Below are 144,179 nucleotides of genomic sequence, written 5' to 3'. Positions count from 1 at the left end.
ATCTAGTAGTGTATTTTTAAAAAATTTCACAATCAAATAGCATTTATTCTGGGAATGGGAGTTTGTAAGAATCTAATGTAATTCACCATATTAATAAACTAAAGGAGAGTAAAACCGTATGATCATCTCAAGAGACTCTCAAAAGAGCATTTGCAAAATCTACAATTATTTAAAAGGCTAGAGCACTTGTAATAGGAACTTTATTTTTTAAGTGGAACTTGTCAATAGGCATGATTAGTGACTAAGAACAGTCAAGACGATTTTAGAGCACATTGATTGTCAAATATTAAACTACTATAAATATTAATTAAAACAGGTACTGGTTTTCAGGATAGTTGAATAGCCAGTGTTAAATAATTAAAGATTCAAAAAAAAAGTCCAGCCATATGCCCTCATATATTTGAATTATATTTGAATTTGGTAGATGACAGGTGACATTATAAATCGGGAATGGGGCAAAGGTTATCATTTTCAGCAAACTCTTTTAAAAGACTTTAGTACAAAATGGTGCTGGTATTAAAGCACTTTCTCACTGGTTCATTTAACAAACAAAAAAATTTTAAGCCACTGTCTTAAACAGAGACACATACCTAGAGATCATCCCTATCTTCATGGAAATGTCATTTGGGGAGTCAGAGGCAGAGATGCATAATTATAACTGGTAAAAGATGCTACTACAAGTAAGATAAGTGCAGAATGTTTTGAGGGCCTACAGGAAACTTGTAATTCTCTGGGTTGATGGGAAAAGCTTCACAGAGGAGAGGGCACTAAGGGTTTTGAACTAACCATATAATGAAAAGGAGAAAAAGCATTTTGGGAAGAGGAAGTGGCATATATAAAGTCAGAGGAAATGCAGGGTATGGCATTTATAGAAATAGTAAGATGTGTGGAGGCTGGGAAGGGGAAAAGTATTAAGAGAATTGACTGGAGTGGTAGGTTGGGTCCTGTGTATAAATCTTGGAGGCAGAGGGAAGCCAGTGAAAGTTATTAAGCAGGAGGATAATAGGGTCAGGTCTCTGTTATAAAGAACTAAGGAAACAGTGTTGACCATAGTTGGAGACAGAGTGGCCAGTTAGGCTACCGTTTAATACACACAGAATCAGTCTGTACCAATTAGGTACTGGAGGATTAGATGAGAGAAACAACCCTGTTAAGCTAGGTGTTCCTCCTCCTGTATGGATGAATGCTGGTAGTACAAAACCAGTGGGTGGTAGATTTGAATGTATGTTGATACGGTTCCAAATCCTGCACTCTTCCTAATTTTGGTATTATTCCATCTTGTGGACTATTGTGAATGATTCTTCGCCTCAAACAAAGCATAAATTAAGTTTTATTGGAACACAGTCAAAGGAGTTTATATACTAGGGTAATGGTGGATATAGTGATGGGTGCAACCACATGGTCTTGGTCTGCCTAGGTCTGCAGGACCTTCATTTCTGCAGCATTCCTATGCCAACATTTGCTTCCGTGACTTCTTTTATTGTATGCCTCATTTTGCTTTGACTATACTGATCTGATGTGGGCTGCCTCACTATGCGTTGGGCATATGTTGTTTGGGCCATTTCTGGATTCAACAAGGAATCTTATTTACTCTGGTTTAATACCTGCTTTTGTCAGTCCTGTTGATCTTTACTCTCTCACTTTGTCCTTCTCTGACCTAGGGGTTTTAGTCGATTTGGCTGCTGTAACTGAGTGCCATGAACTGGGTGGTTATAACTGACAAAAATTTATTTCTCACAGTCCTGGAGGCTTGGAAGTTAAAGGTGAAGGTGCTGGTAGATTTGGTGTCTTGTGAGGGCCCACCACTTCGTTCATAGACAGCTGTCCTCTTGCTGTGTCCTCACTTGGTAGAGGAGCAAGGGAGCTCTCTGGGGTGTCTTTTATATGGGCGCTAATCATCATCATTTTGGGGATTAGGTTTCAACATGAATTTTGGAGGGACACATTCAATTTATAGCACCAAGGTTTGGCAAAATACTGTCTGCAGGCCAGATCCAGCCTGCTGCTTATTTTTGTAAATAAAGTTTTATTGGAATACAGCCATTCTCATTCATATTGTCTCCAGCTGTCTTCATTCCACAACAGCAGAGTTGAGCAGTTGAGCAGTTGTGACCACAAAGTTGGACTACAAAGCCAGAAATATTTACTATTTGGTCATGAGTCTACACAGCCTCAGGCTGCTTAGCACTCCTCATTTTTCTTTCTAGATCAAGGTACAATCAGGTGAATTCTTTAAGCTAAGGGAGCAGATGCAACTTGGAATTTGAATATTATTAATTTTTATTAGCAGTTAATTTAATAAGTAAGCACTTTCCAGTTGCCTCCCAAATATATAGAAAAAATACTAGGTGACATTTTTTAAAAATTTAATTCCTTATACTTTCCTACAATTCTGAAAAATTCTACACAGAAAAGGTTAAGTAGAATTTTTCTTTTTGGCCTATACAACTCTCCTATATATTCTTTGTGCTTTAGCAGGACATAATTATTCACTATCCAGCCGCCACACTTAAAGTTTTTTTTTATTATGGCAAAAAACAACAAAACTTACCATCTTACCCTTTTAAGTGTGCAATTCAGTAGTGTTATCACACTTACGGTCATGCTCTGTTGTTCTTGTGAACTGCTCTTCTTCATCTTTCACGTATCTAAGTTTTACTGATGAGACTCAGCTTTACCCCACCTTCTTAAAGCCTTGCCTCTCCTTCCTAGTCTGTGTTCTTTTCCTCCTGCAGAGGGCTATGGCAGTGTTTGCTTGTAAGATTCATTTGGCAATTGTTTATATGGTGACATTGCATCTGTCTTCGTCTCTGTGGCTATTTTAATCTATTTTTAAAACTTTTATGAATTTGTCTTACCTAGTAAGCTATGTTATAAATGCTTTGAGGAAAGGGTCTTGTGCTTTTTTCCGTGTTTTCGCTGCCCGCAGTACTCCCTTGCTTCCTCACTGCTCATTTTCTCTAACTTCCTAAGCTCTGGTAACTGTTTCCATTATTCTTACGCACTTTTATGTGATAACTTCATCTGTTATCACTAATATTTTCTTTTTCTCCCTTTGTGATTTCTACAGTTATATTGCTGTTTCTTTTTCCATTTGTTATTGTCATTTCTATGTTTAATGTTTTTTCATGTTTGAAATTATAAAATATATTTCAGTCTGGAGACTTGCATCTCTCATTTAATGGTTCCTATGTTATTAAAGTAATGGCATGTTATTAAAAAATCTTTCTATATAATTTTAATGGCAGAATAATGATACATTATATGGACTATCCAGAACTAGACTAACCATCCCTCAATATTGGACATTTAGATTATTTTCGGTGTTTGTTTTATAATTATGAGCAATGTTATAACGAAAATCGTTTCTATGTAAAAGTTTTTCTATATTTTAGATTTTTTTTAGATTCCTAGAAATTATTAGGTCAAAAATTATAAACATTTTATAAGTCTTTTGTATGCAGGCTGTGACATTTTGATTTGATTAGTTCTTTGCCAAAGGATAGTTTTAAAACACAAATAGTGTAAGTTAATGTAGTAGTAATCTGTGGTGTTAATTATGTTACTTAAGTAAGCAGCCTTAAAATTCGATATTAATATTTTATTAGCTTTTAACTTTTTCTCTTTGTACTTCCTCTTTTCCCAGGTAAACACTCTTTATATTACCAACTGTAAATTGTTACTTGTCTTGGGCAAGTGGGTAAATGAGCAGTTGCATTAGTTGAAGACAGTTGGCACTTGGCTGTCATCTGCGCTATTGGAGGATTAGGAATAAACCAAAAGCTAGTAGGTAAAATAGAAAACACTTTAGTGTGCTTTTAGAACACATTTGTGGTTCACTCCCTGTTTCTACCTTCTTACTTCTTCTGGTGTACTTAATTTAACATTAAAACTTCCCGTTTGCATATTCCATTTGACAGTGGTTAGTCAGAAGATTAGTGAGCAGGATAAGCAGTCAATCTTGAGATTAATACAGATAATGGCCCTTGTTTCCAGTGTATCTCTGCACCTATGTTTTGTTATCTCTTGGTGTTCTATGCAGTACTTAGGTGTTTAGTTTTATAATTCTTAGATGTTCTATAGTTGTTTCACACACATATGTTTTTCCTTCCCTAGGAAGATTGTAAGTTTCTTTAGGACTTGGCCCACTCATGTTCTACGTTTGTTATGTACCTCTCTTGACTTTCTCAAAGGAACATTCTCTACTTTTGTTGTGTTCCTTGCTGCTCATTCCCTCGTTAGTAATGGTTTGCGTTTTCATGATGAGAATCTTGCATTCTCCACTGCTCATGAAGAACGTAGATTTTGCTTCTGGCTATGATGGAACAAATTGAAGCAGACCAAAACTACTGCTGAGAATAACTAGAAAAGCCTGATTTAGAAAAAAATCTATATGAAGGCATTGGTAAGTTGCCAAGGCAACCAAGACTTCAGACATTTGTGGATTCTTGGCAAAGGGAGAGTGCAGCTATTAAGAAGCAGAAAAGCCAGCAGAGCTTTCTTCATGGAGCTAGAAATAAAAATAAAAAAATTGTAGTTCAGGGCTGCCAAGGCAACCAGAACCTGAGAGGCCAGATACCAGAGAGAAAGGAGGTACATCCCCCCTCCCTCTGCTCCCCTCCACCTGCTTTTTTCTCCTGAGGCATTTGCTGATTTTTAAACTGTGCAGAGTAAAAACTAAGAGCTTCACAGAAAGCTACTGAAAAGCAAAGCACTTTATAGTAGTTCTTCAGTGTTGAGAAAAAGTCAGGACTTCTAAGGAAGGAAGTCTTGGTAAACACTCATTTGGACCCTTGAAGGGCTACACACTAGGGTGGAATGAGCTTTTCAAGCTTTGCTAAGATTGCAGCCTGCCTTGAATCAGCTCATGTCCTGCCTTCATTCTAATTGCCTATCTGAGAACACGGTGAATCCTCTGTAGGAATATATTATCCAGAGCCTCTAGACTTTTTTGTACACAATGAATGACATTCTAACAGAATTACCAGGTAAACCAAGAAACCACTCCATGAATAAAAACAGACAGTATAGAAATACATTCATGGTATCCCAGTTATGTGATAGTGTATTCATTCAGTCTCTAGTTGAAGAACATTTAGGTTGCTTCCAGTCTTTAATATTGATTTGCAGTGAACATTCTTACATGCACATCTTTGTACATATGCATGCTATTTAGCTTTAAGATAAAGGATTACCTTGCCAACTCTTGCCTTTATCAGACTTTTTCATCTTTGCCTATCTGATAGAGAAAAGCATTTTGGTTTAAAAGGTTTTAATATCTTGAAATATGAGTGAAATTGAACAGATTTTAATATGTTTATAAGTCATCTAAATTTATTTTTTCTGTTAACTTCCAGTTCATGTTCTTTGCCCATTGTTATATGGCTTTTAAAAAATTGTTAAAGAGGTAGTAAGACATAGTGAATAAGAGCACAGGTCCCAGAGCTAGGCTGCTGGGTATAAATCATGGCCCTTTCACTTATAGCAGTGTAGCTTTGGGCAAAGTAAAGGCTCTGTGCCTCAGTGTCCTCATTTGTAAACTGGGGATAATAGTATCTCTCCGTTGGGTCATTATGAAGATTAAATTAGTTAGTAAATATACAGTCCTTAGAAATGGGCTTGGCATAATGTGCTATATAACTGCTAGCCATCACGGTGATGCTGCTGCTGGTGACAGAGATGGAAATTAGCCAAAGAGATTTTTTTTTATTTGCCCAAGGGCAGATAGCTAGTAAGTGGGAGTATTCAGATCAAGGTTTAGGTCTTGGAACTCTAAGCCCGAAATTATTTTTCATTGTGCTGCACTGTTAAGTGGAACCTACAGAGTGAGCAGCTCAAACAGCCAGGCGCCAGGCACCTTTGGATTTGAGAGTTGTCAGGGTAGTAGCTTCCCAATAAAGTTCAGTGAGTTTCTTTTTCTAATTTTGTATTTAGTGTGGATGCTTTGACAATGAATGATACTCCATTCCTGAGGGTTTGGTGCAATTAGCAAAATACTTGTTTGTTTTGTTTGCCTCTATTAATAACCAGTCACCACGCCCCAGAGAAAATCCTTTTTAGGAAGGTCCTTCAAGGAAGTATAGAGCTGCTCCTATAGTTTATGTTAGACTGAATGCAATAGTCAGTTTAGATCACTAGCCATAGGTGTGTGTCATTCTTAAGGCATCATATGGTTAGAGTTTCCCTTCCTGCTAAACATAGTAGTCAGAGGACAGGCATCAAGAAAGTACTTGAGCCACTGGATTCATTTACAAAATATTCAGATCTCAATGCCACCTGAAGCCCTTGCTGGCATTTCTTTTCTGTGAGGTGAAGGAAGGGTGAGTGGTGTTTCTGTCCTTTAGAAACACTTGAAAATCCCATAGAAGCTGGTGGAGGAATTGGTGAGTTTGGGACTAACTCCTCTGGACTAAGGAGTAAGGAGGATGGTGTTACCTTTTCTGGTTCTTTTGGCATCTTGTTGCTCTGCTTATTATTTTTAAAGAACTTGGTTTTTTTAGAGCTGTTTTAGTTTCACAGCAAAATTGAAAGATACAGAGATTTCCCATATACTCCCTGCTCCCATACATACATAGCCTCCCCCATTATCAATATCAGAATGGTAGATTTGTTACCAAGGATGAACCTACAATGATATAGTCACCCAAAGTCCATAGTATACTTTAGGGTTCACTCTTGGTGGTGTACATTCTGTGGATTTTGACAAATGTATGGTGACATATATCTACCATTATAATATTGTACGGAGTATTTCACTGCCCTAAGAATTCTCTGTGCACTGCCCTGCCTTCCCTACTCTATCCCTGGCAGTATTTGTTAAATGTAAATTCGTACTCCTCACTACCCCTGCCCATTATTTTTATTCTCAAATAAGTCAAGACATAGTAAGATTTCAGTCAGTATGTAGAGTACCTACTTGGCCTTATTTATGAACTTTGAGATTTCTTAATATTTCAAAGTGAATTTAACTTTTCATATAACCTGTATCAAAGGAGTTGGCTCACTATCTTTATAAATTGTACTTGCAAATAGATCAGACCAAACTGTAATTTCTTTATCTCACTAGCACCAGAGACAATTTTATAGTTATTAGATTCTACTGCCTACCACTCTACTGTCTGAAATAGTTTACAAAATGTTTTCACTCTCTATGCTCATTTGGTCCTCATAATAGTCTGTCATGATAGGTACTCTGATTTTACAGAAGAGGGAATTGAGATTGGCTTATCCAAGGCTCTGGAAGCTTCTAAATTGGGAATTAGGCTTTTAACTTTGTATTATTTACACTATATAATGGGGATGTTAAGCTCTTTGGACATCTTGTTCTAAATGCCAGCAAGAACCATTTTAGTGAAAGAAAATTTTTTAACAGTAAGCAAAAATTAACATTTCTATCAGGGTATCATTAAAGTATTTTTAGTCCCTTGTGTTGGATAATAGACTTATTTATTTGTAAACCTGAATAAAATTATGTTTCTTATGTTGCTTCCCAAATAAAAATAAAAGATTTTGAATTTTTAAAAGTAGATATGAGAAGAATCTTATACTTTGTACCAGAAGAAACTATGATAGAATTTGTTATTATATCTTGGCCCTAGGAAGGTCTTTCCAAATATGATGCAAAAATGCAGAAGCCATAAAAGTGAAGTTTGATTAATATAACTACATAAAAATAACCACTATAAGCTAAGTCAAGACAAATGATAGACTAGGAAAAGTATTACTGCGTGTGTGACATAAGACTAATTTTTCTTATATAGAGAGAGCTTTAACAAATCAAGAAGAAAAAGTTAACTCAGTGGGAATAAAAGAAATCCATATGTTTCATGTCAAAGGAAATGTAAATAACCCAAACATGAAAAGTACTCAATTTTACTCATAATAATATATAAAATTTCATCTAAGCTAAAAAGTTTCATTGTGTTGGAAAAGGTGTGGTATGAGGAAATGGCACTTTCATTGCTGGTGGGACTGTAAATCGATACAGGCTTCATGAAGGAAAGATGATTTGGTGTTATCTGTCAGAATTACAAAAACACAGTGTTTTTAACCTCAGCAAAATTTTTGCTGATTGTAACAATTTAATCTATGGATATACTTATAGGAGTGTAAAATTATGTATCTGCAAGATCATTCCTTATAGCATTGTTTTAATAGTCTCTGGAGATTTAAACTCACCTTGATATCTGTATTTTGGTCTTCCTCTATTCTCAGTATTAGTTTGTCTTCTCTTTTTTCTTAACCAGTTTTACTAGAGGTTGGTTTATTGGTCATTTTATAGTAAAAAATAGAATCAGCCAGGGTTGTTAGTTTTAATCAGCAGAAATCTACTCTGGCAAACTTAAGCAGTAAAGGAACTTATTGAGAAAAAAAATTGGTAGCTAGAAAACTTGACTTGGAAAATAGTACCTAGGATCCAACAGCAAAGTTGATATAATATGATTTCTTTGAAATTTTTTGAAACTTCTTCGTGACCTAGTATATTTTTAATTGTCCTTATTTGCTTTAAGGAATATATATACTGTTCATTGAGTGCATACATGTATGTAAATATATATGATCAACTTTGTTAATTTTATGTTCAAGTTTTCTATATTTTTACTAACTTTTGGTCTGCCTGATCTGATTTTAACTATGGTATATGAAATTTTCTTACCATTATTTTGGATTTATTAATTTCTCCTTATAAGCAAATTAGTTTTTGCTGTGATGTACATTCATATAAGTTCATGATTATTTTATCTTCTTGTTGGGTTGCCTTTTAAATCATTATGTAATGTCTCTCTTTATTCTTTTTAATGATTTTCTCTTGGTTTTGCCATATACTAGTTCTGTGGCCTTGAGCAAGTCATTAACCTCTCATTTCCCCTATTGTAAAATGTGTATAATACCTACCTTATAAAGTTTCTGTGAAGTTTCACTGAGAAAGTATATACACAAAATGGGTTCAACATTAATGGATTGAAAATACTTTTTTGCCTTAAGGCTTTTGCTTTTCCTTCCCCTTGTCTTTTAAAGCATCTAATTTTAAATACTGTTTGCCTATAGTTGGAAATGTGCTTAAGGGATATGATTAAAATAGTCATCAGGACTTTTTTTTTAAGTGGATGAAGGTGATAGAATGTTCTGTCTCCCAAATCCAGGGCCTAACAATTTTCTAGTACTTAGTAGACCTTTAAGTTACTGTTTTCTGTATCTGCGTTAGGTGCAATGTTTCTATCTAAGTCTTCCACTCTTCTCAGGGGTACTAAATAAGAGCCTTTCTAAAATAGTTGAGACAGCTGAAAAATGACAAAGTCAACTTTTTGAGGAGCCTACTTTTCTACAAGTATCTATCAACCTAATGGGATATAGAGTTATTAGTAAGTCAAAATAAATACTGTTTCAATCACTGAATATACATAGGAGTATATAGAAGTGTCACGTACACTTAAGGAGTTTGTATGTACTTTCCCCCACCTTTTTGATAGCATTTAGGACTTATCTTTTATTCCTGTTCTTAACTTGGATTTTTATCATCAATTTATATAATCAACATGTATTGTGTACCTCCTATGGGCCTGAGTATCTCAGATTCAGAATTTTAGCTGATGAAACAGCATACAAGATTTAAAAATATGACATATATATATATATTGTAACTAGGATAGAGAGACACAGTGCTTTAGAAAGATAGTCTCTGGAGAACCTTGAATGACATGTTGAAGAGTTTGAGGGTAAAAAAAGCAGGTTATATACTGGAAATATTTATAGATTGTGTACAGGAAAACGCCCTGGTGGAAATGTTGAAAAGAAATAGAAAAATACATTATGAATAAAACTTGAGCTCATTTAAAATGTTACTTGGTAACACTGAACTAAGAGCTTTAAATATAGTTTTTCCTTAAGGTCTTTTAATATGTTACTTTACCAGTGAGGCCCTTCCAGACCACTCTATATAAAATAATCTTTTTCTTCCATTTTACATTTATTTTCCTCCATAGCACTTAGTACCACCAGTTCCCCTGCACAAGATTGTAAACTCCGTAAGAGCAAGGTCTTGGTTTGTTCACTACTTCTCCCCAGTGCTTAGAACTGTGCCTGGTTTACACCCTTTAATAATCATTTGTTAAATGAATGAATGTTCAAATTAAGATGAACGCAGTTTTTAGTGTAGTTTATAATGTGGGGACAGCAGTAGGACAAGGTGTTGGTGGGTTCCTTCCTAGAAAGTCCTGTTAAAAACATCTTCTTTTTCCTTTCTTCCAGAGTTTATATTCAGAACACCGATCAAATTAAGCAAGCCTGGGGAACTTCGTGAGGAATATGAAAGCCTGAGAAAGGTATAGTATACATGCTATCATGCCATTCATTTCTTTAAAGTAAATTCAAATAATGGCATTAAAGAATACTTAGTGGGAGTTTTGATTTACCTAGGGTTTTTAAAATTTACAATGCAGCGCCTGTCTTTCTTCACACTACCTTATAGCAGCATAGTTAGATTGTAGCTAAATTGGAAGTAGAGTAAACCTTAACTGAGAACCTCTTCTAAGCTGTCCTTTCAAAAATGAAAGTGTAGTTCATAGTGCCTGTCACACACCTGCTGCAATAACTGGCTGCCAAGAGAGGTATTCTTGGCATTTAAATGTTAGTTAAAAGTTAACATTCAAGCTTTAATAATAATAGCTTATATTATTTTTCCTAATCTTGCAAGTTTCTTCTAATTACATGTATCTGGTATTATCTTTTATTGTGTTCACTCTGGTAAGTACTCCAGAAGAACTGTAATGTAGGCCAGTAATAGTGTAATGGAATAATTTCCTAGAGAACGTTTACTCTTGGGAAAGCTTTTACCTGTGTCTCTATCATCTTATTTTGGATATTTTCAAGCTAATTGTCTGGGAATCACTTAGAGAATTAAGACTTCAAAAAGGCTGGTAATAAGACGTATGTTACAAGATTTGTACCATCCTTCCCCACCTTCATAACTGATTAGATAATCATTCTACATGTGGATATTTAATATTTTACTAAGGTAAGTAATCCACTTAATCTGAATCAGATATCTTCATAAAACAGAGGTGAGACAGTAGTATTATTTGTAGCATTTTATAGTGAATAAAAGATCAGTATTAGTAAGGTCATGTTAAAAAGATAATAGAAAACTGTGCTTAATTACTATACATTCTTTGATCCTTTTTAAAATAAGGATGTCATATGTTGAGTTGGGTCCTCATCCTCCTCTTATATTGGTATGGTGAGATTTTTTGTGTTTTTTTTTTTAAATCACAAAGTTTTTTTCTGCATAGTAAGAAATTATTCTCAGGGACCACATCAAAAGAACCACAGATTCCTCTTAAATAAAATTCCAGAATATGCAGATACTTAGTTCTAATTTACCTTTTTAAAAACTTGGAGAATATGGAATTTTAAAGCTGTCAACCTGAAGATAAAGAGAAAACAAGGACTTGGAGGTAGAAAAAGGAGTTAAAGCAGAAGGCATAGTAAAAGTAGAGGTTTTTATAAGCCTTGAGAGAGAGGAGAAACCTTGTGGTACTTTTTTCTTGTTTGGTTTTATTTATTTATTTATTATTTATTTTAAAAAATATATCTATTGATTTTTCATGGTTTTATTTATTTAAAAAAATATATCTTTATTGATTTTTCAGAGAGAGGAAGGGAGAGGGAGAGAGAGAAACATCAATGATGAGAGAGTCATTGATTGGCTGCCTCCTGCACACCCCCCAATGGGGATTGAGCCTGCAACCCAAGTATGTGCTCTGACTGGGATCTTCTGGATCCTAGGTGGATGCTCAACTGCTGAGCCATGCTGTCCCGGTAGGAAGATGGTTTTAGAGGGGACTGATGGTATATTGTTGTTGAGGGAACCTGGACATCTCATCATTGGATTGTGTCATTTGGGTTAAATAAAAGTTAGCTACAGGTTCTTCTCCCCCACACCTCAGATACCCAAGTTATCTTGCATCCATGTATAACATGTAAAGTGGAAATTCAAGTCATAAAATAAAAAGTCACTAATGGCATATCCATATAATGGAATCCTGTTCAGCAATAAAAAGGAATGAATCATTGATATATGCTACTACGTGGATGAACCCCCCAAAGATGCTAAGTAAAAGAAACTAGGTACAAGTGACTATATATTGTGCAATTCCATTTATAGAAAATGTTCAGAATAGACAAATGTATAGAGACAAACAGGTTCATGATTGATTGGAGTAGAGGGTAGGAATGGGAATTAATAATAAATGGGTATGAGTGATTTAATTATAGTGGTGAAAATTTCTAAAGCTGATTTATGGTGTGTTTCACAACTTGGTGTATTTACTAAAAATCATTAAATTATACATTTGAAATGAGTGAGTTCTATAAGATGTAAAATATGCCTCAGTAAAGTTATAAAAAATTTAAAAGGCGCTAGACATTTGTATGGAGACCTTGATAGAGAAAAAGATGTCTCAGAGTGCATATTTTCTGAAACAAAATAAATAAATATGTAATTAGGTGGATGAATCTCTAGGGAAGGAACATCTTTAAAAGGTGGTACTGAGTAAGGGATGGTAAGTGGAAATTAACTCTATAGGATTCCCCATTACTAATTTGATGTGTAACATACTACTAATATACTTTTTATTTAGTATACCTTATTATTTTGTATAAGTGGCAGTAAAAACCTTTATAAGGGCTATAAAAAATTAACAAGAAATTTTATTCCCCTAATTCTGGTTCTTTTAAAAGATGTTTACTTAATAATCGTAGATTATCCTGCCCATGGGGTAGTGTTATGCCTACTGAGGTTACTATGGATTTCTAAATTTTATGATTTTGTGAATAGGTTTATATTTCTAAGTATGTTTAAAATTTTCTTTCTGCCATATGTTAAACTTGTATTTTTCAAATAAGAAACATAATGTAGGGGTATGCAGAGCAAAATGTGAATATTTCTCTTTTTCTTATTTCCCACTCTCTTTCCCAGAGGTAACTGTTGGCAGCAGTTTAGTGTATATTTTAGATCCTTCATCTACTTACACACACACACGCACACTTTAGTCTTTTTCAGCATAATGAAATCATGGTGTGTATTCACTTATTCATGGTGTCTTTACTGTGTACCAGGTATTGGGTATACAGTGCTGAGTAAGATATCCGAGGTCCTTGCCCTCAGGGAGATTTCATTCTAGTTGGGAAGAGTGTAAATAAGCAAACACATAATATGTATTAATAAAGCAGGATAAGAATAGTTAAGGGGAGTGGAAGAGAAACTTGAGGAGCCACAAATAGACTGTTTTAGATAAAAGTGATCAGGGAAGGTCCTTCAGAGAAGGCACCATTTAAGTTTCAACCTGAAAGAAGTGATGGAGCAAACCAAGTTACAGGTATAAGGAGAGCACATTCCATCCAAAGGAAGCAGCAAGTGCAGATGCCCTGAGACAGAAACAAGTTTGGCTTGTTCAGGGAGCAGTGTGGCCAGAGCTAAGTGTGCAAGTGGTAAGTGGAAGGGTGGTATAGGGATTTGGTAGGAGATGAGCTGGGAGAGATAGAAAGGCCAGATCAAAGAAGGCCTAGTTGACCTGGTAAGGAGCCTACATTTATATAGAATGTGATGAGAAGCTGGTAATATGATCTGGCTTAGACTTCTAAAAGGTCCCTGGTTGCTATGTGGGAAATAAGCTGTAATGGGCCTAGGAGTTAGAAATTGTATTTACTGTGAATAGTAGAGCCCTCAAAATAATGACTCAAACAAATCAGGAGTTTTATGTTTCTTAACAAAAAACTGGAGGTTGGCAGTCCAGGATTGATATGGCAGCTCCATGGCATCAGGGATTCAGGCTCCTTTTGTCTTTCTGTTTAGACATCTTCAAGTGTGCCTGTCTCATTGTGGTATAAGTTGGCTGATACTTCTCAAAAAGCTCATCTAGACAGAAGGCAGAAAAACATGGTGTTTTAGCTGGGTACATTAACTTCCTAAGTGAAACCAGGATTATCTTATTAAGGAAGGAGAGAGTGTATATTGGGTAGGCATCTAGCAGTCTGCCTCATGGATCAAGAATGGAAATAAGACCAATTAGGACACTTTTGGAATAAAAGAAGCATGTTGGAGAGAGAGATGCAGTAGACTTGAAGGTGGATACAAGGAAGTTGCTAGTTTGGAGACCATGGTTCTTTAAGGAGGGAATTGAGAACATGAGGTACATGTTCATTGATGCACAGTGAAAGAGTTGTGTGATCAATGGATGGGAAGTTTTAATGGTGATAAAGAGTTGTAAAAGTAGGGCTACTGGCATGTAAGTAAAGCTGGAAAGCTAGGAAGTGGTGGCCTAAATGTGAGGGGGTTAAAAGTGAGTCTGGGAGGTAGTTTAGTTATTGGACATGACAGGGTTTAGGGTATGATTGTGGGAGTAGGTAACTGAAGTAGGAAGGAAGAAAATATTTATTTAGAAGGAAGTGAAGAAACTGAGAGAGTATTCTGATATTGAAATCTTTAGGAATGATCACTGAAGTAGTTGGAGAGAAACTTAGATGATAAGTTTTTCTATGAATTAGGGGACTTGACAGAGAGGGATCTTAGGTATGCCAGCCTGATGATAAATACTTGAAAGAAGCCAGGATTTTTGAGGAATAATATGATCCATTACTTTTTTTTTTGCTAACAATATGATTTTGGGGGTTGGGCTTTCAGATAGATACTTTTTCATCCTGAATAATATTTCATAGTGTGGATGAAGCATAATTCACTTAGCCATTCCATTATCATTGGTAATTTAAATTGTTTCCCATTTCCCCCAATTTAAAAGGGATGTTACACTGAATACACATGAATGTATATGAGCAGATATTTCCATTACCTTAGATTCCTAGAAGTGAAAGTGCAGATTTAAAGGGTATGTATACTTTGTATTTTGTTGGATATCAACAAGTTACTTTTTTAAAAGACTTTTTCAGCTTACTCTCTCACCAACAGTAAATGAGAGTGCCCCCTTTTTTCAGATCCTTGCTCTAAACCATTATCATTATTTTTTAATATTTTGCTAATCTGTTGTATAATATGATATCTCATTGCTTTAATTTACATTTGCCTGATTACTAGAGAGGAGGAGCATCTTATGTTTACTGGCCATTTATATGCTTTCCGTGAATTGCTTATTTATAACCTACAGATGTGAAAACCAGTTCCATCTTTTGGGTATTTGTAATTTTGACTGCTAATAACATGCTTTTTTGTTGCTGTTCTATGCTTTTATAGATTTAGTGTGTTAAGAAGTTTTACGACATTTTAAGTATAAGGAGAGTATTAGCATATGCTCAGCCTTCCATCTTGCTGTATTGTTTGAGAAATTATTCATTCTTAAAAAATATGTATATATATGTATATATACACACACTCATTCTTGTTATATTCTTGTCTGCAGTAAATATGTTCAAATGAAAATATAATTTTCAGGAAGAAATTATTTCAATATTGAGTTCATTTTATGTTTTCATTCTATATGAGATTGTAAGTCATTTTTGTCTTTTGAAATAATTGATTCATCTCTTGAAATTCTATTTATTTGTTGGATTAAGCTTCTTATTTACACCGTTATTTCTTCTGCTTATACAGTATGTTAGGTGCTTAACTTTGACCACGTGGTTAAGTAATAGTTGCTTTATGTTAGAGTTGGTAAACATATTGGCCAGCATGCGCTTGTTTTGTCTTTGAATCATTGGACTCTGGAAGGTTGATGGTAGGGGAAAAACAGCCTTTGCTTCTAGACTGCTTATCTCCCTGGTTTCTGTAGTGGGAAAGATGAACTGCTTTCGATAATTCTGTGGATCACATGAGTGGTTTAGGCTTTCTCTAAATTGGTTTACTGACCTATCCATTTTCTTTTTTCTCCCTCCCCACTGGTTCGTTTTTGAGGAGTATTTTCTCCCCATTGCTGGCTAAATTATTCAAGTCGTAAGCATGCAGTTCTGAGTCCTTAGCCAGAGCACAGAGTAATCAGATATGGTCAATGAGTTACTGAAGGGACTAATGTCTCTATAAGGCACACGTTAACTTTGGTAAAGGAATTTTTTTAAAGGTAAGTTAACTTTTAGGACCTAATTATCTTTGAACTTATATATCTTTAAATTCCCTTGTATTATCTTTCTGCCATGAACTGTAAAATATAATGTACTTTATTAAAACTTAACATTTCACTTAAATCTATTTGACTGTGTAATGAATCATTAGCTGAATGTTGAGGGGGCCTTACCCCTAACCCCTCCTTTTTAAAAAAAAATTACTTATTTTAAAAGAATCTTATATTTACCTGGTAAGCTTAAAATATGTTCTGTCACACCACAGAAGTAGCCGGTTATTTGCTTGTTTAAAAATATTTTTCCTATTATATTGTAAAATCTTTCAAGATGGATCTGTTTGTTTAGTCTCTTTAACTCTCCACTGCATCTAATACAATATCTTGCACATAGGTAGTCATCAAATGCTGATTGATTTGTTGATTATATAGTTTCAGAGCCATTTCTTTTAAGAGAAATGGCTTGTGTAAGAATGTATGGCTGGCTCATGATAGAACTAGTGGTATTTTAAGATTTCTAGAGTTCTTTTTGCTACAACACTTTTTTTTTCCCTTCCTCTGAAATGTTATGTAATCTTTGAGGAAATGCTTACTTTTAGTATGTGCTGAAATGCCTCTCTCTGGAACCAGAAAATAGATACAGCATCTTCTACATCTTTGAGAGCAGGTAAGCTGTATAGTACTAAGAAGGAAAAATGCAAAAGAATAAGTTTTAATTTTGACTGCATGAGGGAAGAACAGTTGTTTTATAGGATGCTCAAAATCCAAAAATGTTAAACGTGGTTGTTTTTTCCTTTTGCTACTTACACCTACCCAGACAAATGAGGAAAAACAACTTTATCAAGTAATGTGCTATTTAAAGAAAATAACACATTTGGGAAATTAAAAGCATGATTAAATTTAATTAGAATAGCAGGTTATTCAGGCTATTTCTGCAATGTGCTGTCTTTCCTTGTCTCTCTTATTTATGAGAGGAGAGGATCAGTAGTTATAAGATTGCTGTATTATAGCTTTTATGGTTTAGAGAATAGTTTCAAATCATTTCAATACTAGTTGAAAGCCAAACTAGAGAATTTTCTAGGAATCAGTTGCACCTCTTCTGTCTCTAACACAAAAGAAAAAATTTTGTTAAAATATTTGATTAGGGAGATTGTAGTAAATTAAAATAGTTTTATTTTTCCTGTTCATATAAAAGTAAACAGAATTGTAAAATTCTGTGAAAGAAGAAAGTTCATATTATTTAAAAATTTGCCATTTTAACCATTTTAAATGTAAAATTCAGTAGCCTTAAGTACATTCACAATGTTCTGCAGCCATCACTGCTATCTTTTTCCAAAAGTTTTTTATCACTCCAAACAGAAACTCTGTACCCTTGAATCAATAGCTCCCCATTCCACTTTTCCGCCAGCCCGTAGTAACTTCTAACTTACTTTTTATTTCTACAAATTTGTGTGTTCTAGATATATAAGGGAAATCATACAATATTTGTCCTTTTGTGTCTGGCTTATTTCACTTGGCATAATATTTCCAAGATTCATCCACACTGTAGCATGTTTTAGTACTTCATTCCTTTTTTATGGCTGAATAATACTCCATTGTATGTATATATCACATTTTGTTTATCCATTCATCTTTTGATGGACACTTGTCTTTGCTTTTTGGCTGTTGTGAATAATGCTACAATGAACATTGGCATACAAATGTATGTTTGAGTACCTGTTTTCAGTTATTTTGGGTGTATACCCAGGAGTGGAATTGCTGGGTCATATAATAATTGTGTTTAATTTTTTGAGAAGTCATCAAACTTTTTTCTACAGCAGCTACACCTACCTACAATGTATGAGGATTCCAGTTTCTCCACTTACTTGCTGAAACTTCTTTTTTTCTTTTTTTTTTAATAGTCATCCAGTGGGTATTTCATTATGGTTTTGATTTGTATTTCCCTAATGAACAATGATGGTTTCATGTGCTATTGAGATTTGCATTTCTTTGGAGATATGTCTACTTAAGTCCTTCATTCAATTTTGAATTGGGTTGTTTTTTTGTTGAGTTGTTGAGTTCTTTATGTAGCCTGAATGTTAAATCCTTATCAGATGTACATATGATTTGCAAATATTTTCTTGCATTCTGTAGGTCACCGTTTCATTTTTTTAAATGCTCTTTGCACAAAAGTTTTTAGTTTTTGTGAAGTCCAACTTAATCTGTTTTTTCTTTTGTTGCTTATGCTTTTCTATTTGGCTTTTTCACTCAGCATAATTATTTTGAGATTCATTCACTTTGTTGCATGTACCAGTGGTTTAGTATTCTTCGTTGATGAGTAGTATTTCACTGTATGGTTTGTCAATTTGTTTGTTTGCCTGTTGATAGACATTTGGGTTGTTTTCAGTTCTTGACTATTACAAATAAAGCTACTACGAACATTCATGTTCAAGTCTTTGTATAGACAAGTATTTCATTTTTTCTTAGGTAAATACTTAGGCATAAAATGGTTAGATTATATGGTAGGTGTGTATTTCATTTTTTAAAGAAACTGCCAAACTTTTCCAAAGTGATTTTACCATTTTAATTCCTACCAGTAATGTATGAGAGTTCTGGTTTCTCTCAATTATCACCGTTTGATATGGTGATTAATTTTAGCAATTCTAATTGGTGTGTAGTGGTATCTCATTGTAGTGGTTTAAATTTATATTTTCCTAATGACTAAAGATGTTGAACATCTTTTAATGTGTTTGCTTTCTGTATATTTTCTTTAGTTTAATGGTCATTCAACCTTTCGCTCTTTTTTAAAAAGTGGGTTGTGTATTTTGAGAGATTTTCATATATTTTGGATACAAGTCTTTTATCAGGTATATGCTTTGCAAATATTTTTCTCCTAGTCTGTGTCAGTCTTTTCATTCTCTTGGAGTCTTTTGAAGAGCAGAAGTTTTTAACTTTCAAAATTACAGTTTATAAGTTTATAAATTTTTTCATAAGAATTCTTTGCCCAGCTCCAGGTCACAGATATTTTCTCCTATGTTTTCCTCATGAATTTTCAGAGTTTTAGGTTTTACATTTAGGTCTGTGATTCATTTGGACTTAAATTCTTATATATGGTGTGAGTTATAGATCCAAGTTCCTTTTTGTGTATATGGATGTCCCAGTTGTTCCAGCACCATTCGTTGAAAAGACTCCTTTCCCCATTGGATTTTCTTTTCACCTTTATCTATATATTTGTGGATTTATTTCTAGGCTCTATGTTCTATCTGTATCATTGATCTGTTTGTTTTTACACTAATACCATGCTGTTTTGACTACTGTAGTTTTATAGTAAGTCTTGAACTCTGGTAGTGTTAATCATCCAGCTTTGTTCTTTTTCAAAGTTATTTTGCTTATTCTTGGTTCTCTATATATCCATCTGAATTTTAGTAGTGGCTTGCCAATTTCTTCAAAAAAACCTGTTGGTTTTTATTGTAATTACATTGAATCAGTAGATCAATTTGGGGAGAATTAACATTCCAATAATAATGAGTCTTCAGACCCATCAACATTATATCCTTCTATTTATTTAGGTCTCCTTTAATGTCAACAATGTTTTGTGGTTTTCAGTTTCCATATCTTTTGTCAGATATATCTTAAGTATTTCACATTTTCGATGTTACTATAAATGGCATTAAAAATTTTTAAATTTCTTATTGTTCATGCAAGTATATAAAATACAATTGATTTTTGTATTTTGGTTTTCTATCCTACAGCCTTGCTAAACTCATTTAGTAGTTCTAGTAGCTTTTTGTAGGTTCTACTGGATTTTCTACATGGATTATGTTGTCTGTGAATTATGGCTGTTATTTTTGGAGGACTTTACTACCAGATTTCAAGATTTATACAATGCTAGTCATCAAGATAGCATGGAATTGGCATGGGGAAAAGACATATAGATCAATGGAACAGAATATAGTTCTGAAATAGACTCAGTCACATATAGTTAATTAATGTTAGAATATAGTCCTGGAAGAGACCCACTCATATATAGTCAAGTACTGTTAGAATATAGTCCTGGAGTAGACCCACTCATATATAGTCAGTTAATGTTAGAATATAGTCTCGGAATAGACTCACTCATATATAGTCAATTAATGTTCACAAAGGCATGAAAATAGTTCAAAATAGTTGAAAAAAAGAATGTTTTTTTCAACATGGTGCTGGAATAAACTGAATATCCTATGAATAAGTAAAAGTGAATCTTGATCTCTCCTTTATACAATATACAAAAACTAATTCAAAATGGATCATAGACTAAATGTAAAAGTTACAATTATGCAGAAGAAAACTTAGAAGAAAAAGACCTTGAGGTAGGCAAAGATTTTCAAGACAGGAACACAAAAAATCCTAGCAACAGAAGAAAAAATTGATATATTGGACTTTATCAAAGTAAAAAACTTCCATTCATTAAGGAAATAAAAAGGCAAAGCAAAGACTGGGAGAACATATTCTCAAAATGTCTATCTAACAATGGACTTGTATCCAGAACTTTTTGCACATAGTAATAAGGTTAAAAAAATAGAGTAAAAGGTTTGAACACATTCTTTACAAAAGAAGATATGCTACTAAGCACATGAAAAGATGCTCAACATAATTAGCCAACAGGGAAATACTTACTAAAACCACCATGGGGTATCACCTGACATACTCTCAAGTGCCTAAAATTAAAAGGCTGATAATTCCAAGTATGAAAATGAATGTGAGAATGTGAGTCACCTGGAACTTCATGCATTGCTAGTGACAGTAAACAGGCATACCTCATTTTATTGCACTGTGCTTTATTGCACTTCACAGATACTGCATTTTTAAAAAAATCGAAGGCAAGACTCTCCACCAGCAAAAGCATTACAGCTCACTTTATTGGGATACTTGCTTTATTGTGGTGGTCTGGGACCAAACCTGCGGTATCTCCGAGGTGTGCCAGTAAAGTGGTATAACCACCATGGGAAACATTTTGGCAGTTACTTTATAAATTTAAACATATACTTACTATGTGATCCAGCAATTCCACTTGTAGATATTTAGCCAAGCAAAATAAAAACATCTGTCCGCAAAAGACATCAATATAGCAGCTTTATTCGTAATAGCCCCAAACTAAATACAACCCACATGTCCAACACTTGAATGGATAAACAAACTGTTGTACATTTATGCAATGGAATATAATTCATCCATAAAAGGAATGTCTTAATAATAAACTCAGTATTGTGGATGAATCTCAAAAATATGCTGCGTGAATAAAGCCTGACACAAAGGAATATATGCTGTATGATTTTATAATAGGCAAAACTAATCCATAATCATAGTCATCAGATTAGGGGTTGTCTAGGGCTGAGTGGAGTGGGAGATTGATTGCTAGTGGGCTTGAAGTGGCTCTCTCGGGTGTTAAAAATGGTTAGGGAGATGGTTGCATAGATATATAAATTTGTCAAAACTCATTGAGCTATACACATTCTGTAAGTGTTCATTTTATCATATGTAGATTATGCCTTAACAGTTGATTTAAAAAATTAATTCTAATGTGAAATTCTAAATGTGAAAGATCAAAGAATAAGCTCCTTAAAGATAACATGGGAGAATTTCTTAAACAGGATATAAAAGCGCTAATGTTAAACTGCATTAAAACCTGGAACTTCTTGTCTTCAAAAGACACTACTAAGAGAGTGAAAAAAGCAAGCTACTGTATAAGGGGGAAAAACATATGTATACACACACACACACACACACACACACATACACACACACACACATGTAATTTGTATGGTAATCCCCCCTTATTTGTCAGGGAGATTGTTCCAAGACCCCCAGTGGATGCCTGAAACTGCAGATACTACTGAACCGTATATATACTATGCTTTTTCCTATACATACACACCTTTTAAAAAGTTTAATACATAAATTGGACACAATGAGAGATTAACAACAATAGTAATAAAATAGAGCAATTGTAATAATAAAATGAGGGTTACTTGAACACAAACACTGCAACACTATGATAGTCGATCTGATAACCAAGACGGTTAATAAGTAACAGGTGGGGAGCGAATACAGCATGGATTTGCTGGACGAAGGGATGGTTCACATACTGGGATGGGATGGAGCAGGATGGTGTGAGATTTCATCACGCTACTCAGAACCACACACAATTTAAAACTTATGTTTATTTCTGGAATTTTCCATTCAAGACCACCATTGACTGCAGGTAAGTGAGACTGCAGAAAGTGAAACCGCATGTTTTTTTTCTTGAAAATTGCCTCATATACAAAAAAATATAAGTAGCTCCTACAAATTACTAGGGAAAAACCCAAATATCTAAAAGAAAAAAGGGCAGCAATGTGACTAGGCACTGCATGAAAGAGGATTTCCAAACAGTAAACATGAAAAGCTGCTCTACATCTTTGGAAGAGAAATGCAAATTGAAGTCATATTGCAATACCAGTATATAATTACTGGAATGTCTGAAATAGACAAATAGGCTGAGAGCAACTGTCATTCTGCTACATTGGGGGGTGGGAGTATAATTGTACCAGTTTGGAAAACCATGGCAGTGTACCCATACTTTATGACTAAATGGTATCTCTTCTAGAATATACCCCACAGAATAGTATGTGTATCAGGATACATGTTCAAAAATGTTCATAGCAGTTTTAAGTGTAAGTAGCCCCAAACTTGTAATTACTCAAATATCCGTCAGGAATAGAATGGTTAAATTGTTTTGTAGGCAAACAATAGAACACTATAACAATGAGAAAGAACAAACTATATGCACCTACGTGGATGAATCTCACAAATAGTATGTTAGCTGAAGAAAGAAAGATTTAATGCATATATGATTCCACTTATGTAAAATTTCAGAAATAGGTACAATGACTTTTTTGATGTTGGAAGCTGGGATTGTGGTTACTTTTGGGTGAGGAGTAGGCACAAGGGGTACTGGTAGTATACCATTTCCTGATCTGGGTGGTGGTTATGTGGATATGCTTATTTTATATAATTTACCATGCCTTATATTTATGATATATATACTTTTCTATGTATAATGTTTTGATTTTTTAAAGTTTATTTTTATTATTATTTTTTAAAAATATATCTTTATTGATTTCAGACAGAGGAAAGGAGAGGGAGAGAGAGAGAGACAGAAACATCAATGATGAGAGAGTCATTGATCAAGCCCACAACCCAGGCATGTGCCCTGACCGGGAATCGAACCCCGATCGCCTGGATCCTAGGTCGACGCCAGCCGGGCTTAAAGTTTATTTTTAAATATTAGGGCAAAGTAAAGCCATTTTCAGGATAATTTTCATGATATTCCTGGTAGTGTGACTCAGTATGAGGTTAATGTACAGAAGTCAGTAGTAGTTCTCTAGTAATTAGCATCTAAAAAAGGAAGCAATAAAAAACACTCCACTTTCAGTAGTGGCAGCTTCCCTTTGGTACAAGCTGAGACCTCCTTGTTCAGGGGCCAACTGCTTGCCTCTTGCTTTTAGCTCTAGGGCTTCTCTCTTGTCGCAGCTGCAGCACCTACTAGGGGAACTTATTCAAGTTGTACAAACCATTGTGAGGGGCATTTAACACCGTGTGGAGCAAACTTTGGTTGTGGGAGATGGGAGTCAATAGATATATGATTCCTTTTTTCTCACTTCAGACTGACAGCCTTGAGCTGCATTTCATAGAGTTTCTCCTTTCGTCTTCTGTAGCCTATGACTGAGCCAGCGTTCACGCATAAGCCTTCTTATTAGACTCTGCTCAGTAACCCCCACCCCATAACAAAGAATTATCTAGCCCGAATGTCAGTAATGCTGAGGTTGAGACACCCTAGTATCTGAAGCCAATGGTTTACTATAAAATTCAAGTTCTTCAGTGTTCAACCACTGTGACTTTGGGAAATAACCGCTGAGTTTATTTGTGAATTTTTGTGTCTATAAAATGATAATGATAGATACAAACAGAGCTCTTAAGGATGAAATGAGGTAAGCTCTATAAACTTTAATTCCTGGAACATAGAAAACAACAGCTATTGATATTTCTTACTCAAGTTTATAGGCTGCTTTCTGACATTCTCAGGCATTTTCCCTGAGTATAAAAATTCTTTTCTAGAGACTAAGTTCTTAAGTCCTTATAAATAACCACAAAAGGACAAAAAAACAAAACCAAAACCAAAAAAACTTCTACAGAACCCAGTGTAGAGAAAACACCAACATGATTCATGTGAAGATTTAAATGGATATATGGGTTTTTCAATTGTATAAATTTTTAGCTTTGTTGAGATGTTGCTGTGTTAGCAGAGACTCAGCACTGCAATGAAAAGGTGGTTTTGCCAGCAACACAGGTCTGTTGTCAAAAACTTTGAGCAGTGATAAACATTATTAGGAGGCATAAGGACACATTCTGAAACACGTAGAAAAGCCAGAGGGCATAGTATGTAAATACCATTAAGCACTAAACAAATTAACACAAAAATATGTAAAAGGAAATTTAATATTTAGTTTTTTAAAAATTGTAACATCTGTGTTTGTATATATTATTGAGGGCTCTCCTGTGCATTTAGGATGTTTAGTAACAATTTTTGTCCTCTAGCCACTAGATGCCAGTAGCACACACACTCCATCCCTAAGTTGTAACCAAAGTGTCACCAGACATTGCCAGCTGTGCCCTGAGAGGCAAAATCATTGGTTGAGAACCACGGAGATAAACCTAGATTTGAATTCCAGCTCTAGGGCAACAACTCTGTGAATCTGAACACATTACCTACCTCTTAAACCTTAGTTTTCTTAAGTGAGATCATGTATGTATAGTGCTTAGCTCAGCACCTGACACCTAGAGTTTGGTCATTGACAATTATTACAATGCTAAAACCTGTCCTCTTTGGTGCCACTCTGCCTCTGTATCCTCTAAAAGTGAAATGCCCCTCTGTGTAGTCTGTGGTTAAGTTGTTGAACAGAATTTCTCATGTAAGATCATCAAAAGGCATTGATCTTTCACATGGGCCTTTAGCATCGCTTAGGTTTGCTTGCTTCCTGGATATGGATTTGCTTTTCTTCCTCTTGTGTTCTTGTTTGACTTGGGAAGAGTTGGGACTACATTATTTTATTTGAATCTCCTCCTAATATAACATTGTGTATGGTGTTCCTTAAATATTCATAACCTCTTTAATTAGACTCTGTGTTAAAGACTAGTTCAGGCTTGTAGGAATCAGACCTATAGGAATTAAAAAGATAAGACTAAATCTTTATTGTTAATATTGCTTTTTTAACCCTGAGGCAACAGCCAATGAAAAATATTTATTTGTTCTTTAGCTTTATTTGTTTAGCCAGTATGATTAAAAATATTAGTAGCCTGTAATTGCTTTGATACACATTGTCATTTAAATTTTATTAAAACCCTGGGTAGTGAAAAGAGAATAAAAGGAGATTAGGAAAGGAAACTCTTGATTACTGTAAGTACATCATGATACATTAAATACTCTATTCTCATTTACTTCTTATAACAATATCTGCAAAGTAAGTAGCATTATCTCTGTTTCATAGGTGAGCATATGATGGTTTATTTGCCAAAGATCATCTAGCTGGTAAATAAATGACAGAACCACTAGAACCTAGGTTTTTATTCCAAAGCCCATCTTATTTTCATAACACCATGCTACCTCCCCCATATGCCTCTGCTGTAAATTTCTTTCTAAGTCATCTGTCTTGACCTAATCTCTGGACTGCAAGATTAATAGCATACATTGTAGGACACTGGAACTGCGATAAAGTCATTTTTTTTGTTGCTCTCAGGCCTAAAGACCCATGTTGCCTAACCTAGCTTCTCTGGCCCTCTGTGACCTACATCTCTGCTGTTCTCCTGGTCCAACACATTTATATCTGGTTTATGGCAATAAGGAAGTTTTTAAGTTCCGCTTCTTTTAGCTAAGTGAATAAACTTTATTTTTTGGTTGTGTATTAGCTTGTAAGGTTTCATATTGCTCAAGAATGCAGAACAGTTAAATCTTAAGCCATGAAGCGTATGCTTGGCAAGAGTCAAGTAAAAGCTGATTTAATTAAGAATTAAGAGGGCTTTATATCCAATAAGGAAAATAGTCTCAAAACTGCCATGTGATGTTTGTTCTAATAGACTACTGAGGAAAAGATATTTTCAAGTCAGTAGTTGCCCCAAACTCTACTGTGTCGGTGTGATTTGTATTTTTAGCTGAAAGAAGAAAAGTTACAAGAGGAGAAAACCTCTGAAGATCAAATCCAAAAGCTGTTACCAGAGGATACAGAAACAGGGAAAAGGAAAATGGAGGAACAGAAAAAGAGAGATGAGCCATTAGTACTGAAAACAAATCTGGAGCGGGTGAGTAGATCATTTTTTTGGTGGACATCTGCCTCAAAATCAGCAATTAGCCTAGGTGACATGGATCTAAAAAACCTATGTTGGTGACCTCTGAGGCCAGTAATAGTTCCAACTGACTGTGCAGCTTACGAGTAGTGAGAAACTTAGCGTCCAGATGAGAGCTGGAGAAAGTAATTTATGAATGGGACAATGTGATTGTGTGGAAGGATTAAGGGAACAGTAGGGAAAAAAGGTGAGAGGAAAAACCTAGTACAGTATATTACTTGTGGTAAATTTTATACATATATTGTCCTTTTGACTTATGTGTTATTTGATATTTGAGTTTTGTATGTCTTACATCCTCTACTAGATTTCCTTAAAGTTTGAATTTCCCTTTATTCTTTAAAATGCCCAAGCAGCCCGGCCGGGCGTGGCTCAGCGGTTGAGCGTCGGCCTGGGATCCGGGCAATCAGGGTTCGATTCCCAGTCAGGGCACATGCCTGGGTTGCGGGCTGCAGCCGATCAATGACTCTCTCATCATTGATGTTTCTAGCTCTCTGTCTCCCTCTCCTTTCCTCTCTCTGAAGTCAATAAAGATATATTTAAAAAAAAAGAAAAAAATAATAATAAAATGCCCAGGCAGCACAGTACTAGATATAAGGTATTAGATTATATTAGATTAGATACTTAGTTTAAACTTAACCTAATTAGACTTAATTGAGCTAAATCTTGCCTGAATTTTTTTTTTTTTTTTTAAATATATCTTTATTGATTTCAGAGAGAGGAAAGGAGAGGGAGAGAGAGAGCTGGAAACATCAATGATGAGAGAGTCATTGATCGGCTGCAGCCCGCAACCCGGGCATGTGCCCTGACTGGGAATTGAACCCCGATCGCCTGGATCCTAGGTCGATGCCCAACCACTGAGCCACGTCCGGCCAGGCTTGCCTGAATTTTTTTATTACTTATTTACCAAGCAAATTACTGGAAAAGGTTGGAAGTGGTATATTTAACTTATATCCGAAAGCACTTTTGTAGGGTGCACTGATCAGCTCAAATGGGTAATTTCAATTGAGTTTTTTCTTTAGTAAGTGTTATTGGATTGGACATTTTTTATTGCTTGCTGTATGTACTTAACATATCTATAGAGTCTTCTCTTATAAAATGTTTTGTGATTCAGGCTTGTTAGTATTTCAGTTATCTTTCTAATTAATAAAGCTCAACCATATATAAAGACAGACAATATAGCAGAATAGAGGGGGGGAAAATCTCTGCCTTAGAAGTCTGCCTCTTAAACAGGTCCCAGCATTAAAACAGACTGTTCAACTAACTTTGGCCAGGTTACTTAATTTCTCTGTGCTTTTGATGTACTCTCTGCAAAGGCATTTTTCCTGAATTTCAAAAAATTAGATTATTTAAGCTTTCTTGGATTGATAGTATTTGCTGATGGTCAACAAGCATATGGGCCTTTTTGAATCCAGTTATAATAATAATTTTTATTATTTAAATATTATTAAAAACAACCACTTGCATTTTATAGGGTTTCAACCTTCTAAAAGCTTCAGTTTAACAAACATAAAATGCTTGTGTACTCTTAATGCTCTGTTCATTGGGAACTATAAAAGGAAAGAGACCGCTACCAGAGAGGATATTTGGCTAGGAAGGAAAGAATGAAATATATGATAATCTTGTGCATGTAGTATGTCTTCTGACTAACAGCCCCAACTATGGTCTGTGGTCTAAAGATTGCAGTTCTTTTGGTGACGTCACTCCAGCAGAACTGTCTGTTAGGGCCATCAGGCAAAACAACCCAGAGAAGTACACTTACCCTTGCTATGGTCTTTTGATAAAAAGAACCTGCTGTTTTTAACCTTGCCAGATCCAGGTTTTCTCCAGGAAATGATCTCTAGTATTAATTCATGTCAAGACTAGGAAATTTCTCTAATGATTTTTTTCTTTTGCCACTACCGTCTTTGAAATAGAAATCAATTGCATTGACCTAATATTAATCCTAAAAGGAATCAGGAAGTACAAATCCTCAGACTCATTTTTTATTGGTAATAGCCAGTTCTGACATTTTCTGTGCAAAAACAAATTGAATAAAATCTGAGCTAAATCTTGCCTGAATTTTTTTATTACTTATTTACCAACCAAATTGCTAGAAAAGGTTGTAAGTGGTATATATACCAATTACTATGAACACTTCAAGTTTTAAAGTGTTGTAATTTTTACCCTTTTTCTGTTTGCTTTTATATTTTTGAGGACTTTTAAATGGCTCTAATTTTGCTTTAAATAAGTATTATGAATTTTTGGTGTTGAACAAATAATTTCATTTAGCCAGGGCTACATTCAAATTGGAACCAAACAGAAGTTCAAGTAGACTTTAGTGGGAAGCCAAATGAAGGATTATGTTTTATATAGAGAGTGTTAGAGCTGGACTGATTATTTTACTCTCCGGCCCCCCAAACCTCAGGGACTCCTTGTTTCCTGTAGAATTAAGTGAGAACTCTTCACCCCAACATTCAGGTTCTTAGTATTATTTTAGCTTATATTTCCACCCTTGCTTACACCCCAAACTCTAGGAATTGGAGCTGTTTGCTTTCCCCCAAAGATATACTCTGTATTTTCCCTCCTTAGAGCCTTTGTTCTTACAACTTCATCCCATTGAAATGTCACCCAGCTTACCTGTTGAAAGGCTATTTATTGTTCCATGTTCAGTTTGAAAGCTGTCACGTTCCTGGAACCTATAGAGATTCCTCACTTGTTTCTCTCCACTCCCATCATCCACTCTCCCCTCCAAACACCCTTCCCCTACTTTGTAACTTTTACAGGACTTATTTCATTCTCCCTTATCTTATGGGTTATTTGTGTGTTTGTGTTTCTCTACTAAATTTGCAAGTTTCTTGTGTATAGGAAATGTCTTACCTAATTTAAAATTTCCTACAGTGCCTTGCATATCACAAGTGTTTGATACAAGTTTATCAAATTGAATTCAGATGGAGGAAGGAAAGTGCTTATTCCAGAATCAGAGATTATCATCTCTGATAATGTGAGTTGTTGGAAAACAATTTGGTATAACAATTATAGTCATACCAAAGATTTATATATAAAGCAGAAAGTGAAAAATTTCTTGTCATCCCACAACTTAGAGATAATCCCTATAAACATTTTAGTAAATGTCTTGCCAGACTTCTTTTTTGAGTGGATATACACTATGTATGTTTTTTTCTTTTTAGAAAATACAACCCAGTGTACATACTGTTTTAAACCTTTTTTATAAACTATTAAATTGTGGATGTCTTCCCATGTAAATAAAGAATCCCACATCATTGTTTAGTGGTCTCTTAGTATTCTTTACTGTAGAATTAATTTAATTTAATTTATCCCCTGTTGATATTTCACTATCTTAAACCACCACTGTGATTAGTCCCTTCTAATAAATTGTCAGAAGTGGAATGACCAGGTCAAGGAGAGTGTGCTTTTTAAGACTTTTGGTACTTATTTATTTGACCTCCAGAAAGTTTGTATATACTTATCCTTCCACCAATAGTTCAATAAAGCCCTAAACTAATTTCCTCACACCCTCACCAACTCTGGCTATTATCATTCTTTTAAATGTTTATATACATTTAAAAATATATCACATTGGTGATTTGTTATGCATGTTTTATACTATTTTATGAATTCATAGTACTATAAGTTTATTTTTACCTAAAGGGAAAAATGAAGGGTAAATATTTTCCTATCTTATGGTTCTAGGTTTTGTGGGGGTGGAAATATAGAGAGATGTGTGTGTGGGGGGGGTACCTTCTATCTACATAATTACTTATAATAATGTAAATGTATTTTTCAATAATTAAAAGTAACCTAGTGTATATCTATTATAATGCTAAAGTTTTTTCTTAAAAGATTAATAGTACTTAAATTGATTAAAATCTATCTTCTGTTGAGCCCCCTTACTACTTGTTAATGTACTAAGTGCTTTTAATGGCTTATCACAATCTTTGTGGTAGATGGAACAGTCTTTATTTTATAGGTGAGGAAACTGAGGCTCAGAAAGATAGAACAACTAACCTATAGTGACCATGATCTTTAAGTAATAGAGCTGGGATTTGGACATTCTTTTATTTGGTACTGAATTGATTATGTGGAAACATCTCAATAGAAATTGTCATTATTTATTCTCTGTTGCGTCTATAGATGTCAAAGCTTTTTCTTGTTCTCAGAGTTGAAAAGAGAATATTATATAAAATTTGATAATAGGTTAGTACTGTTAAAAAATTTCTCCAGTGAACAGTTTGTATAGCAGGTTTCTTTAAGGGGCGGTACTCTACAAAATTGAAAAGTTTCCCTGTAAATTGTAATCTTTCAACTATTTTTCAAAGGCTAACTATTGGGAAACGTAGCCTATTGTAGTATGTGCTTGTCAGCCTAAAGAGTAACAAAGCATTTCAGAAGTGCAGGGTACTCTGTGCCATAAGATGATGCCTCCGTCTAGAACTCTTATTTTGGTAGTTTGGTCATTAGATAATGGTTAATCATTAGATGATTAGACATTTTTTGTTTACCTGCTCTATAATGGTATTGGGAATCTTAAAGAAAAGATGGCCACTTGCTCTCACAGAGTTTATTGTCTAAAGCAGAAGACAGACTCTTAAATAAGAAGCTGTAGTTCAATGTGATTAGCTGCTCCCTCTAAAAAGAAGACTGTCATATTGAATCATGAGGCAGATACTCACTATATGTTGTATACAAAAGGTATATATAAAATAAACCTCAAATGTAAATGGAAAGACATAAAAAGAGACTCCAAAATGAAAGAAGGTAAATGAATGAGTGCCAGCAAGATGAAAAAGGCTGACTCCAGGGATACATGGAATCTCTTTCAGAGAAAGCGACATTTAAGATGCCTCTGAAAGGCCAGTGAGTGTTTTATCTGCAGAGAATGTGGAAGGGAAATATTAGGCAAAGGGAATAGCATGTCCAAAGAACAGAGGTTTTGGAAGACTATACTGTACCCGTGGAGAATATAAGGTAGTTTGGTTGTACTAGAACTCAAGGAGTTCCCGTGTGGGAACTAGTATGAGAAAAACTCTGAAAGAAAGTTGAGTCTAGTTTTGAAGTGTTTAGACTTTATCCTGAAGTTACTAGTAATTAAGCAGGATTCTCTCTGTGTACTTGGAGGGGACTGAAGGGAAGAAAGGCTGAAGAGAGTGAGGCCAGTAAGTAGATTATTGCAACAGTCCAGGCAGAGGATGATGAGAATCTAAGGAGAGACAATGACAATTGGTTGTACATGGGAAGACTTAGATCTGAGGGACATTTCAGTGGTAAAATGGAGTAGAGTGGAATTAGCATGGAGGTAGTTTGGAGACAGATGTTCTGGATTTAAGTACCAGTGCCAGCTACTTATTAACTCTACAATACTAGGCAAATTAACTCTGAGCCTCAGTTTTCCATCTGTAAAAGACAACTAATTAATCCCTTCTTAATAGAGCTGATATAAACAGTAAATGAAATAAAATATTTAGAAGTGTTGGGGTACTCAAAACCTCTATACAGTGTTATTATGACTTCGAAGAAAGGGAAAGAAAAGAGTCATAGATGACATTGAGGCTTCCAGTTGGGTTGGAAGTGGGGCTTAGAGAAGATATATAGTGAGTTTGATTTTGTATAAAGTTTGAGCTACATTTGGGATATCAAGATTGGGATCTTCAGGAGGCTGTTGGAAACATAAACATAGATTGGAGCTCAGATAGAAGTGAAATATAATAGAGAGATTTGCAACAATAGCTATGGGACACTCAATGGGAACCCCAAATGGACAGTGTTGTCTCCCTTCTCTCCTACCAGTGTCCTGCACGTCTCTCAGATTCAGAGAATGAAGAACCTTCCCGAGGCAAGATGACACAGACACATCGCTCTGCATTTGTTTCTAAGAACAACTCCTACTCCTTAGCTTTCCTGGCAGGGTAAGAGACTGATATTTAATTCAGTCAGGGTTCTTTCGTTTTGGGGTATGAGACAAAAGGGACTGGAGGAGCAAACCTATTTTTTGTAGCCACTTTAGGGGAGGTGGGAGTGGGGAAAGAGGTGGAAACTGGTTTTCAAATATGGTTGAGGGACAAGGGGCTGACCTGAATTTTTAAAGAAAAGTGAATTTTACCCATTTCTGGTATCCTCAGGGTAAGATTGTGCTAATTGCTCTGCTGCAAAGTGTGAACTTTCCATCCTGGGAGGAAACAATAAGGCCTTCCTCAGCTGACAATATCCACGGATTCTGTCTGTGGACTTTTTTTCTTTTAGTAGCAAGACCAGAGTTGATTTTGTTTTCAGTGCCTAGAACTAAAATATATCTTGATAGGTTTCAAGAGGGCAAACGGAAAAGTTTTTAAGACCCTTGCCAAGGAACCTCTTGATCTTTAGACCAGGGGTGGGGAACCTTTTTTCTGGCAAGTGCCACTTGGATATTCATAACATCATTCAAGTGCCATACAAAATTATCAACTTAAAAATTAGCTATGAAAAAGCTCCTAGATTTATTGAATTTTGAGTCCTGCTTGCAGTTGCGTTGGCAGGGCCAGACCAAATGATTTTGTGCGGCCCTTGGGCTGAACATTCCCCACCCCTGCTTTAGACTTTGCAGGACCTTGGGAGGAGAAGCGGGGGGTAATTGAATTGGATGTTGGGTGATTGGGAAATAATGAAGGATTAGTTGGATGAATGGGTGGATGGATGGATGGATGGATGGATGGATGGATGGATGGATGGATAAATGGGTGGGTGGGTGGGTGGGAGGAAGGAAGGAAGGAAGGAAGGAAGGAAGGAAGGAAGGAAGGAAGGAAGGAAGGAAGGATAGAAGAAGGAAAGAAGGGAAGAACAAATGGAGGAAGAACGTAGGAAGGAATCATTCAACAGACATTTTGTGAGCAGCTACTACATGTCATGCTGTTTTAATATAAAGATGAAAAGATCATCATTTCACCCTATTTTGTTATCTCTTTTTTGTTGTTTAAAGCTGGCGTTGCTTACCCTTATTTCTAAGGCTCCTCTCTTACCTACCAGCAACACTGTGAAGTAGATCTCTCTTGCTGCCCCTATGGATATATACCTTGACCCTTTTTATTTGAAGGCTTTTTATTGCTGGTTACTAATAAATATGACCCAAAAAAGCTACCAAGCTTAAGAATGTTATGAAGTATATACTATTGTGATCCCTGATGTAGTTTTTGTATCTGAATCCTTAGAGCAGTCTGATTTCCTGTTATTTCTGAGAGTAAAATTCACTACCTTCCCCTTCCCTTAAATGCCTTCCCTTCTCTAGGTAATAGTAACTCTTCCAGGAAGGCCCTTTCCTAGAATATTTATTCACTCATTTATTTGTTGAATGGACACTATGTTGTAGCCACTTAGGCTTGATTGATGTAATCAGGACCCAAGAAAACGAAACTCTTGCTTTGTCTATATGAGTTGACTGTAGATACTCTCTAAAGTTAAAAAAGATTGCTTGACTAAGAATTGTCAAGCTGCTGATTGTGTATATGGACACCCCCCCCCATTTATAGCAAGCATGTATCTTAATGATTATAAGAGGGATCTACTGAAAAGAGATAAAAGTCATATAATTCTCCCAATCAAATCACAATAAATACTTCCTGAAACAAATAAATGTTGCTTTAGGCAATCTATGATTAATTAATATCTCATAATTTAGAATGGCTTGGAAACTTTTTTTTATTAAAATCCAAATATGATGCCAAGGCCAAATTACCACAGTTAGTTGGAGTGGTTATTAGATGAATTACTTATCACCAATTCCAGTCTCTACCCTTGTAATTCATTCTTTTAGAGCTAGTTGCAGGTTAATACATACCTAGAAATGCCTATCAAGGAACTTAGAAAATTCTTCTCTAAAGAGCAGAACATAAAGCCTATATGGTGGGGTGTGCTTTGGATTGTGTGTGGCTCTGGAATGTCTGTAATATATCATCTTTTCCTGCTCTTTTGCCCATCCTTGTCATTATCCTGTGTCACTGAGCCACAGCGGGACTAATTTATAGGAAAATGTTCACTTAACAGTATACTGTTAAAAAATGTTTGTGATTAGTATTACACATTTCTGGATTTCAGTATTCATTTTTTAAAAATATCCAAGGTGGTGGGCTGAGTTCAGTTATTAGTATAGTTGTTAAAACAATTGGACTTGGTTGGTAGGAAATTGTTGATGTCATGGAAACCTTAGGTTAGAAGGTCTATTATGGTAATACTGTGAATTGCATTTATTAGTCAACATACTTTTTCCCTTAGGTAAAGAAATACTGAGTTCCAGTTGCAAATGTAACTTAGGAAAACAATATGGAGTTGTTAGTGCTGACAGTGAGATGTAGCATATGGATATATTGAAAAAGAATTAACTTGGTGGTAGTTGGACAACAATGTGATGGTAAACTTAAAATGGTTAAAATGGTAACTTTTATGTTATATATTTTACCACAATAAAAAAAAAAGAATTCGGGTTGTTACTAGTTTTTGTTTATTTCAAATGCATTTTTTTCTTTCAAGCAGCAAAGAAAGACAAGTTTTTCTCTGCAAGCAAGTTCTTTTCCTAAAAAAGATTTATATGTAAAAGCTTTTAAACTTTTTACAACTGTATTTAAATCAAATAAGTCTGCATTTGTTTTACTTACCTACTTTATAAACTTTTCTTTCTTAAGCCCAAAAGCATGAAGGAGGTAAGAGTGAGCAGGCCTGATGGGATGGTTATTTTGGAAGGAATCCATCAACAGATTCTGGCTGTGAGTCTTGCCAGCAGCTCGGTCTTTTTTCTTTTGAGAAATTCAAAGCCTTTAAGAGGGCTTTGCAGCACTATCAGTGAAGCTCTATAGCCCTTCGAAAATGAAACTTCTTCGAAAGAGGCAGATAGAGTAATAGTTAACTCTAGGTCATTTCTAAGTCAATCACAAAATATATGTTAATTTAAAAAATTAACTTGATATACAATTGTAAAGTTAAATTTTATTTTACATATCTAAACAACTGGTGTGTTTGTTTGCTTTTAAATTTTATTTCTTTTTACTCCTAATTCCCCTCTAGAATCAAACAAAAAACCTGGTTGCGTATTTTTCTAAAAGCTCAGCCTGGAAAAACTCTGTTGAGCTAGTGCCTTTTCTACGAGCTACATGTCCAGTTGTGTTTTCCTCTTTATTTTGGCTGTCACAAAGTTTAAGATTAGGACAGAGTTTTCAATTCAGTCATCATGGTTTTAGTCAACATGTGTTATAGAACAGAAGGAGTTCATCCACCAGGCGCTTAGTAGAGCCAAACACCAAGCACTGCATTGGAGAAACATTGGCTATTTTATGAATGGCACCACTCAGGAGAATGGGAAGCTAATGTTCAAAAGCCTGGACTCCTCGATCCAGGATTCAGGTCGGGTTTTAAGGTATAGGGGAAACAGGTGTGCAGAAGCGCTGGCCGGACAAGTTTTAATTGGAGGATATTGGAGCTTGGCTATTTATGGTAAGGGGTGTCATTGAAGGATCTTCCTGGACAGTGGGCCCTCTGCTTCTGAAAAGGTACCCGTGTTCAGGTTCTGGTTATGTCCCAGTCCTTTGGTCCAGGTGCAGCCGGAGATCAAAGTTCTCTCCTCTGCATATGCTTCAGCTGTGCAGCTTGCGGTCTTGGTCTCTTGTCTCTGAAAAGCAGCTCAGTATCTCATTAAACAGGATGGGACCGTTTTGAGCTGTTCCGCAGTTACATAGGACCTATAATTTTTTAAAAATCTTTTTATATACTCTTCCTATGTTTATTATTTAATGTAGCCTTTATTCTGTATTAAAGCTCAGTCTTTATGTATTTTTACTTTAAGTCACTTGAAATTCTTCTTGGAAATGGAGAATAACCATAAAAAGAAATATAATCAAACCATCTATCCTCTTTGCAGTTTAAAATAATAAAAAGAAAGTGATGCAGTAATGCTAGTACTGCCATTCCATAAAAATTGTATTTAAGTAAATGGTGCCTTGCAGGATTGCTGGCACATGATAAGGTGTTGTTGCTGCTATTTTGTTATCTTTCAGAGCTTGAACTCTTAGGGCTGAAAAGGACCTTAAATATTGCCTTATCTGTTATTTTGTTTATGGGTGAGAAGGCCAAAGCCCAGAGAGAACATGGCTTGCCAAACCTTAGGCTGCTAGACTAGTAGAAAACTGAGTTAGAACAGAGGATTCTTGGCTCTTTCCACTACAATATACCCCGTTTTCCCCATGGCCTTCTTGTAGGTCCCTGTGCTGCCTCCATTAAAAGCAGTGGAATATGGTTAGGAAAATGAAAATAGCTTATGGAAGAGTGATGCGGAACTTAAGAAGAATGGCGGGTTTTAGAGGTGTCAGTCAATCTCTGACATATTAGAGTAGAAATATACCGGTGGTTTCCAGAGGGCCTGGCCAGATGGTGAGGGAGCGAGTCTTTTCCCAGTGGTTCCTGCCATGTCGAGTGCTTTACGTCCCTCATTGCATTGAGTTCTCACATTGAGCCTACAAGATCTGTAATATTACTCTCATTTTACAGCTAAGGAAAATGCAGTTCAAAGAAATTAAGCAACTTACCCAAGAACATATCACTTATGTAGAGTGACAGGTGGGATTGGAACTCAGGTCTCTCTTGACTGTAAATCTATGCTTTTTCAATCAAACCATTCTCAGAACCCTGTAACAAAAGGCCTTGTGCTTGGATCTTTGCCTTGAAATGATCTGCCTTTCCACCAGAAGCTGCCTTTCTTCTTTTTGTTGGATAATTTATACTCTGCCTTGTTCTATAAAGATACAAGGTTGCTACAGGGATCTAAAAAGCTGTCCAGTTATCATGCTGTCTGAGGGGACTCAAATCCTTTTGCATTATGCTGTGGAAGCAGTGTTCCTATCTATCTGCAAATGAAGTGTGTGTCCAGAAATAGGCAAATATGTAGAGACAGAAAGTGGATCCGTGGTTGCCTGGGGCTGGAGAAGGGTGGGGTTTAGGAGTATTAGCTAAAGGGTATGAGGTTTCTTTATGAGGTGATGGAGATGTTCTAAAATTGATTGTGGTGATGGTTAATAACTCTGTGAACATACTAAAAACTTAATTGTGCACTTAAAAAAGGAAGAAAGAATACTGGTCTGTATAAGGCAGATAACCCAGTTCATAAAAACACAAGAGAAGGATTTTAACAAAATCTCACCCATTTCTGGTTATATGGCAGCTATAACTAGGCCTAAGGAAGCTGCTGGTTTCATTCAGATATGTGTGTATGTGTGTTTCGGGGTGGGGGGTGGAAGTAATGGAGGATCACACACCCAGGCCAGGGGCTGGGAGGAGGGTCTTCTCTAGCCTTTAGCTTCTTGGTGGGACTCAGCTCTGTCATACCTGAGAATTTGATTCAAAGAAACTAATGTGTGCGTGAGAGAGAGTGATGAGTGAGCAATTGAGAGCATGAACTAATTTCTTATATCATGCATTAACATTTGAAAACTCTTTAAGCAGTGTTTTATAAGGATTAAATCTTCTAGCTTTCCAGCTGCATGTTTATACTGGCTGTCCCTCCTTTTCTTTGTAAGTCAGACTCATTGTGGTTATGGATATTTTTAGTCTAACTAGACATCCCAGAAACCATCTGGCCTCTTGGCAGTGGAAATTTTAAACCAGTTGCCTTTCAGACAATGCTGCTTTCTCTTGTTTATGATTTCATGATGTGTTTAGGAGAGAGAGCTTCCCTAGACATGCTGGGTTTGTTCTATGGCAGAGTAGACTGTAAGATCAGTATGCTGTGGTAGAAAGAGCACAGGCCTTGGAATCATAGAGATACAGGGTGAAATCTTGGCTCCAGCTGCGTAACCTTGGAAAGATAACTTCCCTCAGTTCTTCGTAAATTGAGGAGGATGATTAGTATTTCATAGGGTTTCTGTATGGATTAAATGAGATACACCATATTTAAAACACTTAGGATAGTGCCTGACAGATAATAGATCCCTAATAAATGTTAAAATTTTCTTTCCTTAAAGAAGAGAGAGGCATTTCTATATATACATATTTTTATTCATTTACAAGAAATTTATTGACTATGTCCACTGTGTGCCTGGCACTGTGTTAGGGTTGGGGATACAGAAATGGATGTATACAAAGGTGGGAGGAGCAGTTCTTCCCTGTTTTTAGTGAAGGTATTACTTGAGCTCTTTCAGTCCTAAGAACAATATCAAGTTTACTGCTCTTGACTAGTCTCAGCCAGGATTTTGAAGCCTCTTAAGGTGACCAAATACTATAGTAATAATATCTGTATATTATGTTTATTGTTTTTACAATGTTTTCACATTCATGATTTTTGTGATTCTTTGTGTGACTGTAACAACACAATGGGGGGATAAGTTATATAGGGTCAAAGTTTTTGTATGCTATTGAAATTGAATTGATATTAATTTGAAATAGATTTCTGTAAATTAAGATGTTAATTGTAATCCGCAGGGTGACCACTAAGAAAATAACCTTAAACTTACACAATGTTATAATACTAGGTGGGACAAAAGTAGGTTTACAGTTGTTTGTATGGAAAATAATACAATTAATAAATAATAGTACAAGAGTATTATTATGTAAACTGTGTTTCATGTACTCAAAACTGTAAACCTAGTTTTGCCCCACCCTATATATGACAGTTATATGTAAAACTGGAAAAAAAGAAAAAGCACGTAGATGCAAAGAAAGAAGTAAAACTATCCCTATTTACAAGTGACATAGGAAATCCTGAAGAATTTATGAAAAAACTATTTGAATTAATAAACTAGCAAAGTTGCAAGATACAAGATCACAGCACAAAAATCAGTTGAATTTCTATACACTAATAGAGAACAATCTGAACCCATTTACAATAGCATCAACAAGAATAGGGTAGTTATGGATCAGTTTAACCACAGAGGTGTAAGACTTGACACTGAACTACAAAAAATTGTTGAAAGGAATTAAAGAAGACCTGTATAAAGGGAAACACCCTCTGTGCTCATGGACTAGAAGACTTAATATTGTTATGATGCCAGTACTCCCCAACTTGTTTCACAGATTCATTGCAATACCTATTAAAATTCCAATCCTTTTTTGCAGAAATGAAAAGCTGATACTAAAATTCACATATGGAATTGTAAAGGATCTCAAATAGCCATAACAACTTTGAAAAAGAACAAAAGTGGAGGACTCACACTTTTCTGATTTCAAAACTTACTGCAAAGCTACAGCAATCAAAAGAGTGTAGTACTGAAATGAGGGTAGATATATTAGTCTTTGGAATAGAATTTAAAGTCTCAAAATGAACTCATATATCTGTGGTCAGCTGATTTTCAATAAAGGTGCCAAGACCATTTAGAAGAGGAAAGAATAGTCTGTTCACATTTGGTGCTGGGACAGCTGGATATCCACGTGCCAAAAATTAAAGTTGGGCCTCAACCTCACACCATATACAAAAATTAAGTCAAAGTGGATCAGACACCTAAATGTAAAAGCTAAAACTATAAAACTCTTAGAAGATAACTCTTGGAGAGTTTAGCTATATAATTACTGCTCTCCTATAGTATTTTCATGCTATCTAAATCAGCTGTGTGGTGGACTTCAGTGACTGAATGCTCCCACCAGTAAAGATGATCTTTTCATCAATCCATCTCTAGTGCTTTGCACGGAGTTGGTGCTCAGTAAAGTTTGCTGACCAAATGAATGAAAGAGGCAATGATAGTTTCAGCCATATTGAGGCTTACCAAAAAGATTTTAGATTATCAGAAGCAGCTTTGGGTGTCTTTGTGGTGTGCTTGAGTGATGCAAGTGTGGGTTTTCTTTCTGAGCCTTTTTAAAATTTTTTTTTTTTTTTTACCACTTGGCATTTAGGGAGTAAGAAGTTCTCCTCAGCAATAGGTGCTTGTAATTTGTATATTTGATAACTTGGGCATGTAGCCAATGTCTTTAAATTTGACTCTGTTAGTGCTTACAAAATGGGTTCATAGCCAGTTTTTAAAAATTATACTAAGCTAATTCTTAATTATGTTCTGTTTAGACCTTAAAGTATAGGTCTAACCTCAGTTTGAACACCTCTAATGACACAGAGCTCAGTATTCCCTAAAGCTATCAGTGACTATTGAAAGTTACAAAGTTCTTTCTTAGGTCGATGAGCGTTTAAGTGTCTACTTCTTTCTCCAATGAAATTATGCCAAACAAGTCATATGTTTGAAGTAATAATGCTGTCTTTTTCAGCTCTGTATCCATTCCTCCTGACCCAAAGTTTACGTTATTCACCCCAGCATTTTAATCTGCCATCCACTTTACTTCTAGGGGACTGACACCACTGACAGTTGGTGTAAGTTCTGGGAGTGCAAATGGATTTTAATACTATTCTAGGTAAAATACAAACCAAGCTGACTTTTAAGCAGCTGCCTTCATAGGGTGATGTTGAAGTTTCCTATCTGTTCCAAAATAAATCTCCCACTAGATAGTACAACTCTCACATTATTTGTTTAGGTTCAGTGTTGAATTTTCTTGGTGAAGTGCAGCCATGTAATACTGGTTGGCCACCACTCTCTCCTGTTACTAACATAGCACAGATTATTTCATCAGATTAAAGCCATCTAGCAAGGTGATGTGGCCCTGAGACACAGGATGAGAGGGTTTTGAATGGGAGGAATAACACAGAAATGCTGGAATGGGAGCCATTGTGGATAGGTAGCGCAGGCCTGCTAGAGAGGAGAGGTACACCGGGAATATACCTTATTACCACCTTTATAAATTTTCCCTGGCATAGTAAAACTTGAAAAGTAAAACTTTTGCTACAGAAAAGTAGATATGATATATTCTATTCCAAAGCTAAGTAGAATTATTTAGGGAATTAATTTCTGTTTGGGATCATCTGCATGACTGTGTGTCCACCTTGACTTCTGGCTTTTGCAGCTCTGCTCTTACTTCATTCCAGGTAACTAATACCCCGCTTTTATGCCAGGCTGTCTTTTAGCACACCTTTTTTGTTGTACCATTTCACTGTACTGTATTGAGTTATTTGTGCTCCTCACTGGGCTTGGATTCCTTGAAGACCTAGCCTGCATCTTACTCTTCTCTGTAGTTTCACGGCTCAGATAATGCTCATCAGTGAATGCATATGGAACGTCTATGATAATTGCTTGTTAAGTAGAGTTGTAACAGGTACATATCAGTTGCAAGCCTTTCTAAAAGCACTGTTCCCACCGGACATGTATTAGGCAGGAGTTGGAGAGTAGGAAACAAAGGTGAATAATAAGAAAATCAAGACTTCCTACTGACAGTCTGTGGGATAGGTGATAGTCATCTGCACGTAATTCTTACACAGTAAGATTAATGTTATAATACAGGTACTGTGCGTTTTGGTGTGGGTTTTACATAATGTAATACATGCATAAGACAAAAAAAATCACGTGTTCTTGAAATCTCTTAAATCACCAGAATTTAGGCCTTTGGAAGCTCAAATGTAATGGATTAAGGGAGAGACTACATTTAATTTTGACTCCCTATGTAAAAATCTAGAACACTGCTATGCATTTTGTAGGTACTTAAATATTTGTTTCATGGGTGATTTAGATTGATTGCAGAGACATTTAGAGGGGGGGGAAAAATCTGTTGTTTGCAAAGGTGATTGAACACTGTTTCCACCCTATTTAGGAAGGTGAAGTATCCCTGTATCTCTCAAAGCATGAGCAAAACAGCCATTGGTCTTGTGTCACTGAAACAAGTCTAGTTTGGAAACAAAGGCTTATACCAAATGTCCTCTCTGGAAAACTCTTTCTCTTTTGACAGGATTTGTTCTTAGAATGTGTTTTGTTTATAAATTAACTCATTTTCCATTGCATTTGCCCAAGGGAATTGTCTTTCTTGGTGGGTGGCTTTGAAAGCATAGAAGAGATTTTCTTTTTTTTTTCCTTAGCATTATAGGCTATGCTTGACTATTTGTCTTTTATTTATTCTTTTTTAGGAACCTAAAAGTAGAAAGGAGTCAGAGCTGCAGTGACACTGCTCAGGACAAAACGAAGAGCAGACTCCGAGCAGCCCCATCCAGCAAAGCCAAGGTATTACCTTAGACACAGGCTCCTGGGGCTTTCTAGTCCTGTCCCATAACCTCCTGCGCATGGCCATGAAAGAAACCGTTCCATGAGAAGAGGCACAAGGGTCCTAGGCATACTGGTTATGTTGGGGAATTTTACAAATAGGTATGAAGGAAGAGAGTTTGAATTAATAGCCAGATGGGTGGCATGAGGGTTGGTAGACGAATGTTTTTTAAAAGTTCTAGATGACTTTTTTCCCTGTAGATTTTTAATTTTATTGTTTCAAGATTGTAGGAATTTCTGCAAATGGTAACATTCTAGGTTAGGGATTTTCCCCATTTCTTCGGCTCACATCACTCTTTGTCCATTTTTTTACCCTTTCCTTCCCTATCCCTGTACCATTATGAAGGAATTATGAAGGGGAAAAAAATGTATGTATGTATGTACGTACGTATGTATGTATAATCTTTTTTATCTCTTTTAGGTCACAACTATAACCCCATCCTCCAACCCCATTATTGGTGTCCTCTTGTCCACTCAGAACAACCGCTGCCTCTCTGCCCCTGACTTGACCATTGAAAAGCGTCTGCCCTTCAGCTCCCTCTCATCCTTGGCTTCCCTGCATAAGCCCGAGCGCTCCATCAGCCCTGAGAGCAACGACAGCATCTCGGAAGAGCTCAACCACTTCAAGCCCATTGTCTGCTCGCCATGTACTCCTCCCAAAAGACTCCCTGATGGCCGTGTGCTAAGTCCCCTCATCATCAAATCAACACCCCGCAACCTAAGCAGAAGCCTACAGAAGCAGACTTCTTATGAGGCCAGTCCACGGATCCTCAAGAAGTGGGAACAGATCTTTCAGGAGCGGCAGATCAAAAAAACCCTTTCAAAAGCCACCCTCACCTCCTTGGCTCCAGAAACAGGGGAAGACTTGCTCGTCTCTGAAGTTATCCATTCTAGCAAGGAGAAGCCAGTTCTGGCTTTAAATGCAAAACTGTGCAGTGGGCATGTGCTCTCTGAGTGTGTTGGACCCACCCCCTCTGACCTGGATTATTTCCCCTCTGTTAGCCAAACAAAAGCAGAACAAGGCAGTGACAGTAAAAGGAGCACTGAGATCCCATTGGAAACCTGCTGTTCTTCAGAATTCAGAGTGGGAGCTAGTGGGACTTCTTTGGCAAGAGAGCAGTTTGAAGAGTCAGGGTCAACCCCAGATGCCAAGTTAGACAAAGCTTGCATAAGCACGGCCATGAAAATCTCGGCAGTTAATTCAGCGCTGCCCAAAAACAGTGTTTCGGGTGGGGTTCTCAAAACAAAGAAACAGCTGAAGACAGTGAATCATTTTGATCTGCCTAATGGTGTTCTGGCAAACAACCTAGGTGAGGAGCCACTTCCTTCCTTGCGTCGGGGCCGGAAAAGACACTGTAAGACCAAGCACTTGGAACAAAATGGGTCCCTTAAGAAACTGCGACAAAGCAGTGGTGAGGTGGGTCTGGCCCCAACAGACCCAGTCCTGCGAGAGATGGAGCAGAAATTGCAGCAAGAGGAAGAAGACCGGCAGCTGGCACTGCAATTGCAGCGCATGTTTGACAATGAGAGGCGGACTGTGAGTCGGCGAAAAGGAAGTGTGGATCAGTATCTGTTACGGTCCAGCAACATGGCCGGGGCCAAGTAGCACCTCGTGAACAGTGTTACCTATTTTTAAGAGGTCTTTGTTTTGGGCTTGGTCATTTATCCTGAAGAACGGAGTGTTCTCACTTTGGGTTTTTCTTTATCGCAAAACACCTTGATGTGGTTCTGAGAGGTTCCAGGGCCTTTGTAGTCTATATCCAAGGGAACTGTGTTTCTGCCTCCATGTGACCCAGGCCAGAAGCACTCCCCACCCCCTAAGTGACCCATGCCCGAGGGCTTCTGGGCCAAATCTGGCAGCATCCACTTGGAATGAGATTCAGGAGCACAATAGCCAGAGTTAGAAAAGGTAGACAAAGAGGGGATACCTTCTCAAACCGATAGATCTGACTTCTTTTTACAGGGTGTATTTTTAAATCGACCTTGCAGATAAAAATAGGTTACATCTTTTTCAAGGAAGTGGAACAATATAGTTCTTTGGTAGATCCAAAAAGATTATATTAGCCCTTTTCCTGACCCTTGCCACAAGTAAATATTCCTAATGAAATCAGTTGAGTTTATGCTTCTAGAAGAGCTAATTAACATTCCCTGTTAAAAAGTAACATTGATTAATGCTATGTAGTGGACAGACCATTTCAGTCATTGTTTAACTTGGTCTTACTAGGAGACCTAACATGTAAGTGGGATTAACCCCATTTTTAGATGATGAAACTGCAGTGCAGGTGTTCAGGTTCTCTCAGCTAAGCCGCATAGCCCAGGCTGGACCACTGGGTCTCCTGACAACAAATCCCATGGATTTTCCACACTAACAGGTTGTTATAATGGACTACAACCCAAGGTATGCCACGGGAGCCTAGGGAAAGCTGGGTAGGCACTGAGTACGCATTGTGCAAAAATCCATACGCAGATAATTGAGATTGACTGGAACTATGAACATATACTGTGCAGTTAGCCCCACCCCACAGTTTATAGCCTTCTTTTTTCCAGGGTTCCACTTGTGAGATAAAGGACAATTGGACATCATTATTACTCTCCACATGGCCAAGGGTTATCTGCAATGTTGATCTGAAGTCCAAAAACTTTGCCCAGAAGTCAGGCAAGAACAATGCTGAAACTCCATACTATGGAAACAAGGTATCTAGCTGGATGCAGCTGATAAATTCAGTCCCATGGACCTTTGGGGTTTATTTTCCTTATCAGCTGACACCATGTGTCTTTTGCATCCCTGGTGGTGCTTGGTGCTTCTGCCCATCTGGGCTCATTGAGAATAGGGATTAAGATGTGATTTTAGGGAATCTCAGATGGGTTGGCATTCCCTGTGCATGTATGAGCTGTTACTATAAAGTCATGTGACTGGCATTTAACAAACCTTTCAGAGCTTGTATGTCCCAATGTATGTTGTCCTCCTTGAGTGCCCCCAGCAAGATACTGCATAGTTTTTCCAATGATGTTGTCATTGGTGAAAACATTTCTGGAACTGTCCTCAAAGTCTAGAAACATCTGGAAACATGGACTCCTAAAATGTTAGAACTAGAAGGAACCTTATGGGTCATCTCTTCCAACTTCTCCCTCTTATTCAGGCAGAAGCTAAGATCTGAAACGACGATTCACTGATCAAGGCCACTAGGGATTTACTCTATCACTGATTTTGCTTCTCGGGAGATTTGCCTCCCTTCTGTGAGCAAATCTGTAATCTTTTGGGGTTATAGGAGAGAGAGTTTTAAGTTTGAAACTAGTCAGAAGCTATTGAAGCCTCTGGAAGAGGAGGATTTACAAGAGGGTTTGGAGTCATAAATGAGGTGCCCCTGTAAAGTCGTCAGAGCCGTTTTCATGTGTAGCTCGTGAACAGTTCCCAGAGGGAAGTTCCAGAGATGTCGTAAGAATTTTGGTGATCGTTGAGATATGTGGAACCTCCCTGGTGACTACTTTGGTGGGGAGTGTCACTCACCTGAATGTATGTATTCTGTGTTCTCTGTCTGTGTGTGCACACGTGCAGATGTGTGTTTAAAAAACACATCAGTCTCATTACTTTATATTCACACCACTTCAGTTCTAGGTCCTACCAGCAACATATGCCCTTCAAAGGCTGCTGGAGGGCACGTTGGTGCCCAGGATAGAGCTGGCACTGGTCTGCAGAAGAAAGAAAGGGTGACTTACTAAATGCCCTTAGATAAAACATCAGTTCCTGCTGTTTCAGATAGTTCCTTTTCAATCTTATTATCAGGAGGCTAGTCTCATTGATAGTAGCAAAGACACTTATTTTTCCACTTGCCCCCTTTTTCTATATCCCCAATAATTCAAAAAATACTTTTCAGTTGGAACTGACTTTTGTTTTTGGAAAAAAGATAAATATTTTTAATAGAAAAAGATATATATTTTAAATATTCCCCAGAGTAATACTTTCATTTTAAGAAATTGCATAGTAGTAGCAACAAGTTTTAGCTTCAGATGCAGAGTGAAAAGCTGCCTGTTAAAAGAATATTCTGAATTGTGGATCCAGCTTACTGACTTTCCTCCTTGGCCCTGCTGTGGTGCCTACAGTGGTATTGACAGTTGTTTACCATACTTCCATCTGAGCAGTAGTCCTTCAAGTATAGGCAAAGCTGTTTAGGTTAAGGAGGGATAAGGCTTAATTTTTAATCTGCTTGGCTTTGGAGGAGGCAAAAACCACTAAGGTATTATCTGTATTTTAAGATGCTTCCCATACTTAATAACTTAAACCTGAACACTTTTCCTTTCTGAAAACTTTCCCTCTCCTGTTCATTGTGAAGTTGGTCACAAATGAAGTTGTTGATATGAATTCTTTGGAGAAAAAGACCAGGTAGGAAAGCAGAATGATGGGGAGGATTTCTCAGCTAGAATGAGACACACACTGTTTCATAAAGCAAATGTATTTCTCACAAATCATTGGACTCCAATTCACCGCACAAATTTCCCATGTCCTACTACCTTTGTTCCTTGTGTATATGCATTCTTTGTTTTCTCTCATTAAAGGGGAAGTGATGAGAGGTTGGAGGATGGAGGTCATTCTGATGGGAAATCTAAGAAATGTGGTTCCCTGAGGAGGGGGCTCTCATTCCTTTTCTGTAGAGTGGAAAGGACACTTCGGGAACATGTTCATGACTCTAATGATTGTATCTGTTGGAAGAAGTCATCTGGGCCTGTGGGGTTGGTATCAAATCAGGGGAGTATGTATCCAGCCCTTGGCCCCTTTCATATAATTGTGCTTTTTAAAAGGTTAATTCTTCTTGGCTGAGGTTTCCCAGGAAAAACCTTTGTAAGTGGCTTCATTTATTTTTTAAATTTAAAGTTTTTGCCTGGAGGGAGTGCTAGTGATGACTGTGTTTTTTGTTCATTTTCCGTAAAATGCCCTTGAGAGATTAAAGCTGCTTAATTAATTTCTGTATGATTACAAATTGACAAACTGACTAGGATGGGAAGCTGCCACTGTGCTTGACTGGTGAAGCTAATGACCGAAGGCTGTGCTGTTCGTCCTTTTTGTTCCATTTGACAGACATTTCCTGAACTTGGAACTTGTGCCAACTTTGTGCGGAGATACAAAGATGGAAAGTACAGTCTCTGCTCTTGTGGAGCTCAATGTCTAATGGAATATATTTGAATGTATATGTGGCTGGAGAATTTGTTAATGGTCTTATGAAAGTCCATTTCTTTCACAGTGAGCATCTTGGATGGTCCCATTCAAGATACTTCCCAGCACCAAGCAGGCTGCCTTGAACATTTGAGATACTCCCATCAGTATTTGTGCATGTGGTTGCAGCACTGCTTTCCATTTCCTAAGCAACTTTACCAGAAGAGGATGAATCTTATCCTCCAGTGGCTATAGGACAATGCGATCTCTTCAGAAGCTGCTTTCAGCATAAGCCCCATGAAATGAGGCAGGCTGTGGGCCACGGATGTGCTCAGAGGCCACGTCTCAACTTAGTAACCTTCTAACCTCTTCCCCAGTCAGACCTCCCAGCTGGGGCTGGCAGCAACATGGGATTTCTTTCCTTTTTCCTGCCTGGCTTTTCATTGAGATGGAAGGCCAGCAGGAGAGGAAGGAAAGAAAAATTGAAGGCTGGGTCATAAACATAAAATACTATGTAGCTGGAATAGGCAGGCATGGAAATCATCCAAGGCAAACTTGCCTCCTTACCGTCCTCTTCTTTTTTAAGAAATCAGCAACTTGATGTTCAGTGCCCTGTGTCCTATTTTATATTATAGTTTTCTAGGGTCTGAATAAATAGTACTTTATGTTACACACACACACACACACACACACACACAATTTGGTAATGAGGGGGACAACCAAATGATTTAGGAGGCTATTTGTTTTAATAGCTTTTCTTCCTGAATTTTTCAGGTAGAATTAAAATCCCCCTGAATATCCACTCAGGTAGGAAAACCCCCATAGTGTAATGTGAATATGGAATCTTGGGAAGTGATATATTTTTATTGGGACAGTCATTTTATCTACCAAGGGTTAAAACCCAGCCAGCCCTTCATTTTTCTTTGAAAATCAAGAACTTAGGGTTTTAAATCTTTTTCAGCCAGCTTTTTCCTTCAACCCAGAGAGTGATCTTTTGAAGTGAATGTAGCTGCTTATAAATCTTGGGACTTAATGAGAAAGCAGGTCTGCTTTTTGGGAGGTTGGGGGGCAGTGGGATTCTAGGGAAATAGGCTGCTGAATAGATTTTCCTCCAGAGAGGATCCAGAAATGTACCCTTACACATGGTTATTATCCACTGTAACTTTCTGAATAGGATTGTTCTACAGAAAAAGATACTTCTAGATATATAGAGGTCACCAGTTTAGAGACTGGTTAAACTGGATGAAGGAAAAGTGCCAAGACTGTATGTGCACATTGTTCCATGTATTATCAGTATTTTTTTCTTCCTAAGAAAAATATTTACACACTTTGCTTCGTGAGTAAATGCTTTCTTAATGTCTTGTCAGTCAGTGTGGGAGACAGCCTCAAACTTGGAGCAGGTTCCCTCTCTACTTTTTCTGGTTTCTTAAGAACTAGTTGGACAAAGCCAAGGTAAGGCCAAGTGTGCTCATCTTCCTTTCCTCTACTTCAGTAAGGGGTAAAAACAGGCAGTGACTCCTCAAAGATCAGTCTGTTATAGCTCAAGTAGCTTTTGGGCCCTCCTGGCTCCTGAAGGCAGCAGTCACATTCTCCAGCCCACCGTCCAAGCTGTGCCACAAATGGGAGCAGGGGTTCTGCCTCAGTGGGGTCAACCCTTGGCCTCCAGCAGAGGAGAGAACAGTTAACTGTGCAAGGAAAAGAAATGGTTATCATAAATGCCAAATTTTGGGTGTGTGTGCTTGATGTGCTCTTTACTCTCACTTCTTTTACACAAACAGAATTGTCCTTAGGGCCTTTCTCCCTCCCACCTAGAAATAGAAAATGGGTTGTATATTGGTTTTACTCAACCTGCTGTGTGCATTAGAAGTGGTGAAGGGGTCTGGATCCTTGTGGACTGCCACTGCTGGCCATCTCCTCTCACACTCATAAAGAACATTTTGACAAAGACAGAGGACTTAGAACAGGTCATGCCCTGTCGAGGATGCTTCTGCCAACAAGGAAATGGCATGGAATCAAATGGGATGATGTGTTGTTTATTTAAACAGTACCAAAGTGCATTCTTCAGTGGCTGTTTACCTGCTTGAGGAAAGGCCTAAGTTGAGAATATAGTGAAGCAAACTTATGAAAGTAAATGTATTCTATTTTTAGTTGAAAATCTGGAGAGCAATCTCAGGCAAATCTGGGCTAAACTTAGGCTGTGTGTGTTTAATTTTTGATGCTACCTTTGTTCTGGGAGATGCCCCACATTGGAATGTCCTGCTTTGGCATTCAGAGTGATGGGAGAAGTTAGGTGGGATGGGGTTTCCGTAGTGCACAACTAAGTCTTCTGAGTTCTAAGTTATTTCCAGTTTATAACTGTTATTCTCATAACCATTCTTCTAATGAATGTACCAAGAAAGAATCCAAATAAAGAACAAATGTATAGGATGACATTTTCCCTGCACATTAGGCCTGTACTCAAAACATCTGGTTTATTTTTAATCCTTACCTGAGGACATGTTCACTGCTTTTAGAGAGAGAAGAGGGGAGAGAGAGACATACACGCATCAGTGTGAGAGAGAAACATTGATCAGCTGCCTCCCATGTGGGCCCTGACCAGGGATCAAACCTGCAACCTAGGTGTGTGCCCTGACCGGTAGTCAAACCCACAACCTTTTGGTGTACGGGATGACACTCCAGCTAACTGAACCACCTGGCCAGGGCCAGAACATCTGAGTTTTAAAAATACCCTGTTTTGGAACCACTGCTCAGGAACTCATCAAAATCCCCTTGGTGTCAGTTTCTTATCCAACAGAGAACAAATGTATCCCTGTTTCACTTAAACTTGTAAGACCAATTTGAAGGACTGGTATAAGTGTCAATGCCATACATGGTAAACCAGTACTTGAGGGACCTTTGAAATCGTCTGGCCCAACCTCTTCCAAAGAGGGTTATTAAAATGATTTGCAGAAAACAATGCAGCTATTAGAGATAGGAGACTAGAACTTGATTGTCCCTTGGCTCCTAAAGTAACAGAAAATGCTGTCTACATACAACACTCATTAATTACCTTATAGCCCAGTGCTGTGAAAGAGGTGGCCCTCACTGATGGGAAATACCCTGACATAGCCTGGAAGCTGGGTCCTCTGACTCCAAAGCCACTGATTGTTTTTCTGCTGCCCTGGCTCAGAACCTCAGAGTGGGGCCACCCTCCTTCACTGGCCTTGACTAACAGTATAGTTCCAGTTGCTTTCTGGGTTTGCTTTCCTCCTGAACTGGGCCTCACAGGGCTAGCGAGATCAGTTTTCCCTCTGCACCCACTGCAGGGGTGGGAGGTATCCTGAGGTGGCAAGTATTGTGAGGCACAGTCTGCATCTAAATCAGTTCTCTCTTCCTCATGGCCACAGTCGACTCTCCAGGGTGCTCACTGGCACCTTGGATAAGTAATTTGGAAAACAGTTGGGCCTAATTTTGAAGAATTGGTGGGAAAAACTATTTCTTTTGTTTTGCTCTTAATAGATGATTGGAGAAGGCTCAGAAGAGAGTGGCAGCCAGTTTCCCATCTGCTTATGGAGAAGGGGGCTGTGGGTGAGAGCCAGCCCAGGAGGGTAAAGCATCTAATGGTAGATCAGAGTGTGACTGCTGACAGCAGGGAGGGTGGTCGCCACCCCAAAGGCCTTCTGAGTCTTGAATGCCGGCTCACTTGACAAATCTAGTTTGAGGCTTTTTCACTGGGCTGAGGACTAGGTGATGTCTCTGCAAAAGCACAAAACGGGGAACCACGGGACTGAAATTTGCTTAGTGAAGAACCCTCCCTAAAAAAGTGATTTTAACACCAGAAGGACACACAGAGACGGAAAACTCCATTGCTGCTATGGGTAAGGTTAAATGAGCTGCCCTAGGAGACAGCAAATGGGGATAACAATTGAACCCTGATAATGTGACTAAGTCTGGATTACTCCTGAGACAGGAAAGGGTCGAACACAAGTGGGAAACGATCGTATGGCTTCAGGAGGTGCAATTCACCACATGGGAGTGGGGTTAGTAGTCTGATACACTGACTTAAAATAGCAGGCAGGTTGAAGTGCTGTTTTCTCTGAACATGGTGGTTTTTTAAGGGAAGTCCAAGGCAGCGCCTGTAGGACCATGCCCAGCTCTGCCTTCGAGTGTCTTAGCCATAGCTGTGTAAAATCCCATTAAGATAGCCTGCCTGAGCTTTCTCATTTCACCCACAAATTAAATCTTATTGAATATTTCCTGGATGCAGGCCCTGAGCTGAGCACCAGAGGTATCATTTGGCACAGTGCAATGTGATGCCCAATGAGGTCATACTAGGTCAAAAAAAGGGAAAGCCCAGTTCAGCTTGAAAGGAAAGTTCAAGGACATACTTGAGCTGAGGCTGAAAGGATGAATAAGAAACATTAGCTCCCATGTGTTCTTACTAGGTCTCTTCCTAGAGGAGTAGTCACTGCATAGCCTCCTAGTGGTTTCCCTCCTGGGAGTTCTACATTGGCATGATCTGGCTACATGTGAGGGAGAAGGGGCCAGCCCTCTACACTCACTCTGTAAACAGCCTCCAAGATGGCAAAGCTCATAATCAGGAATGCAGAATGATTCTGGCAGCCTGGAACTCCAGGCTGAGACTAAGATAAAGAAATGTAAAAAATCCTGCATCAGATATCAAAAGTCAATTTCAAGTATAAAAAAGGGAAGCAGTTCTAATAATAGTAGTCTGCTGATAAAGACTTAATAAAAGCCAAAGTGGCAATGCCATTGGTTTTAAGAGTGAGCAAAAGGTAAATGTCTGTATAAAAATATACTATCCAGAGAAGGGAGCAGGCAGTACTGCTGTGTGCCAGGTTTGTACACAGCTGGAGTACTATTGCATCTAGGTATCATGAGTAGGAGGAAAACCACAAACTTAGCAAGCTGTCTATGAGAAGCAATCTATGTGGAATAAATGAGAATGTTAAGAGTGTTTGGTCTGGATAAGTGTAGCCTTTTTAGGATGTTTTTACATTGGTGAAAGGTTGACCTGGCTGGGTAGAAATAACACATATACTCTTGGCCAAAAAGCATAGACAGACAACTGAGGGACTTATGCAGACAGCTTAGCCCAGTGGCTAGAACTGTCCTATAGCTTTCCCCACTAAGGGGAAAGCCTTTGGAGGGAATGAGCTACCTGTCACTACATGTGTAAGCAGGAGCTAAATGATCTGTTGTGTTTACAAAAAGCTTCCTGCCTTGAGGTTGGGATAGGATGTTCCCAGGCACCTTTCAGGCCTGAGAGCCTATGGTTTGATAATGCTTCCAGCTGAAGGGAGCAGTCCAATTCCCCAGAACTGGAACCTAGCAGGGTTTAGTGTGAATGATGGGGTGATTCTCCCTCCTGACATTAGGGGAAGGGTGGTTTGGGGCCCCAGAAGATCCAAGGTGGTGAGTCAGCACATGTTCCCACACAGGACTGCTGCTGTGGGTGACACTGTATTCGCTGTATTGCCTGTGTGACTGACTTTGTAACTTGACACGTGTATATGACTATGAATGAGAATGTGTCTGGTATGGCGAATATTTAACTGGCCACATGTATAAGATGGGTTAAGTATGACAGGATGCAAATATTCTGTGTGCTAATAGAATCTCACATTTGAAATACAGCATATACTCTGTGCTCCTGTCAGAGCTGTGGCTATAAGACTATATTTCTATAATCACCATAATTACAACTTAGGTTGTGGAAGTTGGTGTCTTACCGAGGATCCTTAATTCTCATGCCACTGCTTCCTGGACCCTGGGAACTGCAGGCCTGCTCTCCAGGTCTGAATTGTAGGCACCTCCAGGAGAGTAGCATTATGAATAAGGGTCCAGGTGACTATCATACCCAGCATCTATCCCCAAATGCACATCGCTGGAATTCAGCCCCAGTGGCTTTCTCCAGATCCTCCTCTGTAGCAGGTGCTGGCTACTGGGCACTCACAAGAATGGGACAACCCCATAGGCTGCCTTGGCCAGAACTAGTTTACTTACATGAGCCCAGGGTCTGTTTTAGAGCTGCAGCCCATCATGCTTACATATGGGATTTCAGTTTGTGTCCTGGATTAGAATACCTTGGGAAACTCCATGTAAGACCTCTCCTCAGCTTGTCCCAATTTTGTGGCCATGGCTATCTGATAAGGGAATTCCCAATCCTCCCTTCCTTCCCCACATTTGCCCTCAGTAGAAAAAACTGCCCAACAGAAAAGGCACCATTTCTGGTGCTTTTTGGCCTCAATTTTGCCCCCACCTCACGCCCCCCAAGCACACACTTTATTGGCTGTGGGTGAGTTAACTTCTCTGAGCCTTAGATTCTGTGCTACTTGACTATGCTATCAACTCCATTTTCTATCCTAGTGGTCAACGCAGCTCTGTTGGATGCATGTGACTCAGGCAGGTTTCCCACTGGACTCTAGGGATATGCATCAAGCCAGGATTTTTTCCCAGTGTGACAGCCTGGCACAGGCTCCAAGAAAGAACGTGGTCTACCCTGTTCTGTGCACCCACTCTTTATTTGCTGCTGGGCCAGGCGCCGGATCCTGCCGGGCCTGGGACGGGAGGTCCTGATGAGCTCCCCACTCTGCAGCCAGCCAGAAAGGCTGAGCTGAGCTCTGAGGCTGAAGCCTCCCAGAGCCAGTCCTAAGGCTCCAGCTCCATGGAGGGTGTGGAGCCCTCAGGGAGGGCGTGGGGTGCAGGCCCGGTGGCGCACATGGCCCTGTATGCAGCTCTAGCCTTTTGAGTCACTGGCTGTGGGTTCTGGGCAGAACTCATCCACGAACTGGAGGAAGCGGCCGAATTTAGGCTGGCCCTCGCTCAGGGCCGGCTGGGCTGAGGGTGGCACTGCGGCCCTAAACACCGTCTGCAGGGAGCAACGCACCAGCTCCCGGTAGCGTGCCTGAAATTCCTTCAGCAGCCGCTTGGCCTCCAGGTACTGCTTCTGGTTCACCAGCCGCTGCTCTGTCCTCTGGCGCAAGACAGCTCCTGCAGGGGGAGAAGCCAGGAGGGGCAGCAGGCTTGCTTTGGGTCTCGCCTAGCTGAAGGCAGTTGGGGCTGGATCCAGAGTTCCCAGAAAGTGGGATAGGGTGAGAGAAGGGTGTTCAGGAAACTAACTGAAAATAGCCTCTCCATTTGGGGCATTAGGAAGCCAGTGATGTCCCCTCCTGATTCTATCTCAAGCCTTAGTTCTAGTCTATAACATGCTGTGTGACTTTAGGCAAGTCCCTGCCTCACTCAGGCCTCAATTTTTCCGTCTGCACATGGGAAGGGCTGGGGCAGATGTTCCTAAGGGCCCTTCCTGCCTGAAACAAGCCTTTGCCTTATACCAGTAGATGAGTAAACTTCTAGATCTTGGGTTCTGGCAGTTGAGAACTGGGGGCCAGAGCCATACCTAGTGGAGCCTCTGTAATGTTCCAGGAGTCCCGCATGCGAATGAGGACGTCATCCAGCAGCTGGGCTCGAGTCTTTCGTGGGGGTGGAACAGGGATCCTCTGGGCCTGACAAGGTAAGAGAGGAGGGTGTTATCCCAGTCGTAGGCCTCACCTCCTCATACAGTCACAGCCATAGGCAGGGAAGCAATTGGGGGCTCTGGGAAAGCATGACCCTTAGAAGGCCTGGAAGTGACAGCTACCTCTGTCCTTGTGGAGGCCTTGAGGGGGGGTATCTGTATACTCAGTGACATGCAGGTTTACCCGTTTTTCCTTGGGAACATAGGGTTTCTGAAGAGTGTCCAGCTTGGGCCTGGAGGAGGAGTATAGGAGTGGGTGCTTCAGCATGTGCTGCAGGGCCTTTGCATTCTTCTGGATTCCTAGGGCAGGAAGGCAAGGTGGAGTCCAGGCACTTCCCCCTCCTCCTAAATGCCTCCCCAATTTCTTTATTCCCCATAGAATAGCAGCCCTGGGTAAAAGGATGAGAAGCCCCACATCTCTCCCTGGTATTTTGCAGTGTCAGAAGTCCCATCATTCATTCGGTGAGTGCCAGTCCCCTATGAGCAAAGATCCCAATGGGAAAATAGCATTGGAGTGGGGAAAAAGACTGACTCCAATGTAACTCTGTTAACCTCAAGGGGGTTACACTGCAGGGACTGACACCCAAGAGAGCACAGCTAAGTGCCACTTCCTTTGAAAGTGCCAATATTATTAACACATCAGTCTGAAATAAGGGGTTCAGAGAGGGCACTGCTTCCCTTGCCTCAAACCACATAGGGAGGATTCTGGATGTTTAATTTGGGGCTTAACTGGGAATCTGGCCAGTCTGGTGGTTTGTTCAGCAAATCCTTCCTGGAGAGACTTTTCCAACTGTAGCTGGGTCCAGACTGGCTGGAATCTTGGAATAGCTGTGGCTCCCCAAAGCCATTTAAGGCCCAGGCCAGGGGTCCTGACATGTAGGGCTCCAAATCAAGACACCCTCAGGGGCCCTTTGACAGGCATTCAGATAGAAGATAGCACACTGGTCTCTCAAAGGATCTTGCACTGGCCTTGGCTTTGCACTGACTTGACCTGGCATTCTCTTCACATACCCTTTGGTTCAATGAAGGCTGGATCAGTCTTGGCTGTCAGCAACTCCTTATAGCCATGGTACTTGCTGGATAGTGAGGCAGATTGAAGCTTCCTCCTAGTCTTCTTCACCTCTCTGGGTGCTGGTCTTTGGTCTTTTTCCACCTCTGAGTCATCCCTCTCGAGGTTGGAGTAAGACATCCCACTCACCTGTGCCCAGGAATAAAAACATATTCATTCCACTAACACTTCTTGTCATCAGCTCTGTGTGGGTCCCCATGCTGGGCCCTGTTAATGGCAAGAACCAAGACTTGAGCGATAGGAGACAAACATGAAAATGGACAATGGCCATATACCCTGATAAATGCTGTAACTGAGGGGAGCACAGGGTTTCCAGGTGAGCCCACAAGAAGCCCTAACCCAGCCTGGGGTGACAAGAAGCTTCCTGGAGGAAGTGATGCCTTAGCCCAAACTAAGTCTTGAAGAACCAGGAGAGCCATTCCCAGGCAGGGGTGGGGAGAGGTGTGGGCTACAAGAGATGAGAAAGGAGGATTGTTGCAAGGAAGGAATAGCATGATACTATTATAGCAAGGTGCACAGGTAAGACAGCAAGGTGCATTAGGGGAACTTAATATTCATAGTTGGAGTGTACCATAAAGAGGCTGCTGGAGCAATAATCAGGGACCAGATCAGGAAGGACCTTTAAATGCCAAACTGAGGGTGTTTGTTTTGTCTATAATTTTTTATCCTCACTGTGATGGACAGCAAGGAGTTTTAAGGGAGTGAGTGAACACTGAATCACATTTTAAGCCTACCTCAATTCGTTTTATAAGAAACAACTTCATGAAACCTGTATTTCGTGTAGGGAATGTAGGTATACCTATTATTAAAGCTTATGGCTGACTAAAAAGAAATAGAAAATCTGAATAAACCTATAACGAGATTGCATTAGTAATTTTAAAACTTCCCACAAAGAAAAACCGAGGGCCAGATGGCTTCAGTAGTGAATTCTACCAAACATTTAAAGAAGAATGGATAAGGTAGCAGAAGACACCCAATCAGAGCAGCAAAAAGAAAAAAATTTTAAAAAGTGAGGATAGTCTAAGGGACCTCTGGGATGATATGTCCCATAGCAACATCTGTATCATAGGGGTTCCCGAAGGAGAAGAAAGAGAACAAGGAATCGAGAACCTATGTGAAGAAATAATGGCTGAACATTTCCCTAACCTGGTAAAGGAAAAAGATACACATGTCCGGGAAGCACAGAGCCCCAAACAAGATGAACCCAAAGAGTCCCGTACCAAGACACATCATAATTAAAATGCGAAAGGGTAAAGAGAGAAACTTAAAAGCAGCAAGAGAAAGATAGCTAGTTACCTACAAGGGAGCTCCCATAAGACTGTCACCTGATTTTTCAACAGGAACATTTTAGGCCAGTAGAAATTGGCATGATCTACTCAAAATGATGTAAACAAGGACCTACAACCAAGACTACCCTGCAAGGCTATCACTTAAAATTGAAGGTGAAGTAAAGAGCTGCCCAGACAAGAAAAAGCTAAAGGAGAGTTCATTACCACCAAACCAGTATTACAAGAATTGTCAAAGGGTCTTCTTTAAGAAAGAAAAAAAAAAAAAAAAAGACACTTATAAAAAATAAAATGGCAATAAATATATATCAATAATCACTTTAAATGTAAATGACTTAAATGCTCCAATGAAAAGACACAGAGTAGCTGAATCAATAAGAAAACAAGACCTGTGTATATGCTGTTTACAAGGGATCAACCTCAGAACAAAAGATACAGACTGAAAGTAAAGTGTGAGGGCCTGGGGGCTGGTGCAGTGTGGAGGGGATCAATGGGAAAATGGGGACATCTATAATACTTTCAACAATAAAGATAAAACATTTTATATATATATATATATATATATATATATATATATATATATAATTTCATGGAAATGAAAAAAAAACTTGGGTAGCAATACTTATATCAGACAAAATAGACTTTAAAACAAAGGCTATATAGTCTTGGCCGGTTTGACTCAGTAGTTAGAGCATAGGCCTGCTGACTGAAGGGTCCCGGGTTTGATTCCTGCCAAGAACACGTATCTTGGTTGCAGGTTTGATCCCCAGTGCTACTCGGGATGAGTGTGGGAGGCAACCAGTCCATGTGTCTGTCTCTGTCTCTCTCTGTCTCTCTCTCTCTCCTTCCACTGTCTCTCTAAAAAGCAATGGAAAAAATATCCTCGGGTGAGGATTAAAAAAAGTAAAAATAAAATAAAACAAAGGCTATAATAGGAGACAAAGAAGGACATTACATAATGATAAAGGGATCAACCCAAGAAGAGGATATAACCCTTGCAAACATTTTTGCACCCAACATAGAAGCACCTAAGTATAAAGCAAATCTTGATGAACATAAAGGGAGAGAGCAACAGTAATACAGTCATGTAGGGGATTTTAACACCCCATTGACACTAATAAATAGGTCTTCCAGACAAAAAATATCAACAAGGAAACAGCAGCCTTGAATGACACACTAGACCAGATGGATTTAATTGATACAGGGTGTGGCAAAAGTAGGTTTACAGTTGTTCATAGGGAAAATAATACAAGAATAAACTTTGTCCTATGTATTCACAACTGTAAACCTACTTTTCTCCCACTCTATTTTCAGAACATTTCACACCAAAGTAACAGAATATACATTCTTTTCAAGTGCACATGGATCATTTTCTAGGATAGACCACAGGTTAGGACACAAAAGTCTCAGTAAATTTAAGAAGACTGAAATCATATCAAGCATCTTCTCTGATCACAATAGTATAAAACAAAATATCAATTACAATGAAAAAAACACCAAAAAACAAATTAACACATGGTGGCTAAATAACATGTTACTAAACAATGAATAATTAACAATAAGATGAAGAAAGAAATCAAAAGTTTGTCTCACTGAAACCAAGAGCTATTTCTTTGAAAAGATAAATAAGATTGACAAACCTTTAACCAAGAAAAAGAGGACCCAAATGAAAAAAAATCAGAAACAAAAGAGGAGAAGCAACAACTGACGCCACAGAAATACAAAGGATTATAAGAAAATATTACAAACAACTATATGCCAACAAATTGGGCAATCTGGAAGAAATGGACAAATTCCTAGAAACATATAATCTTCCAAAAACTGAATCAGGAAGAAACAGAAAATCTGATCAGGCCAATTACAATGAATGAAATTGAAGCAGTCATCAAAAAACTCCCAGCAAGCGGTGAAGGCCTGGGGAGGGAGCAGGAGTAGGGGGAGGGGGTCACTGGGGCAAGAGGGAAAGACATCTGTAATACTTTCAACAATAAAGATAAATTTTAAAAAACCAAAAAACTCCCAGCAAACAAAAGTCCTGGACCAGTTGGCTTCATAGGTGAATTTTACCAAACATTGAAAGAAGAACTAACACCTATCCTATTTAAACTATTCCAAAAAAATTCAAGAGGAGGGAAAACTCCTAATTTCAATTTACAAGGCCAGCATTGTCTTAATTCCAAAACCAGATAAAGACACTACAGAAAGAAAATTATATGTCGATATCTCTGATAAACACAGTGCAAAAATCAACAAAATATTAACAAACCAAATCCAGCAATACGTTTAAAAGGTCATACACCATGATCAAGTAGGATTTATTCCTGGGATGCAAGACTGGTACAATATCTGCAAATCAATGAATGTGATACACTACATAAATAAAATGAAAGATAAAAATCACATGATAATATCAAGATGCAGAAAAAGCATTTGACAAAATCTAGCATCCATTTGTGATAAAAATTCTTAGCAAAGAGGGAACAGAGGAAACATACCTCAATATAATAAAGGCCATATATGACAGACCCACAGCCAACATCATTACTCAGGAAAAACTAAAAATGTTTCCCTTAAGATTGGAAACAAGACAGACATCTGCTTTCACCACTCTTATTCAACATAGTCTGGAAGTCCTAGCCACAGCAAGAAGAAGAAATGAAAGACATCCAGTTTGGAAAGGAAGAAGTAAAACTGTCATTATTTGCAGATGAGAAGCTACAGTATATAGAGAACGTGAAGGACTTACCAAAAAAATTACTGGAACTGATAAATGAATTCAGTAAAGTAGCAGAATAAAAATTAATATTCATAAATCAGTTGCATTTTTATACACCAATAATGAACTATCAGAAAGGGAAACTAAGAAAACAATCCCAGCCCAGCTGGCGTGGCTCAATGGTTGAGCATCGACGTAGGATCCAGGAGATCAAGGTTTGATTCCTAGTCAGGGCACATGCCTGGGTTGCAGGCTCGATCCCCAGTAGGGGGCGTGCAGGAGGCAGCCGATCAATGACTCTCTCAACACTAATGTTTCTATCTCCCTCTCCCTTCCTCTCTCTGAAATCAATAAAGATATATTTAAAAAAGAAAAAGAAAATCCCACTTATAATTGTTTCAAAAAAATACGTAGGAACAAATTTAACCAAGGAGGTAAAAGACCTGTACTTGGAAAATATGAAGATACTGAAGAAAATTATTGAAGAAAATACAAATATATGAAAGCATATGCTGTGTTCATTGACAGGAAGAATTAACGTCATTAAAATGCCCACACTACCCAAAGCAATCTATAGATTTCAACACAATTCCTATCAAAATACCAATGGCGTTTTTCATAGAACTAGAACAAATAATCCAAAACTTTATGTGGAACCACAAAAACACCAGAATAGCCTCAGCAATACTGAGAAGGAACAAAGTTGTAGGTATCAAGCTACCTGATATCAAACTACACTACAAGGCCATAGTAATCAAAACAGCATGGTACTGGCACAAAAACATATATAGATCAATGGAACAGAAATAAACCCACACTATATGATCAATTAATATTTCACAAAAGAGGCAAGAACATATAATGTGGTAAAAATGGTCTAGTCAGTAAATGGTACTAGGGCTCTACCTGGTTTGACTCAGTGGCTGGAGCGTTGGCCCACAGACTGAAGGGTCCTGGATTTGATTCCAGCCAAGGGCACATGCCTCGGTTGCAGGCTAGATCCCTGGCCCCGGTTGGGGCATGTTTGGGAGGCAACTGATCGATGTGTCTCTCTCGCATTGATGTTTCTCTCTCTCTCCTACTCTCTCTGGAAAGCAGTGGAGGAAGTATTCTCAGGTGAGGATTAAAAATAAAAATAAATAAATAATAGATAAATGGTGCTGGGAAAATTTGATGCATATAAAAAAATTTAAATGAAACCACCTTCTTATGCGTACACAAGAATAAACTCAAAATGGATTAGACTTAAATGTAAGACTCAAAACCATAAAACTCCTAGAAGGAAATATAGACAGTAAAATCTCTGACATCTCTCTTAGTGATATTTTTTGTGATATATCTCCTTGAGGCCAGAGAAACAACAAAATTAACAAATGGGACTACATCAAACTAAAAAGTTTTTGCACAGCAAAGTTTTTGTTTTGTTTTCAACAAAACAAAAGTCAGCCTACTTACTGGGAGAACCTATTTGCCAATGATACATCTGATAAGGGTTAATACCCCAAATTTCTAAAGAACTCATACAACTCAACACCAAAAATCAATCCAATTAAAAAATGGGCAGAGGACCTGAACAGACACTTCTCCAAGGAAGATGTACAGATGGGCAATAGACATGAAAAGATGCACAATGTGATTAATCATCAAAGAAATGCAAACAGAAACCACAATCAGATATCACCTCATACCTGTCAGAATGGCTACTGTCAATAAATCAACAAATGACAAATGTTGGCAAGGATGTGGAGAAAAGGGAACCCTTGTGTACTATTGGTGGGAATGCAGACTGGTGCAACCACTATGGAAAACAGTATGGAGGTTCCTCAAAAAATTAAAAATGGCTCAGCCACTCCACTTCTGGGTATACAGCTGAAGAAACCCAAAACACTAATTTGAAAGAATATATGCACCCCTTAGTTCATTGCAGTATTTACAATAGCCAAGATACGGAAGCAGCCCAAGTGCCCATCAATAGGCAAGAGGATAAAAAAGTAGCACATATGTAATGCAATACGACTTGATCATAAAATAGAGTGAAATCTTACCATTTGCAACAGCATTGATGAATCTAGAGGGTATTATGCTGTGTGAAATAAGTCAGAGAAAGACAAACACCGTATGATTTCCTTATATGTGGAATCTAAAGATGGACGGATGTACGTCTTGGAAAGATCTGGCAGATTGGAGGGGCAAGACTGGAGACGGGGAGATCAGGGAGGGCAATGGTACAAGAAAAAGTTTAATGGCCCTGCCAACTCCTCCAGCCTTTTATTTCCCTTTTCCTACATGTCACCCTTCTGTTGCACCGCCACTGAACCATTCGTGGTTCCTTCCTCTGTATCCTGCTTCATGCTGTTGCTCTGTCCAGAATGCCCTTGCTGCCTATGTCCTCACCATGTTAATGCCTACTCAGCCTGCAAAGCTCATCTCATTTGAAACTCTTCCAGGAAGCCTGCCCTTCTGGTCTGGGGCAGAGGCATCCCCTCTTCCTCTAGGCTTCCAGCTCCTCGGTTTCTCACTCTCAGCACTGACTGTGTGCATCGTTCCTGTTCATTTCCCCCATTAAGACTAAGGACTTCTCAAGGGTAAGACCATGTCTCATCCATTTGTACTCCCAGGATTCAGAGGCAGCATCAGAAGTGAGGTGACCTTATGCAGATAGGCAGAGGCAGCAGCAACCCTTCCTAAAAACTGGTCAGAACCACACCCTAGCCCAGGTGTGGTCTCTGTCACAGTACCATGACTTGTCCCTATAGCTGTCCCTACTAGTAACCATAGATCTATGGATCTCCTAGAAGGGACTTGCAGGCCCTGCCAGGGTGCTGCCTTCTGGTTTCCAGACCCACCATGTGCTTGCTTCCAGCTGCCTATAGCAGTCCAGCCATCTAAGGGCTGTGCAGGAACCTGTGGGAGCCGGGAACAAATGGGCAGGGGCAGGTGGATCCAGGCACCTGCGTCAAGAAGATGGACTGTGTGCTCTTGGTGTCCTCATCTGATAGGTGCTCTGGGCTGACTTGGCCAGCAGTGTCGCTCGGGTGAGAGGTGGTCTCTTCAGTATGCACAGTAGAGTCAGAGCAGATGGGAGGAAGTGGCACGAAGGGCCGGCGGCACGTGGAAATGCCCTTCAGGCCCTCAATGGGCATCGCTGTCTTCAGAGTAGATGGCAGCACTTCAGACCGCTGTGACTCCACCACCTCCTCTGAGGGAGGCTCCACTGTGATCTCAGGTAGATGAGGGAACATCAGAGGCTGCTTTGGCACCTTTGGCACTTGGGTTTTCACCTGTCATGGGAGAAGGGCTGTATTGGTTTGCTTCCTAATTGGAATCTCTCCTCCTGGACCTCACCAGCCTAAGGCCACTTGGTACAGTGATCAGAGCACTGGGTGAGGACTATAGGGAGAGGGAGGGAGCAAAATCACACTTACTGGGCACCTACAATGTATGTATGACATACATCGTTTTAATTATACCACAAAACTACCCAGTGAATAATTATCCTCGTTTTATAGATGAGGAAATGGGCCCAGAGGAGTAAAATGACTTGTCCAACGTCACAGAGCCGGACTATCTAATTCCTGTCCTGGGCTCCAGGTGTCATTCTAAACCCCTGATCATAACACTGCAGCCTTTAGTAGCCTTATCCTGTGTTCAAGGTTTAACACAGTTCCCTTGACTACCCTCAGAGACTCCTAGGAAGGCATGGGGGAGATGGTCCTGCAATTTCTGGAAGTCAGCAGCACCAGGCCCGTTCAGGATGCTGGTCCCTGCACCTTATATAAAGATTCATAAGGTAAATCCCTCTTAGGGTTCAGGATCAAGGAAATAACTTCTTTCCTATTGAACTGCTCAGCTTCCTTAATTAGCAAAAGCCTGTCATCTTTCCTCCCTCCTCCTTTGCCTCAGTTACCAAGAGGGAGTCATGTGCTCAGTTTCCCCCAACAGGGCTTAGTTCTTCCTCCCCTCCCAAGTTACATGGGGGATTGACTTTATTCTTAAGTCAAAGGTATTTGGTCCACTTATATCTATAATTTGACAGACAACGTAGTGTAGTGGAAAGATCCTAACCACTGTTTTTAGAAAAATATGGGCTGGAATGCAGCTCTATCCTTTGAGCTTCCATCTCCTCCTGGTGAAATGGGAGACTAGCCCCTGCCCTGCCTATACTGCAGAGTCTGTATACTGAGACGATGTATGCAAAGGTACCTAACAAACTAAAAAGTGTGAAGGATAGCTGTTTTATAAACAATATTTCCTTTTTGAAAATATGTAAAACTTGAGTGTTTAGGCTTGAAGCCTAAGGACCCAGGGTCTTTTTCCAGAATCCATGCTTCAGTGTCCAACATATCAAGAGCTATCATTTGCTGCTGGTGGGGAAGGGGCAACAGTTATTCCTGTCTCCCACAGGTTTGTCCTGGAGTCCCGGGGTGGGCCTGGGGGGAGGCATGCTCTTTGTTTACCCCTCCACCACTTTCCCAGCTCCCTCTGGAGGAAAGATGGGATAACCTAATTGGTCAGAGGTTGACAGTCACTGGGCCCGATGTCCCTGGTGAGCTGGGTTGGTCAGCATCAAGGGCAAGCTGTTTTATCTTCCATTTGTGTTCTCACATGCCAAGGGCTCACACAGCTTCTTGGTTACATGTTGGGTGGATCTGGGCCTGCTCGGCAGGTTCTCCATTTCCCCCAGTTCTGTCCATGCCTAGGCCTGAGGGAGCTCCGGCAGCTCCTGTCCTTGTAACTGATTGAGGAAAAGGCCCAGAGTCTGCTGTGAACATCAGCCCTTCTCTGTGAGCACATAGGGACATAGAGGCATCTCCAATCCAGCTAAAGGCCTAGCCACATTCTCCAGTCTAGTCTGCATTGGAGGTTAGATGATGTTGCCTAGTTTTACAAAGCATTGATTTGGCCACTGGATTTGTGTTTATCTTCTATCAGCTGGAACCTTAGAGGCTCCTCTGGACCTGAACAGAAACTTTTAACAAACACATTATTTCACTTCTCTGGGCCTGCTCCTTGTCTGTTGTGAGGATTAAGGGATAACACGTGTGCAAGTGCTCAGCAGAGTACTGGCATGGGTGCTCTGTACATGGGAGAGAGGATTATGTAGTTAGCATCCGGCTTACTCTGATTCTGCCCATCCCCAGCTGCTGACTGGAAAGGAAGTAGTAGGATCCTCAGAGGAGGCAACAGACAATTGGAAGATGATGGAAACCCTTTGAATTTCTGTCTTTTTTGGTTTTAAATGCTACTCTGGTCCTATGAGGGCTCCAGACAAGAAAGAGCTTGGCTGGACAGAGGCAGGCTGTGGAGCAGTGGCAATGGTAAAACTGTACTTAACTCTTGGTACCAGCAATGCCCAGTCCAGCTTTCGGCTACAGGAAGACTAACGTTCAAGAGGGAGGAGCATTTCACAGAAATTTCTGAAATCCATCAGATGAAAGAGGGATTTAACTTACTTTATGGAATCCCAGAAGGCAAGTCTAAGAACACTGGGTGGGGAAGGTACAGAGGGAGCTGGCTGCTTGCAACATAAGGAAATGCTTCTTAACATCCAGGCAGGGGATGTGCATCCCAGGCCTGGCACAGCCTTCATGGTTGCCACAGGTGACTATAACTTGCACTGGTATGGGTTTGGGAGTTTATCGTGTATTTTTGTATCTGTTGCTTCATCCAGTCCTCTCAGAAGCTCTGGGAGGTTTTAGAGTTGAGAAGCTGAAGCTCAGAGAGTGAAACTCTTGCCCAAGTTCAGACAGCTATGGAAAGTGATGGGGCCAGGCTCATACCTGGGTCTTCTGATTCTCCCCACATCTTCACAGCTCCTTCTCTGGGCCTCAGTTTCTCTGTAAAATTAGGGGTCAGACTCAATGACCTGCAAGGCTCCTCCTGGCTCTGCCTTTTGGGTCTCTCTGACCATCTCATCCCTTCTGGGTTTATCTATATTAATAGAGCAAGAAAAGGAGAAGACACTACCGCTACTTCAGACCTGATAGAGGGATTCCAGGCATTGTGGGAGAGTGTAGCTCTATTGCCAGGTTAGTCCATGTGCATTGACATGGGATCCACTCCCTCTGGGACTGGGGGTCCCACCTTGGAAGGCTTACCTTCCGTGAGGCCTTTCGAGGTATCAAAATATGATGTTTAGCCTTCACTATCTTCCTTCGAATTAAGTGGACCCCCAGCCGCTCCTGGAGGAAACTTTTTAGCAGTGGAGGGACCCCTGGATCCATGATGGGAAAAAATAAGATTACAGTTAACTAACAGTTACTGGGGGCTTACTATGTGCTAGGCACTGTTCAAATCGCTGTACATGTATTAACTTACTTAATTCTCACACCAACCCTAGGAGGCAGGTACCCATATTATTTCCATTTGACAGGTGAGGCAACTGAGGCATAGAGAGGTTAAGGAACCTACCCAAGGCAACAAAGATAGTGTGGGGCAAGGATTAGAACTCCACTGTTGTCACTCCAGGGCCCAGGATTCTAAAATGCCTTCAGCTACCTCATCTTGGACAGTGGATTGCACTGCTAACACTGTACCTACTGCATTCAGTGGGCTCTGGGAGGGGACAGCCCTGCACCTGTACCCTTCCCCACTGGTAAATGAGGTCACAACAGACCTGTTCCATAAAGCAGGGTGTCACTTAAGTAGCTCATGCTGGATCTAGATAATTCTGTATTCCAGTCCCAGCTATGCCTCTTTCATGCTGTGTGATCTTGAACCTCTCTGATTCTCAGTTTCCTCCACTGTGCACAGAGACAGTAATGCCTGCCTCACAGGGTTGCTGTCAGGATGTAGAGCAGGTGCTCAGTAGTGTCCATTGTTTTCTCCATCCCCCCTGTCCACCCACAGTGGACAGTAGAGCCCAGGGCTTGGCATCAATGAGATAGGGATGAAGGTGCCCACAATGCTTCCTGGGAACTAGGTTGGTGGGCAGCTTTGTAGGCACCATACCTCGTCTGTGGGTCACCAGAGGGTTGTTATGAAAGACGAGCTCACAGAGAGATGGGAAGAGAGCTACTGGCAGGATGGCATCTTCCTTCACAATCTGTGAGGCATGCAGGAGAAAGCATCAGGTTGACGCGGCCCCTCACCTTTGCCAAGTGCCTCCAGGCCTACACTGCAGGGCTACATGCTTGCTAGAACTGGGATGGGGCTGGGGGAGTGATGCTACTGTGGACAGTACTCATGCTGGGCAGCCTCTGATCCCTGCAATTTCATCTGCTCACACCCAGAGCACCTTGCCCCTTCTGTCCAAAATTCCACCATCACTGTTTCATGGTTGAAAATTAAGAGTTTTTCTCCTTTCTCCATACTGGTTATATAGCCTAGACCAAGTATTGAGGATGTTGGTAACAAAATAATAAATACATGTAGCACTTGTCTTGCAAGGAGTCTGGAAGGTAGGCAGGGCATTGAATTTGACTTCAGGATACAATTTGACACTCGCCTTCCTCAGTACAATCTCTACACATGCTATTAGTCTGTCAGCCGCATTCCTGATGGTCTCTTTCACTGAGGCCTGTCCTGGGCACTAATCTGGGGAGGGACAGGGGACTGGAAGTCAGGGGAACCCATCCATCTAAGGGATGAGCAGAGCCCATAGTAAGGGAGACCTCATGGCTGTCTGGGGCCCAGAGGCCACTCCATCCCTGTAAGGCCAACTCTGAAGGGCAAAAAATACACAATCCTTGTTGAGCAGAGTTGCTGGAACATCTGGAGACAGCCTTAGGGAGGAGTCTATTAGCAATAGAACAGTATCAGAGCCATCAGTACCACAGGGGCCAGGAGTGGGGCCATGACCTTTCAGATGCCTGGATACACTGAAAGCTGTTGGGTCAGATTTGGGACCCATAGAAGGCACTAAAGTCTGAGGGCTGGAAGGAGGAAGGCACCTCAGTTTAGCTTCCTCTGCAGCTTCACTGGGTAGCACTACATGCCCAATGGGCAGTTAACCTAGTCGTTGTCTTTCATTTCTGTTCGTTCAAATAGTTACTGGATGCCTACATGTGCCAAGCATTGGGTTGGAATGAGTAAAACAGATATACCTCTTGTCCTCACGGGGCACTGCCTAGTGGGAAACAAGCATGGAAGAAACAGTAACATAAAGGAGAGTAGATTTACAACTATGATTAGTGCCATAAAAGAGAAGCAGATGAAGTACTAGGGTAAATTGACCTAGTGACTAGGGAGGGAGATAAGGCGTTCCTGAGATCTGAAGGGTGGGTAGAAGGTAATTAGTGAATGCAGTGGGGGACAGAGTATGTGGCAGAGAAATCTCTGTATTAATAAAAATCATTTCCTCTACTTTCTGGGCACACAGCTAGACTGTGCATCTTCTTGCCTTGCAGGCAGCCAGATGTGGTCATGTGACTCCATCCTAGCCAATGCAATCTCAGTGGAAATGATAATGCCAGTTCCAGGCATAGCATGTTCAAAACCTCCTGCATGATCCTCTACATCTTTCAACCACTTATCCACCAGATGCCTAGGATCCAATAAAGTACTCTTAAGGCCCTATGGGGCACCAGAGCCAGGGCCAGAAGGGACCTGGTCTCTGAATGATCATCAGCCAAGCAGGAATATCCACAGTGAATTTTGTAAAAGCAAGACATAAACGTTTATTGTGTTAAGTCATTGAGATTTTAAAGTTTGTTGCAGCAGCTAGTTTTACTTACTCTAATTAAGGCAGAGAGGATGTGTTCCATGCAGAGAAAAATGTATGAGAGTTCCTAACAGCAAGGAGGAGGAAAGCCTTTTGGAGGGATTTAAAGAAGGCAGCGTGACTAAAGCAGGGGAAAGGGGTGCTTCTTGCAAAATGAGGCCGATGATGCAAATATGGGCCAAACGGAAGCTAGTTAAAGGTTTGGGTCCTTGGAGAAGCCATTAGGTGAATTTTTAGAAATATGAAGACCTAAATTTGACAAGACTTGGTAATGGAGGAGATATGGGTGGGGAGGAGTGATGTAAAGGACAGAGATATATGAAGCATGACAACTAGTGAACAAAAGGCTTAAGCTGCTGAGAAGGTCAGCAAAGTCTGTTAGGCCCAAAGCCCTGCTTGGGGGGTGGGGTAGAGAGGGAAAATATTAAAACCTACTATTCCTGGGGTAGGGGCAGGAAACCACTGGGGCCCACTACCATTAGAGGTCTTCTACAGCTGAGAGAGGGGTGGGATTACTGAGAAAGGCCCATTCTTGAGATACAGAGACCTGGGGCCTACTTAAGACTGGGGTTGGACCCTCTCTTTGGCCCAGTTACCACCATACTAGCCAGTACTAAGTAACAAGCAAAAACAGTCTATTGATGGGAAAGGAAAAAGAGTGCGGAGATAAACCCCTCAGGTATAAGAACCCAGGGAAGGCTGCAAGCTGAGGATAGAGTGGGGACCAGAAAAATGCTCTGGCACCCCAGCAAGAACCAACTACATGCTGTCTCAAAGAGAAGCGCTTTAAATATAAAGCTATAAGTCAGTTGAAAGTCAAAGGATAGAAAGAGATACACCATGCCAACAGTAAGAGTATGCTGTGTATCTATATTAAAATCAGACAGAACAGATACCAAGACAAGGAGTATTAGAGGCAGAAGGAGACAGAATAATGAAAGGATCAGCACAGCAGGTAGATGTAAAATTCTAAATGTATATGCACCTGATAGAACTTCAGAACCCATGCAGCAAAAACTGACAAAACTAAAGGGAGAATAAAAACCAAACCCACAATCACGCCTGAAGATTTTAACACACAGCTCTCATAACTGCTTGAACAACAGACAAAACAGCGGTAGGGAGCAGATCCGAGTGACACTACCAACCACCTTAACTTAATTGATATACATGGAGCACTATCCCCCCAAACGGCAGATTACACATTTTTTTCTAAATGCACATGGGATGTTCATGAAGACAGAATATAGGGTGGACCATAAAACAAGCTTAAACAGATTTTGGAAGAATACAATCCTACAGCTTCTATTATCTGACCACAACAGAATTAAATTAGAAATCAACAAATATAAGACACATAAAAGAGCTCCATATATTTGGAAGTTAACTCACTTCTAAACAATCCATGGGTCAAAGAAGAAATCACAACAAAACTTTTAAATATTTTAATTGAATGAAAATGAAAACACAAGTCACAATTTGTAGGACGCAGCTAAAACAGTGCTTAGAAAGAGATTTAGTTTTATATGCTTATATTAAAAAGAATAAAGGTCTAAATTGATGGCCTAAAATTACATGAGTTAGGAAACTAGAAAAAGAGGAGCTTATAAATTCACTGTGAGTAGGACAAAAATAAAGTTTTGAGCAGAAATCAATAAAATGGAAAACAGACAAATAATAGAGAAATCCAGTGAAACCAGCAGCTAGTTTAATAATAAAACATTCAATAAAAGGGATAACTTTCTATTTTGGATCAATAAAATATGAGAAAAGACACAAATTACCAATGTCAAGAAGGAAAGAGGGACCCATAATATGCCCATGGTCCACCTTGTACAGGGTGAGACGATCACTCATTGGGAAAAAAATAGTCTTTTCAATAAGTGGTGTTGAGAAAACCCCATTCAACACCATACATAAAGATGAACTCAAAATAGATCAGAGACCTAAATGTTGGAGCTAAAATTATAAGACTCTTAGATTATATGATCTAAGAAAACACGGGGTTAGCTACTTGCCTTAGAACAAATGTAAGCAAAGTACCTTAAGAGTTGCCTGCATTTCAGACTTGAGTAGGGCTCAATTAGTGGGCTTTACAGGAATTCAAAGAGGACATGGATATTGGCAAAAGATATTAACATAAAACATGTTAAGGAAAAACATGTTAAATCTGTCCTGTGGACTTTATATCTGCTCTATCCTTAGGGCTAGAACAGTTCTCTATACTCTGCCCTTACTCTTCACCTCACTAAATTCATTGATTCAGATTTCAGCTTAAATACCACTCTCTCCAGAACCTTCCCTAATCCCAAATATTAGGTTAGATGCCCCCCACCCCCCATCATATACTTCATAGCACTGTGTATTTCTTCATAACACTAAACATGCTTATATTGTGATTATTTGTCCAGTATTAGTCTTCCCTATAGGTGATAAGCCCCATAATGACAGAAGCCCAATCATTCTTTACACAGCTGTATACCCGGTGCCTAAAACAGAGCCTGATACATGATAAGTGCTAAATAAATGCCTGTGACTGAATGGATGGACACCTGCCTTGGCCTAAACTCCCTCCACTTCCCTTACCCTGGAAATTGCTGAGCCCCAAACCTGTAATGCAGGGAATTAGAGGGCTGGCCTTGAGGCCAGAGCAGCTGGCATGCAGCCCACCCTCCCATCTGTGCCCCTGAGGAAACAGGCAGAGAAGCAAAAAGTCACCTTGTTGTAGGCCAGGCTAAGGCACCTCAGCTCTGGGAAGGGTGGGGCCAGCGTCTGGTTCCTGGCCTTCAGTAACTTCACGGGAAGAACCTCGAATATGGGAGGAAGTGCACATACCTTGGTTGTCTTAGAAGGAAAAAAAAAAAAAATCAAAGTCAAAGTGCCTTGATGGTAAAGAAGTTGAAAGCTGCCAAGGGCCAACAGACCCTGTCTATGGCATGTGGTGGGAAGAATGACCATTGCAGAGAGGCTTGGCCAAAACATACATCTAGGGTCATAAAGGAATATGTGTCCAAGGGCCCAGAGTTCTGGCTCCAAGTTCTCTGAGGTCACATGTGAGCTAATTCTCCAGCACCCAAAGTTCCAGTTTCAAGTTCTCTGAGGCCAAAGGCTAATATAGCACTGGTGTAGACATCAGAGGTTCTTTGCCCTCACCTCCCACCTCTGTCCTAAAGCAGTTTATCCTGAACTGGACCCTCCTTCAACAAAGTTGGGCTAAAGTTGCTTGCATTGTTAAGGGGACTTTTCCTAGTGGGGATATGGAACACCCGGTCTGATGGCTTAGCTCACGTCCTACAGTGGAGGCTCTTCATGCCAGGACGGAACAACAGCTAAGTCCTTAATTACTTCAGGCAGGCTGTGGGGCCTGAATGTGGCCAAATGTGCATCTGGGTAACTTGCAGGGTCCTGGCCTCTCAGCACAACCCAGCTTGCCTGAGGGTCAACATGTTTGATCAAACAGAAAACTGAGATTGTTGGATTAACCATGCCTAACTCAGTTCACTCACTGGTTCCTTGAGTTAGATGAAATCAAAGGAAATTACAAGGTAGATGTTGGGCTAATGATTGGGTTCAAATGAACAAGATTCTGTTCCAAGCTCCATTAACTAATGTGTAGTTGTACTTCATATTGTAAAACAACAACTCAACACTTAGTGATCAGTCTTCATGAGCTTGGGTAGTACGTATCTACTTTGAGAGAAAAATCAGTATTCTGGGCTAACAAAAATAAAGTGTCTAAGCCAGTGGCACCAAGGATTAGACCCTGGATGGTGCTGTATTTGGCAAGTATCACCCGCTTTTGGGGGCTCTCGTTAGGAGCTAATGAAATTCATCCTGGTGGCAGCCTCACTTCAATGACAGCTTGATCACTTGAGGCAGCAACCCCAGCCTACTGAGTAGCATCTGAGCATAGTGAGTGAGGCCTGTGGGCTGTGTGAGGTCAGAGACCCATCTGTCTAGTCCACTGCTGCATCTCCACAGGCCAGCACAGTGTCCAGCATGTGATAGGTACTTGGGAAATATTTGTTCAATGAATTGGCTTCCTCAATGTGATATGTATAAATGTCTCTCATGTCTCCATTAGCTTATTTTTGTTTATTAAAATTAATGTTCTAGCCCAGCCGGGCGTGGCTCAGTGGTTGAGCATCAACCTAGGATCCAGGCGATCGGGGTTTGATTCCTGGTCAGGGCACATGCCCGGGTTGCGGGCTGTAGCCAATCAATGACTCTCTCATCATTGATGTTTCTGTCTCTCTCTCTCCATCTCCTTTCCTCTCTCTGAAATCAATAAAGATATATTTAAATTAAATTAAATTAAATTAAATTAAATTAAATTAATGTTCTAACTCAAGGACACAAATATAAAACAAACGGTTCTTACCTCTGAGGTTGAAAATCCAGGGTAAGGTGAGAACACAACCTCTGAAACAAAAGAGAAACAGAACAAAGGTTGGTGAGAGCATCGAGCGATTCTAGAGAGGCCAGGGTCTCGGCCAGCCACCCACTGTCTACAGCAGGGTGCCTCCTAGAGGGGTCCTCACTGGTCCTCAGCTCCAATGCTAACTGGGAAGAGGAGCTGGCTGTGACATCTGTCAGGTAATAAGCCCTTTGCTCTTAAAATAGGATAATCAAATAAAAGACTTAATAAGTGTGCTGGATAAATGAACAGACCCAGTTGAAGAGCTAATTCATAAAATGAAATACTAAGCTGAGAGAATCTCAGAATGCAGTGCAAAAGGCAAAGAAATATAAAGCATAACAGAAAAGAGGACTAGAAGGTAGATGCAGAGCTTTGAGCATATGATAGAATTTCAGATGGAGATGACAAAGCGAATGGAAAGGGGAAAATAAAGAAAATTTCTCCAAGGTGAAGAAAACCATGCATCTTTGATTGAAAGAACCTTTAAAGTACTTCACAGGATAAACAAAAAGAGTTGTACATGTAGATGCATCTTCATAAAATTTCCAAAGGATAAAAGGGATATATTCAATTCCAGAGAGCAAAAATAGGTTTCGTACAGCGAGAGGAGAATCAGATTGGCACCAGACTCCTCATTGGCAACAAGAGATCTGGAGGGCAATGGAGTAATATCGTCAAAGTTTTAAGGGAAAATTATTTTAAAGCTAGAATTCTCCAGTCAACCAAACTAGCATTCAAGTATGGTAACAAAATAAAGGTGATTTTAAATATTTTAGAAACTCAGGAAAATCTACATATAAACCGTCTTTGAAAGAATAATTTAAACAGCAAAATGAAATGCAACACACAAAAGGAAACTCTCTCTCTTTGTCGCCATCTGGCTGTGATTCGTGGCACTATGGTGGCTATCTTGAGACCTCAGTGGGAACCAACCTACAAGGACAAGTAAGCAGGCCAAGGACAGCAGAGAAGAGGTTGGAAAGAACCTGAATCCCTTGAGAGTATCAGTGCACCCCAGAATTAACCATCTCTGGCAAGCCTTACCTCTGAGTTTCTTGTTGAAATTTTTTTTTTAATCAACTTTTAATTGGATTTAAAAACATTAAATTTATAACTTTTCATTGGATTTTAAAAGCATCTTAACTGAGAACTAGTTAGGAAGTCACTGAAATATTTCATATTAGACCTCCACCTCCGCAGGTCCAATAGCTTAAGTGCAGCAGCTCCCCAGGGAGCCGGAGGCTTTCAGAATAAACTCTCAGAAGCTTCCTCTCACCACGGGGCTAGAGTCTCTGGAACTAGGGGCACCACCCACCTGTGCGGTCATCATCTTTCTTCATGGGCAGGATGGTATAATCCGGTTGCTCATCTGAGGCCTCAAACATCCATGACTTGGGCTGCAGCATGGATTGGTGCCCTCTCCGCGGACTCCCTCTGTTTCCAACCCAATCCCCTGACCCATCACGGAGCTGAACCTGCTGTAGGTACGGGATCCGGGAAATCCTGTTTTGGTCCAGGCTTAACTTCTTCAGTCTTCAATTAAGGAAAGTGAATACGGAATCACAGCAATAATTATACCTCAGGGACACTTACCAAGCAATTTTAGGGAAGAAACATGGAATCAGTCTTGGACACTTACTCCTCTTGTGTGACCCTGAGTCAGTGACTTAGCCTCTCTGAGCCTTACTATCTCTCTCTCTAAAATGGGGATAATATTTATTAACCTTTCAAGGTTCTTGTGAAGATTAAATGAGGTAATGTAAATGGCTTGGTACAAAGTGGGTGAATCCAAAGTAAATTTTCCAGGGATCTAAAGCTTAACCATTTAAGTGCCAGCATTTTCATTACTTCAACCAAAAGGGTAGTTAAACTTATCTTTCTGATTCTGACTCTTTTTTCTTTTTTTTTCCCTGTCTCCTCTCTCAAGGTCAGGATCCCATCTCTGGTAATATCTGCTCCTATCACCCTTTCTCTTTGCGGCTTCTAATCCAGTCACATGATCAGAAATGTCTTTACTGATGCCCTACTTTTATGGCTGAGCTAAAGCTCAGAGGGGAGAAATGACTTACCCATGGCCACACAGCAGAGATAAGTGGTGGAGCTGGAATTTAAACCCAGGCCTTTTGGCTTCCAGAGCAGCACTCAGAGTGTGAGCTAGGCTGGGGGTTACAGAGGGCCCTGCAGAGAGAGACTTATGTGGCTTTACCTCCTGAGCCCGGCCAGGCTGGCAAAGCAATTGGGGTTGGAGAGTTTGTTGTCATCCAGCATCAGTGTCTCCAGTGCTGGGAACCTCAGGATGTACCTCTTGCTTGATGTTACAGATGCCTCCCTGTGAGTGCAAAGAACTTGGTTAATGAGCAAAGGCAGGGGACAAACTCCACCATCCCCAGGAAGAAATGGAGGGTAAGGAACCAACCAAGAGGTCTAACCAGCATGGAAACTTCTCTAGTGGCCGAGAGAGGTCCCTCAAAGAAGGACCGGGATATGCAGTTTCCTCCCCCAACCCTACTCATACATATAGTCTTTTGTATGGAGAACGGGTCTACACATTCACTGATAGGGTCTGTGAGACCAGGTTGGGGTACAATGGGGGGGGCACTTTTAGTGCTCATGGAAAATACCAGAGTGAATGAGGCATGACCGAGTTGGGGGAAGCATTCTGCAGGAAGAACATTGCACATTTTGGGGTCAGGGCAGATACCCAGGTATGCTGTATCACTGCAAGGATGTTCACCATGAAAGCACCAAGAGACTATATCCTTGACATGGACCACAGCTTTGCCACCGAGTGGGTGAGGTAAGGTAGGCTGGCTGCAGTGAGGCTAAAGTGACTTCATAAAATGTACACATCAGTAAAAAATTGAGAAGTCTCTTTTTAAACTTAAAATCTCTGAGGATTCCTAGAAATACCTGAGAGTGGGATTTAACAGGCTGAGGTCCTGAATCACACAGATGAAGCAGGAAGTAGTGGCATGTTAGGTACTACCATTAATGTGACCTCGTTTTTGTCCCCAGGTAGATGAGGCCTAGGTAGTTCTTTTTAAGTACACAAAGGCAGATGACTCAAACCATGTTCTCATTCCATCTCCCCCAAACACCCACATAAACACACACATAGACATCCAGTCACAAATACACACAGAGGCATATAAACCACACACAGCAAGAGGAAGGGAAAGTAACATTTCTTCAGAGCTCACTGCATTCCTGCCATTGTGTTAGGTGTTTTATATATGTCATCTCACAATGGCATTATGGGGGACAGGTGTTATCTCCTTTTCAGATGAGGAAACTCAAACTCAGACTTGCCTAAAGTCTCAGAGCTAGAAAGTGATAGAGCTCAAACTTGACTAGAAACCCAGGCCCTGTCCTGCAGCATTCACCTCTCACATCACACCGTCAATCCCCAAGTGGATTAAAAGGTGGGGAGATGGAAGGGCAGCTATTGCCTGGGCCAGAGAGAGCTTGACAAAGACAGGCAGTGAGTTCAAAAATCCAAAAGGGCTACAAGAGTACAGTTAAAGTCAGAAATATTTCAAAGGTGAATTTAAAGAGGGTATAATATTCATTCATCCATTCATACTCACAAATTTTTTTCTTTTAAAAATATGTTTTTATTGATTTCAGAGAGAGGAAGGGAGAGGGGAGAGAGAGAGAAACAACGATGGGAGAGAGTCATTGATCGGCTGCCTCCTGCACACCCCCTACTGGGGATTGAGCCTGAAACCAGGGCATGTGCCCTGACCTGGAATTGAACTGTGACCATCTAGTTCATAGGTCAATGCTCAACCAATGAGCCACGCCTGCCGGGCTCACAAATTTCTTTTACAAACATTTATGGAGCTGAGTAGTGGGAATACAGAGAAAAAGAACAAACACATCCCTCCCCTCAAGGTGCTTACAGCCTTGTGGAAGAGGTGGGTGCACTGCACGCAGTGGGACAAGTGCTATAACAGAGGCAGGTGCAAAGCTTGTGGGAGCCGCCCACTCTGGTGAGGGCTCAAGGAAGGCAATGTTTACACTAAACCATGAAGAATGGAGAGGGAATTTACTGTGCTCTTAACCACAGTGAGAGAGGGAAAGGAACAGGGAGAAAAATGGTCTTTTTGTGGCTGAGCTGTAATAATATTTAGAAGCTTTGGGCAGTCATGTTTCCCATCACAGGGCCCAGAGATACACAGGCAGCTCACCTGTACAGAAAAATGAGGCAAGTCACAGAGAGGAGCAGATGTGAAAGGTGACAGACAGAACTTCCTGGCTCCTCCATAATGCTTAGGACCTACATTTAGTATGTCCCTAAGGTATGGCTGTGAGATTCCCCAATGATTTAGTTATAACCATGACAGTTCTGACTAAAAAGGGAACCATCAGATATGGTTTCACAAAGAGCCCTGGCAGTGTGGAGGGGAACAGGCTTGACATCCAAAGACCAGAGACACTCAACAGAGAAGGAAAAGCCTTTGTTCATGGATTTTGAGAACATAGATGACTCTTTTTTTCTTCCTGAAAGGACCAACTTTCATATACTGAATTTTAAATTTCTACCTGAGAGCAATTACAGGAAGGTGCACAGCAGCTCTGTTGATTTACAATTAAGTGACCAATCTTTATTTTACTCCAGTGAAATAAAGAAACAAGCCTTCAAAAAATCCCTCTTATACCCCATACTGGAGAAGAAGCTGGCTCTTCCTGTCTCTTGTGACATGTTACAGTGCTTTGCCTTTTAAAAGTTTCACCCTAATTATAACATAGAAAGTTTCATTTTGTCTCTAAAACAGAGGTCTTAAAATAGGGGGAGAGTCAATAGGTGGGTGAGGAGGACACGATGCAAGATTCCGGAGGAATGTATCAGACCCTTCCCATGGCAATTTTGGGAGAAGAGCTCTAGCAGTGGTGAGGCCGAGGTTTCCAGCTGCTCAGAGCGGAGCTATTTTTATTATACCTTCTCTTGGCCAAAGGGATTAATGCCATTTAAAATCTGACACCTTTAACTTAATCCTTTTAGAAGCGAAGAGTATTCCCCCAGGGTTAAATTCAGGAATGGGACATTCATATGTCATTTTAGAAGCAGCATATGAGTGGGGATCAGGAGCCCTGGGCTCTGGTTCGGGGGCTGCTGTTGCTTTGCTTGCTGTCAGTTCTAGCTGGTGTTGAGCATCTCTGATCATGGGCAGTTCCTTTATCTGTATGGCGAAAGGGGATTTCTTTTATTTTACAATGTAAGAATTTGGCTAAAAATATCGCTCAACAGACTGAACCAAGGGCCGCGGCAAACAGGATGAAATTTAGCAAGCTCTAAGGTCTGTTCAAATGTCAGATCAGCATCTGTGATAAGATACAGAAAACCCACCATGCCAAACTCAGGATGAGGGAGGCATGGATGAACAGTTTGCTTATGTAGAAGGGGACTTCTGATGTGGCTGCTAAAAAGCCAGTGCTCTTTTAGGTGGTGTTAGGAGCACAGTGATTAGAAAAAAGGAGGTAACAATCCCCCTCGGCTGTGTGCTGGCCAAGCCTGAGAGACCCGGCTGGTGTGGTCCAAGGGGGAAAGGGAATAGGCCTAATGGGAGAGCTCAAGTATCAGCTGTCAATCAAAACAAGTATTAGAGCAGCTGAAAGATGGAGTAGGTCAAATGTGATTCCCTTCATTCACCCAGACAGAGAATAGAGTGGTCTATCCAGAAACGGAGATGCAAATAGTTCAGAATAAGGAGCATGTCGTGAAATGGGGAAAGGTGAAGAGAAAGGAGGGTGGAGAAGCAGGCAGAGTCAGTTCATGAAAGGCCTTGCTAGCAATGTTGATGGAGTTTATCTGTAGCACACGAGGGGCTGCTAAGGACTTTCGGCAGGGAGGTGGTAGAATCAGATGTGCATTTTAGAAACATCACTTGGCTGATGGTAAGGAGAATGGGTTGGCAGGTAAGAAACTGGAGACTGAGACCAAATAGGAGAATAACAGAAAAGGGCAAGTTTGAGAAAAATTAAGGAAGTATAATTCGCAGCATCTGATGACTGAATTGGGTGTGTGAGGGAGGAAAGAATTCAGGCCTATGCCCAGGTCTAGACAACTGCACAGTGGATGGAGAGCGAGCAGAACCCACCACTGAGGCTCACATGTCCTGGGAATGTGTGTGATGAGTCTGGTATGATCAGCAGGATCTATGGGCTTATAGCTCAGAAGCTAGAAATGAGGCAGAGAAATAACTAAGACTTTGAACTAAGACTAATAACTAAGATGAGACCACTAAGAAAGAGTAAAAAGATGAAGAAAAATAGGAGGTTAAGAGAGGACAACTGGGATCACCAACATTTAAGAGGTTGGTAGGGGAAGAGGGATCCACAGAGCATATTGGGTGTGGACAGATGAGTGGGAAGAAAATGACAATATTTGTCTGGGGCCTCACAGCCTTCAAAGCACAATTATTTCAGCTGATACTTTGATGTAAGAAGGAGTGCATTTATTCTCCTCATCTCATATGTAAGGAAATAGAAGCGTAGAGTAGTGGAGACTTGCCTTGCTTGGTGTAACAAGACTTTCCACTGAAAACAATGGGAATAATGAATAAAATATAAAAACAAAAAAATATATATCATTTAAAAACATGTAGCAGTTGTGAAGAGAGTAAGGAAGTATTATGGCAAAATCTAAAAATCCAGAGACAGGAACTGAGCACAAGAAGCCACTTTTGCCTTGAAAACATTTGCTGATCTTGTTGAAACAGAAGGAGGGGCCTATATTTAGAGACCACCTATATGATTCTGGGGTCCTAAAGAGATATACCCTCGGGAGAGAGTGAACCAGAACTACATCCATTCCCCTCATCCCACAGCCGGGGGAAGACTGCCTTGGAGTGAACAGAAAAGGGGGAATACGGAGGGCAGACTGGTACTGTCACAAACTGTAGTCCATATTTGTATCATCAGAGTGATTCAGAAAATACCCAGCTAGTTTAGTTTAGTTTAAAATGGCTTCATACTGAGTGCCCCTAGGAACCTGGCCAAAATAAATGGAAAAGTTCATGGTATTGCAGGCTGAATAATATATATACACACACACACACACACACACACACACTATATATATACAGACTATATATATATATATACAATCTTCTTTAAGGCATCTGGGAATTAACCACCTGTAAAAAATTGGGCGGGGGATCAATATTTGGAAGGAGAGATGCAAAGGGGTTCATGCAGTATTTGAGGCCACTTTTCCACTAGGGCTGTGTGCTGACCCCAAAAGTGGCAGAGAGGCTGAGACAGCCTTGCAGCCAGCTCGAAGGCTGTAGGGATGAATGGAAACAGAGCGGCTCCTCCTACTAACGGCCGCTTGCAGCAGTTTTCTTCTCATCCTGCCATCCGAGCTCTCTGAGTCAGAGCCTTAGTTTCCCGAGGAGAGACCCTTTCACAGGGGGCACAAGATAGTTCCACTTAACTGGAGGTTGAGTTTGCTACTGGCCATTTGGGTTCTTTGTTCCACAGAACCAATTGTCAGGAAAAGAGGGCTTACTATTTTGGCTGGTTGACTGACACTGATGATCGGAAGTAGGTATGTTTGCTGTTACACCTCGAGGGCAGAAAGGAATGTGACTGGAACCGGGGATTACCTGGCATTCTTCTCAGAAGTGTCAGGCTCAGGAGTCAAAGCTAATGGAATGTTTGCAAGAGGAAAGAGTTCTGTAGGGGGATGGTGGTGGTGGTTGCAGGACAATTTGAATGTACTTAATGCCATTGTATACTTAAAAATGGTTAAGATGGGGAGGCTTCTGACAGGGAAAGGAGGAGGGTCTGAGCTAGTCCTTGGAATATACACAGAGTCTACATAAGAAGATAATGTAATGGCCATAAAGCGTGGTCTCTGGAGTCATATTGACTTGGTTCAAATCCTGGCTCTGCCACTTACTAGTTTTGTAACTCGGGGTGAGTTATTTAACCTAGCTGTGCTTCAATTTCCTTGTCTATAAAATGGGGCTAATAAAGGGACACCTACCTCACAGGGTTGTTGTGAGGATTAAATGAGTTAATATGTATTAAGTGTGGGAACAGTGTTTGGCACATAATAAGCACTACATATGTGTTATTATTATCAAGAGAGGAAGAACCAGTACATTCTGGCCTGAAGTCATGGCCTCAGCAAATGTGTGGGATGGGAATATGCAGAGCTTATTTAGAGGGTTCATGAAAAAGTCTGGCAAGAGCAATATCCACAATTTACCGGTGACCAATCAAAGGTAGGTAGAGCAACTTGCCAGACACCTGTGTCTCTCCTAAATGCACAGAGGAGTGGGGGACACCCTATCTTTCAGGGACCTGCTCCCACAGTTGCCTTTACTGGGAGCTTTAGTAGATGGCATTATCCCTGCTTTGAGCACTCACAGCCTGTCTTTATCACACTTCTGAACTGCTTTTGACCACTTCCTTGGATACTTGTATCCAGACGAAGGTTCAAGAGGGAACACATGGGATGGAGTCTCAGCTGTAGAACTTACTGCTCTGTGACAGCCAAATTTGGTGGCAGGGACGTGAGCCCATTGCCTGTGAGGAGCAGGACACGGAGGTGTGGCAGAATCCCTAGATCACAGATGGCCTCTGGAATCAGGTTGTTGAAGGAAAGGTCCAGGAACTACGGTGCAAAAAGGGGGAAGATAAGCACTATGCATGACAATGATTTTCATACATGAGGTGGGAACTAGCTCCTTTTATTATTTTTACCTTCTGGGGGAGGCCATTACCCACAAGCTAAAATAATCCTGATTCTCTGGATTAACATTTCAGGTCTACTAGAGTCAGTTCCCAACCTGTTTGTCAGCCTAAGCTGCCACTGCAAACCTTTGTTCATCCTTTGGTGCTGGTCAAAGCACTCCTGCTTCCTTGCCTCACCCCACCTAGAGAGCTTTGCTGGAGCTTTTCACTCACCCAGGATGTCCTTCTCCATGTGTTTCAATCTAAGGCCGAAAAGAGCAGCCTAGAAGCTGCCTCCTTACAGAACCGTTCCTGATTCTCTGACTAGATAGACTCTCTCCCCCCTCTGACTTGGACTGCTTTATCTCAACTGCTCTGGGGGTCTTCCTCACAGTAGGCCAGGTACCTACAATAGCTGGGTACATGTCTAAGGAATAAGGATATTGATATATGGATGTGCCTAGCAGGGTCCTGGCAAACAGTGGTGGACTAGCCCACAAACTCTCTGAGGTCAAGGGCCATCCACTGTATCCGCTGAAATGAACTGGCTTGTGAGGATAACAACCCCACTTCTCATCTCATCATTAACCACCTTATAACTGGCCACCCAGATGAATGAGATAGTTGACTGGGGTCAGGGTGACAGTCAGGAAACAGTTTCTCTCAACAAAGGCAATTGGAATAAATGATATCAGCCCAGTCTTTGTTTTCTCTCTTCTGAGCCTCTCTAAACACTCACTTTAGCTCTTATGTACAAGCCTGCTCCCTTCCCTTCCCCTCCATCTATACACACTCATTGGAGCCTGTTGAATGGGGACAGTTTCAGCATATTATCCAGCTGGTGCAGGAACAAGGTCTTTGGTCAGCCACTTAAGTATTATATGGTCCAGCAGACAAATACAACTGACTGCAGGAGGACTGATTTGATCTGACTCCACCATAGTAACTAATTGATGGGCTCTGTAGAAGTGGATTTAAGTCCTGGCTAACTGTGTGATCTTGGGCAAATCACCTAACCTGAGCTTCCTTATCTGTGAAGTGGAAATACTAATGGACTCTTATGAGGAATTATATAGGTAAAGCTTTTACCATGGAGTCTAGTACAAGGGAATGCTTAGTTGATGTTGACTGTCATCATCATCACCATGCCTCCATTCAAGGCCCCTATACTGAAGGTTTACTCTGAACCAGTTCCTGCCCTCTGCAAGTTCACTGCCTAGGCGGGCAGCTAGATACACATATGTGCATCAAGTAGCAATGCTGCTGGGAGGGATGTCTGAGCACAGACAATAGAGGCACAAAGGAACAAATGGTCCTCTCTACCAGGGGTCCAGACAAGCTTCACAGGGCAGGTGACACCTGAGCCGTTCTCAGAGACTAGTCGGTATTCACCAAATTGTTAAGAGCAAAAAAACATGCAATGCAGCAAGTGGCATGCATAGAAGCCAGGAGGCAGGAGGCAGCCTTGCTTGGTCTGATAACTATAAATGGTCAGCCTATAATTAGAGTCCACGTTATTAAGAGAGAGCTTGATAAGACTGGACAGACCATAACAGGTGCCAAGCACCTAATGAGTGCCAAGTTCATGCCGCCAGCAGCAAATTCCAAATTTTGAGAGTTCACACAAAGGGGCGGTCTCACTTGGCAGAGAAGCAAGCCTTCGAGGAGGAATACCTAGAAAGCTAAGTCGGATAAGCACAGGTAGAGGCGGGGAAAATTCTCTTCATATCCATATGCAGGTAGTCAACAGACAGTGGACTGGACCTCCTTAGTATCTCTCATACTTGTTCCCTTCAGCCCATTTTTCATACAGCAGCCATAGTGGGTTTTCTACAATATAGTTCTCATCCTATTACTCCTCAGTTCCAAATCCTTCAATGGATCCCTGTTACCCATAAGATAAGGTTCAAACTCCTTAGCAAGACTCCCAAGGTTCTCCACAGTTTCTCTTGTTACCTCTCCCGGCTCACCCATCCACACTCTGCTGTACCTCACTCTCCATTCCAACCACACCGAGCTGTTTCGCCAGTGTTCTAGCTCAGGAGCTGGCCTGTAAGTCAAATCTAACCTGCTGCCTGTTTTGTTTGGCCTGTGAGCTAAGAGTAATTTTTATATGTATTTTTAAGTGGTTGAAAGAAATCAAAAGAAGAGTACCATTGTGTGAAAATTATGTGAAATTCAAATGTCAGCCTCATAACATAGTGGAACACAGACCTGCTCATTTGTTTCCATGTTGTCTATGGTTGCTTTCCTTCTACAACAGCAGAGTTGACTAGGTATGACCATATGGACCACAAAGCCTAAAATATTTACTGTCTGGCTTCTTACAGAAAAAGTTTGCTGACCCTTGTCCTAGCTGCTTTAGCTATTTAGTGTTGGGTCCAAATGTTCTTTCCATAGAATTAAGGACAGCTCAAAGAAATGAATAATTTTGGTATCACAGGTCACAGAATTTCACAGCTGACCCATAATTTACAGAGGGGGAAACTTAAGTCTCAGAGAGAATAACTTATTTGGCCAAGGAGGTTTGCCAAAGTAGTGGCAGGACAAAGACTGGAAATAAGTTCTCCCAACTCTCAGGGCAAGGCTGTAGCTGACCCTTTCAGACCTGGTTGAGTAAACCAGTCTGGCTCACTCAAATCATGGCAAAGTTAAGTTTTTCTAGATTGACTCCTGAAGAATTCTACTCTGGGTGGCAGCCTTTCTGGCAAACAAGGGCAGGAGATTCCTAACCTGGGTACTACATCTGCTGAGTCACATCAAATTTTATCACACATCAAAATATTCATTACTATGAGCTGCAAATTCAGGACATTTGACAGGTTTATTCTTTCTCTTTCAGAGCCCTTGCAAATCACAGAGAGATGAAATCAAATGACTGGCCAAGAGAATTGGTCTTCTCATTTATATTCTGCATTATGAATTTGGTCTGCTCTCTTACGTAAATAAATTCCCTTGGGTAAGGCTGGATAAATACTATCCACCAGAAATTATCAAACTATAAAGTAGGGCCTCCAAGAAGTCAATCATGATTAACCTGTAGATCTAAGCTAGTCAGCTGTGGGGTCAGAGCCTATAGTCATGTCCCCATCCCCATGGTCACTGGCATGTGAAACAGGGTTTGAAATAGTAGGTATAAGGAAGACAAGATGCCTGGCACCATGCATGACATGAAGGAGCTCAAAAACTACATTTAAAAAAGTAAAATAATGAATAAATGGGAGTTTATAAGAAGTTCCCAGGCCTGTAGATCAGGGTGATGGCTCCCTGTATTTCTAGAGCATCTGGAACCTGTTTCCCACTATGTATACTAATATCTAGTATAAGATGTTTTTAACATAGCACAAAATTGCATCAGTTGTTGTAAATTTACTCTCTCTGTTTTATTGGACTTTCAGGAGCTATGCTTCCTGGACAAGTCTGAGGACCATTCCTGTTCCAAATCATAGAAATCCCTGTTATTTTCAATATAACCTGAAAATACGGAGAGAAGGTACCATTACATTCAGTGTAGCATGCTTTACAAATACAAGGATATAACTGTATAATCCATTTTAGGAGGATTTCCATCCCAAACAGTTAAAACTTTAAAGAACTTTGGCATATAAAGGACATCAACTTTCTAAAAAATTCACTCTGTGGAAGGTCTCTCTCCCTCCCCACCCCTGCCTCAGATTAAGTGGGGCTTTTGTGAAGAATAGCTGACCACTGATGTTTGTAGATTAAATAATTAAAGTTACCAACTCTTTGGGGTCAACCACAAGGCTCATGACATACATATGTTTTGCTGGGGTTTGAATTGGAAACACTTCTGCTATAAGGCCAATGTGTGGGGAAGAGTCCAGTATTTGGTGAGTGAGCCTGGCCAGATGCCCAGCTGTATACAGCACTCCAGCTCTGTTGTCCTCTACTCTCCAAGTACACACTGACTCTCAGGTAGGGACAAAAGCTCTGTTTCTTTGTGAAAAGTGGCACTACAGTTTTCATGAAAGTTGAAGAGGTGATTAATTTGAGTACAAGAACATGCATAGAAAATGCGTGACTATGGGAAATTTAATTTAGGAAAAAGCCAAGAATGAAAGCTAATTTTTTTGTATTTTTGAATCTGGGTTTAGAGAACAGCTGTGGATGTTCAGATGTCAAGCATCTGCTATAGAACTCATAGGAGTCCTATTTTGTTTCACACTCACCTCTGGGCCTAAGGACTAGGCCTATAGCTGGCCTTATCTAAGCCTGATGGAATCAATCTGGCTCACTCAGACCAGGATGGGTTTCTGGAATCAGTCCATATGCTTCTGGTTCAGCTGGTCCAATGTGCTGTAACTAGCCCTTAACTTCATGGCTCCACAACCCCCATTGGATCCAGGATGCCCATCAAGCTCTCCTTCCTTTAATACTCTGTTTAAACTCACTTTTTTGCATAGACTCCTTTGGATATGACCTTTGGCATTTATTTTCCAGGACAATGCACCATGGCCATAGGAATAATATATTCTCATCTATTTGCCACTGCTGCCACCACCACCACCATTACCCCCATCGCTACCACCAACCCCACCGCCCTCCCCAGGGGACTGCCCTGAAGCAAGGGTCTGGCTGCAAAGGCCCAGAAAGCCCCTTCCCAACAGTTATAAGCAGTGGAGAGAGACCTCTACACCCATTCCTTACAGGGAAACAGGTGGACACCAAAAACTCCCTACCTCCAACTTACTTCCAAGAAATTAAAGTCTTCATGTTTCACGCAGACTGTTTTGATGCAGTTAAATGCTAGTTCCAGTTCCCTTAAGGCTGGAAACGTGTGAAACGCCTCTATAGGGGGAGGAGAAAGAGAATCTTCAGCTTGTGAAGGACTTAAGAGAAAGATATTAATAGTGGTCATTTACTGGGTTCCCACTGGGTTGGGCCAGGCACTGTGTAGGGTGCTTTGCATGCATGACCTCTAAATCTCTAACAGTCCGAAAAACAGGGATTACTAGTTCATGCTACTGCTGAGGAATCCGAAGGCTCAGCTAGACTAAATGATTTGCTAAAACAGAATTTCCAGTAAGTGAAGGGCCAAAAACTGAATCTAAGTCTGTCTAACTCCAAGCCCATTAAAAAAATTGTAATAAAATATTAAAAAATTAATTTCTGGTTATAAAAGTAAAACATGTCCACTAAAAAAGTAAAAAAACAAAAAACAAATAAAGCACAGAAAGATAATAGTTCCCTTTAATCTCAATACCCAGAGATAACTAACGTATTACGTATATACTCCAGACTTTTTCTCATGTGTGTACTAAAATACACACACTTCTTTTTACAGAAATGGAATCATACCATTTTCATTATACTGTGACATGCTTTTTTCCCTTAACAATATGACTTAAGGATTATTCCATGTCAAAACATATAGGTCTGCATAATGTCTGAATTATTTCTACAGTATAGACATACCCTAGTTTATTTAACCATTCCCCTCTTGATAGCTTTTAGGCTATCTGGATAAAAGGTAAAAACACTTTCCCCTTCTTCATGACAGCTGGACCTTGGGTTAACTTTCTAGCCCAACCCCCTGGTAACCTGAAACAAATGGTATAATTATGTTACTAGGCAATATTGCTGTGGTAAAAATCACATCTGACTAGGAGAAACTATAAACGAACAATAAACATCAGAAGGAGGGACTAAACGTTGGGCTTCCCTGTGTGTGGTGACTACTATCACTGGACATGTCCTTTGCAGGACCTCTAGGAGCTATGTCTATGGAGTGTTAAATGGTGTTAAATGGCCAATTGTTCCAATAGGGAATGACATTTCTAAGCCAGAGTGGCTCCTGCATCCACCCAATGAGAGTCTCATTGCCTTGGACCTGAGCTGGGGGCCACAGAGAATGGCTAATGGATGCTTACATGGACTGTTGCACAAAATGCTATGAGGACTTCACTGAATAGGAAATGCTGATGCTGTGTGGCTAGCATACTGTGTGGAATTACTTAGAGCCTTCTAAGTGAACCTGGTGTCAGGTGTAGCCTATGGTGGTCTTGTAAGTCAGAATGTTCAGTTAAGCCTTAAAAAAACAGTAGATATTTCAGGATGTTTCCAATGAACATCCTCGTATGAGTGTGTTTCTGTAGAATAAATTCCTGGAAGTGGAGCAAGCAGATTAAAAGCAATGACTATTTAAGAGACACTGTCAAATTGCCTTCCAAAGATGTTACACCAATTTATTACACTTCTGCTAGTTGAGTACAAGAATATCTGTTTCCCTACCAATGCCAATTGCCATCAGTCATTTTTTTTGCCAGTATTTGATAGGTAGAAAATAGTATTTTGATGCTGTTTTAATTATTAGTGAAGTTGAGCATCTTTTCATATGCCGATTGGCCTTTGTATTTCAAGCCCATGTTCCTCACAGACCATAGTTTCCTTAAGGGCAGGAACTTCATCACATGCTTCTTTAAAAATACCCCTCAAATTCAACATGCTCAGACTGAACTCATCCTGTTTCTCCCTGAAACTGCCTCTCCTCTAGTTCTCTGTCTTAGTGAATCCCCTTGGTTCTTCCTTCTCTCAATATGGCCACTAGTTACCAAGTCCTGTTATCTCTGCTTCCTCCTGAAAATCTCTCTCTTAACCCTTTTCACCTCCATTGCCATGGCCTCCCCTTCCCTGGAAAAATGAAATCATTCTTCCAGGTTTCCTGGTCTCCACCTTCTTTTTTTATAATCCACCCTCCTCATAGCTACCACTGAGTCTCTCTATTTAAAAGCTGTTCAAGGCTCTCTTTGCCTGCAGGATTAAGTCCAAGTCACTCAGGGACCTTGATAATCTAGTCCCGACCAAGCTTTCTAGTATCCATTTTCTACTGCCTGCATCCCTTGCAAACATACAAAGCTTCTTCAGGTACCCTGATCAGGTACTGCTGTCTGGCATCTGCTCTGTCAACCTGAAGTGCCTCCTTACCTTCTAATTCCCGAGTCTTGTGCTCCTCTTCTCAGAAGTTTCTCCTGACACTCTGGCCCGGTTGATGTCCTGCTTATTTTCTAGCATCACATCTTGTGATTCCCTCTATCATTGCACTTACTATATTCTCCTATAACGTGTCTGAACCCATCTCTCCCACCAAACCAAGACTCACCAGAAAAGAACCTGGATGCTTTCATTTCTAAAAGCCAAGCATTCACATAGTCCCGACAACCAGCAGGGGTCGCTGTAGATTTGCTGAATAAACAAGAAGGCTTTATGCTCCAAATAGGAGCTCTTACTGGCTCAAAAACATCTTTATATACCCATCGTCTGAACCTACCAGGCATCTTGCCTTTGGGAGGAAGAAAGGAAGGAAATAATCTCCATTTACAGATAGAGAAGCATCAGCTTACAGAGAAATGTTCTAAGGAGGTAGTGCCCGCTCTGAGCTACAATCCTGGTGTGTGTTCTCCAGAGCCCAGCTTACTGAACTCCGAAAAAGAGATGCATGGCCAGTCACAGACAGACTAATAGACGTGCCAGCCAAGAGGCAGAGACAGTTTTCAGGAAGAAAAAGCTCACCTAGAGGCAGCAGGTTTTCTGAGGCATTGATGTAAATCACGGAATTAAAATGCTTGAAGTCCTTTTCCTTAGCCTGTGGAAAGGAATTTCAAAAGAATGTTCAAAAAAGATAGTGAATGGTACCCTGAATACCCATGTAACCACTATACAGCTTTTAAAAATCTGAATATTTGGCTGTCTTTGCTTGAAATTTCTTTAAAGAAAAACATTTCAGAGTTGCCCATCCCCATATATCCCTCCCAATCGCATTCTTCTCCCTCTCTCCCACAGATGACAGCTGTCCTCAATTGGTGATTATCGTTCCCACACTTTATTACATATATGTGTATTCATAAACCATATATAGTATTGTTTCCATGTTTTTAAAACTGTATTAACTGCGATCATACTGTAGGTATTTTGCAACCTGCCTTTCTTCCTCAATACTATGTTTTAGAGATTTACTTGTGTTGCTACATGTAACTCTAGTTCATTCACTTTAATTGCTGTATAGTATTATATTAGCAATTTGTCTTCATATGCCATGGAAGGCCTACAATAAAAAATATGTGCCATAATATCCTGTATATACATTGGCTAATGGTAGGCCACACATTTGGCTCTGAGGTACCAATAAGCCAATGCAAAGAAAGAAACCTGACTCATTACCTGAGTCACAGTATCTATAGGTTAAGAACAAACCAGCCTCCCAGCACTGAAACCTGACAAAAATTTCTCCTGTAGGCTCTTTTGATGGGAACTATGTACACAATGAATCATACTCCAACAAAATTATATGGCCAATTCAAACCCACTTCTGCAAGGCTGTTTCCTTTAATTCACCTCACATGGACCAATGATAATACCAAATTTAAAGCAAAAGATTGTGTCTTAATGTTTCCACCCTATGAGTCCTTGTCTGACCCTCCCCTTCCCTTGTGACCAGATTCCCATTCTGCAGGGACTCTGGGGGTCCAATGGACAAATAGCCAGGAGCCACCTCAAGTCTGGCTCACCCCAATTACATTTCTGCTGGCTGACCTCACCTTCGAGAACTTCAGGCCGCTCACGTTAATGGTGCACAGTTCTGACGGCTCCCTCACACAGTGGTGCTTCAGCTGGATGGAACACAGTAAAGAGAGTTAACCCCCAAAGCCCCAACAAAGTTTATATAATTGGCCAGAACAACAAATTACTCCCTGTTGAGGAAGGCAGCCTTGTACAGTGGAAAGAACATGGGCTTTGAAGTTATTCAGAAGTGAGCTGCTATCTCAGCTCTTCCACATCTCAGTTTCCCATCTGTAAGATGGGGATAGTAACATTGACTTTATAGGGCTCTTTTTTTAAATAAAAATATGTTTTTATTGATTTCAGAGAGAGGAAGGGAGAGGGAGAGAGAGAAACATCAATGATGAAATCATTGATCAGCTGCCCCCTGCACGCCCCCTACTGGGGATAGAGCCAGCAACCCTGGGCATGTGCCCTGACTGGGAATTGAACCAAGACCTCTGGTTCATGGGTTGGCGCTCAACCACTGAGTCACACCAGCCAGGCTATGGGGTTCTTAGGAGGATTCCTTCTTCTCTTTTCCTTCTCTGTCTTTTTGGCCCCAGTTCCTCTACCTGGCTCTTCAAAAAATCTGTATTTCTGGGGCTTTACCAATATCATACATTTGTCATAATCTGTTTATTCATTCACTAATCCATTCACTCACTAAATATTTACTAAGCACTATGTTGGGCCATGCACTATGCTAAATATTATCAACAAACTTTCTTCTAATCCTAGCTATTATTATTTCCCTTTTAAATGAGAAAAATAAGGCTGAGAGATAAAATGCCTTGCCTAAGGTCCTATAGCTAGTGAGAGATCTATGATTTGAATCCAAATCTGTAATCACTAAACTCTGTGCTCTTTTGACTACCATATGTTGCCCCTCATAACTAAAAAGTTGGAAGAAAATTTCAGCTTTGGAGCTTCTATTTCTGTTTAACTCAGCATCATTCCTTTTTTCTGTTCATCATTTACTTATTATGTCTTTTATGGTTAGACACGGAACTAGGCATTAAGAAGATAATGAAAACAGAAATATTCAATGTCTTCATACAACTTTCAAGTGAATGGGAGCCAAGTAGCAAGCAACTTTTTATAATGTGATAAATATTTTAAATGAGAAATTCAAGATGCTAAGGGAAACAATACGAGAGGCCCTAATCTCAGACTGGAAGTGAGACCATGTTTACTGGAGGAAGTAATATTTCAACTGATACCTAAGAGCTAAGTAGGAGTTGGTCCCATAAAAGTGGGTGTCAGGGGCTGTGACAACTATCGAGATGGGGAAAAGCAAGGTGCTTCTGAGAGGATGGAAAACAAGATACTGCTAGGGAGGCAGTCACTAGATCATGTGGATCCGTGTCGGCTCTGTAAAGGAGTGTGGATTTTATCCTACAGTCAGCGGAAAGCTGTGAGAGGTTTTTTGGCAGGGGGCTGATTGCTATGTCTGATAAACACAGAAAGGAGGAGAAGGCAGGAGTGGAGGGGGAGAGACATTATTAATTACCTTCCCTAGAGCTACCTCTCTACTTATTCCTTCTTAAAGAACCCCAGTGTTATTCACATTTCTCTGAGTGGATAAGTCCTTAAGCTCTAGCTCTAAGGGATAAATCCTGACTTCTCAAATCCAGTCATGGAGGTCACAGTCCCCCACCCAAAGACCGTTGGGACATGTGATCTAGGTCTGACCAGTGAAATACTGGCTGCTGGGGGTGAGAGGCCAGCTGTGGGAGGCTTTTTCTTACTTTAAAAAAAAAAAGACCTAAGGAAGTGACAGACAATCCCTTTTCCGCCTCTGGATGTTAACCTTTATATGTGATGCCCGGAGCCATTGTGGGATCATGAAGGCATTGAGCCCAAGAGAACAAGTTAACATGCTGAAGCTATAAGAGCAGAAAAAACAGAGGAACCTGGACCTAGGATGACGTCATTAAGCCAGTTATTAACTTACTGTGGAATAACAATGCCTCTGGGTTGTTTTTATGTGAAATAAAAGTTCCTAGTTGGTTCAAACTGGTTAGGAAGTTACTGAATTAGTCCAATAAAAGAAGATGGTGGCCCTGATGAAGGTGGTGGCAGTGGAGATGAGGAGAAGAATACAGATTTGACAACTATTAAATAAAAGTGCCAGGGCTTGGCAATGGGGAATGGGGGCGGTGAGAGAGAGGCAAGTGTCAAGGATAACCCCAGCTTGCTGGCATGGTAACTGGGTAGGTAACAGTGCCATTATAGAAACCACAGAGTAAACACTAGAGAAGAGTATTGGGCTTGGAGTAATGGGATTGGTGCAGTAAGTCAATATGAGGTGCGAGTGAAACATTCGAGTGGAGCTAATAGTGGGTAGGTATCCCATTACTCCGAAAAACATCCTGTTGCTTCTGCTATCCAAAGTGGCAACATGGATAAAAAGCCATCTCAATTAATGTGGAACTGTGTACGTTGCTGGAAACAAAGGCGAAAAGAAGACCACAATAAGAAGCATTTCTGCCCCCCTCAGGACTGTTGTTTCAGTCCTTCTTATCCCCAATGAGAGAAATCCCATAGGGCTCTGCAAAAAGCTTACACCTCACCACTTAAGGTGAGATGTAACCAGCTGTTTCCTCAGAGCTCTCTTTCAACATCTGATTTGTGCAGAATCTCATCTCTTGGAAACCATAAGAGAGCCTGAGAACAAATTAGGCTGCCAGAGAGTTCTTTGTAGGGAGCAAGAGACTACACATTAATACTGGCTTACAAAATGTGTCTTTCTTTGCAAAGCCACTGAGGTACTGCACAGAGCAGATGTGAAATTATCTGGCTGGTCTCCAACACAGCCACCCCAGCCCTCTTTGGAAAGCCTACCCCAGGCACTGGATGATATCCAGTCATCTCTCCTGGCCTTCAGCCAGGCACTACACCCATAGGACAAAGGTTGAGGAGTGTAGGGCTCCCCAATGCCCCCTGCTCCTAGAGAGATCTCCCCAGAGCAGAGCAGGAATCTCTATACCCTGCTAGGTCCTAGAATGGGATTTTCAATTTACTTTTCCCCGATTTACTTATTTGTCTCCCCAACTCAATTAAGAATTTTTACCGGATATAATGTAAAGGCACAGGCTTTGGAGTGAGCAGACCAGGGTTCTAGTCCTGAGTAGTTCTAATCCTGAGTCTTTCTAACTCCTGGGGCCTTAGTTTTCCTATCTATACAATGGAGACAACATAATAGGGATGATAATATCTACCTCACAAGGTGGATATAAAGAAAGCTTTACACATAAAGAAAGCTTTGGGCCCCTTCATCACCCTGGCTGTACTCAGTTTTCCCCTGTAATACTTTGGGGTGGGGTGGGGGTAGTTGTACCAGAGTAGAGCAGCCAGGACAGCCGTCAGCTGATATTGCCAGCCATTCCAGGATGCATTTACTCTCACCAGAAAATCCTGGTCCAGCACGTGTCCAGGAATGTCCACTTGGTTTTTCCATTGAGACTTTTTCTTCCCTCTGACCTCAGAAGGGATCTGGCTCTTTTGAGGCTCTTCTGGTGCCTCAACTACACTCTTGGGCTTCTTCTTGAAGTTACACTTCCGAGCCACTAACCAGTGTCCTCTGCCTGCTGAGATCAGAACAGTGAGGAGCAAACTCTTTCAAAGCCACAGCTAGTGTACTCACAGATTATTTATTTGTAATACTAAAACAAAAAAGGCTTCTCATTACCTAATATGTATCAGATACTGTGCTGCTGCTGGTGACAGGGGGTAGAGAGAAGTCTATATAACTATCTCAATTGATTGGCCCCCAAATCCATTTCACAGATGAAAAGGCTAAGACTCAAAGAGGTGAAATGATTTGCCTAATTCCTTCCTCCACATTTTGCCCTAAACTCTAATCGTTCTTCAAGACCCCAGATCAGGAATTTCCTGTTCTGTAAAACCTTTACTGATTCCACTCAGCAGAGCTGATCCTTCTTTCCTGTGCCAGCTAGTTCCTACCCCATTTGTCATCTCTTGGGTAAAGTTCAATGAATGATATCAGCTCAACGGACTCCATCTTCCTAGACCTTATCCAGGATCCCATCATTATTGGGGAAAGATTGCTTCAGAGGCTAAGGATAAGAAAATGATAGGATAGTTGTCATTTTTTTAAAAAACCAGTAACACAAGTTCACCGCAGAAAGAACTAAAAATGTATGTAAAAAAGAACATGAGATTCACTAGCAAACTCAATAAAATCATGACAACGTTTTAGAATCTGTTCTCTTCATCAACAGTTTTTTTACCATTTCATGGCAATCTGTAATTATTTTATTTGTTCACTTGTTTACTGTCTTGCTTGCCCTCTAGAGTGGCAGGTCCACTGAGTAGACTCATTCATGTCAGTATTCCCAAGGCCTGCAATGAGCTTACCACCCTGCGAGTGTTGCTGAATGAACCATGAGCCCCAGCCCCAGCCCACAATCATCCATTCAGACTTTTCCTGAACATCTGCTTTGTACTGGGAGCTGGGGCTATGGAGATGAGTAAGATAGATGCCCTAACTCGAAGGAACTAAAAAATATAAGGGGTGCTATGGAAACCCAGAGAAGGGAGCTACCAGCCTAGGGCATGAGCTACATCTAGTAAGTTGAAAGCTGACTAGGTGGAGATGAAAAAACCAGGCAGCTTGGGCAGAGGGAAGGGCACAAGTCCCCAGACATATAAAAGATTGGGACGATGCAGAACAGCACAGAGCTATGGAAACCAGCTTGGTGCTTCCGACCGCTGGCTCCCAGCCTAACTAGGGGGCTTGCCCTGGCTCACCTGACCAATGCTTCCAATCCTGCCTCTTGAATGCAGATCCTGCCCTAAGTCTAGTGTGAGCCAGTTCCCATTCCCACTCTGGGTCTGACAGGTACCCAATTTCCCAAAGCTGTCCCCATCTGGGGCATGCACCTTTGTCCTATATCCCAATAGCCCTTACTCCTGGAGACTCCAATCCAAGTTGGTGCCAAAACCCCCAACACAGCCGGGAAGGAAGGCCCAGAGTGTGTAGGGGATGAACATGGGGGAAGGAAGATGAGGCTGGGAGGGCAGCAGAATCAGATCAGAAAATGTCTTGAGGACAAGAATAAGGAGCTTGGGTTATAATGGGATAGGCATGGCAGAAATAATATCCATGGGAAGGTTTTTTCCCCGTCATAATTTTTCATTTTGAGATAATTTTAGACTTCCAGAAAAGTTGTAAAAATAGTACAGAGTTCCTGTACAGCTTTTATCCAGTTTCCCTAATGTCTTATGTAATCATAATACAATGACTGAAACCAAGAAATTAACACTGGTATAATATTAGTAACTAATCTACAGCCCTTCTTTGACTTTTGCCAGTTTTCTCACTAATGTCCTCTTTCTGTTCCAGGATCCAATCTAGAATCTCATGTTTCATTTAGTTGTCATGTCTCCTTAGTCTCCCCCAATTTGTGACAGCTCTTCCGTCTTTCTTTCTCCTTGAGTGATCTTGACACTTTTGAAGAATACCAGTCAATTATTTTGTGAAATGTCCTTCAATTTGAATTTGTTTGATGCTTTCCCATAATTAGACTAAGGCTTTGCACTTTGGCAAAACTACCACAGAAGTGAAGTTGTGCCTTTGTCAGCACATCAGAACAGAGGGGATGTGATGTTAATATGTCTTATTACTGCTGGTGTTAATGTTGATCACTTGGATAAGGTAGTGTCGACCTAGTTTCTCTACTGAGAAGTTACTGTTTTTCCCTTTGTAATTAATACAAAGCTAAAGATAGCTTGAGGCTGCAAATATCTGTTTCTCATCAAACTTTTTGACCCACTAATTCTAGCATCTGTGATGGTTAATTTTATATCAATGTGGCTAAGGTATGGTAAGGAGTTATTCAAATACTAATCTAGGTGTTGCTGTGAAGGTATTTTGTAGATGTGCTACCATCTACAATCAGTTGACTTTAAGTAAAGGAGACCAACCTTGATAATGTGCACAGGCCTCATCCAATCAGCTGAAAGAACTTAAAAGCAAAAGCTGAGGTTTCCCAGAGGAAAAATAATTTTGCCTTAAGACTGCAGCATCAGCTCTTCCCAAAGTTTTCAGCCTGCCTGCCCTATGGATTTCAGATTTGCCAGCCCATCATTTTATGTCAATTCCTTTAAATATGTAATGTGTATATGTATGTGTATGTGTGTATGTCTGTAATAATTATATATATATGTATGTGTATATATGTATAAAATTATGGGCTCATGGATATTTATTCAATGGTTTATAACCCAAATCTACCTTTATCTATTTTATTGCTCAGATTGTCTCAGCTTTGGCTATTGGGAGCTCCTTCAGCTTGGCTCTTATGGCCTTTTAACACGCACCCATCACTTTTCTGAGCACTTATTTTACTTTCTGACATCACATGGTGTTCCAGGCTCAATTTGTATTTTTTCTGCCCCAGCCCTAGAAACAACTTGTTCTCTGAGGAGCCCTGGCTTCTTTCATTGGAGAATAGTACTTAGAAACCAAGATCTAGGTGCCAGTATGTTCTTCATGACAGGTATCATTGCTCTCAGTAGACTAGGAAATATACACACGTATACTAACACATGCAGATACACATGACTATATTTACTTCTCTATTTGTTCATCTGTGTGTGTAAGGGGATATGGGTATGAAATGAGTTCATACTGAGAGCTCCATGGGAGGGTTTTAAACAGGTAGGTAGCCAGAGAAGGTCTCTGTGAAAAATGAAATCACTCTAGAGAAGTGGGGAGGACAGACTGGAGGAGGTGATTCTTCCAAAATGCAATGCACAGAGTGGCCAGCAAGTCACTTTATATAGCGTAACAAGGGGTACTTCTCCCTTGCCTACTCTTTCAAAGCAACAAATCCAATCCAGTGAACCCATGCTCCTTTGGCAATGTTTCACCCATATGGCTCTGCTCAGTATTGTGAGGAGTTCCTGCTGCAGAGGAGTTTTTTTTAACTAGATAAAAGTTTGAAAAACTACTTAGCAAAGTCAAATTTAGGCCATTTTATTTAGGAGCTTGACAGAATATAATTAATCATCAAATAGGAAACTGAGAGAGGAAGGTGGCTCACCAGAGAGGGTGGGCCCAGAGGCTAAAGTAGCTAGACCTGGGCTTTGTGGAATGGGAAGAGTTTGAATAACTGGAATGAGGGCTGGAACATTCTGGGCAAATAAAAAAAGCTATGTGAAATGAGAGCACTATGGAGTAGGGCATAAATAAAGCAATGGGGCTGTACAAAGGATAATGGGAGGTTGGACTCTGAAGACAGAACAGCAGGTGAAGGAGCCAGCAATGAGAAGTTACTGAACAGAAGGGAACACAATAGCAAAACATGCACTTTAGAAGGCTTCCTGAGGCTGCTGGGGAAAATGGACTGGAAGGGATGGGATAGGGTGGGGCAGGGAACAGAAGTTAAGGGGCTGGAGAAAAAGAAATGGATATGAGAGACATTCTAAAGCAGGTGCTGGCGGGGAGGCAAAGGTACCAATTTGAGAAGTCACCTGACCTTCCTCTGGCTTCCGAAGCAGATTTTTGGCTGGAAAGCAGTTATTCAGGTAAGGCTTCCCATCATCCAGCTTGTAGATTCCTGAGGAGGCCATTGCCCTGAGCATGGAGCAAGGAGAAAGAGGAAGTAGCAGAGTGAGAAGGTGCAGCATTGCTCTCATCCCAGTGCGGCTTGTGAGCCCCCCAGGACCATCACGCCAGAAACACACCCTACCTCAGAGGGCCTAGAGGCCCACTGCCATGCTTCAGAAATGGGCTTTAAATGAAGAGGGAGACAAGGCCTTGTTTTTTGTTTTTGGTTCAAATCAATCCTAACCCAGTGGAACACTAGCAAGAGCATCACCTTTGGGCTGAGGCAGACCTGGTTTGAATATTGGCTGTGATTTTCCTTGCTCCGTGAGTGGGCAAGTTACTCTATCCCTCTAAGCCTGTTCCTCACCTGTAAAATGTGGGTAATAACACCTACCTTAATAGACAGATAAAAGGATAAAGCTAGAAAGGTAGTGCCTGGTACATATTAAATGCTCACTAGAAAAGTTCTTTGAGTTCAGGAAAGAGGGAGATTAACATTCTAGGCAAGATGATAGGCAAATAATGAGACTTGAACTGGTAAGTAGGGTTTGAGGGATGACTTGAGTTTACTGATAGAAAGATAAGCATTCTAAACAGAAAAGCCACAGGACTAAGCACGTGGTGGTAGGCATGCCTGGGGCAGGAAAGAAACAATCTGACCCAGGAAGCGGATGTGCGTTTGGGAGTCTTGGACAATAAGGCTAGACAGGAAGGATGGTTGGTGTCTGCTCCTGAAGGGCCTTCAGTGCCAGGCTAGGAGCTCAGGTTTCACCTTGTAAGTAACTGAGAGCCATGGATGATATCTGAGCTGGGGAAAGCCATAACCCAAGCTGTGCTTTAGAAAGAGAGGTCTGATTAAAAATAATAATAATAATAATGCTGGGTGAAATGAGATTCCATTCACTGGTCATTGAGTCATGAAGACTGCTCAGAAATACTGATCGATGTACTTTTCTCTGTCTCTCACTGCTTTCACTAAGTCTTTCCTCCCTCCTCCCACCAACCCTGCCCCAATACAGCAACAGTCCTCTGACTGGATTCCCACTGAGCATGAAGGCCGAATGCTTGCGCCTCATCTCTAAGGACCCTGGCATCCCAATTCCTAACCCTTCCAGCTCTAGTCAGCCCTACCCATCAGGCTCACAGAATCATTTTCTATCCCTAAGACATTCCATTCACATTCTGTCTTGCCTGCTGTTGTTCTTAGTGTTCCATTGGCCTAAAATACCTTTTCCATCTTGTTCTTCTAGCCAATTTCATCCTTTAAGGTTTAGCTCAACTAGAATTTTCTTTAGGAATAAGTCTCTAATAAAATATTTATTTCTTAAACCTTGAGCTCTTAGAGAGATTTGAGATTTTTCATTCAAGGCACCCAGCCATTCCAAAATCTGCTTTGGGACAGCTTCAGACAACTTGAGACAACAGAGGTTTGGGAACCTATAAGCCCCTGGCCAGCAGAAGGGAAGCCATGGGAAGAATGTAGGGCCCTGGGATGAGGGATCTGGGAAGAGATTCAGTAAAAGGACGGAGCAGAGTGGGAAGTTGGGATCAGGTGTCCTGAGGAAATGTCTCCTATAAGTGACAAATGTGAAAAGTAGAGTGGTGCAGTAGGAAGGGCAATGATTTGGGAGATAGGAGGCTTAAATTTGAGTCTAATTTTTGCCATTAAGCTGAGTGACCTTAAGCAGATTAGTTTAACTCTTTCTGCCTCAAGATGTCTCACATATAAAGTGAAGATAAAAACCTGTGCCTCAGATAATTGTTATAAAAATTAAATAAGGTAAAAATAGAAAGGAAATAAAAGCTGCTTCTAGATCCAGTCCAGATGCCACCTCTTCCACAAAGCCTTTACTGAACCTTCCTGTGGTAAACAATTGCTTCTGTGGCTAAACCTTAGAGTATCTTTTCTGTATCTCTTTCCTGGAAGGAGGCCTTCTACCTCATAGGATTACTAACAATCTTGAGGGGGCTTCTTCAGTGGTCTATGAACCTCTGAGTCTGGACACATGTCCAATTTACTGTATCTTCCACCCTTGGAATGCTCATAGGAAACACCCAAAAAACATGTGAGAGCCAAGTGGAGGATACGATGGTATTCCAGGGTCCAAGAGTTTTTACACATATTTCTAAGCCCCTAATTAGACTCTAAGCTCTTCCAGAGGACACTATGTTGTTCATCTCTTTATCCCCAGCACCTAACACAGCACCTGGCATATAACATTTTCCATAATTATTTGTGGGGGAAAATGAGTGATGTTGATATCTTCTTTGGTTCAACACAGGGCACTCAGAATTTCCTAATCCTTGACCACCCCAAACAGAATTGGAGGCCCCTCCTACGTGTTCTCACAAAAACCCATATTTCTAGTGTAGTACTTATTACTTTAATTGTTTGCTCCCCTTACCAACTTCCCACTGGCACTGGGACCTATGATACCTTATTCACCTATGTAATCCCAGAGCCTAGCATGGACCTTGGAAGTCACCAAAAATGTGTTGGGAAGATGAATGGATGGATGGATAGATGGAGAAAGATCAACAGCCATTCAGTCAGTTTCTCTTTTAAGAAATCTCTCTTGTGACCAACCACACCTATCTGCCAGATTGGTGAATGAATGAATGAATGAATGAATGAATGAGTATATAGCTGGCTGGGAAATGTTAGAGGTGATGACTGTTGGAGAAGGCTCAAGTAACTTATAGAACACAGGAACCTTGCTTCTGGTCGGCATAGTACTTACTTAATCTTTGATCGTGGGAAAAGTCCCTTGACTTCCTTTTTTTTTTGTTTCTTCACCTGTAAAATAAAGATTATACTCCTTCTTAGCCTGCCATTCAGAGCTCTTGACCTTGCTCATTAATTATATTCTACTATTACCCTTCTGCTCCAAAATGTGTCTCACCGAAGGCCTAGTAAAATACCATAGGATTAAAAAGCCCAGAAGTAGGCTGATACAGATGTAGAGATAGAGATAGAGACATAGATGGAAAGGTGGGACAGGAGAATAATTTTATGACAATGAGGTATGGCTAGAGTGCATAAATCACAAGTCTGCTACATAGTAAACACTCAATAAATATCTCTTCAGTCATCTGGACACTAATGAGGGGTTTATGGGGATAGAAAGAAAACAAGTGATGCAATGTAATAGAGCATAGTATAGTACAATCCTATTATGAGATAACTCTGGATCACTAGAATAGGAATTCCATGAGAGTAGGAAATAGATCTGTCTTGATCCCTCTGTATCCTTAGTACAGTTCTGGGCAATGTTGGTGCTCAAAATTTTTTTGTGGGAAAAAACTGAATTAATAAAAATCTAGAATACTACTACATCCTAAAACTGTAAAAGCGGAGAGGCAGAGGGAACACACCATGGGTTTTGATGTTAAAAAAACACCTGGCTTCCAAATCAGGTTCTGATACATGCTATCTGGCCCTGGGTAAGTTCCTCACTTTCCTCATCTGACAGGGCTGTCAGGGGACTAAATGGATGTAAAGAAGATGTGGTACACACACACTGGAGTATTACTCAGCAATAAAAAGAGAATGAGCTCTCTTCTTCAGAGCTGCCTATAGAGATGGCTGCCCTCAGACCCCTCATGAAACCCACGATTTCAAAAAGAGGACCAAGAAGCTCATCTGTCACCAGTCAGGCAGATAGCTCAAAATTAAGCAGAACTGGCAGGCACCCAGAGGCACTGACAATAGGGTGCACAGAAGATTCAAGGGCCAGATCTTGATGCCCAACATTGGTTATGGGAGAAACAAGAAAACAAAACACATGCTGCCCAGTGGCTACTGAAAGTTACTGGTCCACAACATCAAGGAGCCTGGAGTGCTACTGATGTCCAATAAATCTTACTTTGCAGAGATTGCTCACAGCGTCTCCTCTCACAACCACAAAGCCACTGTGGAAAGGGCAGCCCAGCTGGCCACCAGAGTCACCGGCCCCAATGCCAGGCTGTGCGCAGAGAAGAAAATGAATAAATGGCTTACATTCACATTGTATTTGGGTTAATAAAACCATAAAATTTTGCCATCTGGCATTTAAAATACATATATGTGTATATAAAAGAAAAAAAAGAATGAATTCTTGTCATTTGTGACAACATGGATGGAACCTAGAAGGTATGTTCCTAAGTGAAGTAAGTCAGAGAAAGACAAACAGTATGATTTCACTCTATGTGTAATATAAAAATATAAAATAAAACAAACAAAACAAAACAAAAACAGACTCATAGAAATAGAGATCAAACTGATGGCTGCCAGAGGGGAGGAAGCCAGGGGGACAGGTGAAAAAAGTGAAGGAAAGTACAGTCAATAATATTGTGATGTTTGCTCAGTGACAGATGATTACTAGATTTAGTGTGGTGATCACATTGTACGGCGGTACATAAATGTCGAATCACTATATTATACGCCGGAAACTAATATACTGTTATACACCAACTATACTTACATAAAAAATAAGTAAATACACATAGGACACTGCCTGGCAGACAGTAGTCAGTGAATGAGTTTTCTATAACACGAAAACATTACTAAGGGCTAAGACGACAGTCACCCGTGAGAATAACTGGTAAGCGCTTTAACAGGCCTAGAAACGGATGAAGAACGAGCTCCGGCCGCCCCTTCGGAAATTCTACTTTTGGGGCGGGGGAGACTCTAACCCCTCACGCAAACTAAGTTTCCAGCCGCACCGGCCTCCGGCGTCGCTTCCGCCTCCGAGGAGTAGGAGGGGTAGACCTCCTGGTCAGGCGGGATGCGCGCCTGCGAGCCTCACGGGGATTTCGGAGTCGCTCCACGGTGGCGCCTGCCACTACCTTCTCCACTCCTTAGTAACCGCGACGCGGCGGCCAGCCTTCTGGGCAGCAGCCGGTTGCCGGGGCTTCTAACTACTACAAATCCCGGCAAGCCCCGCGGCCACTTCTGAAGGCAACCCGACGTCAGCCAGCTGCGAACTACGAATCCCGATGGACTCTGCGCGGCGCGACACGCCGTGGGCTTCAGCCAATCGGCTTCGGACAAGTAGGGGTGGGAGGGAGACGCACAGACAGGCAAGATGGCGACGGCTGCACAGGGCGGGAGAACTGGTGGTGGCGGAGGCGGTAGTGGCTCTGGCGGTGGCCCTAGCTGCGGGACAGGCAGTGGCCGGAGCGGCTTGTTGGATAAGGTGAGGAGCCAGTTCTGGGGGACAGTCCAGGCCAGTGGAGGCCCAGGAGGCGGCGAGTCCACCTTCCCATCCCCACCCCCCTTCAGAGGTTTCTGGGGGGAGTCCTGGTTTGGGCCACCATGGGGAGCTTGTGGGAGCTTACAGCCCGCTCTCTCCACACCTCAGACCCGGGCTCTTTCCTCTTAGGTCTTCTTTCCTTCTTGGAAGTGTTCCTGGTCCTTAGTGCTGGTCAACCACAGCTTCTTAGGATAACTTGATTATTTCCATGTTTCAGTGCGGCCGTCCCTTTTCCTCGGTGGTGCTGGGGGCTACAGTTGAAAGCGCCCATTTCACCGATGGGTAAAAACTGAATCCCGAAGGAATGAAACTGCTGCTGGAAGTCAGTAGTCCCCAAACCCCTCTCCACGACTACCACCCTTGCGTATCGCTACGGATTCCAGACTGCTCCTTAGCCTTTTGCTTTCTGAAGTTTCTAGGCGTTTGATCACAGATACCCCGAATACTGAACTTATTGACTGCCCCTGCTGGGCTGGCAGGCAAACCTTTAAGATTTATCTTTTCTCTCGCCATCTTCACGCCCTCCCCCCTTTCCTCCTGTTTCTGCCTCCAAGCGCTCTCGGTGAATCTAATTCACGAGTTTGCTGCTTGTTCCTTCTTGCCCATGTCCCCCTCCACCCATCCATTTAAAAAAAAACAAAAAACTGTGGTCCTAGCAACAAAGATTTAAAAGAAAAGAAAAGAAAAACTCTGTTCTTGGGTGGGCCCTTCTTTTCCTTTTGTATAGCATAGCATAGCATCTTGGAAGAAACAATGGCATAGAGATCTGCGTGCTGGTACTGGTTCTGCCTCTAATTAATTAGCTGTGTGACCTTGAAATATGCTTGTTTTCCCTATGTCTGTGTTCTCATCTGTGAAAGGAGGGATTTAGCCTTAATGCACCCTAAAGTCCCTTTCGGTTCTCTCATTGTGGCGCCCTGGGCCAGTTTGATGAGAAGTGTTAAGCTTGGGGTCTTTAATATAGTAAATAGTCAGGATTTTTTACTTTAATTGAAAACAGCTTTCAGACTTCCCTGTGCCTAGCACATGGTAGATGCTTAAGAAATGAGTACATGGTCATATTGAGGGGTCCTGATCATTTGCTTCTCTTTGAGTGTCATTGGTTTTGAATTGCACAGTTCTCACACTCTTAACCCTTTTTAAGGGACTGGAATGTGTTCTGGGGGTTGGAATGGTAAATTGCTCCAAAACATGTGAAAGTGTTGGGAATTGATGGTCATTTTCATACACAAATCCTGCCTTCCTTCTGAGTGAGCACCTTACAGCCTGTGCTCTTCCTATCCCATTGACTGCTCTTGCTCTTTCCTCTATTTGGAGTATCACCAGCAAACGTTAAGGATGGGCATTTTGCTTACTGAAAAGTATATGGCATCACTGTGTTATTGAAAGATCCTGGATTTGGGGTTCATAAGATTTGGGCTTTGAAGTAGCTCCGCTACTTTCAAACAGTATGAATGCTTTGTTAACCTCACTAAGCCTCCCTCTTTTCATCTGAAGTGTTAGGGTTTTGGGGAGAATCAAATGAGATGATATACATTAATGATCACTGTAACCTATAGTGTCTAATACAAATGTGTGATGGCAGAGGAATAACTCGAGAATCCTCCTGTCAGAAAGTACTCAGTATTGCTGACTGTAGGACATGGGGTACCCAGAATATTAAACATAGAAGTGTTTGGTGTATTTAGTTGTGTACTTTTTACAGAAGTTCAAATGAGAGAGAGAAAATGATCCCTGAGATCTAATTGAGAGGAGCTGGAACCTTATTTTGGGGGGGGGAGGAGAGGGAAGGCATACACCAGTTAATGTCCTTGAGCAAAGGTACACAGATAGTGCCTGATGTTTCTCAGATAGTGAGCTGGATCGTTCTCTAAGAAACTTGTAGTAACAAGATTGAAGAGTGCGTGGATTGCTTGAAGTAGGAGCAGAAAGCTGTTGAAGGTTTTTGAGACTAAAGTGGTTTTAAGAAAATTATTCAGATAGTTCTGGAGAGGTAAAGATTAAAAGCCTTCTAATAAAGCTGTATACTATAGTAGTATATAGGGTTTAATGTAAAAAGAAAGACAAGTTTAAGTTCTAGTGCAGCATGTTAAAATCTACATGGCCTTGGATAAAGTTACTTGGTACTACTGAACTTAAATTTCCTTATATAAACATTGTGGATGCCCATATATGCATATTACAGGCTTATTGTAAATGTTAAATTGTATAATATTGGTAAATGTTCTTTGTAAAGGGTTATAATAATAGAAGGACAAGGTGATGAGAACCCCTGACTTGAGTAGAAGAAATAGATAAAAAGGCCTCACAAAGGAGCACTTGGCAGAATTAACCAAGAAGTGAGACAGAACTAAGCAAAGAGCTGTTGAGATACTTTTTTGGGAAAACTTCATTTTTGCCTTATATTGAATTGTTCCCCTCTGAATTCTGTAGTATTTTGATACATGGGAATTAAGCTGTCACTTAATGTGACATACTGTCTTGTATTGTTATACCAATTTGAATTTGTCCATTTTCCCATGAGAGGTTCTGGAATAAGTACTTGCAGTACTGAATTAAACAGAGAAAAAACTTCAGATCTGCCACCTCAGTCTTCAGAAACAGCCTTAGAAGATGGTGCCTCTAGTAGTCTGACAACTCAGGGTATTATGGAAGAGAACATCGGGGGGGAAAATGTTATTCTCAGGGCAGGATATGAATGAATAGAGAAAGTTTTGTTCTGTGGGAATGAGAGGCTATTACCTTACAGTCTCTTTAATTTGATATGTCTTGATTTTTTTGGAGGGTTTTTATTTTATATCCTCCAGCTGTAATTTCACTTGTCATAAACAAATGTAATAAAGAGATGCAAATGTGCTTATAGCTTTCCCTAAGCAGATGTGAATTTCTGTTCCTATGAAACTGACTTTAAGAACACAAAGCAATTCTAGTTTCCTGATCTTAAAAATAGGTATGAAAATATAATCTAAACTCCATCACAGAATAACTTAAATCATTGCAGTAAGTTATTTTGCCCAGAATACCTCAAAGCATTTTGTTCTACATAGCAGGCTATAAGAAAAGTTGCTTGCTTAATTTGTTTTGGCTATTAAAATTAATATATTATATTAAATCATTCTTTCTAGAAACTACATCCAAATCCTTTCTGTCTCCTGACTGGATTTGTTTTGGCTATTAAAATTGTTTCGGCTATTAAAATGTGGTATTAAACCATGCTTTCTGGAAGCTGTATCCAGACCCTTTTAACCTCATAGCTGGATTTCTGTCTCCTGGCTGGACTGGCAGCTTAATCTTAAAGTGGAACTTTTAGTAGTTGAGAACAGAGGCTCTGGAGCCAGGCCATCTGTCTATCTTTGAATTCTGTCTGCCACTTACCAGGTATGTTCTTGGGCAAGTTAGTAAATCTGTTTGTATCTGTTTCTTCGTCTGCAAAGTGGTGATAATTATAGTATTTATCTTTTTCTTTTTTTAAAAAATACATCTTTATTTCAGAGAGAGCACAGGAGAGGGAGAGGGAGAGGGAGAGAGAGAGAGATAGAAACAATGATGAGAGAGTCATTGATCGGCTGCCTCCTGCATGCCCCTTACTGGGGATTGAGCCCATAACCCAGGCATGTGCCCTGACCGGGAATCGGACCACGATCCATGCCGCCCAGCTAGTATTTATCTTAAAAGGTGGTGTCTGGCACATAGTAAGTACTCAACAAAATACATATAGCTACTGCTAACTAGCAGTTATTCTGGGCTTTAGCTTGCTTAGGTAAATATTTTTAATAACATGACATGGAGACTCTCTGTATCAGAACCCCTTGGGGTCCTAGTTAAAAATACAGATTTCTAGACCTCATCCCAGACTTGAATCAGATTCTCTGGAGATGGGGCCTAGACATCTGCATGTTTTCATACATAGCTATTTATTTCCTCTACATTTTAACAGTTACTTCCGGGTTGAGAACTGCTGTCCTAGGTGACTTTAAATCTCTTCTGGTTCTGACATTTTAAGTTTGTTTGTTTGTTTATTAAGTATTCTGCTTGATCAATAGTGTTTTCTTTAAAATGTTTGTAATGAAGAGACCTTGAAGCTCATCCGTCCAGCTTCTTCATTTTATAAGCATGGACACGGTTGGAGAGGGGAAGAGAAGCAACTTGCCCAAGACCACCTAGTAAGTTAGTAACAATCCAGAACCTGGCTTCCCCAGTTCTTCATCCATTTCTCTTATCTGACTTAGTACATTGCCTCTCATTCTGGAGCAGGCCATAATCTCGCTAATGTAGTTGCGGAAAGAACATCTGTTTTGAGATTGAAAGATTTGGGCTTAAGCCTTGGCTTTGTCACCTACCAACCATGTTTCCGTAGACAGGTCATGTATATCCTCTTTTACTGTCAGTGATGGTATCTTAGTTTGCCAGACTTCTGGGTGATATGCATATATCTTGACCCAGCTCTGACAAAGATAATGAACAGTTTTATGGCATTACTATGAGAGAGAGAGAGAGAGAGAGAGAGAGAGAGAGAGAGAGAGAGAGAGAGAGAGAGAGTGTGTGTGTGTGTGTGTGTGTGTGTTTAAACAAGGTGCTGGCTTTTTAACATTGTGTTGCAAACTAAACTTTAATAGTATCTCAAAACTTTAAAAACATTTTTGTGTCAAAAGACACTATTAAGAAAGTGAAAAGACAGTTTACAGAATGAGAAAAAATGTTCGTAAATCATATATCTAATAAGGGTCTACCATTTAGACTATATAATCTTATGACTCAATACTAAGAAGACAGCCGGATTTTAATAAGTATAAAAGATGTGAATAGACATTTCTCCACAGAAGATATACAGATGGCCAATAAACACATGAAAAGATGCTCAACAGATAGTCATTAGAGAAATGCAGATCAAAACCACAATGAGATACCATTTCACACCCACTAGTATGGCTATGATAAAAAAAACACTGTTGGTGAGGATGTGGAGAAATTGGAACCCTCTTACATTGCTGGTGGGTAACCACTTTGGGAATCAGTGTGTTAGTTCCTCAGAAAGTTAAGCATAGAGTTACCATATGACTCGACATATTCCACTTCTAGGTATAAACCCAAGAGAACTGAAAATGTAAGTCTACACAAAAACATGTATGCAAATTATCATAGCAACATTATTCACAATAACCAAAAGGCAGATGCAACCCAAGTATCCATTGACAGTTGTATGGATAAACAAAATATTGTATATCCATGCAATAGAATATTTGGCTATGAAAAGGAATGAAATATTGATACTTGTTACAACATGGATGAACCTTCAAAACATTATGTTCAGTGAGAGAAGCCAGTCACAAAAGGCTGTATGATTCCATGTAGTATATGAAATGTCCAGAAAAGACAAATCCATGAAGACAAAAAGTAAATTAGTGGTTGTCAGGGCAGGAGGGCAGGTGGGAGAGGAGTGACTGCTTATGGGTATAGGGTTTCTTTTTAGGGTGATAAATGTATTCTGGAATTAGATAGTGGTGATAGTTGTACAACCTTATGAGTATAATTAAAAAACGACTGAATTGCACATTTAAAAATGGTGAGTTTTGTAGTGTATGAATTATATTTTAAACGCTTTTTAAGAATCTCTACAGTGTTTATTGAGTAACCTTTGAAGTTTCATATTATTAATATTATTATTAATTGCTTATTCTCCATTATGTAACTCAGTGATATCACAGAAGTTAATAACTTCCATTTGCCCAGGTCCTTTTTTTTTGGCTTTTGTCCGCACCATTTCTCTGCTGTGACCTTTCTTTTGTCAAATCTGAATAGTAGTTTTTCATATTACTTGACCTTTCAGTAGTATTTGACTCATTGATCACTTTTTCTTTCTTTTTTTTTTTTTAAATATATCTGTATTGATTTCAGAGAGAGAGGAAAGGAGAGGGAGAGAGAGAGATAGAAACATCAGCAATGAGAGAGTCATTGATCGGCTGCAGCCCACAACCCGGGCATGTGCCCTGACCGGGAATCGACCCCTGATCCTAGGATCCTAGGATCAACGCTTAACCACTGAGCCACGCCCGGCCCGGCGATCACTACTTTCTTGAAATATTTTCTTTATGTGACTTTAAGAACACTACCTGCTCCTGGTTTTCTTCCTCCTTCACTGGTCTCTATTTATTTATTTATTTATTTACTTATTTATCATCTTCTTGGCCTGTAAATATTAGCAAGCCTCTGGCTCTCTCCTCTATCTACACTCATCCCAAAGAGATACCCAGTGTCATAGCTTAAATATCATCTATAAGTTGAAGACTTCCACAATTATATTTCCAACCTGGACCTCTCTGAGCCCTAGACTTGTATGTCCAACTGCCTATGTGCCATCTCCACTTATATATCTAATATATATTTATATTTTATATGTGATAAGTATATAGTAATTACTGTTATAAATGCTACTATGTTTATAGCCTTGTATATTATTTCACATCTGTGGATGTGGAAAAATTCACAGAAGTGGGAAGTTGAATCCAAGGTGCTAAATTATTTTCTCTAGGTGTTGTACCATTGTCAATTTCTGCCAACCGTGTGTGAGAGAATCACTTGCCTCTAGGTAGCACAGTATTTGGTAACCTTTCTCAACCTCTGTAGATGAGGGAAATTGAAGCAGGGTTTATCCAGAAGTCACAACTCACTGGTGATTTAACTTGGTTTTTAATTCAAAATGTTTTTTCCAACAGACTACACTGGATTTGCTCTTTTCCTATAGTTAAGATATGCAGGTAAAACTAAAAGTTGTTAGCTTACAAAGATATATTAAAGGAGACCTTCCTCATTTTGTTACTGTCCATGGATATATATTTTCTGAGTTTTGTGGTCACAGAATGAAAGGATGACCAATTGGAGATCTTTTCTATACTCAGATTTAGGTAGAACAGCGATGGGATATGTGAGTTCACACTGTAGTCTCTGTAGCCCATGTAAGTGTTCTGGTTTTGGGCATATAGATTTTCACTTCTCACCATGGAGACAGGCAACATCATGAGTACCACCTGATTCTAGTGACCCTAGTCTCCTTCACCTTCATTTCTAAGTGTTTTGGCTTGTAGCTGTCCAGCATCAGAAGAGAAAGAGTAAATGATGATACTTAAGGATGTTCTTAAGGAAGTAGTTTATTTTGCTTTCACTAAGATGCCGTATCTCTCGATGCACAACTCTTCTATTTGTTTTACAGTGGAAGATTGATGATAAGCCTGTAAAAATTGACAAATGGGATGGATCAGCTGTGAAAAATTCTTTGGATGATTCTGCCAAAAAGGTACTTTCGTGAGGTGGGGGTCTGTTAGCATGTGTACAGCTTATGACTCATCTGCAGGATCTTTTTCTTCTGTGACTTGGAATGCCCTTAGTTTTCAAAGTTAGGAATTGAGCCAAAAGTAATTTCTAAAATCCTCACAGTGTATGTCGGGGAGCCTGTGTTAAAATACTCAAGCCCCTCCTCAGATTCTCTAAGGTTTCAATTTCAGAAAGCTGTTAATCTGTTGTTTTTTAGGTTAATTAGCCAAGAGCCAAGAAGGTTGGGGGAATATAAAACATTCATCCATGATTGGTCATCTCTCCATTTAAAAAGGGAAAAGAAAATTTTTAGCTTCATCCTGGGGAATAAGTTGAGGATTTTAAAAAATGTATGAGAAATTGATGAACTTTTTCTTTGGGCTCTATTGTAAACAGCTTGAGTAGTTTTGCTTGGAGTGGTAAAATTCTGATTAGAGATCTACTTGGTAATTTATATGACTCCAGTGTAGCTTTTATCATGGAAATTAAGAATAAAAGCAGGTTTTAGGAAGGAAGCATTCCTGCTAGCTTGATTCCTTGTTCTTCTTACTAGGTACTTCTGGAAAAATACAAGTATGTGGAGAATTTTGGTCTAATTGACGGTCGCCTCACCATCTGTACCATCTCCTGTTTCTTTGCCATAGTGGCTTTGATTTGGGATTATATGCACCCCTTTCCAGAGTCCAAGCCTGTTTTGGCTTTGTGCGTCATATCATATCCTTTATTTGTACTCAGGTTTGTTTTCTAGTGACTATTTTAAAATTTCTACTGATAACCTCCCTGCTCCCTACAAAAAACAAACTTTAATCTGAATTTAACAATTATCACTGGGAATCTGTAAATTTATCTAGTAATGATAACTGATATTTTAGATTTAATATGGTTATGGTTATTTTACCTTTAATTCTATTTAGTTATTAATAGAAATTGTTATAATCCAAGTGTGAGCACCTGATAACAAAACACAGTAATAGTGACAATCTAGTCCAGAACTTCTCCATTTAGACCAGGTTGCTTCAAGCCACTCATTCCAGTATATTGGGAAAGGATCAGATTTTCTTAAAGCTGAGGGACTGAACTGGGAGTTACTGAGCATGAGGTATAGGTGTGGCTTGTGTAACAGTGGAAATAAGAACCTATTCTAGAGCTAGAGAAACGTGGGTTTGAAGTCCAAGCTGTTTTGTGATCTTGTGCTAATAAGAACTTAACTTTTTTGAGATTGTTTGAATGCTGCTCATTTATAAATATGGGTAATATATACTCAGACTTATCATTTTGATAGGCAGTTTACTTTTCTTAACAGTGTTGCCACAACCTGAAATATTTCTAAAATCTCCACTTTGGAAATTTTTCTTCAAAGGTATTTAGCAAGCCATTTAATAAAGCTAGTCCTGATAAAAAATGGTATTATCCAGATTGTTCCCAAATTATAGTTCCCAGACTTGGCACCTCCAAATCATCCCATTATGAAAATTTTCACTGTTAAGGCAGTTCAAAAGAATACCCCATAGGTTCTGGAGACAGCTCCCAAAGTAGTTCCAAAGAGGTTTGAAAAATGAGAGCAACATTATTAGAAAATATGTTCACCCAAGAGAACTAACTACTTTGATGGAATTTTATTTTTTTTTGGTTACATTTATTTATAGCAAAATAAGATCTTGCCATTTTTATAATCATCAGTTTTATATATAATAGTAGTGACTATTATTATAAATGTCTTCTCTGTGCTAGACACTTAAAAATATATCATCTCTAAATCTCATGACAATTTTAGAAAGTCAGCATTTTCCCCAGTTTAGAGGTGACAAGCCTTGGGGAAGGAAGTAATGTATCAAGATTACATTGTTAAAAGCCAGAATTCAGATCTAGGACTGCCTCACTCCAAAGCCCATACACTTTGCACTATACTTTCCTGCCTCTTACTGTCATAAAACTTAAGTTACACAATGTATACAGAGCTCTTATGCCAATTTCTGGCATGCAGTAGGTTCTCAAAATGGTAGTTAAAACTGGCAAAAACAGAATATAATAAGTTCTATGTATATAGGAAGTAATTGTTCTTATAGTAAGCTAATCTGAAGTCACTTATCTTCTCTTTTAATTACCCTTGAAATTGATTGAGCTTGGTCAAGTCCACTGTGATGATTAGTTTTGTATTTTATAGAGGAAATAAGCACAGTATTGACAAACTAGGTAATAGGATATTCTTATACATGCTATCCTTGAACAGAAAAGGTGAGAGCTGGTTTATGCCCTGTACCTTTTTCCTTTTTTCCCTTTGGAAGTATTCCCCCTTGAAGTCTTCTAACCTGAGAGAGCCTGGCTTCTCTCGGTACATAAACGTAAGGATGAAAATGAAATAGCTAAATTTTCAGTGTTTTTGGAGCAAGACAAAACTCTTTGGTAGTTTTTGAAGCCCTTGCTTGTCAATTTGTGTCAGTTCTCTTTTGTGTACATGTTTGTATGTTTACCCCTTAACTTTATTCGAACCTATTTTGTGATGATGGGGATCCTGACCATTTATACCTCATATAAGGAGAAGAGCATCTTTCTCGTGGCCCACAGGAAAGATCCTACAGGGATGGATCCTGATGATATTTGGCAACTGTCCTCCAGTCTCAAAAGGTATGACTATCCTCACAGATTCTTAAATCCTGGTGTTGGCTTTTCCCTGGGTGTTGAGTCATTATTAGCAACAGACTATTGTATACCTACTCTATGCAGATTATAGAACTAGTCATGTAAATGAAGAAAGGGGTATGAATGATCTAGAAAGTTTTTCTGAGCATTGCAATTCTCAGCTTGCATTATCACAGATATGCTTTGAGGATAAACTCTGGGAGAAAATACTTTGGTGGAAGAATGAAGAATGATTCTCTTTTTCCTTGTGGCTAATTAACAGTCATTTGGGGTGCAGAATTATAAAGGCCAAAGGTGTGAAGTCAGTTATCTTTGAAGAATCCCATTAGCTTCCGTTTATTCTATGATTCTGACTGTACTCTGTGCAATCAGGAATCTCTGAAGCAGTGTACCACACAACTCAGAGAAGGGCAATTCAATCTGATTCTGACTGGCAGTGGGTATAAATTTGTCCAGCTGACAACTGAGGTCTTTCTAGGTATCCAGAATAGGGTTCAAATTCCAGCTCATCTCCGTCAGCTGTGTGTCTTTTGATATGTCATATAGACTATTTGAGCTTTAGCAGGGGGTAAAATGGCTTGTAGAGTTGTTGAGAAGATGAGATACTAGTTATAATAATAGCAAATTTCTGTTGAGCATATAGTGGATATTGTGCCAAGTGCCTTATCTCATATAAACCCTTAGAACAACCCATTTTTAAAATAAGAACACAGGCTCAAAGAGTTCGATTAATTCTTTCGGGGTCATACAGCTCAAAAGTGAATTCTAGCAGGTATTCTAGCCCATACCTGAGCCCAGAATTCATGTTCTTTTTAAGATTTTTTTAATTGATTTTTGTGTGTGTTTGAGATGGGGGGAATCAGTCAGCTGCCTTCTCCATGCCCCCAACTAGGGATTGAGCCCACAACCGGGGCATGTGCCCTAACTGGGAATTGAACTGTCAACCTTTTGGTGCTTGGGATGATGCCCAACCAACTGAGCCACACCAGCCAGAGCAGAATTCATGTTCTTTGTTACAATCCTAAAAACACATGGTATAGTTTTTAGCATATAGTAGGCTCTCAAGTTACAAGTATAGTTATTCACAAATATGAGGGTAAGTACAGTATCAGTGCCAAAAAGTCTCTCATTACCAACTTGTTGAGATTCCTGTGAGGAGGAGCAGACCTTCCTTCCGATGTGGCAGCTGAGTTCTTATCTCCTCCTGGCAGGGCTCCTAGCTGTCCTTTTGGGCTCAGCCACCCTAAATCTATACCTTGTGCCAGGCCACTGAAGCAGAGCTGCAGAATTCAAGACCCTAACAACATCTTGATTTCATTATTTTTGTTCTGACATATGTTTTTTAAACAGCTTTATTGAAATATAATTCACATACCATATAGTTAACCCATTTAAAGTGTATACAGTTCAATGGTTGCTAGTGTATGTACAGATATTTGCAACTTTAGAACATTTTCATCACCTCAAAAAGAAAGCCTGTACCCTTTAGTTATCATCTCCTTTTCCCCTCATTCCCCACAACCTTAAGTGACCACTAATCCTTCTGTCACTATAGATTTTCCTGTTTGGGATATTTCATGTGAATGAATCATATAATACGTGATTTTTGTATGTCACAGGCTTCTTTCACTTTGACTAATGTTTTCAAGGTTCATCCATAGTGTAGCATGTTTCAGTATTTAACTCCTTTTTATGCTGAAAAATGTTCTGCATATATACCACTTTTTGCTTATCCATTTATTAGTTGATGGACATTTGAATTTTTCCACCTTTGGCTGTTAACGAATAATGCTGTTCTAAACATTTATGTATGTTTTTGTATGGACATGCGTTTTCCTTTCTTAGGTAGTTTACCTAGGAGAGGAATTGCTGGATCAAATGGTAACTCTTTTTAAATTGCTTGAGGAACTGCCAGGTTGTTTTCAAAAACAGCTGCACCATTTTACAATCCCACTAACATTGTATGAGAGTTCCGATTTTTCCATATCCCCTGCTGATTTTTACCAACAGCTACATTGTTGGTGCCTGTGGAGAGGAAATATGCCACCTCTTTTCCTTCTGATTGCAGTTAAATATCCCCACTTCTCTTTCCTTGAAGAAAGCTCCTGGTTCAATGGCACTGTCTGTAACATACCTCTTTCTAGAAGTCTTGGTGATTCATTATCCTAGTGGATGATTATTCCAGTACTTTGGGCTCTCAGTTTTACTTCTTTTCTGATTATGTCGTTTTCTGCCAAGTCTTAAGCTCTTATCTCCCTGAGCATACACTAGACCTTGCTATTACTGATAACTAATTACCTTCAATAATTTCAGTTTTAAGTATCCCATTCTCTGACCACTGCTTCCTATTTTTCTAGTTTATCTCCTTGTAGTTCTCTTGTCCTAATAGTTCTTCAGCCCCATGGACATCCATTGATCCTGCCACCTTTTCACTGTCCCTCTTCCTCTCACTTCCTCCTTACCCAGCTTAGATTCCATGACATTTATATAGTCCAGTTACTCCTAGAGAATTTTTCATACCTTCTGTTGTCTTCAAACTCCTCTCCCCCTTCTGCACCTTTCCTTTCAGGCTTTTTTGTTCCTGAGAAGAGGGAAGCAACCAGAAGTCTCCCATCATTACCTGCTCAACATATTCTGCCTTTCTAAGTTCCCATCTGATGCCGCCTCTCCATTTGTCCACTAGATTCTTACCCATTATCATCGACTTGATGTTTCTCCTTCTGCTTAATTATTCTTTCTGGCATACAAACAAGCTATAATTTCTCTCAACTAAAAAGTTTTCTTTCCCTTTAATCTCCTCGCACAGTGTTCTCATTTCTCTGATCCCCCTTTCTCCTTCTCCCGTTATCTCCTGATCTGCTCTTGTCTTCACTTCTCTTTCCTCATTGTACTTGACCTATCAGCAGCATTTGACACAGCGGGTCATTCTCTCCTTGTTACACTTTCCTTTTTTATAACTAGGCTTCTGGGATACCATAGTCTTCTCATTTTCTTCTTACTTTAATGTCTGTTCCTTAGTCTCTTTTGTAATTCTTCATTTTTCCCTTTCTCTAAATTTGAAATGCGACCAGTGCTTGTTCCTAGCACGTCTTCTCTATATTCACTCACTAGGTGTAATCTTACTAGACTTTCAAGATTTTAAATACCATCTATATGATGAAAATCTTTAAAACTGAATTTTCATCCTAGCCTTCTACTCTGAACTCCAGATATATCCCAGCTTTCTATTTGACACTGGATCCTAATGAGCACCTCAAAATTAATACATCTAAAACATAACTCTGCTATCCTTTATTTAAACCTGCTTTTCCCATCTCAATAAGTGGCAACTCCATCCTTCTAATTACTTAGACCAGAACTCTGGAATCATTTTGACTTCTCTCTCTCAGTCCTTCTAACATATCCTGTCAGCTCTACCTTCTAAATATATTCAGTCTGACCACTGCCCGTCTCCACTGCTACCATCATCTCTCAATTAGGTTACTGTAATAATGTTGTAATGGACCTCTGTAGCTGCTCTCCCTGCTCATAATCTGTTCCCAGTACAACAGGCAGAGTGATCGTTTTAAAACTTAAGGCAGATCAACTCAATCCTCTGCTCAACACCCTCACTCATAGAAAAAAAATCTAAAATCTTAAGCATAGTTTAGAAATCACATTTATCTATTTTCTGCACCCACACACATGTGCAAACATACCCCCCCCCCCCATCTCCTGTGGCTTTTGTCCTCTCCCACTCCATTACGTTCTTTCTCATTGGTCTCTTTTCTGTTCTTCATACATTCCAGGCATTTTGCCTCAGGACCTTTGCATTTGCTGTTTTCTCTGCCTGGAATATTGTTTTTTCAGGTAGCTTGTTTTCGTACCTTCTTTAGGGCTCTGCTCAAACATCAGCTTGGCGAAGTCTTTTCTACCTATCATATTTAAAAGAAACATTGTATTTTTTATTTCATCATTGGTTTTTTTACATACACTAAAAGTCCCAAAGGCAGAGTTTTGTCTATTGTACTCACTGCTGTATATCCTTAGCATCTAAAACTGCCTGGCTTGCACAGTTGGGGCTGAATAAAATATTTATTGAGTTAGTGATTAACTATTTCTAAAATGCATTAGATCACAACTCATCAGATCCTGTTCTGCCATCAAAGCCGTGGAACTGCCAATGGAAGTGGGTCCAAAAGTCCAAATATTGCTGTCGTATCAGCAGCAGTTGGTCAGAGCTTGAGAAAAAAATTTGAGGTCTTGAAAATAGTTCAAGGACCTTCACTTCTAGCTATCCAGGTTGGGAGTATCTGGCTAGATGACAGTTTATTGAGTTATGATTTTTTTCCAGCACCGGTTAATGATAGGCACTATTTTAACCATGACAGTGATCCTGAAAAGTAGGTGATAGTTTTCCTATTTTATATGTGTAGAAACAGGCTCAGACAACTGCTCCTTCTTAAGGTAATACCAGCCTGACAATCCACTGAATATGCCCTAATTAAATGGAGGCAGAAATAGGTGAGGATTGGGGAGGAATGACAGCCTACCAGAGATTGATGTTATAAACTTTGAATGGGTGGAGATAGTAAAGACCTTCAAGATACCTTAAGGTGTAGCTAAAGAATCTCTCGAGTTCATGGAGTAAAAGACATCCCTGGTTTGGGATCAGGGTAGAACCTGGAGCTAGATTGATTACAGAACATAAGAGCTGAGCAGCCTGGAATTGAGGAACATCTATGAAAACAAGGGTTCTTCATTTATTTATAAAAATGTGATTGCCCAGCAAGTGCCAAGCTAAGAACAATACAAGTAAGACAACATTTTTGCCCTCAAGAATCTGAGTCCAGTGAAGAATACAAATACACAAACATTGTTTCAGTAGGTAATTTCGTTGATAGCATGGGAGCCTGTCATTGAACCTGGCAAATAATAGGCACTCAGTATTTGACTACTGATTGATGGTGCTGTGGTGGACAAAGGAGAGACATCTCAGCGAGTTTGGGAAGGCTTTTTCAAAGAAGTTTATGCCCTAGTACAGGGGTGGGGAGAGTTCGACCCATGAAATCATTTGGTCTGGCCCTGCCAAGGCAACCACGGGCGGGACTTGAAATTCAGTATATCTAGGAGCTTTTTTCATAGCTAATTTTTAAGTTGATAATTTTGTATTGCCCACAAATGATGTTATAAATACCCAAATGGCCCTTGGCAGAAAAAAGATTCTCCACCCCTGCCCTTGTATTAACAGATGGGAACCAGTCAGTAGAAATTGGGGAGAAGTGTCTACTAGGAAGACCCTTCTAGCATAATAAGTAATAAAGTCCAGAGGTGAGAGATGTTCCATATAGCTTAACAGTCTATGACAGGGTAAAGGAGGTACACAGTAATTAAATCAGGTACACAAAGCAACACCTATGAATCAGAATGTGTATCTTGAAGGCAGTTAGGAGCCCCTGATTTTTTGTTTTGTTTTTACAGAATAAATCGTTTTGTGGGCCTCTCATCTCTGTTTTTCGAAAATACTTGGTGCTCTGTTACTGGTTGAATCTCTGTGTTTGGTTTTGATATATTATCTTTACTTAGGTTCGATGACAAATACACTCTGAAGCTGACCTTCATCAGCGGGAGAACAAAGCAGCAGCGGGAAGCTGAGTTCACCAAGTCAATTGCTAAGTTTTTTGACCACAGCGGGACACTGGTCATGGATGCATATGAGCCTGAAATATCCAGGCTCCATGACAGTCTTGCCACAGAAAGAAAAATAAAATAGCCCTTTCTAAAAGCAGCCATTTTTTTGCAAGATCATGTGGAATTAGGGGGTGAGAAGGAAAGAAGCAAAGTAAAATATGTTAAATGTTCCTGTTTTGTCCTGAAATTTAATCCATTGTGGATAAATAGGATTTTCTATCTGAGATATGAGAAATTATAGCTCTGTTAGCCAGCTGTAGCCTCCTTGGTCTGTTGATTATGCTGTTTTCATTTGCTTTTCTGGAAAAGCATTTTTGCTAAAAACTGAATGGACCCGCCTTCATATCTAGCAGTATAGTATAGCTTTATGCCATGCAGCGTTTTAAGACTCAGTTTTTAAGATTGCTAATTTGTTGCTGACTTTATTGTGTTAATTCCTGTTTCAGTAGCTGTTTCCCTTAATACAGAATACCATTTCTTGTGTACATCTTCACACACCATATTTTTGTGGTGTGTATATATCTGACTTGGGCGAATTGGGGGAAAAAACAGCTTTTTAATTTGTTTAAAACAGACCTCTTGCCTGTTACATTTTGTGTGCTCTTAACCAATTAAACAAGCCAATGACATTTTTAGTTTTATATTGTCTGTGATTTTCAGTAGTATGTCCCTGTTGATTTGCTGATTTGTTTGTGTCCTTTATTAACTGCCATTTTCTAAAATTTTTTTCAATAAAAGGAAAGAAGATGTGAAAAAATGGAGTTTTTGATGGATAGTTTTGATGAAAGGAACAGAGCAGCAAGTGTTAACAGTCTTACTCTACTGTAGGTTTCTTTCTTTTCTTGCCTGTCTTACTGGTCAGAGACCCCTGAGAACTTGTTGTGAGGAATTGGTAACTTCCCAGTGATAACAACAATTACACTTAGTGTCAGGTAGTGTTCTAAGTACCTTACATGCATTAGCTCAGTAATGCTCACAACAATCCTAAGAAGTAGGTCCTATTATTATCCCCATTTTATAGCTTGAGGGAACTGAGGCACAAAGGTTGGATAATTTGTCACACAGTCATAGAGCTGGGATTTAAACCTGGGTAGTCTGCCTCCAAAATCATGACCATCTTCTTTTCCAGTATTTTCCTACTGTGGTGAGAGAAGAGCTGGGCACTCGCCTAGATCCTGTGACCTATAGGGATATTTTTCCTCTATCCTTACAAAAGTACACTTCTGGCTGGACCTGGTACCTAAAGCCATATTCACATTATAAGACATCACGCTTATTGCATTTTGCTCTTTGACTTGGGAGTGTTGCCCTATCCAGTGCCACACCCAGGGGGCTGTGGAACATCACTGGGTGGGAGTTTTATTTCTGTCAACCTGGGGTAAGTCATGTAATTCTCTGAGCTGCTAAGGTCCCCTCTCCTCCACTCCCGTTTTTAGATGATGGTTCTATTCTGTCAGCTACTAGAAGCTTTTGAAAGAGTGTAGTTGAATCATCGTATTTTCACAGTGCAGGAGTGACTGTTGGGCAGGTAGGGAATAACCTTCTCCAAGGTGATTTCTTGGAGTCTTGTACACTGGGTGTACCTTTTTCTTTACATGTATGAACATGTATACATATATAAACATGTACCCTCGCTGTTTGTTTTACTACTTTTACCTCTTATTGAAGGAAATGAGAAAATTACAGAGGCAGTGCATTTGGAAATGCTACCAATACTATGTAATGCTATGAAATCTTGTGATCTTAAGGTAAAGTCTTGGCTCTTCAGAAACCTGGGAGCTTCACTTTTTTTGTGTGTTTTTTTTGTTTTGTTTTTTTTTTTTACCAAAAATTGAATTATATTGAAATATGTTCTATAGTTTGTTTAACTTAATATTTTTAGATACTTTCCCTGTCAGTATATATGTCAGACTCACTTTTAATAGCTACATAACATTCTCTAGTAGAAATATTTTTAATTTAACTTTTTCCCTGTTGATAGATATGCTCATTTGTTTCTAGCTTTTTGCTATTCCAAGGGAGGAATGGGTTTGGCAGAGAGGGGGAAAGAATAGGTTCTCAAGTGAGAGACAGGACACCTGGGTTGTTTCTAGCTTTATTCTAATTTGTGACCTTGGGCAAATCTCATTCCTTCCCTAGGACTTAGTGTCTGAACCTGTCAAAGAGGGTTTAGATAATGTATCCTTTTGAGATTATGAAGGCTTCTTACCCCCCAGAAATACCTGCATACAAAACATCCCTTATATTACAAAGAATTTGAGTGCTGTAATCTTTTAAATCTGCTCATAAACCTCACTTTGAGATTTCTTAGGCTGCATTGATCTCTTAAGATTTTTCTCTGACTTTAGATACCAGTGTAGGCAATACCAATTTGCTGAAAAGTGGGTTAGTGGCGCTGTGTTGGACTTGGTCATCCACCCCCACCCCAACCCTGCACTTGTGGTATTTTAGGACAGTTTCCCCTCACTTGAACACGCTCACACCTCAGCATGGTTGCAGTTTGTGAGGCTGCAGAGTGCCTCTGGCTGGCTTTTGATACCTATGTCAACTAAGTGGTCCCTCTAGCCTGTTTTGAATGTTGCTGGGCTGCTCTATACCCTCTTTGGTAGGCCTGCAGCACCCCTCCCATCACGACATCCATCATATTTTCCTTCTGTCTCTCAGTTCCTCACACCTGCCTAGGATGGACTCAGGTCTTCCAAAATAACGACAACTGAGGAGAGTGGGGAAAGATAGCTAATGTTTTTCATTATTTGCAAATTTTAGCTGTTAATGTATATTTGGTGCTTTTTAGGGAATGGAAAAATTTCAAAGTGCCTTCAAATACACACAAGTTGTATGTTTCTCTGGATCCAAGTTCTTCCTCAGTTCAGAGTCCTTTCTCTACCTTATCTCTACCTCTGGCTAGACACCCCACTTCCTGCTCCAAACCTTGTCTCCCTGATGGAAATCATCTGGGAAAACCTCTAATATCACAATATTTTTTGTAGAATGTATTCTGTCCCCACTGAGAGTCTTTTGTATTATTAAATGAATATTCTTAACAGCCCAGCCTGAAAGCACATGTGCTCGGATGACTCCTCTAACTACAACTACCTTAATAATCAACACTAATATTCATCCTGGGTGGGCAGTAGGTTCCTTCCTTCAGATAGCAGTTACCGGGACACACACCTACAGAAGCATGAAAGAGAGTAATTCTGACTTCTGTGGGCAGAAACCAGGTGAATTGTTAGAATGTGGGCTGGTTTGCTTGGAAGAGCAGGGATTCAGGTGCAAGGTGCTTGTTAAGGAAGAATGGCAACTATTGGGCTGTCTTATAGTCAACCCTATCCTATATTCGATCATGTCAACCTTAGATCCATTTAGAGACAAGTAAACATCTCAGAATTTTTTTGCAGTGGGCCTTGGCTGCTGCTGTTCCCTTTGACAAACTTCTGGGAAACCCTTGATGAATATTGAATAATACTCAGTGGCCTGTCCGGCGTGGCTCAGTGGTTGAGTGTCAACCTATGAACCAGGAGATCACAGTTTGATTCCTGGTCAGGGAACATGCCTGGGTTGTGGGCTTGATCCTTAGTAGAGTGCATGCAGGAGGCAGCCAATCAATGACTCCCATTGGTGTTTCTATCTCTCCCTCTCCCTTTCTCTCAAATCAATAAAAACATATTTTTAAAAAACATTCAGTGCCTGGATTTTGGTTTATGATGCTATTAAAGATGACCCACTGGAGAAGGAGAAATTGTTGGAAGAGGCAATCTGTCATGAGCCCTGAGTATTCCACTTGGAAGACTATAGACTATCAGAACAAAGACTCTTCTTTGGGACCACAAACTAGAAATGAATTCCAGCTATTAATTGAACTGTCTGGGTCACTCATGTAGATGCTCACAGTGGGGGCAGTTGTTTGATGAGACCAACTGGAATCAAGCTGCTGCTGATGGAGCCTGTACCACTCAGGATGCCCCCACTGTTGCCTGGATCCATCATCATATCAGATGTGGCATTACACCCATCATTGCAGTCTGGGCACAAAGTAAAACACATTTCTGATGCAGAAGCTACTGCTGCATGCCAGACTGTGATTCCTGTCAAAAGTGCTGTTTGTCTAGCCATGAATGAGGCCACATAGCACAGGGCATGGCCACCACCCCCTCTTGGCTATTTGACTGTATCAGACCTTTGGCTCCCTCAAGGTTATCAGTAGTACCTCACCACTTGACATTTTTTCAGGTTAGTGTTGCTTTTCTAGTTCAGTCAACTCCCAACCACACTATTTTGGTCTTCAAACTAACATGTCTGGTGTTTTTGGTTATGTTGACAACATTCAGTCTGACAGTGGTTGCAACTGTTACTGCAAAAGCCACTTAGCCACTTAGTGGGCTGACAGTCAAGGTATTTGATGGACCTTCCACTCTTCCATCCGCAGACGTCTAGTATTGTTGACTGTTGGAACAGCCTACTAAAAAAATGTACTCAGAAGATTTATGACTCTACCTCTCTAACCACATCCTGGTCAATGCATCTTAGTAAGGCAGTTTGGTCACTAAACGTGGCTGTCCCCAGAAAGTAATCACTTCCTCTTGACTGCAATGTTAGGGTTCTCCAAAGAAACACAACAAATAAGGTATGTGTATATATATATATTTAAAGAGACTTATTATAAGGAATGGGCTCATGACTATGGAGGCTAAAAAGGTCCCATGATCTGCTGTCTTAAGCTGGAGAACCTGGAGACCCAATGGCATATATAATTTCAGTCTGAGTCAGAACGCCTGAGAACCAGGAAAATTTGGTGTAAGTTCTAGTCCAGCGGCAGAAGACTGATGTTCTAGCTTGCAAACAGGCAGAGAGTGAATTCGACCTTACCCGACTTCTGCTCTATTCTGGCCTCCAACAGATTGGATGAAGCCCACCAACATTATGGAGGGCACTCTGCTTTACTGAGAAGCACTGATTCAAATGGTAATCTTATCCAGAAATGCCCTCAGACATATCTACAATAATGATTAATCAAATACAGGGATCCTGTATTCCAGTCAAGACAAGACAAATTAATTATTGTTGCTTACTGATTAATGATCTGAATGAGGGACTGGGGAGTACTGAATAGATTTATTTTGGAAATTCAATATTCTGCTGCCTTGACTGTTGCTGGGTATGATGTTTTCTTTGCCCTAACAGCATCACTAGGCCAGCATGGCTGTCACACCCTCCAGGTGGCACCTTAGCCAAAAGGAGGCCTTAAGTATATACATTTAATTCTGGTTTAGCCACCTGGACTCTTTTGTTGGTTTGACATGGTCCTAGATATAACATTTGGAAAAAGAGTCACCCCTTGAGGTTTCCTCTCAGAAGAATGTCATAGTAAAACTCCCCAAACTGTTGCAAGCTCTTTAAATTTGACTGATTACTGGTTTTGCCATCCCCCACCAGATGACTCTGACTGAAATTTGATAGCCACTTCCTTTGATCTACTGAGAAGACTCAGAAATTTAGCATTTCAGCTCCTATACTTCCATGCAAAACACATCACAACTTTCAGACCCTCCCATCCCTCTTTCTTGTAGCTATTAGTTATCCTACAGGATGGACAAATGCCACCTGGCTGGTGGGTGAATATAAAGGACAGGTTGAATGAACTAGCTGCCATTGGGCAGTCGTTCCAAAATAAGGACTAGTTTCAATTATTCTAAGTGAACTGGGAGCTCTGAGGCCTACCAGTGGCCATGAGGCCACATTAGGGACACTGTCAACCTGTATTCCCTGAATGATTTGGGAGGCCCCAATAATTGTAAACAGGAGCATCATATATGCCCCAGGATATACACAGGATATCCTGTGTGGAAGCCAGGCACAAACTTGCCTTTCTCTCTGAAAATATGGTGTCTTGCACCATAGGGAGGTCTTAAGCAACTTCCAGGCGTTTAGGGAAGCATCACCAGTAGATCATGCTGTCATCAAGTGACTGTGGAGATTGCTCCATAACAAGAGTACCCTTGATTATACGGAGGAACTTTCTGGAGGGGTGCTGACTCATTTATGCACACTCTGCAGGAGGTTATCCCTATCTTAAGGGTCATTCTATTAGAAATGTTGATATGGAATTTGTTCGACTTTAGCTGAAGCCATCAGTGATACCACCTTAGCCCTGGAATACATTCAGGTGAGCCTCAACTCACTGGCCAGTATGGTTATGGATGATAGAATTGTTCTCAACTTCTTTGTGGGCCAAGATAGTGTGTAATAGCCAGTGCCTCCTGCTATACCTGAATTAATACCTCAGGCAGGTACAAGGTTAATACAGAAAGTAGAGAATACCATCTGACTTTCTAAGGTAGACCTTGATGACTTATTGATGGCTTATGGGTGTTCATTTTGTTGTTTGTTTTTCCAGCTGGTTTGGTCAAGGCCCTTGGGTATGATTGAAGTCAATTCTGCAGATTGAGCTCATCCTGTTTCTTGGAGTTCTGTTGACAGTATCCTTAATGCTGTTTGAGACTCAGAATGGATTTGGTCCCCATTTTTGTCAGATTAACCAGTGAGTAATGGAGTGGCATACTCAGAAAATTCATTAGAAGCCATCTGTACAAAGTGATGTGGAGACTGGAATAGGACTGTTTTAGCATGGACTGGGAAGTCCTTATACAGGAAGTGAAACCTGTTTGATTTGCATCATGAAATAGGTCATGAGTAGGGTTAAGTGTCCCCATTTTACAGATGAGGAACTTGAGGCACATAAATAACTTGCCAACGTCACTAGGAAGTGGGAAGTCAGAATTGGAGCCAAGATCTCTTCACCTCCAAATACAGAGATTGCAACTTAACCTCACTGCCTCAAGCATAAGACTGAGACCATTGGTCAAAGAAGAATTGACAGAGATTTGGCATTAGCTTTAGATAGTTTTCTAAAATTGACTTGGTGCCCTGCCGATGTGGGTCAGTGGTTGAGCATCAACCCATGAACCAAGAGGTCACTGGTTCGATTCCCCGTCCGGGCACATGTCCGGGTTGCAGGCTTCATCCCCAGTAGGGGGATGCAGGAGGCAGCTGATCGATGATGTTTCTCATAGATGTTTCTATCTCTCTCCCTCCCCCTTCCTCTCTCTCTAAAAATCAATAAAAACATATTTTAAAAAAAAAATAACATTGACTTGGTGGTCCACAGAGTTGATTTTGGAGAAGTGAATTTGGAGAAGTCTACTGAAGAACCCTAGCACTTTGTATAGGATCATCTTTAAAAATGAAACAGTTCAGACATAATGTTTAAAGAACAGTAAAATGAACACAGAAGAACCCACTGCCACCTTTAAAAAAATTGCCAATACAATTGAAGTCCCTTGGTTATCCTTAATCATATTCTACTTCCTGCACTCCTAGAAGTAACTACTATCTTGAATTTGGTAGTTGTTATTCCTATGCATTTTCTTCATACATATGTGTCCATCAACAACCTATGGTATTATTTTACATGTTTTAAAGCTTTTTAATGGTATTTGGTTGAGGGTCCCCAAGACCACCCCTGGGTTCAGAGACTTGCTAGAAGGAGTCACAGGACTCAGTGTATAGCTGTAAATATTTGTTATAGTGATGCAATAAGGACATACATCAGATCATAAGAGAAAAAGACAGTGAAATATGGAGGCATCCATGTGTAGGCTTCCTTATGTTCTCTCACTCTCATGAGGGATCACACTAAGCACACTTTACCCCAGCAATGAAAATGCAGCATGTGTGCCATGTTTCTGCCTAGGGAATCCATTGGAGACTCAGCACCCACAGCTTTTGGGGGGGGGGGGGGCTGGTCATGCTGCCTAGCATGTACCAAATTTCCAGACTCCTAGAAAGAAAATGGGTTCAGCATAAAGCATCTTGTGTTCAAACAGTCTGCATATAGTGTACATTTATGAACTGGAATTCTATGGGACGAGCTGCCCTTTCTTCCCCATTCACTTCTTTATTCAGTTACTGTATTTATATACATCTGGACTCAGGTTTCATTTTATTCAGCGAGTTATAATCTAATACCATTCTTACACACTATATATGTGTATATATACATATATATACACATGCACACACATACATGGTAACATATATATTATTATAATTTTTATTTTTTCGGTTAAGGGTAACCCAGTACCCTGGCTCTCTGGCCCTTTTTGTGGAGTCCCCTCTGAGGTCCGGAACCTTTGCTTGACTCTCAGGCTGGCTAGGGAAGTTTTAGGCGGTGACACCTACCAACGACTGGCAACCAATAGAGCGTGGGGAAAGGAGGCTGAAGAAGGGATGGAAGGGGAGGAAATGAAAGGGTGGAAAGCCGAGCCAGGGAGCTGCGCACACTTTTGGAGACGTGGTGGGCCTAAGGCCTGAACTGAGCTTGGCCCTGGGGTCGAGGGGTGGTGGGTGAAGAAGAAGGGTCAGGTCCCTGGCCGCGGCTAGGACTGGGCTGGGGACAAGAGAGGAGGGGCGTCCGAGGCCGGGCAGCGAGGGGCGGGGCCTCGGCTGCGCTGTCCGAAGGGGCGGGGCTGACTTCCGGCCTCCGCCAACCGTCGGTCCCAACAGCCGGCGGGCTGTAGCTTCCGCGCGTCCCCGCCCCCGCCCCCGCCCTCGCTATAAGTCCTCCCAGCGTCAGTGTCCCGGGTCTGTCCGCCTCCCGGCGCTCGGTGTCTGTCTCCGTCTCCCTCTGTCTTCGCTTCTGGTGGTTGGTTTTCGTGGTCGCAGTCTCTCTAGCCTGCCTCCGCGCGCAGCTCTGCCTGGAGAGAGATGCAGGAACCGGGGGCCGACGCAGGTGAGCGGGTCTGGGAGACTGGAGGGCTCCCCGTCCCCGAGAAGTGGGACAGTGTGACTGTGGGGACGAGCTCGGGGTTAGGAAATCCAGTCTTGGGAGAATATTGAATCAGCCACCCAGACGAGTAACACCTCAGACAGAGCCAGAGAGTATTCTTGGCTAGTTCTATTTTTGTTTTCCTTCCACTGAAGCCAAACCTAAACCTGAGAATTAGCATTTTAGAGGTGCTAAAGGGAACTGAGACTGGGAAAACCTTGCTTACTAGAAGAGGGGTCTGTGGGCTGCGGAGAGCCCTGAGCTGGAACTTAAAAGGAGACCTGGGTCTTGGTGCAGGTTTTGCTCCTGACTCATTGAGTGGCCTTACATATAAGCTTATTCCTCTCCATGGGCCTCAGTTTTCCCATCGGTACCATGACACTGGTTTGGACTACAGGGTCTGCAAAAGTCTGACGTATGATGGGTGCCTCTTAAATATTAGTCGTTTAGGAGTGAATAAGTGAGATAGGCAGGTCTCCTTCTGGAGTTCACTAGAGGCTGACACCTGCGTTGGATTAATTGGGAGTCTGTGGAATTACGTTGTATTTGCAGCCTGAGAAATAAGTAGTATTATCTCCATTACAAGTGAGGAATGGGCTCAAAAGTAAAGCAATTTGCTAGTTAAGTATCAAAGCCAAGTCACACTTGAAAGTCCAGGCTACAGTTATTCTCTCTCCCAGTAAGAGAGCAGGGAGGACTTGATTGAAAGGTGATTATATGGAGCAGCAATGAATAATGTGAGTTCTCTGCTAAAAGGAACAACTCTAAAGCAGAACTGTATCAGTCTCTTCTTTATCCCTGGTTCCCAGCACATGGTTCTGTGTGAAATAGATTGGGCGTCAGTGCCAGAGCCACTATCTATGTTAACACTGTCATCAACATGATCGGCATAATCATAATAAAAACTAATGGTAGTGACTGTAATTGTTGTAGTAATAGCAAAGCTGTAAGTGAAATTGTGAAGACATCAAAATTTATAATAAATTTTACTTATGGTGCTTTAAAGTTTATAAAGTACTTTCCAGTGGTTCTTCATGTTGATCATCTTAGATAGGTATTATTATTATCCATATTTTACAAGCAAGGAATCCAAGACCTCAAGAGATTAAGTGACTAGCACAAAGTCACACAATAAAGAAATAGAGCTGGGACACCAATCCGGTTCCATATGACAAGTGGTGCTTCTCCTTTGGCGTGCTCTCCGCTTCCTCTCCCTTTCCTTTTCCCTAGTCTTTCCTCCCCACTCTGTGCCTATCCTGTGCTCCATTCTTATCACCTAGAGAATTCTTGTTTCATTGTTAACAAGTAATCATGTTGGCTGATGGTTGATAGTTTTGGATTTTACTCATAATTGAAGTGTTAACTTATAAGAATTTAAAATTTGATCTCTCCCAGAAGTGCAGAGGGATTTAAATGCTTTTAAGAAGGGGAGTTGTAATTGTGGTTGTTATTATCATTATCATCATCATCCACAGATATCAAGGAATAAAACTAAAATATGCAGTGATTGACAGTCTAAAAATAATAACTGTCATACAGCCACTTAAACTTTTTAACTTAATTCTCTCAACCACTCTGTTGAATTTTATAAATGAGGATCCTGAAGCATACAGAAGTTAAATAACATGTTCAAAGTCACGTTCAAATCCTGGTTCAAATCCTATGTTCTTAACCTTTATACCAGCTTGGCTCAGGGGCTGATTTTTACTTAAAGCCTGACTTTCCCTGGCAGGAGAGCCTGCATGGGGGGGGGAGAGATGCTCTAGTATTGTGTGAAGAAGAAGGTTCACCCATGCCTTTCAATTCTGCTATTGAGAGCCCAGAATTGGAGTGAGGGGGAGTTTTTCTTCTGAACTCACGAGAAGACCTTCCCACACCCCTCATGATAGTGAGCCATGGTTCTCTTTAAGTTAGAAATAGTGACTAAATGAATCATTCATAAGCTATTGATGTAAGTTTGTTTTGATTGACAGGAGGATACAGCCAAAAGCAATGTAACTTTCCCCTTCAGTTCATTGCCCACAAGGCTACCTGAGAGATTGGTCTAAAATGCATACTTGATCATAAAATTCCTCTGCCAAAAACTCTTGAGTGGCTCCCTATCTGTGGGATAAACACCTTAATAAGGTATCAAAGCTTCTCAGGATCTGGACTCTGCTGACCCCTTCAGTCCCATCTCTGCTCACAGCTTTTGACCAAGGTAGTCATACTGGACTACTGAGATTCCCCACATACAGCTCACTGTGTTTTCTGTCACTTATAGACTTTTCACATCCACTCTCTCTGCCTGTCTCCTTTTTAACCCTTCAATTGGCTTACTCACTATTTATCCTTTAAGATCCAGCTCACCCGGTCATTCAACAAATAATAGTCAAGTGTCTATCAATTACCAGGCATGGCTCTAGGTGTAAAGGTGTGGCAGAGAATAAAACACCTATCTCTGCCGTTTATGAAGTGTCTATTTTGTAGTATATATTTAAAAAGTATAAGGTATGGATAAGTGGCATGGGAATAGAACAGGGAAAGGGGATAAGGAGCACAGGGGAGTTGCCAGGGAAGGCTTCACTGATTGGATGACATTTGAACAGAGTTGGAGGTGGGGGAATGAGCTCTATGGCTATCTGAAAGAAGAGTATTTCAGACACAGAGTATAAGGATATATGAGACAGGAGCTCTCTTGGCTCAGTTGTTTGTTAGCTCTCCAAAAATCTCTGCTGCCTCAATATGGACAGCTGCCCTTTTCTGTTTTCCTACATGCTCTCATGGTTTACCTCTAAAGTAGCACTTATTACATGCTGTTGTAATTGTCCGTGCTTATGTCTCTTTCCCTCACTAGGGTGTGGGTTTCTTGAGGGCAGGGATCTCTGATTTCTGTCTCCTCAACACCTGCCTTACGTCCTGACTTGGAGTAGGCACACAGAAATATTGATTAAATAAATGAATATGGTCTTATAGGCCTCATTCTTACAGCCTGGTAATTTTTACAAATGGTTTGTAAGATAGGGCTTGGAGGACAGATGAGAGAGAGAGAGAAATAATAATTTTAAGCTTGGGTCTGTCTGGCTGGCTTGATTCCCTTTTTGGGCCTCTGAGAAGGTGAACTCCTGATTTTCTTAGAGACTTCCATTTTCAGGATTATGGCAGGCTATCTAACCTGTAAAATGGTGGATAAAATATAAAAAAGTCCTTTATAGCTGAATTTGCAAGAAAGTAAGAGAAATCCCCAGGGGCTTAAAAACCAAGAGTAAACTGAAAACCAGAGTAGTTATACTTAGTCCTTTAACCTGATCTCAGCTGCCCGGGATGTTTGCTGGTCTTACTTAGAAGCTTGGCTTTAGTAGACATGCTGTTACAGTGAATGAAACTTTGGGCCTGTATGGGCTAGACTTTGGTTGGAACTGAGATCCCTGCATAAAGCCACATCCCTTGAAAATCTACACCTTCTGATGAGATGGATGGACTAGGAAAAAAATATATTGCTACTGATCCAGATATGACAAAGAAGATTGCTTTTTATCCATTTCCCCAGAGAATTCTTAAACACAGGCATTTAGATCTGGGTTTATATATATGTTACCCAAGTGGCCTAAAAACTCCAAGCCAAGAAATTGACATTAGAAGTCATTGGGGCCGGTAATATCCCTGGATGCTTGGCATGAAGCGTATGCAGAATCTTTAGAGAGACCCACTTGACACAGGCTGCAGAGAATTCCCACAGAGTCTGGAGGATAGATTTGTTAAACAGGAATGCATATTGCTTGCTTTGTGCTGTTGAGATCATGATGTTACTTTTGTATTAGGAAAAATAAACATCTCTGCCTCTCAGTGATCTCCAGAAATGGAATGATAGAACAGAACTTGTATACAAGCCAACATTTGGATGTGGATACACATTCAGCTGCCTCCTATCCTTGCAGAGGTCATGGAAGAAGTGACATCATGCTCCTTCAACAACCCTCTGTTCCGGCAGGAAGACAAGAGAGGGGTCACCTACCGGATTCCAGCCCTGCTCTACATCCCCCCCACCCGCACTGTCCTGGCCTTTGCAGAGAAGCGCTCCACCTGCAGGGACGAGGACGCTCTGCACCTGGTGCTGAGGCGAGGGCTGAGGACGGGGCCCTCGGTACAGGTGACTCCTTGCCCGGGCGGGCCCATGCCTGCGCCTCAGTTTCTCTCCACGTCTGCTCAAAGCAATCAGTGCAGGAAAACCCTTTGTAGGAGTTGAAGAGGAAAAACAATAAAAGCAATGCCTCTCAGAGTGCTTCCTGTGTGCCAGGGGCACACGGATCCTCTCAGCCACTCTGTGACGTAAGAATTGTTGCCAGTCACATTTCACAGATGAGGAAGCTGAAGCTCAGGAGACCGCTTGCTCAAGGGCACACAGCTGTGATAAAGGGAGAAGAAGCAGGCTTCAGACTTGGTCTCTGACTCCAGAGGCCTCGGTGGTTCATGTGTATTTTTCATTCACGTTCTCTTTTATCTTCATAAGTCACCGAAAAAAGTAAACATTGTGAGCCCTGGGTTGTTGATGAGGGATCCTGGTGCTTGAAGAGGTAGGCAGCTTGTTCAAGACCACAAGAAGCAGATGATGGGTTGGGGGTTGTAGAATAACAACAGTCATTCTACTACTGGTGTTCTTCTTACCTCATGCTTTATTCACTTTTATTCTCTGATTTACTCAATTGTAGAATCTTGAAATTAGAAGAGTCATCAGCCCAATTTCCTTCCCAGTATAGAAACCCTTCTGTATTCCATTGGTTGCTACTAAAATCTTAGTGGTTAAGAGCATGGCTTTAAAGTCAGGCAAGAACTACCATTTATTGGTTCTGTGACCTTGATACTTGATTCTTTTTTGTTTCAGCATCTGCAAAATGTAATTAATAATAGCAGTAACATAGTGGGAACTCAACATTAGTCATCTTCTATAAACGGCCTTCTCCTCAAATAATGAACTTAATCCTGTGACAACTGTTAACTCTTTTGGGGGGATGAGATGATCTGTACTCTTCTATAATTACCCATTGGTCTTGTTCTGCCTTCTGGGGCTGTCAGTCTATACGTAATAAAGTCCCTTCTGCTGAGACTGCTCTTTGATGTACCTGAAAGTGGTGTTCATGCCCTCTGAGTCTTCTGTTTTTGGGGCACAACAGCTTCAGTTCTTCTAGTCTTCTTAGGTCACAGTCTGGATTTGGTTTCTGAGCCCTTGAAAGCTCTGACTACTCTGGGATGTCGGTGTCCTTTTTCAATGAATAATAACCAGAATTGAACTTAGGATCCAAGGATAGAGCCACCCCATCAATGAGGTGGCTATCCCATCATATCCTTTTCATGCATCCTAATAAGGTAAAGTAACATTTACTTTTTTGATACTGCATAACACAGTTGACTAATAAATATTAAGTAGATGGTCAGCTAAAATCTCCAAGTCTTTTTCACATTTGTTGTTCTTTTTTTTTTTAAAAAACAACAACTTTTAATTGTAGTAAAATACACCCAACAAAATTTTCTATCTTAACCATTTTAATGGTATTGTTAACTATATGCACATTATTGTACAACAGATCTTTTTAAAACTTTGTCCTTGTGCATGACTGCAGTTCTATACACATTGACTCATTTCTCCCTCCCTCCCTCAGCCTCTAGTAACCACTATTCTACTTTGTTTCTATGAGTTCGATTAGTTCAGGTATCTCATATTAGTAGAATCATGCAGTGTGTATCTTTCCGTGATTGATTTATTTCATTCAGAACAGCAATTTTCAACTGATGTGCCTCAAGAATTTTTAAAACATGCAATATCTGATGATTTGGTCAGAGGCACTGACCTCTTTTCCCTTAGACTGTCAAGTAAAAGAAATGACAACAGCCAACACACAATCACTGTCTAGTGTGAATGAATCAAAATTATACCTATTTTTTGGTCAGATTAGCAAAAAATACATTTTTTGTGTGTGTTACAGAATTTTAGAAATTAGTTTGTGTGTGCCATGGGATGAAAAAGGTTGAAAATCATTGATTTAGAATAATATCCTCAAGGCTCATGTTGTAGCATATGGCAGGATTTCCTTTTTAAAGGATGGATAATATTCCATCGTATGTTTATCCATTCATTGGTTTATTTTGTTTATCCATTCTTCTGTTGATGGAGACTTGGGTTGCCTCCACCTTTTGGCTATTGTGAATAATGCTCTGTGAACATGGTGTACAAGTATGTCTTTGAGACATTGCTTTCAATTCTTTGGAATTGCTGGGTCATATGGTAATTCTATTTTTAATTTCCTGAGCGTCCTCCATACTGTTTTCCACAGTGAGTGTACTGTTTTATTATCCCATCAAAGTGTACATGGATTCCAATTTCTCTATATCCTTGGCAACTCTTATTTTATGTGTTTTTTTTATAGTCATCCTAATGAATATGAGGTGATATCTCATTGTAGTTTTGATTTGTACTTTCTTAATTATTAACAATGTTGAGTATTTTCTCATATGCTTGTTTGCCATTACATTTGTTGTTCTTTAATCAAGTTTCTCCATCCAGACTTTTTTTTTAATCCTCACCTGAGGACATTTTCCCATTGTTTTCAGAGAGAGTGGAAGGGAGAGAGAGGGAGTGAGAGAAAGAAACATTGATGTGAGAGAGAGACATGGATTGGTGGCCTCCTGCACAAGCCCCAACTGAGCCTGGGGATAAGCCCGCAACCGAGGTACATGCCCTTGGCCTGAATTGAACCTGGGACCCTTCAGTCTGCCAGCCGACGCTCTAATCACTAAGCCAAACTGGCCATGGCTCTCCATCTAGACTTTTAAGCCCAAGACTCATTTTACTTCTCTGTCAAGCCTCAGCTTATTTATATTCCATTGCGGCAGCTGGTTGAGATCATTTGGATTCTAATGCTTTTCATCTTTAGTTTATTGTTTTTTCTAGCTTCATATAAACTTTATTTTAGACATATCTGGCCCAAATAATTTTCTCCTCTCAGCTACTAAGGATGGCTGAACTTCTGACTTCCCAATGACTAGCCTGCCCAATACAGTAACTTTCCCCCCTCCTTTTCCTAAAGGGAGTAGCAGTGCGGATGGGTTTCTTATATCTTACTCGAGGTTCTTGATCTGAGCAATATTAGTTATTCAAATGAGTTTGCAGCAGATGAGTTATTTCTCATTTGGATTCTAATGCTTTCATCTTTATTGTTTCTTCTAGCTTCATATAAACTTTATTTTAGACTTATCTGGCCCAAATAATTTTCTCCTTGCACATTCAGTGCTATTCAGAAAGTGTTGGTGTCCACACAGCATCTTATATAGAGTATTGTTTCTACCTGAGAGCATTTCTATAATCCTTCCCTTCACTCCTCCCTTTCATTTTTCCCTCCCTCCTTCCCTTCTTCCTTCCTCCATTCCTCTCTCCTTTCTTTCTCTCTCTTTCTTCAACAAACATTTATTGAGCACCTACTATGTACCAGGCATTTAGTCAAGGGGGATGTGTGGAGGGAGGCAGTACAAAAGTTGACAGATTGTGGCCTCTCTTTGCGAAGAATTTGCACAACTGAATTGCATAGAAAAAGCAGAACTGTGCACAGATGCAACTGTCTAAAACTCCCATACAGAATTCATAAGGCAGGTCTACTCAGAGCGGGGTATTTCCTTAGAAGAAGGAATTAAAATGCATTCGAGGTTAAGAGGAGCTATTGTGGGCCATGGCATTTAAGCTGATTCTCGAAGTGATGAGTGGGTCGAAGGTGAGCAGAATCAAACGTTTCTCCCTGAATTCTCCACATACAGAAATGGTCTTTTCCTTCTCTAACGTCCACAGTGCTTTTCTCCTCTCTGATGGTATCTGTGACCATGGAGTCTGCTCTGTGGGTGCCTTTCCCCTCCTCAGGGCAGGCTGCCTGCCGCGTCCTATTGGTGGCCTCCTGGACCTTGATTATCTGAGAGTCACAGGGAACTGAGGTCCTGCCTCCAGGGGTTTAAAATATAGTCAGACAGTGATGTGAACTTCTTTTGCATAGAGAGTTCCCAGAGAGTAACAGTGCTATTTGGCAGGATTTAGGAAGCAGGCTTCAATTAGTTAGCAATCTGGGAGAGCTTTGTAGAGGAAGGCGGGCTTCTGCCCAATAACGTTGACTTTGGCACATATGTTTGAAATGTTTACAGTGCACAAGGCACTCTGCTATAGAATGGGCTGCTTCAGACATAGTGAGTTCCCTGTCCTTAGACTATTTCAGGGAGGGACTGAATGGTCTTTAGCCAGAAAACTGAGAAGAGAATCTTTCATATGATGGAAGTTAGCACTAGGTCCTTATGATTTTGAGAATCTGTGATTTGAGCTTTGCTTAATAATACTTTTTGCCCATTCACATAGGAATTACATTTTTAAAACTTATTTTTTTGTTTTGTTTTGGCTTGTTAATATATTTATATGGATGAAAAATAAAAACAATATAAAAAGGTATACATCCCATTTCCAGTTTTCTACCTCCTGTAGGCAGTCACTGTGTTTCTTATGTATCCTTAGTGCTTCTTCATACAGAAACAAAGAAATACAAGTATATATCCAAAATACTCCCTTTTAAAACTTTTTAATGTGAAGTGATAACACTTATACAGAAAACATAAGGCGTAACATAAATGTCAACTGCACAAAACATAAATGGCAGCCCTGAATTGACAGAGCCAATCCTTGTGAATTCACCACTCAATTCAACTCAAAAATAGAATATTGCCAGCACCTAGAAGCTTCTTATCTTATGTCTCTTCTCTCCGTCCTAGAGGTAATTACTATACTGATTTAGTCTCAAGTTTAGTTTTGCTTGTTTTTAATCTATGTATTCATTTTTAAAACTTTATTTTTTAATTATAGTTTTCACTCAGTATTATTTTGTATTAGTTTCAGGTGTACAGCATAGTGTTTTGACAACCATATACTCTGTGTATCCTTTATGTTTGGCTTCTTTTATTCAGTATTATATTCTTGAGCTTTATCCAAATTAGGTGTACAGCTGTGATTTGTTCATTTTCATTGTTACATAGTATTCTGGGCCAGATATTCTCCTCTTCCTGGCTCTGGTGCTTTGGGCTGGTGAGCCTAGCCTGGGGTTAAGACTCCTTGCTTCTCAGGAGGGACCTTTGCAGCTGAGATATTCCACTACATGTGGTTGCAGGGCCAGCCCTTTTTGTGTCTCCGCCCTACCTACCAGTCTTGATGTGGCTTCTTCTGTAAATCTTTGGTTATAAGACTTCTGTTCTGTTATCCATGTTGGTTATTCAGGTTGACTGTTCTGTAATTTATTTGTAATTCCGGTTTGGTCCTGGGAGGAGGTGAGTGTAACTTCCACTTACTTCCCCACCATTTTGGGTCTCTCCCAAAGTGAGTAATTTTATATATACTTAATTTGATGAGCAAATGTATCTTAGGATAAATTCCCAGAATTAGGCATGCTGGGAAAGGGTAAATGCATGTGTAATTTTGATTGTCCTACCTAAGTGTTAAACCATTTTGCACTCCATATTTGAGAGTGTTTATTTCTTCACTTTTTTTTTTGGTCAACAGAAGAGTATTGTCAAAGTTTGTTGCCAATTTTTTAGATGAAAAATACTATCTTAATTTTAATTTGCTTTTCTCTTTTATATGTGAGGTTGAACATTTCCTTCCTTCCTTCCTTCCTTCCTTCCTTCCTTCCTTCCTTCCTTCCTTCCTTCCTTCCTTCCTTCCTTCCTCCCCCCCCCCTCTCTTTCTCTCTTTCTTTCTTCTTTCTTTTTTTCTTTCTTTCTGTGAGTTGTCTGATATTGCTCTTTATTTTTTTCTGTTGGGTTTCTGGAACTTTTCTTACCAATTTCTGATACTGTTTTTAAAATACATAAAGGAGCCCAGCCGGGTGTGGCTCAGCAGTTGAGCGTCGACCTAGGATCCAGATGATCAGGGTTTGATTCCCCATCAGGGCACATGCCCGGGTTGTGGACTTGATCCCCAGCAGAGGGTGTACAGGAGGCAGCCGATCAATGACTCTCTTATCATTGATGTTTCTATCTCTCTCTCCCTCTCCTTTCCTCTCTCTGAAATCCATAAAGATATATTTAAAATAAAATAAATAAATAAAATAAAATAAAATAAAATACATTAAGGAAATGAGCCTCTCTTTGTGATATGCCTGATGAGGCATTATCTCATTTTATCCTTGCGGCTGCTCCTCTCTGAGCGTGTTATTACATCCGCCATTTAACTGATGAAGAAACTAAGTAAAGGAAGATTAAATAACTTGCCCAAGGTCACATGATAAGTGATTAAAGCAGGGTCAAACTAGGTGTCTCTGACTCCATGCTTGAGTTTTTAATTACACTCTTGTGAATTGCCTCCCCTGGGTAGGAGAGGAAGGGAAAAAAAGTCTTTGACTTAAATTTCCCTTTATGAGCCTAAAACATCCATGTTTGTCTTGCTTTGTGTTTCTTCCTTTTCTTTTGTCTTTTATTCCTTTTTAACGAATATTTATGTAGCTCCTACCATGTGCTTGATGAGCACTGGAGATACAAAATTAGAATAATTTGGTTTCTACCCCCAAAGGATTCATAGTTTAGGGAGGGAGCAGTCATGTAAAAAATACAATGTTATGTAATAAGCCTTCTGTATGTAGAAAGAGAAAGCCTTTGGTAGAGGACAGGAGAGAGTTTCATGGAAGGCTTCATAAAGGAGGTGAGTTTTGAGTTGGATTTTGGGGGGTTAATTGGGCATCTAGATAGAGTGAAGAAGTGTTTCAGACAGAGGGGATAGCATGAGAATTAAGTGAATGCTTGGGCCTTCACAATTTTATAGATTTCAATACATTTTTATTTCTTTTTCTCTGAAAAGTTCCAATGCTTTTAATGAGCCTCATGTCTTCCTATTAGTCTCTCATCCCTGCTCTTTCTCCCTTACTCTTGTCTAGTGGGGACCACTAACGCCACTGATGGAAGCCATGTTACCTGGGCATCGGACCATGAACCCCTGTCCTGTGTGGGAGCGAAAGAGTGACTGTGTGTACCTGTTCTTCATTTGTGTGCGGGACCATGTCACAGAGCGTCAACAGATCATGTCAGGCAGGAATGCTGCTCGCCTCTGCTTCATCTGCAGCCAGGATTCTGGCTATTCATGGAGCGACGTGAGGGACCTGACTGAGGAGGTCATTGGCCCAGAAGTGAAGCATTGGGCCACATTTGCTGTGGGCCCAGGTCATGGCATCCAGCTGCAGTCAGGGAGGCTGATCATCCCTGCATATGCCTACTACATCCCTTACTGGTTCTTTTGCTTCCGGCTACCATGTAAAGCCAGGCCTCATTCCCTGATGATCTACAGTGATGACCTAGGGACCACATGGCACCATGGCAGGCTCATTAAGCCCATGGTGACAGTGGAGTGTGAAGTGGCAGAGGTGACTGGGAGGACCGGCCACCCTGTGTTGTATTGTAGTGCCCGGACACCAAACAGATGCCGGGCAGAGGCTCTTAGCACTGACCATGGTGAGTGCTTTCAGAGACCGGCCCTGAGCCAACAGCTCTGTGAGCCCCCACATGGCTGCCAAGGCAGTGTGGTAAGTTTCCGGCCCCTGGAGATTCCAGATGGGTGCCAGGACCCTACTGGCAAAGATGCTCCTACTGGTCAGCAGAGCCCTCTGCTGGATAGTTCTCTGAGGCTAGAGGAGGAAGCTGGAACATTGTCAGAATCATGGCTCTTGTATTCACACCCAACCAGTAAGAAACGGAGGATTAACCTAGGCATCTACCTCAACCGGACCCCCTTGGAAGCTGCCTGCTGGTCCTCCCCTTGGATCTTGCACTGCGGGCCCTGTGGCTACTCTGATTTGGCTGCTCTGGAAGAGGGCTTGTTTGGGTGTTTGTTTGAGTGTGGGACCAAGCGGGAGTGTGAGCAGATTGCCTTCCGCCTATTTACAGACCAAGAGATCCTGAGCCATGTGCAAGGTGACTGCACAAGCCCTGGTAGGAACTCTGAACCAATTCATAACTAATTGGTTTAGGATCCAACTTTCCATAGAAGGGAAACCATTAGAAGGCAACTATAGCCAGGATAATGGAGGCCAGGATAATAGAGGTTACCGAAGCCTTCAGGGAATCCCAGAACTTAATATTCTGCTCCCTATCTTTTTTCACCTCTCCAAAGAGCAAAATGAAAATTTTGCCATACCTACTGCAGCTGAAATAGCACTGAACTGAATTGGGAGACCATGATATGATCTGGGGCCTGCCACTGGCTGGCTCTGGAACCTTAAACTCTCTGGGCCTCAGATCTCCATCTGTAAAATGAGAGGATTGGTTCTGTGATTTCTCTTCCTATCCCTGGAGAAGGCAGAGTGCCTTCTTGCTCCATGGTCAGCAAGTCTTGGCTGCACAAAGGACTCTGGTCTCAAAATGGAATCAGAGGATTCACCGTTTCAAATGACTCACCACTCATCCAAGTATGAGGTTGCAAGCAGGTGTCATGTCATGAAGGATCTGGATGGTTTGTTCAGTTTTTAATAACAGATGAGCTCTACAGGCTATCTTGGAGGAATTGGGCAAAACAGGAGAAACATGAGGTCACCTACCTTCTTCAGCTTTGCAGCTCTGCTCAGCCTCCCCTTCCTCACCCAGAAAGTGTCATTTCCTAGGAAGGAAATGGGCTCAATACCAATAGTCCATATTGTTTCTGATGGCATTACTCCTATGAGAGATGAGCCTGAAGTTTATTTGTTAGGATGGTTCCTGATGGGAAAAAGGTATGGCTTAGGGCTTTAAAGCATTGAACAAAACTTCCCACAGTCTCTGCCCTCAAGGAGCTCACAGTTTGTGAGGCTAGAAGAGGGAAACATCTTTTGCAAAATAAATGCAGCTGGTGGGATAGTTTGTAGATGTTGGGCTCTAAGTTGGCATAATGGTAGCTCATTATCTTAGTTGCATCTTTATTGTGCCTGGAGCCATCTTCCCCAGGGCTTGTCCAGTCTGCTGGATTTCCCCTAAGTTTGTTTTTCTTAGGATGTTGTCCGGGCCCAGCCACTCCATTTGCCAGTGGAGAAACTTCACCCTTAGGAAGGTCTCAGACCCTCCAAACCACTGAATCTGGCCTGTTTGTTTGGACCTCCTGACATCACTATTTGTGAAGTGGGGATGACACTTTGTCTTGTAGTTTTGGGGCTGAACTTTGCTAGTACTGGGTCTCTCAGATGATACCATATTGGTTGCTTTTATTTTAGATTGTTTTCCCCGTACCCTGTTATTGTGAGGGAAATTCTATCATGAGAGATCTCTTTTTTGTTCTCCTTAAACTGGTATATCAGCTAAATACAGGGTGGGACAAAAGTAGGTTTACAGTTCATATGGAAAATAATACAATAATTAATAAATAATAATACAAGCATAAATTGTATTTTGTGTACTTACAACTGTAAACCTACTTTTGCCCCACCCTGTGTATGTGGCGCTAGGTAATGGCCCCAGAGAGCAATGGTAGAGCATAGCCTGGGGTACATCGTCAGATGGGGGAAGGGTCCTACAGGAGGAAAGTAGAGGTTAACTTCACCTACTTCCGCATACGGCTTAAGTGCATGTGTTAGGGTGGCCTCATACATTTGCCATTTTCTTCCTAGTAGTCAGCTATGATCATTCACTCATTTATACATTTATGTAACTATTTCTTGAGTGCCTGTGCATAATGAAAGGTGCTTTCTGTTGCCATTCCCTGGTTGAAAATAATTTGTCTCCTCATTGCCTATTAAAGGCTGCATTTAGGACCTTCAATTGTTGGGTGAAATAATGATTACTTACCTCTACTTTATATGTCAAAGAAGCCCATTGTCAAGTTGGCGAGTGGAAGGAGGTGCGGGTTTGGGGGTGGGCAGAAGTGGTACAGGGGATAGGATTCAAAGGGCATCCCCCTCCTGAGTTCTTGTTCAGCAAAGCTTTCCTGAGTGCTGTACTCCAAATAGATAGGAATAAGCAGGAGGGCTAGGCTCCACCTCAGGGCTAAAGGGTGGAGACAGAATATCATGACTTCCTTGGGACCATCCAAGAAGGGAATCAAGGAAGGGACTTTAGTCACATGCCAGTGTGAACCACATAAGATGTCTCATCCAGCTCTGAATTGCCCTTTTCCTCTTCCCCTTTACCTCATGTTTGCTTCTCTTCAGTGAGAAATTCCCTTAATAGGCAAAGGGCCTATAAGCACATTTCAGGAATAGCAAGAAAAGATCACTGGGGACAGGCATAATCCAGACTGAGGACTAGAGAGAGGAACAGAGCGGGTAGTGGCAGCTGTGAAGAAAAGGAACAGCAGGTAGAAGTCCTGGCACCTTTGGGAAGAGAAAAAGTACACATGTGAGACCTAGGCTGGAGAGAGAGGGTGTAGGTGATGGTTGCTGTGAAGAAGAAATGACAGGCTGGAGCTGTTCCCTGAAATGTCTGGGAACAGAGAGAGGCCTGTACAGGCTGCAGAAAAATTCCTACCCAACTCTGTAATTTTAAGCTGGCTCAACTTCTCCATGGTCCAGGTGACCAACAAAAACCACCATAGGCACTCCAACTCTACCTGTGCCAATTGCCCAGGTCTTCAGGGCCTTGGGACCTGCACCATGATACTGGTATCCTAACTAAGCCCATTTCAGCCACTCAGGCTGGTAGAATGAAAAGATAGGGCAGGTGATGGCAGCTGTGAAGAAAAGAGGAAAGACTGAAGGCCTATGATATAGAGGCATGAAGAGAGGACCACATAGGCTGTGGTCCTTTGCTCCCAGATGCCCTACCCTATCCTTGGACCCTTAGTATGGATCCATCTAGCACACGTGGCCCACCACTGGAAGTGTAAGAGAGCACAGGTAGTGAGTGGCCTGGTGCTGGTATGTACCCAGACCAGACTCCCATCACTCAACTTGCTGGTCCTGCTCATGCTCCCTAACACCTGGTTCCTCAGGCTTAGGCTCCTAATATTTACCTTAGGCCTTTGTTATTTGGTCCTTGTTATTTGGATCCGTTTTTCCTGGTCACCCGTCTCCCCTCAGATATCCACAGGGTATCATGTAACTACAGTCAAGGGTAAGAGACCTTGCAGCCTGCCTGTAGAGTATAGCCTGAGGGACCCACAGAGGCCACCCTGGGCCTGCACAGCCTCTGCCCCAGGACAATGGGATTCATTCCTTTCACTTGGGCCAGATTAAGATGCTCAGGCTTCTTAAGGAAGCCGTGAATTTTCCCCAGTGCATTTTTCAGTAGGTGTCATGTTGTCCTTCCTGGGCTGCCGCAGCGCACAGCCTGAGCCTCCCTTTGGTCCTTACCATAGGCTGCCCTGTGTTACTGTGTGTTGTGCCCTCTAGGCCTCTGCTAGGCTGTGAACTCCTTGAGTGCCAAGTCCGGCTCCTCATTGTATCCTCTTTACCTTGAACAAGTGCTTTTTCTATCATATTTTGAATTCCCTGAAGATTAGGACTCTGAGTCCTCTCTTTGTCTTCTGCACCCAGCACGGGGCCTGGCACAGAATAGACGACAGTAAAGTTACGCTGAATTAATAAAGGAGTTAAAGACCCTTGGCCTTCTGGAGCTAACTGAGAAGGGTAGGGTGAGTCCCCTCTCAGGGAGGCACATGTCGATTCCCTCTGTGGATTCATAGCACTCTAAACCTGCTGAACACTCACCCTAAGTGAGTCTTCTCTGTGCTGGCCCACTTCCAGGTCAGTCACAGGATTTCCTGGGAGTGAGCTTTTCTCTGGCTTGAGCTTGGTGCTGCCTGGGTATCCCAAGGATCACAGCCCAAGCCCAAAGCGAAGCCTCGATGTGGGGCTCTCATTTCACTGGTATTCCCCTATCTCATTGGATTTTCTATAACTACCACCCCGCCAAGACTCAGAGGGAGATGCTGGGGCTCAGCAAGTTCTGTACATGTCTTGGTTCTGTGAAACCAGGTGCCACAAATGCTCTCTGTACTATAAAAACTACCAGGACTCTGAAACAAGGAAGATAAATAAAGAGTGTAATTCTGGTGGCTGTTGGTTTTGTTGTTAAGGACACTGTGAGATCATAACCATCTTAACACACATCTAGTTTGTAACCAACTTCTTTGGGATTTGAGGCATTTTTTTTGCTTTTCATAAGAACTTTTTCCTTACAGAAAACATTATTGATAATAACCCTTTGCACTTTTACACACTGTTACTTGAACATAGTTACCAATTGAGGGCAGCAGGGCTGAGGTGACTGTGACTGGCTTGATTGCCTGTTATACATTAGCTGTTAAGTGGAGGCACCAGGCTGCACAGAACCCCCCTCTGGCACCTGCCCCAGTGTTTGTCACTGCACTTCTTATTTCAAAACTACCTTGAGA

The 144,179-nt window shown here is 40.6% G+C and overlaps 4 protein-coding genes and 1 pseudogene across 9 annotated transcripts in view; 4 read left to right on the top strand and 1 right to left on the bottom strand.

Annotated features, from left to right (window-relative positions):
- The window catches only part of RNF169 (ring finger protein 169), a 60,695-nt gene extending 10,593 nt beyond the window's left edge, over nucleotides 1-50,102 (top strand). The window contains exons 2-6 of the mRNA XM_081153019.1: nucleotides 10,249-10,322; nucleotides 26,268-26,414; nucleotides 32,244-32,362; nucleotides 42,394-42,487; nucleotides 42,948-50,102. Coding sequence (XP_081009145.1) covers nucleotides 10,249-10,322; nucleotides 26,268-26,414; nucleotides 32,244-32,362; nucleotides 42,394-42,487; nucleotides 42,948-44,132 — 1,619 coding nt within the window. The 3' untranslated portion in view covers nucleotides 44,133-50,102. The remainder of the gene's footprint in view (nucleotides 1-10,248; nucleotides 10,323-26,267; nucleotides 26,415-32,243; nucleotides 32,363-42,393; nucleotides 42,488-42,947) is intronic.
- A 4,080-nt stretch (nucleotides 50,103-54,182) lies between these two features.
- Nucleotides 54,183-98,191, bottom strand: XRRA1 (X-ray radiation resistance associated 1; the record flags this gene model as incomplete). 2 transcript variants are annotated; one of them, XM_081154199.1, is made up of 17 exons in its annotated part: nucleotides 54,183-54,668; nucleotides 55,075-55,180; nucleotides 55,376-55,491; nucleotides 56,203-56,389; nucleotides 63,214-63,543; nucleotides 66,361-66,476; nucleotides 67,214-67,307; nucleotides 71,643-71,768; nucleotides 73,306-73,346; nucleotides 74,660-74,877; nucleotides 75,551-75,673; nucleotides 81,837-81,970; nucleotides 86,741-86,838; nucleotides 89,560-89,632; nucleotides 90,585-90,656; nucleotides 93,997-94,178; nucleotides 98,094-98,191. In XM_081154199.1, the coding sequence occupies 17 exons, from the start codon at nucleotides 98,185-98,187 to the stop codon at nucleotides 54,415-54,417; spliced, it is 2,364 nt and encodes a 787-aa protein (XP_081010325.1). In that variant the 3' UTR covers nucleotides 54,183-54,414. The 2 variants fall into 2 exon arrangements, with proteins under 2 accessions (XP_081010325.1, XP_081010326.1); XM_081154200.1 differs by having other exon boundaries at nucleotides 93,997-94,175; nucleotides 98,094-98,187.
- A 3,555-nt stretch (nucleotides 98,192-101,746) lies between these two features.
- LOC308565247 (large ribosomal subunit protein eL32 pseudogene) lies at nucleotides 101,747-102,155 on the top strand (annotated as a pseudogene). Its single transcript has one exon. The product of its transcript is annotated as a large ribosomal subunit protein eL32 pseudogene (transcript).
- A 1,035-nt stretch (nucleotides 102,156-103,190) lies between these two features.
- Nucleotides 103,191-119,657, top strand: SPCS2 (signal peptidase complex subunit 2). The gene is made up of 5 exons (XM_081153703.1): nucleotides 103,191-103,341; nucleotides 110,606-110,689; nucleotides 111,260-111,420; nucleotides 113,197-113,331; nucleotides 118,912-119,657. The coding sequence occupies exons 1-5, from the start codon at nucleotides 103,231-103,233 to the stop codon at nucleotides 119,096-119,098; spliced, it is 678 nt and encodes a 225-aa protein (XP_081009829.1). The 5' UTR covers nucleotides 103,191-103,230; the 3' UTR covers nucleotides 119,099-119,657.
- A 7,636-nt stretch (nucleotides 119,658-127,293) lies between these two features.
- Nucleotides 127,294-143,837, top strand: NEU3 (neuraminidase 3). 4 transcript variants are annotated; one of them, XM_081153700.1, is made up of 3 exons: nucleotides 127,294-127,807; nucleotides 131,761-131,972; nucleotides 138,766-143,837. In XM_081153700.1, exons 1-3 carry the CDS (start codon nucleotides 127,783-127,785, stop codon nucleotides 139,840-139,842), a joined length of 1,314 nt encoding a protein of 437 aa, XP_081009826.1. In that variant the 5' UTR covers nucleotides 127,294-127,782; the 3' UTR covers nucleotides 139,843-143,837. The 4 variants fall into 4 exon arrangements, with proteins under 4 accessions (XP_081009826.1, XP_081009825.1, XP_081009828.1 ...); XM_081153699.1 differs by having other exon boundaries at nucleotides 131,644-131,972; XM_081153702.1 differs by lacking the exons at nucleotides 127,294-127,807; nucleotides 131,761-131,972 and adding an exon at nucleotides 131,981-132,396.
- Nucleotides 143,838-144,179: the final 342 nt, after the last annotated feature.

This window comes from Miniopterus schreibersii (genome assembly GCF_964146895.1).
Source record: "Miniopterus schreibersii genome assembly, chromosome: 12".
Lineage (NCBI taxonomy): Eukaryota > Metazoa > Chordata > Mammalia > Chiroptera > Miniopteridae > Miniopterus > Miniopterus schreibersii.
This window is presented reverse-complemented; position numbering and strand designations above follow the sequence as displayed.

Excerpts from the sequence above, each read along its gene's own strand:
- NEU3 (XM_081153699.1), top strand. The coding sequence starts at position 131,724 with ATGTGGATACACATTCAGCTGCCTCCTATCCTTGCAGAGGTCATGGAA. Across the intron at positions 131,973-138,765 it reads GGACGGGGCCCTCGGTACAG|TGGGGACCACTAACGCCACT; the intron begins GTGACTCCTTGC and ends ACTCTTGTCTAG.
- SPCS2 (XM_081153703.1), top strand. The coding sequence starts at position 103,231 with ATGGCGACGGCTGCACAGGGCGGGAGAACTGGTGGTGGCGGAGGCGGT. Across the intron at positions 103,342-110,605 it reads GGAGCGGCTTGTTGGATAAG|TGGAAGATTGATGATAAGCC; the intron begins GTGAGGAGCCAG and ends TTTGTTTTACAG. Across the intron at positions 113,332-118,911 it reads CTGTCCTCCAGTCTCAAAAG|GTTCGATGACAAATACACTC; the intron begins GTATGACTATCC and ends ATCTTTACTTAG.